This window comes from Eublepharis macularius, chromosome 12 (genome assembly GCF_028583425.1).
Source record: "Eublepharis macularius isolate TG4126 chromosome 12, MPM_Emac_v1.0, whole genome shotgun sequence".
Classification (NCBI taxonomy): domain Eukaryota; kingdom Metazoa; phylum Chordata; class Lepidosauria; order Squamata; family Eublepharidae; genus Eublepharis; species Eublepharis macularius.
The window spans coordinates 45,815,373-45,942,315 of NC_072801.1; the positions used below are offsets into that span (position 1 = coordinate 45,815,373).

The 126,943-nt window shown below is 44.1% G+C and overlaps 1 protein-coding gene across 1 annotated transcript; it reads right to left on the reverse strand.

Annotated features, from left to right (window-relative positions):
• Nucleotides 1-41,521: 41,521 nt before the first annotated feature.
• On the reverse strand, nucleotides 41,522-108,621 carry MPP2 (MAGUK p55 scaffold protein 2). The gene is made up of 13 exons (XM_054992218.1): nucleotides 108,547-108,621; nucleotides 101,677-101,773; nucleotides 77,960-78,078; nucleotides 72,596-72,748; nucleotides 66,189-66,338; nucleotides 64,779-65,006; nucleotides 56,238-56,369; nucleotides 52,715-52,820; nucleotides 51,722-51,790; nucleotides 49,505-49,666; nucleotides 45,961-46,163; nucleotides 44,223-44,351; nucleotides 41,522-42,489 (listed from the first exon to the last, which is right to left on the reverse strand). Exons 2-13 carry the CDS (start codon nucleotides 101,705-101,707, stop codon nucleotides 42,313-42,315), a joined length of 1,659 nt encoding a protein of 552 aa, XP_054848193.1. The 5' UTR covers nucleotides 101,708-101,773; nucleotides 108,547-108,621; the 3' UTR covers nucleotides 41,522-42,312.
• Nucleotides 108,622-126,943: the final 18,322 nt, after the last annotated feature.

Here is a 126,943-nt window from a genome sequence, read left to right on the forward strand (position 1 = left end):
GCCTCCCGGCAGGAGGGGAAGATCCAGCACTCACCTTTCTTGTCTGGTCACATGCACATCACATCTGGGAGTGACATCAGGGCCTGGGATGCTCCGGCACTTCACACCGGGCTGATTTGCTTCCCAAACGAGGCCAATTCAGCACTTTTGGGTCCCAAATCGGCCCAATGTGAAGCGCAGGAGTGTACCCAGCCCCTGTGTGATGACTTCACTCCTTGGAGCACACCCAGGAGTGTGGCTGGAAAACCTGTTCCCCCACCTCTTCTTCCTACCAGCCAGGTGGGTGGGGGTGGGGGTGGGAGCGGGGGATCTCCCACCCCCACTGGGGGACCTGGCAGCCCTGCTCATAGGGTTGTTGTAATGATAAAACAGAGGAGGGGAAAACCATATAGGCCAGCCTGAGCTCTTTGGGGGATTGGAGGGATAAAAATGTTAAGAAAGGATAGACTGGTGGAAGGAAACAGGCTCATGCCAAGTGGGACTTGGTTGTGAAGCAAATTGTCCTTGCCTGATTTGGGATGTGAGGAAGGAGAGGGTGACTGGACACATTTGGCCTGTGTTCCTCCCTCTGCTTTGGAGCACTTGAAGGACAAGTATACAGAAGTCAGGAGGAGAAATGGAGGAGAATCCATGGCCCCATCATGTCTGTCAGAAAGATTTCAGGTCCCTACCCAGTCGCAGACCCTAAAGATTCATAATCTCTTTAGTGCCTGCAAGGCACTGGAGTTGGCAACAAGGAACTCGAGCCAGGACTTTATTTGAGCCAGAGATCCCCAGGGATACACGTCCCCCAGTTCCCGTATCGTCAGTTTGGAGGGGAGGTTTCTGGGGCAGAAGGTGTGGCTTCCAAACCAGCTTGAGCCCCAGCCTTTCTGTTTTCAAAAGGGCTTGCTGCTGTCCACCAAGGGAAGGTGGGGAGTTGGGAGCACACGCACACACACCCCCCCCGCCAAGCTCTCCTTTCCAAGGCCTTCCCCTGGAAAGCAAGTTTGCCAGCGCCCACACTGGGTGGAAAAACTATTCCAGCAGCCGCAAGGGATTTGCCTGGGAAACCCATCAGCCGCCTCTTCCAGCCCCTGGTTTACGTGGCAGCTGCGACTCCTTCGTTAAAAGTGGGATGGAGGGGATCCTGCTGTCTGCTGGGTTCCACGTTACATTCCAGGAAGGAGAAAGGGGCAAGTCAGGCCAGACCTAGCTTTGCACCATGAAAAAAAATTCTAAGAATGGGGAGGGAAAGAGGAAAAAAAAACGTGTTGCTATAAAAGGAAATATGCAAACGAGAGATTTGTCTCTGGTTGGAAACGCCACGCATCTGCCTTTTCTTTTTGTGCTTTCCTCCTTTGCTATTTGTTCGAAGGATCTGAGCAACTTCCCTAGAACAGAAGGCTCAGCTTTGGAGACTTTTTAGAGAAGGCCAAAAAATAGCTGACAGTGCAATCCTAAACAGCATTATGCCCTTCTAAGTCCATTGACTTCAGTGGCTATAGAAGGGAATAACTCTCCTTAGGATTGACTGTGCACAGCTGCTTGTCTGCTTATTTATTTTTATTTATTTAAAAACATTTATATGCCACCTTCCCCCCTAAATAAGGTCCCCAAGGTGGTGAACATCAGATTTTACAACATTTAAATCAGTTAAAATGTAAATATATATATAATAAGAACATGCAGACATACAAACACACACACAAACACACACACAACTAGGGAGCAGGGCCAATAAGAGTATACTGTTTACATATTATACAGTACGCACATTGAGTCTGGGGTCCCCACTACGGAGACCAAGACCACCAACCTTGTTGCCTGCTGCCACTCAATGAACAGAATGAAGTCATGTTGTTGATGACATCACTTCCAGTGAATATCCATAGAGTTACTCTAGAATTTTGTCTGAATACTAGAGTGTTGGTCGGTGTCACATCAATGATGTGACATCACTTCTGGGGTACTCTCTAGAAGTGATTTTGCATAGTTGACTTGATGCCATCCCCTACCGCCTCCCTCTTCTGCTGTTTGCTAGCCAATTGCTGGCAACCCTAGCCCCCAACTTCCCTGTATTCTGTGTAAGAGTCATCTGTGAATATGTGGGTCCTCATCAGTTCCCACATACCTAATGTCCAATTAGGTTCATGAATGCGGTGCATGTGGAGAAGGGAAGGATAGTTACTTTTATTAACCCATGGTGTTGCACGATGCCTGAACTGATCTATAGAGAAAGGTCATAAGACTGAGGGTAAGGACATTTCTGAAGCAAACTACAGATTGTTGCTGGGAACTGGCCTATAAGGGGAAATAAAAGGCACTGAGATCAATTAAGAGTCAGCTGGAATAGATAGAAGAAGGGCAGGATAGGGCAACCTTTGTGGGACTGGGATATGGTGCAGGAGGTCTAGAGCCGCTACAGATGCCATTTGCACAAGGGCAGTGGGCTACCTCCTGCTGCTAAGCTTCAGTCCCCACTTGGGTTGTTTGCTCCAGTGGGAGCAAAAATGAGAGGTGGGAAGCAACATGGTACCATCTCATGGCATCACTTCCAGTTGCACTCAGAAGTGCCATCACAGTGCTCTAGGAATCCCCCAAATTTCTATGGTTTTATGACAGAGACCAAGGAATTCCTAGAGCATCACCATGCCACTTCCTTGTATTCATCTGGAAGTGACGTCGTGACATTATTTCCCCACCCCCCAAAATACTCCCAATGGTTGCCAATGTTCGGTTGCAAGTCTACAATGTGCAATTTTATGCAAAATTGCTCCAATGAAAGCCCACTGATTTCATTCCAGAGGCTACAGACATTTTGCACTGGAAATGACTGAAACGGTGACATTTTAGAGTCTCAGCTCATCAGTTTCACATAGCATAAGCCAAAGGCTGCTGCTAAACCAGACTGACACATTGCAAAGCCACCCAAATGCCATTTGTATCGGTTGCTGGCAACTTTATAATATTCTTGAGGCTATTTGGCAGCTTACATCTATTGTCATTGCCCTCTGTATAAAAAAGTGGGAATTATCGGATTCGTCTCTTTGGTAAACTATGACTCAGTAGGTTGTCATGGTTAGTTTCTTTCTCTTTGTCTTTTTTCTTCTCAGTTATACTCTTGGGCGTCTTGTGCATTGTATTGATGGATTGTTTCGAAACAATGGTAACGTGGGGGAGAAAGACCCAAAGGCTAGTTGGTTTCCCAGTTGCTGTGCCTCAAGGTTATGCTTCAGAAGCCACGGCATTTTCCAAACATTGCTAAGTCAGCAATCTTGTCTACTGGAGAAAACACGCCACATCCCCCAGTCCTTGTTTTATGGAGTGCACCTGGTGGACACTGTTTGCAATGCATGCCACCACTTCCTCTGAACATGTTGCAAACTTTTAGTAAAGATTTTGGAGGTGATGCACACACACTCCACCCCCACTAGACAATATCAGACAGAAGATAATTTCAGCATAGAAGGGGGTTAACCAACCATTTTGAAAAGCAACAGTGCAACAGTGGGTGGCCTCCAGCAAGCTTCTTTACTCTTGCCTAGTTGTCTTCCTTATTAAAACCACAGTCCTACATGGCTATTGCCTGTACAGGTTTCCTTGCATAGCCTTTTTTGGGTAGTCAAAACGGATCCCTCCTTTTTTCACTGGTGTTCCCACCCATTGTCATACAAGTTTGTGGAATTTTTGCTTTGTGTTTTCTGAAATAATCTTTTAAAGGCTGTGCACCCCACCTTTCTCGTGCCAGACTGGACATCTAGATATTTTAACAGGATGGGGTGCGCATGTCTGTTCAAAGAACAACATGTTGGAGATCTGGGCCATTCCCACACAGCTTACCAGAACCCGGAATGCTGTGCAGCATGCCGAAAAAAACACGGAAGATCGCGTTTTCTCTCACGAGTTTTGCGTGATGTTGCACAACATCGCGCAAAACTCGCGAGGAAAACGCAATCTTCCGCGTTTTTTTTTCGGCATGCTGCGCAGCGTTCCGGGTTCAGGTAAGCCGTGTGGGAACGGCCCTGGTACAGTGTAGTCAGGACGATTTATCAGTACTGATAAACCTGGAGGTCTTGAATTCTAATCTATCCAGGTGGCCAGAGGGAAGTCACTATTTCTCAGCCTTGGGCCACCATCAGCATCTGTAACTGGAGATAAAGTGTACTGGACAGCAGTACAAGGGTTTTGTCAAGGCTGCTAGACCTCTGTGCTGGAAGTGCTTAGAACACTCAAGATTGTTATTTCCCATCCTCCCCCCAGTGCAATCTGATGCACAGTTTATGCCCTTGAAAGCCTGTTGACTTCAGTGGACTTACAAGGGTGTAATTCTGCTTGACAGTGAAACCCTAATCTATGCTCCCTTTCTCCCTCTCTCACAAATCTCAGATTCTCTCTCTGATGTTTCTACTTGGGTGCTTCATTATCTTCTCCAACTCAAGAAGTCCAAGATGGACCTTCTCCTTTTGTTCCTCCTGATTGTCTCTTTTCATATCCATACATGCTCGATATCTATTGGCAACATACCCTACAGAAAAGGCATAGCAGCTTTCACTTTAAATTCTGCTTCTTCCTGCTTACATACATATGTGCCGCCAAGTTGCAACCAAATTGCAACCAGCAAGGAGCTTTCAAGGCAAATGAGAAGCAGAGGGGGTTTGCCATTGCCTTTCTCAGCAGAGTCTTCCTTGGTAGTCTCCCATCCAAGTACCAACTCTGCTTAGCTTCCAATGATCTGACAAAATCAGGCTGTACCATGCCGCCTTCCCTCCTTCTTCCATCTTGGCTCTCTGTATTTCATATTGTACCAGGCCATGTTGCTTCTCTGCTTGCACTGCTGCAATTTTTTTTTAAAAGGCCACCCTCTCTGCTTCCTCGGTGAACACCTTGCTCATCGTTTTCTTGGTTACTGTAGCCTCCTGATCTCTGGTCTCCTGCTGTTGGCCACCAATACCGTTCACCTCTTGTTACTCCAACCATATCATACCCAAGAGTGATATTAAAACAGCTCTGGCTAGAGCAAGACTGAGAGGCCTCTGCAGCCTGGCAGTGCTGCAAGGTCCCCTCTGCTTGGGCCCAGCACATGGAGGTAATGGCAAGAGGTGCAAGCTAGCCCACCAAGCATACACCTGATGGTATCATTACTGAGGGGGTCCTGTGGCGCTGCCAACATCATGGGAGCTACTTGGTTCAGCTTGCTCCTGGCTACTGGTGGCACTCCAAGGAAGCAGCCTGCTGGAAACTTTCCCAAAACATACAAGGCCAGTCTGATTCTGATCATACCACTCCATAAAACCCTCCCCTGTTGCCTGTCCACTTCCAGAACCACCACAAAATCAGACCTCAAAGCTCTCCCTGGTTATCCCCACCCAGCTGTATCTCACACATGAATACACGAAGCTGCCTTATACTGAGTCTTATACTTGGCCTATCAAGGTCAGTATTGTCTACTCTGTCACATCACCTACTGCCTGAGCCTTTTAACTGGAGATGCTGGGGATTGAACCTGGGGCCTTCCACATGCAAAGCTCATGCCCTACCACTAAGCCATGGCCCTTCCCATGTTATATTTACATGAACATATGAAGCCACCTTCTAGTGAGTTAGACCATTGGCTCATCAAGGTCCATCTTGTCTGTTCTGGCTGTGCAGAGTCCCAGGTAGAAGTCTTTCACATCACTGTCTACCTGATAACTTTTAAAACTGGAGATGCCTGGATTTGAACCTAGGACTTTCTGCATGCCAAGCAATACTGGCCTGCCAGTGATCTCCATTCCTCTGCTCTCAGCTGCCAAAAGGTCTCCCGATCCCTTACATGACTGCCACTTCTTCCTCAATGCCCTGATGCCATAATTGCCACTTAGAATATCTGCTTTGATGACACCTCATTAACTTCCTTCAAATCCCACCTTTCCCCATAAAGCATTTGACACAACATCTTCCTGACTGAGCACACAGGATTAGAAACACACACGCATTCTGTCCCATTGATCATTGCCTCCATATTTCTTCCCTCTGTTTTGTGATCTCTCTTACGTTGGATTATTTAGACTGTAAACTCTTTGGGGCAAGGACCTTGTCGAATGTGGTGCACATTGATAAAGACATGCATCTGGTATACGAAGTCAGACCACGGGTGTATTGAGGTGAGTCTTGTCTACTCCAACTGGCAGCAGCATTCTAGGGTTTCTGCTGGAGGACTTCTACATCACCTCCCACCTGATCCTTTAAACCAGAGATGTTGGGGCTTGAACTGAAGACACATTGCATACAAAGCAGCTGCCTTCCCACTGAGCCCCAGCCCCAGTTCTAAACAAATGTGCTTAAGAAAAGGTCTTATATTGAATCAGATCCTTGGTCTATCAAGGTCATTATAGTCTACTCTAACTGGCAGTGGTTTCCCAGGGTCTCAAACAGCGATCTTTCACATTGCCAGCTTCCAAAGCCTTTTAACTGGAGATGCCAGGGTTTGAACTTGGGACCTTCGTCATGCCAAGCATATACCTCTGAACCATGGTCCCAACCTTAAAGCAATGACCTTATGAATCTTCCTTATCCTGAGTCAGACTATTAATCTATCAATCTCAGTATAGTCTGGAATGACTTGTGGCAGTAGCTCTCCAGGTTTCAGTGATCTTTCATGTCATCTGCTACCTGATCCTCTTAAACTGGAGAGGAGATTGAACTTTCTGCATGCAACACACATGTTCTACTCTACCACTGAGCCACAGCCCCACCATAAACTCTATAAATACATGAATGAACGTTGCACATCTAGAAGGTGTTTTACTCTGGCCTTTGAAAAGCGGTTGGAGAGAGCTATGCACAAAGGCTGAAATGCAGGTGAGTCAAAGCTCTTTGACTTTATGGTTCGGAAAGGGCCTTAAAAATTCATACAGCTTTTTGGTAGCAAAGCTTACACTGACATCTTGTGGCTGAAACCAGAAACAGCACTTGTCAATGTTGAGGTTCCTTACGGACTCCTTGGCTTATACTATTTAGAGGAGTATATCCAATCATTTGGTTTGCATAAGGTGCCAATTACAGTGATTAACTAGAAGAAACAGAACCTTGAGGGTTCAGCTGTTGCACTGATGTCCTGGTCAATGATGTGGAAGCCCTTTTCAGAATCTGCATTGCATCAAGACGATGATACTCACTGAGAAAGGAAAAGCACTCTGCACATGTTCTGAGGCACTCCTAGAAAACAGATTGTGGGCCTGAGCCACTATCACTAAAAAGGCACACTGAAAGCTAAACTACAGGAGCAGAATTACACAAGGACACTCAGGGGAAGGGAGACACAATGTTAGCTGGGAAGCGTAGTTTGAATTTCACCTCTCTCTACAGAGCCAGATAGATTGCTCCTCCGAGGGTTTGTTAATTTCACCTCTCTACAGAGCCAGCAAAGAGGTGAAAATATCAAACCCTCGGTGGAGTGATCTAGCCGGCTCTGTAGAGAGAGGTGAAATTCAAACTATACTTCCCAGCTAACATTGCGTCTCCCTTTACTGGAGCGTCCTCGTGTAATTCATCTCCTGGGGTTTAGCTCTGAATTCTTTTAAATTATCACCATTCACAGTTTCATCTTGTGGTTTGTGTCTGGTTCATTCAGCAACAGGTCTTGGGAGGGAGGGCTCCTCAAGCCAGATCCTTGACGTGTCTGACAGTCTCTTTTCTCTGTCTTCTCCGAGTGCTGTGATCCCCATTTTTATTATTGATGATATTATGTACTACAGTGTGTGGTGTGTGTCTGGTGCTGCACAGGATCAGTAAAAGCAGCACTGAGCTGCCCAGAAGCACCAGCAAGGAATCTTCCCATCCCACCTGTGGTTTCTTCTTTCCCACCTATCCCTTCAGTTCTGTCACTGGTGCCCTCCAGGGAACCTTCACTCTATAGCAAGGTAAGAACGGATTATGTGTTTACAGCCATCCAAAAGAGGTTGTGGGTCCTTTCCTTAACAGAGGTCCATAACATTTAGGCTGTTTTCACACTGCTTACTGGCCACAGAACATTGCGCCAAGCTCACAGAACGACAGTGTCTTCCTGGCCGGATTTTGCGCAAGAACTGCAGTTCTTGTGTGAAATTGCGCCAGGAAGATGCTGTCATTCCGGGAGCTTGGTGCGATGTTCCGTGGCTGGTAAGCAGTGTGAAAACAGCCTTAGTAAAAGAAGGCATGAAAAATCAGGATATAAACTGACATCTCAGCTCTTGTTGAAACCATATTTATTCTGGTAGACTAGTCCCTCAGCTCACAAATCCATATTTCTTAAAAGGTGATGTATCGTGCAACTGTGTTCCACTCATAGTGGACCTTTTCCTGATCAAGCAGAAAGGTTCTTCTGTCAGATGAAGGCTCCACTATCAGCAGAACAGTGCCATAGGATGTACTGCATTAAATGTGGTGCCGTGTAAACAATGCATTGTGTTATCTGCCTTGAGTCTCAGAGAAAAGGCAGACTATAAATGAAATAAAATAAATAAATAAATATGAATATGAATGACCATCCTGAAAAATTATTTTTTATTTATATTTTACTTCATTGCCCTGCCTCTCTCCCCGGTGGGGACCCAAAGTGGTTTACATTGTTCTCCTCCGTTTTTCCCTCACAACAAACTCTGTGAGGTCAGTTAGGCTGAGGGTTTGTGACTGGCCCAAGATCTCTCAGAAAACTTCCATGGAAGAGCATATTTATTATAATCAGGGCTTTTTTTCTGGGAAAAGAGGTGGTGGAACTCAGTGGATTGCCCTTGGAAAAAATGGTCACATGGCTGGTGGCCCTGCCTCCTGATCTCCAGACAGAGGGGAGTTTAGATTGCCCTCCACACCACATGGCACGGAGGGCAATCTCAGCTCCCCTCTGTCTGGTGATCAGGGGGTGGGGCCACCAGTCATGTGACCATTTTCAAGAGGTTCTGGAACTCTGTTCCCCTGTGTTCCTGCTGAAAAAAAGCCCTGATTATAATAATTATTTATTGACTTTTAATAACCGAATGAAGTTGTTTAGGCTTAGGTAGAATGATTGGCTCAAAGTCACCTAATGAGCTTCCTGGCAGAGAGAGGCTTGAACTTAGATCTTTCCAGTCCTTTCCACTACACCATGCCAGGCAGTTCCTGCTTAGCTTGCAAAGGAACCAGAACCTTACTCAAAGATATGATGACAAGAACCTTGTTTTTAGCTAGTAAGCAAATCACCTTTGCTGGAAATTCCTAGAAGTTAGAAAGGGCAAAATAAAAAGTATTTCCTGATGAAAATGGGAGGGATGAATCCTTTCGTTTCTTTTTTCTTTGCCTTGCATGGAAGCCGTATGTTTACCAATTCCTACAGGCTAGTCGCCTGCTTATGACAACATCACTGCAGAAGGACATTCCAACCCTAGCTTCTCGCAACCTCCAGATCATGCCCAAGGAGAATTTCTGAGAGAGGCATCAGTACCTGCAGCTAGTACACCTTGGAACATTATTCTCTTTCCAAATGGTCCAGCAAGATGGTCTTAGGATGTTCACAAATAAAGCATGCAGATAATGTTTGTTTTAATGGCTTGTTTTCAATGGCGCAGAGTGGTAGGCTGCAGTACTGCAGCCCAAGCTCTGCTCACGACCAGAGTTCGATACTGAAGGAAGCTGGGTTAAAATAGCCGGCTCAAGGTTGACTCAGCCTTCCATCCTTCCAAGGTCGGTAAAATGAGGACCCAGTTTCCTGGGGGTAAAGTGTAGATGACTGGGGAAGGCAATGGCAAACTACCCCGTAAAAATTCTGCCAAGAAAACGTTGTGATGCAATGACCCTCATGGGTCAGTAATGACTCGGTGCTTTAACTTTTTTTAATGGCTTATTTGTTTTGTGGTTTTTAATTGTAAGCCGCCTTGAACAGGACTCTGAAGAATCATAGAATCATTGGGTTGGAAGAGATCTCTACGGTCATCTAGTCCCCTGCACAATGCAGGAAATTCACAAATACGCCCCCCCCCCACACACACACCCTGTGACCCTTACTCCTGGGACCTGTTCTGGCAAGATAGAAGAGGGGGCATAGAAATATGTGAAATAAATATTTTTTTTTGGTGTTTAAAAGTATACTGCCTCTTTACATGAAGGTTCAAATTAGCTATTATAGGTAATAGCCATTGATAGACCTATCATTCATAGTTTTTCTAATCTTTTTGAAAAGTCAGCTAAGCTTGCAGTCAGGACTTTGGAGAAGTAACTTGGGGCCTGGGGGGGAAATAGCCATGTGTTCCTCCTCCTGCACCCTCCTTGTAGCATATTAAAGTACATATCAACATAATAAATATATCATTTATTGTGATATAATTCATAACTAGAGATGGGCATGAACAGCAATACAAACAAAAAAAAGCCACAAACTGCCCAATCTGCTCTTCGAGAACAAGCTGTTCGTGAGGCCCCATTCTAAACGAACAGGTGGTTGTTGCAAGTCTCGTTCGTTGCTGTTCGTCAAACCAGACAGTCTGGCACCTGCAATCAATTCCCTTGGCAACGTAGGCAGGGATTGTCTGAACTCTGCCTGAACTCCTGCTGTTGCCCTGGAAACACCAATCTAAGCCCAATTTAGCTTGATAGGCAGGTCTTCCTTTCAAGTGTGGAGCTCCAAATTTGTTACAAGAGAGCAAAGACCATGGGGGAGGGGGGGCTCCCAGCTCTGGCTAGTCTTTGCAGACAGTGGCAAGGGAGAGACAGCTGCTGTTGGCATTTTGATAGACAGGGAGAGTGCATTGGAGCTTGGATTTTCTTTGTGTGTGGTGGGATATGGATCTACCCCTTCAGGTTCCAGGGCTGCTATCAGGCTCTGGGGCCAAGCTATTATTTACTATTGGTACCTTTCCTGCTGCCTGCTCAGGTAGGGTTTCTGAGAGTGGTGCGGTAGGGAACTACCCCTTCAAGTTCCAGGGCTGCTGCCAGGCTCTGGGGCCAAGCTATTATTTATTATTGGTATCTTTCCTCCTGCCTGCTCAGGTAGGGTTTCTGGGAGTGGTGCAGTAGGGATCTACTCACCCTCAGGTTCCAGGGCTGCTGCCAGGTTCTGGGGCCAAGCTATTATTTATTATTGATACCTTTCCTGGTGCCTGCTCAGGTCAGGTTTCTGGGACTGGTGCAGTAGGGATCTTGACCAAACTTGGATGATGGCTGGAGGAGAGCCTGCTGGCCCCTACAAACAGCCAACCATGAACATGTTTGTGAACAGGGTCATGCTCGTGGTTGTTCGTGAGTCCCTGTTCGTGCATGGCAATGAAAAATTAACATCATGGCCGTTTCCTCACGGCTTGCCTTATTCTGCAAAATAGTGAAATCTTGCGAGAAGGTGCTGTTATCACGCGAGAAGATGCTGTTATCGCATGAGAAGACGCGATAACAGCATCTTCTCGTGAGATTTTGCGCGAGATTTCGCTATTTTGCGGCATAAGGTAAGCCATGTGGAAATGGCCATTGTTCAGTTTTTTTCTGTTCATGCCCATCTCTAGCCATAACCATGCACGATGATTGGTTAGATAGGCAAGTAGGCTATTTTGACTCTGTAACCCATTGCCTCGAAGGTCAAAGGTGAAAGGTTAGATGAGGGCAGCCTTCCTTATCCCCTAACCTTAGGCAATTTGAGCCAATATATTGGGGGCCCTCAGCCTCGTGATGTCCCAAGGCAGATTGCTACCATTGCCCTCCCATCTACACCTTTCCATGTTGGTCATCACTACATTTAGTGGCATGATATGTGTCAGTTAATTATATAGTGTTAGATCCAACCAGCTTTGAAACTCAATCTCGTCTAACCTCTCTCCTTGTTACAATAGCTTTTGTCCATGCAGATCCTATGCTCCCCAGCATAGCCTTTTTTGGTGGTGGAAGGGGGAGAGCCCTTCCTTCCTTTTTTCCCTGCAGAAAAGCCGGTTAGATCCAGCCTGTATTTTCTAAAGAAATCGTTTCCCTCCCCCTTTTCTGAATTCATTGGTAATGAAGACTGAGTATCATTAAGGGACCTCAATTTTTGCTCTTTCCAAATTGACCTGTATCCATTCACATCATTTTTCACTTTCCATTTTATAACCCTTTAACCCACCCACCTGTAATAACATTTTTTTTATAAAAGCCCCCCAACTAAGGATGCTCGAGCACCTGCTGGTTGGATCAGTCCTGAATTGGAAGTTAATTTTTATGTTGGACAGTTTGGCTGTTTGTGGGAAGTCAAAGCCTGTTTGGTGGGTTACTTTCTGTGGATTAAAATAGGACAGTAGAGCATTTCCCACATGCGCATTCTTACACAGCCCAGCAAGAGTCATAGTTCCCCTTCTCCCACCCAATTCTTGCTTCATGCTTCTTCACACTAGTTGTTTAAAGCCCTTTAGTTAATTAGGATCAAGTGATGTCAATTAGTGTGATTTTGTTTTAGATTACTATAAGTATATGGGCAATGTTCTGTTTTAGAAGAAACATTGCTCAGCACCTAGTTCTTAGGTATTTGATAAATAATAATTGTCTACAATAATTTTTGTTGTTATTATTATTGTTAAAATGTTGTAGCTTCCATGTCGCTGCCTTGGTTTCTGAAAGTCACCCTCTCCACAAATCATTGGCTGAGCTTCTATGATCTCATGGAATGTTCACAAATACTCTAACTGGTGGGTGAGAAATGCCAGGATTGATGGATAAAATCAGTTAATGGCCACAAATAGAATGCAAACACTCCATATCTTTTGACTGTTGTAAGTGGCAAAGGCATTCAAATGTTATCCCCCACACATGAATCACTCATATCAGGAGTGGCTCTAATCATGTGGAAAGATATAAATCAATCCTCCGTAATAGATGTTGAGGTTAGAGCAGCTGTTCCAAGCCTTTTGGATATGGAGGATACAATTAAAGATTAATCATTACTAGGGGAGGGGCTGTGCCTCAGTGGCAGAGCATTAGCTTTACCTGCAGAAGATCCCAGGTTCATTCTACAACACCTTCTATTAAAAAGATCAGGTAGCAGGTGATATGAAAGACCTCCCCATGGAGACCCCGGGTAGCCACTGCCAATCAGAGTAGACAATACTGAGCTCAATGGACCAATGGTCTGATTCAGAATAAAGCAGCTTTACATCTCATAGGCAATAAATGTAAACTTTTCTGGTCTGGTTTAAAGGTAAAATGGGTAGTTTTTAAAGCAAATCCAGCAGAATGGAACTGGATATTTTAGATCAGAATGGATTCTCCCTCGCCACCAAGTGCTCAGCAGGTTAGAAACCAAAGTGTTAGCATTTCCTACAAATTCCATGCTGTCTGCACCAGCACTTTGACACACCTCCCTACATCTCGTGAGATAGCTTCCTTTTCCTGGTGGTGACGTCTCTGGAAGAACAACGGGACTGTGCAAATTTCCCACCCCTCACCTCTCATTGGGCAAAGTCCAGAGGGTGGTGAACGAGATAAAGCCTCTCTCCAAGGGCTCTATGTCAAATGTAGCAAAGGCTCCCGAACTCCAAGAGGAGAAGCATGGCAACATCACAGTTAATCCAGAAAGAAGTGCTTTTGATTTACATCTTTGCTCTGTTCCAGGAGGTGAGAGTCCTCAGACAAATGGCAGAGGGCTGGGCTGCGCTGGGCTGGGCAAGGCAAGAGTTAAGGATGGGAGGATCCTATATGTATGTTAAGATGGAAGAATTATTTTTCCTTACCCTCCCCTGCAGGTACAGAAAAAAAGGCATGAGCTTAAACCACAGGGAGACCATTTAGGAAATGTTCTTCCAAAATCATTGTAAGAAATTTTGTGATGGCAGTTCATCTATGGAACAAAAGCAGAGGACGAGGCCTCTCTCATTTCACAACCAGTTCAAAGGAGGCTAAACTGATTGAGATTAAAACTGCAATTGATACAAATATTCGCAATATGTTGTGACATTTTGGGGCTGAGAAACTCTGCATTCATAATTGACTTGGATTTGGATTTTGGACGGGGTGTTTGTGCTTTGGAATTTTTAGACGAATTAACTCCTGGTGACAGTTTTGACTTTGGCAGGTGTCAAATATTGTGTGTCTGTTGAGGTTGTGAGGAGGGATAGAACTTTTCTCCCTGATATGGTAGCTCTTTATTTCCTGGAATTTTTTATTTCATGGCATCTGCTGGGACTGCAACTCCGTTCTATCACTACAGGGTTCTACCACCTCCTTCTACCATATGTGTAGTCCAGGCCTTAGCAAGTGTCTTCATTCTGTGTAACTCATAGGAGAACATCTCTTGATCTTCCTCCTGAAATCCAGCTCTTCCACAGGTAGTTTAGAAATGTCCAGTCAATAACATAGCATCCCACCACTCAACCACTCCAATGTCATTTACCATCTATCACCATCAAGAGCAGGAATGTATGCAGCGAACTTTTGCCTCTCCTGACTCCTTTTTTCCATGCATTGAGACTGACTCTCTCTCTCTCTCTCTCTCTCTCTCTCTCTCTCTCTCTCTCTCTCTCTAGGTTTTGCCATTCGTTGATGATTGTGGATATTACTCGTAAGTTTATGTGCCTGGTTTTTTCCTTGCGTGGTATCCAGAAGTGATAGGAAGACTCCCTCAGAACCACAGATACTGTATCATGTGTAATGGTTCAGGTTCCAGAGAGAAGCAGTTGAGAAAAGAGGCAGGAAGAGTTAACTGTGAAGCCTCAGGAAAGGGTCATTGCAGTATACCAAGAGTGGGCATGTGACAGCATTGTCAGAATTTACAAATAAAGGAACAAAGCCTTACCTGTGACCTAATCTCCACCGGTGCTTTATGAGAATGAAACCAGACGTGATGGTTGATCCACATGTGTGATCAGGGAGCCGCCCATTCATATGTAAATGGGACGGGGGCATCTACTTTTAATGGAGCATGCAAGCAAGTGGAGGGAGAGCTTTTTCTCTCTCTTCCAAAATACAAGAACTTGGGGGCAAATTGATGGGCAGTAAATTTGGAACAAACAAAAGGAAGTCCGTCTTTACTCAACGAGTGATTAAATTGTGGAATTCACTGCCAGTGGAGGTAATGATGGCGATAAGGTTTTTAAAAGGGGTTTAGATCTGTGGAGAACAGGTCCATCAATGGTGACTAGCCACAGTGAGTAAAGAGAACCTCCGTACAGAGAGGCAGAAAATCTCTGAGTATCCCAGGAGGCAATGTCAGATAAAGTCCGTAGCCTGCATGCCCTGTCTGTTGGCCCTGTGAGGCCACTTTGGCAACTGTGAGAAACAGGGCGCTGAACAAGATGGATTTGTTTTTCATGGGACTCAAATCCTGCTGATCTACTGCAGACCAACATGGCTACCCACCTAAATTATCCTCATTGTTGGGGTAGGAGAGCAAGGGAGAATAAAGGGATGAACAGCAGGACCAGGGGAAATGGACAGCATCCTGGCTCCCACTTCTAGAATCCTGAATGGCTAAGTTACAATAGGCCCCAGGACCTGCTTCTTTCATTCTACCCTTCCCAGTTTCTAAGATCCCTGGACTGGCATTTACCATCTATGTGAGAAATCAGGAACACTTTTAGGAAGGCACGAGGCATGCTCAGTCCTCCCTCCTTCCCCAAGATACACCAAACCCAGAGCCTGAGCATCTTCCAGTAGGATTTCAAAGTCCCTTCCCAACTCTGTGCTCATCATTAGTCAATGGCAGCACTTATCTGACAACTTGCTTGTGTGAAACATCCTCCGCAGACCTGGTCCATACATAGGGCTTTCATATCGGTTGTTCACGCTTTCCTTTTCTAGTGGAGGAGCTTCACAAGGTCTTTTGCTCTCTGAGGTTGACTTTTGGCAACCAGAAATTAAAAGACAATTTGGGATTGATGAACCTAGCTGCTTTGGGTCTGTGCTTGAAACTCACAAAGCTTTCAGTTGTCACATCCTCCACAGTTGATCCTCCTTTAAGACTCCACCTACACCCTGAAGATGCTGGGGTGGAATGAATCTCAATGGATGGATGCAGAAATGAAGTAGTAATGGCAATTGATCCAAAAAGTCTTCACGGGGAGTAGGATGGATGGGGTCAGGGGCGGTGGGCCTATTGAGGCCAGGTAGGCGGTGGCCGCAGGCGCGGGGTGCCGGAGGGAGCGCCGGAGGAGGCTCGGCGGCCGGGAGCGCACGCCACAAAGCACCAGCCTCCTATCCCTCCCACCCCGCGCCGCTGCCGCCGCCAACACAAGCCCCTGGCCAGGCGCAGCCACCGCGGGCAGGCATCTGCGGCGGCGCAGGCAACCAAGCGGGAGAGCTCGGAGGCCGCCCGCCGCAGCAACTGGGCCGGCGGTGGTGCGTGCGCTCCCGTGATAACGTCACGCGTGATGTCATCACGCAGGCCGGTGCGCGCGGGCGCTCATGTGCGTGTGGGGGCGCCTGGCCAGCCGGCCGCGAACGAGGTAAACCCTTGCTCCGCCCCTGTATGGGGTAGGAGAGGAGGGGAGAAGAAGGGGTTCAATAATAGATCCCCAACCAGCTTCTGTTAGTGCTCTTTCTGCAGACACCATGAAAACCATGTGATATATTGTTTGTGTCTCATTTCAAACATTTGTATCTCTCTCTTTCCAAGGTGTTTCGATAGTTTCTGCTGTTTTAACACTTGCTGTTTTAAAACTGAAACACCAGAGGATACAAAGCCACACTGGTTTGTGTAAGTACTGAGCATGGGGGGGGGGGGCATCATGTCTAATGGCTTCCACAGACATCCTTGCCATGGTAGAGCTGGTGTTGATGATCATGTAGAACATGTCAACACTGGATCGGAGAACAGTCCAGCTCAGACCACAGGACTAACTGAAACCAGGCAGCAATAAAGTTGCCGGCTTTTCTGTACCACCTCGCTGAAAGGTTGTTGTTAAATGTTGTACATTGCACAGAATTTCAGAAGGTGAAGTGTCTCACAATATGAAGCTGCAGTTATGGGGGACGTTTCACTTGTTGAAATTGTAGGTTGGATGCCATTATTGTCCCCTTGCATTCGGCTCTGTGCATCATGCATGACACATGAAGCTGCCCTCTAATGAGTAGAGATGGGCTTGAACCTAAATACGACCTTAAAAAACCCACAAACCAGGTCGGCTCGGGGTTCATGAACCAGGGTTCGTGGAAGCTCCTTTTCACAGAACTTCCACGAACTGTATACTGGTTCATTGGGTCGTATTTACAGGGGCAGTTTAAATGGCCATTTCCCCAGGAAAATGGCCATTTAAATTGCCCCTTTAACGGACTTGCAAGGGCAGGTCCCTTTAAACTGCCCAAACCCCAGCCCCCCTACCTTCCCACCCCCCATCCCCACACACCTTCCTCTGCGGTGCAGTGTCCTTCCTCTCCTCCCAGGAGGGGCGGGAAGGCCATTATTGGCCTCCCCCACCACGCTGCGGGCCCCCAGGGCAGCGGAAGAGGCCAAAAATGGCCTTCCTGCCCCTCAAATGGCTGCCGCAGCAGCCATTTCAGGGGCAAGAAGGCCATTTTCGGCCTCCCTGCCCCTCAAATGGCCTCTACGGCTGCCATTTGAGGGGCAGGGAGGCCGTTTTTGGCCTCTTCCGCTGCCCTGCGGGCTCCCAGGGTAGCAGAAGAGGCCGAAAACAGCTTTCCCGCCCCTTCCGGGAGGAGAGGAAAGACACCGCGCTGCAGTGGAAGGTAAGTGTGGGGCTGGGGCTGGGAGGTGGGGGGGTAGGGGGTAGGGGGTAGGTTGGGCTGGGGTTTGGGCAGTTTAAAGGGACCTGCCACCGGCAGGTCCCTTTAAACTATCAGCTGGCAGGCAGTGAGGGGGGATTCCCCCCACCACCTGCCAGCTGATAGTTTAAAGAGACCTGCCACTTGCAAGGCAGGAAAGGGCCCTTTAAATTGTTAAATGCCCCTTTCCCTGCCGCTGTTAAGGCTGGAAAGGGGCATTTAAACCCCACGAACCGCAAACTGATTTGTAACTGGCCCAGTTCTGTGATTCGTGAAACCCACGAACCACGAACCTCCTGGTTCGTTTTTTTTTTGTTCTGTGCCCATCTCTACGAGTAAGTCACACCATGGCCGATTCCAGACGGCCCTCTGCAATCCGAAACGTTGCGCGTTGTTGCGCGTCATCGCACGGAAAACGCGAAATATCGCGTTTTCTCACGCGAGTTTTGCGCGACCTCACGCAAAACTCGCGCGGGAAAACGCGATATTTCGCGTTTTCCGCGCGACAACGCGCGACAACGCGCAACGTTTCGGATTGCAGAGGGCCGTCTGGAATCGGCCCATGAGTCACACCATTGGTCTAATCAAGGCCAGGCTTGCCAGTCCTGGGAGACTGGTGCGAGCAGGGTTTACCCCAATGGTATCCCACTAACTTTCTGTTTCAGAAAGTAAACATGCTCTTATTATTATTAATAATTATTATAACTATTATATCCTACTGTTATGCTATTTTATGCTGGTATATTATTGCATCATTGTTATGCAATCATCACAACAGACGGCATTATTAAAATGCCCACATTATTCCCAGGGCTGTCCACATTTTGCTGAATGAATTAGTATCAAATGCAGAATTCAACACCTGGAAAATGTCTACTTTCACTTTTTAAGAGAGAGCCACTTTTTAGTACAGGACAAGCACTGACTGGATTGGCTGATTTGAAGGTCACAAGCCTCAATCACAGGAGCTGAAAACTGCTTGAACATATCTGTCATAGAGATGTTGCCTCTGTGCATGTGCAGAAATGCATTTTTTGCTCCCCTCAACATCAGCATCACATTAAAAGGACCCTCGCACACCAAACACACACACACATACACACCCTTGCATGCTTCCTAGTCTGGCATCCATCACCTTGCATCATGAGTCCTGACAGCTTATAAATTAATGGCTGCTAAGCTATCTGGATCCAGAGTAGCTCGCACATGTGTATTTTCACACAGCCCCATGGGATTTGTAGTTTATTTCCCCTCATTTGCATAGATAAAAAGGATGGGTTTTATTTTTACAGTTTTTCATCTTCAAAAAGAAAGGGTGCCCTGTGCACTGACAGTTGAGTAATCTAACACACCCATGCCCCCCAAAGGAGGGATACTTATTTGAATTTCTCTACTGTGCATGTACAGAAGGGGTGAAATGAAATTAATCTAACCAAACTGCATAGCTTGCATTCATGTTGGGTAGCAAACAGTAAGAACAACACACACCAACTGAAGACTCCGCTTGCATGTAGGGCATAATGTTTGAACACAATATGTTCACCAGGCAATCATATTTACTGGAAAGTTCTCAGCACACCTCAGTCTTGATGTTGCAGGGATGAATTTCATAGTGGGGGCAAATGATGGTGGTGGGTGGGTGGAGAAAGCAGAGAAAAGGTTTCTGTGGCAGCAGTACCCTGCCGCTTCTTTGCTTCTTCCTGAGGCCAGTGAAATCAAAATAAATTGTGCATAATAAGCCGGTATAGATCGTTTATATAATACAGGCTACAGAATGGTCGCTTTATGGCGCAGAATGTTTATGATTATGTATTAGCAGCAGGCTCAATAGAAGAGAGCAGCTGTTAATTTAAATTAACTTCTTATATGCATAACAGACCAACACGGGAATTCCAAGAAAAACGGATGGAGAGATTTCTTTGAACACGTAGTGGGAAGTTAAGAAATATTAAAAATAGTTAACATGGATATAGATCAATTATAAAACTAAGATTTTAAAAATGTTGAATATAAAATGTGATGTATATGATTGAATATAGAATATTGAGTATAAAGCTGGGTAGAAGTAATTGAGGAGAGGGTGTGTGTGTTATGTGCAGTCAAGTCGCCTCCGACCTATGGCGACCCTATGAAGGAAAGACCTCCGAAATTTCCTACCATTAACAGGCTTGCTCAGATCCTGCAAACTGGAGGGCGTGGCTTCTTTTATTGAGTCAAGCCATCTTGTCTTAGCTCTTCCTCTTTTCTTACTGCCTTCCATTTCCCTAGCATTGTTGAGGAAAGGAAGAGGAGTAATACTATGAAATTTAGCTGCGTCGTTATATATCTTGCTTATATTTTTTGTTGTAGCTTAAATCTATTATTCTGAATTCTGTTTAAGATCCTTTATGCACTTTCAAATGTCTCTTTTATATCTTTTAAATAAAGTTTATGCAATTTTTTTTTTAAAAAAAGGAGCAGATGAGGGAATGCTTGATAGGGCTTTAGAGATCCAGCTTCATGCATGAGTGTCCTTCCTTTGTCTCCTTCCAGACCCGCATTCGCCGTTTTTGGGACATTAGTCTGCATCAGCTGCGTTTTTATGATTTGTATCAGATGCTGCAAAATGTGTTTGAGATCAGAACAGCCCAGGCTGCAAGAACCAGCAGGGAACGGTCCCATTCCTTCACTAGCTACTGCCCCAACCTTGCCTCCAGTACCATCAGTTATGCAGGCCACTGCTCCTCCACCCTATCACGAGGTAACCACAGACTGTAGATTTGGGTTCCTTCTACACACTACACACTTCTTGCTCTGGCTTGTCTCTCAGACTGCAGTAGTTTTTCTTTTGGGCTTTTGCACAACCTTGTGGGAATCGTGGGACCTCCAAGGACAAAAGCTGTGAGAGACAGGGGGCTATAGTAAGGAAGGGAATTAGGTAAGGCTGAGTGAAAAAGCTAGCTGCATATGGAATAGGTGTTTTGGGGGGCATGGGGGGTGGGATTCATAATTTCTCAGCAAACTTTGTTGATCCAACAAAAATGCCCTCCTGACACTTTGAATGGAAGATGTTGATAGGAAAACCATTAAAATGTGAAGTAACAAGGAAAACAGCCAACCTGAAATAATAATGCTGTACATTTTCATTTGGCCTTTCCTGTGTGTGTGTTATGTGCCATGAAGTCACTTCCAACCTATGGTGATCCTATGAATGAAAGACCTCATCAATGTCATTAACAGACTTTCTCAGATCCTGCAAACTGGAAGACTGGATGGCTTCTATTACTGAGGGCCAAGCTACACATGACGAATGACACTTGAACAGCAAGTGTATTTCTTCCTGTTCACTTGCCCTCCACTCAATCCACTTGCTGTTCAAGTGTCATTCATCATGTGTAGCTTGGCCCTGTGTCAAGCCATCTCGTTTTAGGTCTTCCTCTTTTCCTACTACCTTCCAATTTCCTGGCATTATTGACTTTTCCAGAGAATCTTCTCTTCTCATGATGTGACCAAAGTACAATAGCCTTATATCTTGTAATTTTAGCTTCTAGGGAGAATTCAGGCTTGATTTCATCTAGTACTCACTTATTTTTGGCCTTTCCTACAAAGCACTATATTTTACCATTGCAACAATGCTTTCAGGCAATTTCACTGACAGAGATTGTCTGGCCCTAAACCACTTATTAAGTTTTGTGAATGAGTAGGGATTTCAGCCTAGGTCTCCCCAATCATTCTTGCCACTACTCAGCCCTAAGGGTCTCCTGCATAGTTTGCTTGCAGGAGTGTAAAGGCTTGTCAAGAGGTCCACATGCAAAGGTCAATAATAAAGTTCCTTTGCTGGAAACTCTGAGTGGCTGGGCAGGGGAAATATCGCATTTCAAATATGTGTCCCATATAAAGAAAATGGAATGTTGAACAATATGGTATCCTTTTCTTTAGGTTGTATGGAAGCCGTACATTTATCCAGCTCCGACGGAACAGCCACCCTCCTATGACAACATTGCAATGGAAGATCTTTCCTCCCTGGATATCTCTCAGCCTCCAGGATCAATGCCAATGAATCACTCCTGAAAGACCTTCAGTTTCTGCTGATATTACCCTGGAACATTAAGAAACACACCAGAACAGCCTTGTTGGATCAAACCAAGGCTGATCTCAACCAACGTTCTCTTTCCCGAGAACAGCCTGCGGGAAGTTCATCAGCAAGTCATGAAGCTGATGGCCTTCTTCTGTTTGTTCCGAGTACGAGGTATTCTACCCCTACACATGGAAGTTTCAGACCAATCTCCCACGAACTAATTGTTTTTTAAAGCCATGTAAGCTGGTGACAATCGCTACCTCTTCTGGTGGTAATTGCTATAAAGTTCATTAAGTTCTGTGTGAAAGAACATCTATCCTGAAACTACTAGCAATCATGTGTGAACACATCAAAAACGTGGAGAGTTATCAGGGAAGGAGGAAAACTTTGTCAGTACCTCCATTCTCCAAATCTGTTATTATTCACTTCTATGATATCCTCTTGATCATTATTTTCTTTAAATGAACAACCCCAAACACTTTAGCCCTTTATGCTGGGGGACTTGGCCCTTTCCCCCACTGTCATATCTCTTCTTTGATACTTTTCAAGATAATTATTATTTCCCCCCCCCCCCCAGATTAGGTACAATGATCAGGAGCTCTTTGCAGTCTAGTTTAGTTGATAATTATGATTATTAAGAAACGATTAAGTGATCATACAACCTCATTCTATGCAAAACTGGGTGCTCTTAAGCCCATTGAGATTTATGTACTTCAATGCAGGTCATTCTTCAGAGGAGGAATGGTGACCAAGAAACAGATAGGTTAAGATCCAGCCAGTTTTTCCATTGGTAACAAAAGTAGGAAGAGGTCTCCTTTGATCATGGGACGTGTATGGACAAAAGCCACGTGGACAATACTCTCCCCAATGTTACTCAACATCTACATGCGTCCCCTCACCCGGCTGGTGTGGAGTTTCAGGTTGAGTTGTCATCAACTTTATCTGCTGATGGATGGATGGCCCAATTCCACCCTGGATGATCTGGCCAGGGCACTGGAGGCCGTGACTGGATGGCTGAATTAGAGCTGACTGAAACTGAATCCTAAAAAGATGGAGGTCCTGCACCTGAGCTGTGGACTGTCTGATCTTGGGATCCAGCTCCCAGCCTTGGATGGGTTGCCGCTTGCACCTGTGCTAGTGGTGAGGAGTTTGGGCATGGTCCTGGATGCTTCCTTATCAATGGAGCCCAGGTCACAGTACTTGCCAGGTTTGTGTTTTTTCATCTCTGCCCGATCAGGCAACTTGCTTCCTTCCTTTTGACCCACAACCTAGCTGCAGTGATCCCTGAAACAGTCACCTCCAGGTTGGACTACTGCAACTCGCTCTACACTGGACTGCCCTTGGGCCTACTCCAGAAGCTGTAACTGGTCCAGAATGCAGCAGCATGTGTTTTGACCAGGACTTTGTTCTAGTCACATATAACACCAGTCTTGCGCCAGCTGCACTGGCTTCCAGTGGAATTCCAGGTCAGGTTCAAGGTTTTGGTTTTAACCTTTAAAGCTTTTAGCGGACTGGGGCCAACATATCTGTGGGATTGCCTCTCACTATATGTCCCTCAGAGGATGCTCCACTCAGCAGACAAACATCTACTGGCGGTCCCTCCCTGGCCCCAAAAAGGTCTGTCTTGCCTTAACCAGGGCCAGGGCCTCTTCTCAGTTCTGGCTCCAACCTGGTGGAACTCTCTACTTGTGGAGACCCAGGCCTGGCAGGATTTGCTGTCTTTCCACCAGTCCGGAGGACAGAGATGTTCCACCAGGCATATGATGGTTGAGGCAGACGGGCCACCTAACAGACCTCCTGCCATTGCTGTCCATCTGCAGCTGGCCACCCAACCCCATGGGTTTTGTTTCAGTGGGTTGTGTTTTTAAATAATCTACATTATAGGTATTTTTATCTTGTTTTATGCCACCATAATTTATTCTATTATTATGATATATGTTGTGCTCTGCTCTGAGCCTGCTGAGGGGAGAGTGGTTTATAAATACAATTAAATAAATAAAAAATAAATAAACAGGGGCTGTAATAAGAAGACCCACCCCAGCTATGGAATACCCTTCCCCTTGCCAACTTTGAATGTATTTCAATGTTTGATTTAGATCTTATTTCAACTGCTTTTTAGTTTCCTGATATATGCATGTTTCTCCAACTCCCCCATTTCTCTTCTTTTGGTAATATGAGTTTAACTGGTTGGCAGATGGTTTTACTTTCTGCTGTTTTAAGGCTGCTGGTGTTTTGAATTTTTTTTTAGCAGGACTGGTTTGTGTTTGCATTTGTGTTTGTTTGTTTCCAACTGTATTACTATCTGTGTTGTTTTGAAGTGAATTGTGAACCGCCTAGGGCACTTGTGTTGGAGAAGCAGTCTTTGAATACATAACTCTGGTAAGGAGAAAAACTTGCAAGTCAAAGTATGTGATCTATGTCTGATTCAGTCCTGGAATTTCTCACTTTGGCAATTAAATGCTTGGGAAATTATTAGAAATGTTCTCCCGTAAGAGAATAACCATTGTCAGACAATATGTCAGCACGTATTGGAAGACCGGCAATTGCACACAGATCCTCCCAATATATGAGGTGATGTCACCATTTTGTCTGAATGGGGCAATGTGCATATTTTGCAAGCATGAACACTACTGGTACCTGCAAGCCTGTCATTGGATTGTCTAGGCTTGCAGTTCATGCATATCTGTATGCAAAATTCCTGTAGTTCCTGTTCAGGCAGCATGGTGACCATGTGTACTGGGAGCATTGTGGGTAGCACATGATTAGGGCTGCCAGTCCCCCGCCCGGGGCAGGAGATCCCCTGTTACCACCTCTTCCCCCCCCCCTGACCCCACTTACCTGGTCAGTGGGGGGCACGCCCCCCAGGGCACCTCGCCCAGTGGTGCAGCATGCCCCCCCCCGCGTGGTGCAGCACACTCCTGCACCCTGCAACAGGCCCATTTCAGGCCGAATTGGGCCTGAGGAGGCGATTCAGCCCATTGGTGAGCGCGGGAGCGCACTCTGGGTTGCCCTTTGACCCACGTGATGACATCACTTCCCGGAAGTGACATCATCACACATGCCAGGAGCCACAAGCACTATGTGTGTGCAACAAGAGACACCAAAGAGCATGGAGGGTGAGTGCCAGGTTCCCAGTCCCCCACCAGGGGACTCAAGGGACCTGGCAACCCTCATATGATTGTGATATGAATAGATATATTATTTGAAAAGGGCCACTACATAGAAGGCAAAGTCTCCTCAACCACTTTTCCAAGGGCACCTAGTTACAGGTTCACTTTGTTCAGCTGTATGCAACTGACAGAAAAAGCCTCAGTCTCTCTTTAGCAGCAGCACAGAAAAGGCAGCCATTGGAGGGCAATGAACACATTGCCTGCCACCTGTTCCCATATGTGACTTGACTATGCATTGAATTTATCAAGCTTGCTGTGTAAGCAGATCTGAGAACTGAGAGTGATGTGCGATCACCAAGAACTACAATCTGACCCATGCAATTCTTGCATATCCCTCATGATCAGGAATGGAGTTAAATGCACAACCCCGCCCCCCTCGGTCTTCCTAATGGGTTACTGCTGACCTGCTCTTCTGTTGGCAAACACGGATGGATTGGTCCTCTTTGACCACTCAAATAGTTATGCTAGGGATCATGGGACCTGCATGATAAAAGACATGTGGGACAGCAGCTGCCATAAGGAGGAGAGCAGGGTGAGAATGCATGAAAAGGTTAGTTAGATCCAACCCTTTCTCTTCAGGCTCAGAGTTACAGCCAGACAGTCTTAAACACCTTTAACGATACATTTTTAAAGCATCTATTCTGAATGTGCACAAAAGCTATGATCATCATCCTGATCTCTTGAATTCTTCCAAGTTGCAACCCCAGGCACCTAAAACACTGACACAATGTAATTAGCAATATGTGACAAGGTCCAGACTGAATCTACAGCCGCATCACTGCCCATGGGCCTGACTGTTGTCTCCTGCAACCTACTGCAACGCTCCCACTTTCCCAGACACCCACTTCTCATCTGTGTCTTGAGCTGCTGTGGATTCTCAGTCCTGCCGTCTGGAGCTGCCACACCTTGCTTGCACTCCAAGGTATTTCTGCCCCTGCTTTTAAAGTCTTCATTCCCTGGTCTTTGGACTGCAGCTCTGGCATCAACCCAGCTATTAATTTCATCAGGGCTGGTCCCAAGAGACTTCTATGGCTCCCACCTGAAGCTGCTGAGCTGGCAAACTGATTTTGTTCTGGGCAGGAGGGAGTGCCAGTTTTTAACAGCTGATTGCAGGATGTATGTGGCTGCTCTGCTTACTTAGAGAGGAGATATAGTCAAATCCCTCTGCACTTTTCCTTGCAGAGGGTATCACACGCTAGGCACTATACTGATCTTTATGTTTTCTCTCCAGGGAAGGAGAGTCCTGGGCCGTCGTCACACGGGCATCTCTTCTGTTAAATTTACAGCATATAGCGTCCTACCTGTTATCGGCACAGTAATGTTTCTTTGGGTCACCTAACGGCTCTTCGCGCCACCAGCTGTCCACACTGAAGCACTCTGTTCTGTTCTCTCTAACCGTGCAGAAGCAGCTCCTCCCCCCTTTTTTATTATTCTGGCGTTTAATTCCGAAATAACAGCATATAAACATTCCGTTAGAGCAAAACATTACGACCCTTTTGTCTTTCCAACTTTGAAATTATATAAATAGCCCTTTGCCCGCAGAAAACTCCCTGTCTGACGTGATCCCCATCGCTGAAGACTCTGCCATGGCGATTGAGTCATTTTTACTTCAGCAGAAAGTTTGCATTGTGTTATGTCGTTATGGCGTTATAAGGACATAATAAAATAAAAAAAGGGGAGTCGCAGGAAGAAATGGATTCTGGGATTGAAGGGAGGGCATAGGACATTGCGAGGCGAAATACATCGATGTGAGGCATTCACACTGAGGCACAAAATAGCGCGACTATCAAGCACAAAGCAGAAGAGAGAAAATCGCTACAGTGTTGGAATAAGGTGGGTGTTTGCCGGGAAATAGCGCCATTTTAGCGCTAAATAAAAGCCCGTGTGATGACGGCCTAGGTAACTCTGGGTGTGTCGTGGTTGCTCGGGAATTGAGTCTCCACAACCACTTCAGCTGGTTTTACTGGACAGAAAAGCAACCCAGACTTTTCAGAAGATGGACCTAAAAAATTTGCACAGTCCTTTGCCCACCTTGCCATCCTAATAGCTACTGAGGTGGAGGTCTCTGGTTATTTTCACAACTGGCAAGGGACCTGCTGCAATATGGCCAGTCCTTGTCCAGTGCTATCCCAACCCAGAGTCCACTCCTGGCCACATCCAGGGTTGCCAGATGGCATAGAAAAAAATATGGACTTACCAGTTTAGAACTGTGCATGTGCTCCTGGGCCTGGAGTGATGATGTCACTTCCGGAAGTGACACCATCCACCACCCTTACCACCTGGGCAGCTTCACAAGGCTGAGAGGTGGAGTGGCAGAGCAAGGTCAGCCCAGGCCATGGAGATGCCTGGGCTGACTTTGCTCTGCTGCTGTCTGGGTGAATACCGGACATCTGGCACCCTAGCCCCATCTAGCTGAGGTGAAATTTGGGTCATCCCTCATCTTGATAGGAATACTCAGAGGCAGTTTGGTTTTCCTACTCAAAATTCAAATCCCTTATCATCTACCTTAACTCTTACCAATACCAAATTCAAAGCCTTTCTTTTGAAAACAGCATCCTCTGACTTTGCTGTGTTGTTCCAATACCAGAATCCACTTTCCTGCCTTGGCCAAGACCGCAGCCACAGACAGACTCCCAATACCATTTCCAATAACTATAGCATCTAAGTTGGAGGGCACTTTATCTGCAGTGAAACCTGCGAGGGAAAAGAGAATCAAGATTATACTATTGCATTCCTGGGAGGAAAGAAATCCAGCTTCAACATGAAATGCCTCATCAGGCAAAACTCCAGAAAGAATGGAGTTCCAGGAACATTTCCCCTGCTTTCTCCACTCTAGGTAGGCGTACCAGTTGCCCACCACTGGCGGGCAATCTCCTGGTGATCAGCGGGAGGTGGCAAATGCCCTAGTGATTGCCTGCCACAGGCAGGCAAACTCAGGAAAGTGTGCACCGGGCAAACTCCTGGTGGGGTGCAATGATGTCACTTCCTGAAGTGATGTCATAGCACCAGCAATGGGCATGCTCCTGCATTTCGTTGGGACAAATTTTGGCCTCAAACGGGCCAGAATTAGCCCCATGTGAGCATGCTTCTGGCTGGTGTGATGTCACTTCCCAGAAGTGATGTCATCATGCCTCTCTGGGAGTGTGTGCATGCAAGAAGACTTTGAAGAGTAAGTCCCAGGTCCCCCACCTCCTGCTGGGAGGGTATAGGGACTTATGAACCCTAAGTACAAGCAACATAGGGTTGCCAGGAAATTTTGATGGCAGTGCCTTGAGAGAGTGGAGTTGGGGAGGATGTGACACCATTTCTGGGTGATGTGGTAGGAATTTCTCCTAATCTCTGTAGTAAAGACCATGGAGACATGGGCAAATTCCTAGAGCGCTGCTATGGAGGTCATTTTCTGGCACTTTCTTCCTCTTCTCCTCAATTTCAAAACTAAATCTTCCCTAAAATATAGCACAAACTTTTCAAAAAGGCTTGCAAGATGCAAGGAATATTGCCCATTAAAATCCGAAATCAGCCTGAAACTGGAAATAGTCAGTTACACTTACCACCATTAAAATTCCTAATGAAAAATGCTGGTTTTAAAACTGGTTTAATTTCTGGAAAACCACTAAGCTTACAAGTTCGTACAGATAAGGGCCATCAGGACTGTTAGGAGAGCGATCCTTTTCAACTGTTAAACTATGTTTTAATTTAAAGATTTGTTCAGTGTTTGGGATGGTTGTATATAACTTTGTTGCATCCTACTGTATCCCACTGTATCATCCTGGAGACTGGAAAATAGTTTTGTAACCCTGTTTGAAGCCTGTTGTTTCTATGTCCATAGACCAATAGACAGGGAATAAAAAAGGTGTTGTGCAATTCCTTTGTGGCTTTATTTCGCTTCTGGAGTTTGCAGACAGTTTTTCAAATAGTTAAAGCGCAGATGTGTTGCACTGTGCTATTCTAGCCACACAATATAAGATGCTTGCTCAAGAGAATGCTAATTAATCAAAGGGATTTGTTAACTATTGCTTCCTGCAATACCATATATAATTATTTTGAGAGGTAATCTGAACTATGCCCTGTGCTCCAAACCAAGAAGATACAAGCAGTTGTATAAACTTGGAAAATTACTCATTCCTTCCACCACAGTTACCTATTCTGATTAAAGCTGACCAAGAGATGAAGGTATCTTTTCCCCATCCCACATGTATATTTATTTAGAAAATTTATATCCTGACTTTCCAGAGATCTGCTTGGGGTGGTTTACAACTAAAACAAAACCAAGAAGCCATTAAAGAAATAAGCCATGACATCACATCAAACAGCCCAAAATGGGCGTTGATGCAACAGTTCACAGAACTAATTCTTTTTTTAAAAAAAAAACTAGGTTAAAAAAGAACAATTTTTTCCTAGCACCGAAAGGAAAGTAAAATACGTGTCAGGTGTACTTCAAGCAGGAGGACATCCCAAAGGCAAGGAGCCACCACCGAAAAAGCCCTGTCTCTGGTCATCACCTGCCTCATATCTGCAGGCAGGAGCAAAGAAAGTGGGGCTTAAGAAAAGGACGCGAAGGGCGTTACTCTAGGGAGGACTGCAGGCCTTCATCTCTTAGGCTGTGGTCTTTGTCCTGAGAACTGGAATATTACAAGAGAGTTCTGATTTCCTTCTATGCCAGGGTCTGACTTGTCTTTATTCTGCTGATGTGTCTCCCTGGATTGCTATTGTCAGAAGAAACCTAATCAACATTGTGAAAAGCTTTGGAGGACAACGATTCATTCTCTGGGGTATGATGTTCCTAAATGGAAACCTTTTGAATTCAAGAAATAGCGTGCTGGAGGGAAACCAACTCAGATATCAAAGCCTGATTTGTGTTACTTATTTACAGAGATGGACTCTGATGCTTTTGTCAAGCTGGGCAAAGTGTGAATGGAGCCACCCTTAATGGCCTCTCCCCAGCCCTCCTGCCTATTTCTGTTCCTTTGTGAATAAGTGTGGGCTCGTATTTCTTGAAGATACAAATTATAGCGCCTGAATCACATGAATAACATTAATGCATTTTAAGTTTTCCTTTCATCTTCTGGCTTAATCAGCGCACACATGCTGAGTTAGTCATAACGACTGCCTAACAAAATGACTTTCTCTCAAGAACAGAATGGAATGCAAACTTGTGAAGACCCTCTCAGCAGTGTCCTGATGAGCTGCGGCCCAGTCCAGCTTATGGCCAGTCCACAGAGGTTCGCTTACCTTTTTTGAGGACCTTTTTGTGAGCCTCCTGGTCTGTGATGAGTGGTTTTGGTGATTACATGGACATCTGGCTAAAGGAATTCCTTGTGCCATGGAAGTAACTCAGGCTGAAGACCAGAAGTGCGAGAATAGCAGCAGCAGCAGCCACATGGCTCTGTGTTTGTGTGCGAGTTCTGTGCCCAGCCCACCTCCGAGTTCTGAGCAAACACATCCAATTATGGTCCACGTGACTATCAGGGCATCAGCCCAACTAGTGAAATCAACACCTGTGTAACTCTTTACTTCCCAGTCTGCGCTCTTTGACCAAACATTTGAAGCCAGTGAGTAATTTCTTGATAGCAAGAGAGATGCTTCGTGAAGGGAAAACAGAGAGAAGAGGGCCCAAATGAGGATAAATACATCCCTTACAGAAAGGAGCCCCTTTTTACTTGGCATTCATTGATGCCCAGTCAAAAACATGTGGCTTAAGATGGCCAGGTGCCTTTTATTTATTGCACTTGTATCCCACTTTCCCTGTAAGGCAGGCTCAGAGCAGCTTACATCAAAAATGTAAAACAGGGCAGCATACTAATTAAAAATCCCTCAGTATCCAAAACCCCTGATGTTCAGCAGACTGGGGGAGACTATGACTCCCTCAGGTGGGAGGCCAATTGGGGGCGGCTGCTCACCTCAACTACCGTATGCCTGGCAGAACATCTCCGTCTTGCAGGCTCGGTGGAAAGATAGTAAATCCTGCTGGGCTCAGGTGTCTAAAGACAGAGAGTTCCACCAGGTCGGTGCCAGGGCCAAGAAGGCCCTGGCCCTGGTCAAGGTGAGGCAAACCTCCCTGGGGCCAGCAGATGTTGGTCTGCCAAGTGAAGGGCTCTCCGGGGATCATACAGGGAGAAGCGGTCTTGCAAGTATGCCGATCTCAGTCTGCTAAGGGCTTTAAAGGTTAATACCAAAACCTTGAACCGAATGTGGAATTCCTCTGGGAGCCAATGCAGTCGGTGTTATATGTGACCAGAACAGAGTCCTGGTCAGAATGCGCACTGCTGTGTTCTGGACCAGTTGCAGCTTCTGGAGTAGAGTCAAGGGCAGCCCAGTGTAGAGCGAGTTGCAGTAGTCCAATCTGGAGGTGACCACTGCATTGATCACTGCAGCAAAACTGGGGGCTGAAAAGCAAGGAACACGTGGACTTGGCACTTACCTTTCCCAGTGATCGGTGGAAGAGGAAGATCTGGGAGTCTGCCCGCCACTGGTGGGCACCTGAGAACCCTACTGATGCCCCCAGTGCCCCTTCCCCTGTGGTCAGGTCCTTCTCTGCTACTATCTGTTTCATGCTTATTGCAGGCAAGAGGTGATAGGGATTGTCTCATCCAGGCCTGAAGGGCTGCAGGGAAGCCTCTATGTGCCTTTGTGTGCTGTGTACATCAGGCATATGAAGGGGAGGAGAGACCAAGCCTGCATACATAAATAATCCATACAATCCACTTAAATCAGACATGTGATTTTATGGGTCTAAATACAGCCCACCTGTCACAGCTTGTGGGAGTTACTCAGACATGGGAATCCTGAAGGGTTTTGAAGCAGAGGCTGAGCTCACAATCGCTGGGCAGCTCAGAGCTAAGCTAGATGGGGCTGAGTTCCCTGCAGCTACACAACAGCTTTGGGGAATAGCTGTTAAAAATAAAAGGAGAGCCTAAATGGCCTCAGAATGCCTCTGTGGGGGAAAGAGGGGCTCCCCACTCCCCCCTCCAGCCATTTTTCCATGCTAAAATAGCAGGGGAGAGAGTCCCCCCCTATTTTTTCTGCTCCACATGAAGTATTCTATGCACGTGGAGCAGTAAAAACAGGAGGGAAAACTCCCTGCAAGCTACTGTGACATGAGAAAATAGTTTGAGGGAGGAGTCCCTTCCTCCCCCGCGGAGGCATTCTGAGGCCGTTTGGGCTCTCCTTTATTTTTTTAACAGCCATTTACTTTTTTAACTGCTGTATGGCTGTGGAAGCCTGAGTTGGGTCTGGGGAACCCAGACATCTCTTTAAAAAGAGGCCCAATGTGCAGCCTCTTCTCTGCCTCTGGCAAATAGCACAAGAAATCCAGCTGTGGAAGTTCATTTAGATGCACAGGCACTTGAGTGGGACAATTTTGGATGGGACAGACTCTCATGGGTTCTGATCTGCAAATAAACATAGGAAATTCAGAATCCCAAATTTTCCAAAATCCTAAATGAGAAGACACAGAAGACAGTGCTTGGAATTCTTTAAAATTTAATAAAAGTCAACAGAAATGTAACAAAACGGGGCTGGTTTTTGTAGTAGCAACAGGGGCATAACAGGTACCACAGAGTCAAAGAAGTGTACAGTATCTGGTTCTCAAAGAAGCTACTTCTCTATGCACAGAATTACCAAGAGTATAAAAATGGTTTACACTAAAATACACACCCACAAATAAGTGTAAACATAAGGAAATGTGGAGACACAGGCATTCACTGTGCCAGACAGACACTTGGAGAGGTAGAAACCGACTGAGACAAAGAGAGGCCATGGGAAGCTCGTCTGTTTTGCTTTCATATTTTTCTGTTGGTACTTCAGTCCTCCCAAAGTGTAAAAGTTTGGCAGCATTCAGAGACGATCACTAGCTTGTTGTGACAGCCACTACTGGAGTCCAGCATCCTCAACAGTGTACTCAAAGGTTACCATTAAGTTATTGTTAGTAAGTTCAACACTAATTTCAAATCTCTCAGGAACCTAGGTATTCATGGGAGGAAATTTTGTAGTTTGGTGGTTTCAGGCATGGAGACGGCAGAGGTCAGGGCCAGTCAGACCTGATCCTCTTGATACTACCCTTCTCTCGACACTTCTGCCCACCAATGCTGTTCGCTGGCATTCCTTTAAATAATTATTTTGTTTCAGCCAACATAATGAAACCTGTTTTCCCACAAAGCCACCGTCTAGTACTGCCCTTCCCACCCTGTTCTTCATCTGCAACCATGGTTCTTAACCACAAGTACTTCACACAACCTGCATTACTGCCATCTGCTGTAGCCATTGCAATTTTGATTTTTATGCTCCTTCAAGTCAATACGGTCACAATTGGAACAAAATACGTTGGCGTATCTAGATAAAAATTAAAAGGCTGGCAAGCCAGTTGTGATGGCCATAGGGCAGGTTGCAGAAGAAGGCACCCTGGCAACAAGCAAGAGGAACGCGACTGGCAGGCTGTGCCCTCTCTGAAGCTCACCTCCCTGAAAGACCAGAAGCAAACCTAAATATCTTCCGAGCTGCAAATATCCACTAGGACGTCAGGCTTATGCTAAACCCACACAATTGCCCTCTGGAGTTTTCAATAGGTAAATTCAAATACACCTGGTTTGAATGTGCCATTCTTATCACCTAAATAACAATAATATAAAATGTTCAAAGTAGGAGATTTTGAGCAATATTTCCCCATAAAATTCATTTTGGCTAGCCAGGGCAAGAGAACTCACCAAAACAGTAGAAAAGAATCTACCAAGCCTTTAAGAAACATTTCTAAAAATGACTCTAGTTAAAGAAACACAAAACATTCAAGAGAATGTACATATTCATAAACATAGACACTAAAATCTTTCTTTGTAATAAAGACACAGCCTTAAAAAAATACCCAGATGATTCAAGGAGGAAGACATGGAATAGCTTCAGAAACTGGGGCAAAATAAAAGGAAGGGGCAATTCCAGTCTGGGACTCCATTTAAAATTATGAACAGTTTAAAAATGCTAATATTATTAATCTGGAATCAGTACAGGTACGCAGAAGACAAAATGCTATCAAGTCCATTGAGTCGGAATGTTCTTCAGAATCGACAGTTCTTGCAATTTCATCCCTGTATCATTTTCTTTATACCTAAAATGGCAAAACTTTTGCTCAAGAAGAAAGTCTGTTTCTAGCCCTTGTTGTCATTGAGACAATACTGGAAGCAAGAATTACATGTGTATCCCCCCTTCCCCAAAACAGAGAGGAACAGAGTTAGGAAAATTAAAATAATTAAAAACAGAAAAGACGGATGGAGAAATTAAAAGTACAGGAAGAGTGAGAGGAGCTCACTGAGGTGTAAGTGGGGAGCAGGCCAGGAACCAGTATTCGTTTGTGTGCCGGGCTGAGGGTGGGTGGGTGGAATCATGGCCAGGAAAAAACCAAAGTGAACAGACAAGAAGAAAGCAGATGGCAAAGACAGGGCACAGCAAGATTTGAGCGCCAGCGTGGGGTACCTCCTCCTGCTTCCATTTGCCAGGGACTGCCTGGGGTTGGGATTGAGATACCAAGGGAGAGATAGGGGCCTTAGTTGTGTTTGTTTTTCAGAGCAGCAAGGCAGGGCGGAGGAACAAATCCCAGTAAGGCGTAAGTGGACAGACAAGATAGAGAAACAGGCATAGCTTGAGATACATAAAGAATGAATTGAAGCAGAAGATGAATTTACAGAGAGAGACTACAATTAATAGATGAACTATGAGCCATTATGGGATAATGGTCAGCGTACTGGAGCCTCATGTTCAAATCCTCCTTTGAGCATGAAGATCACTGTCAACGCAACCATAAAGAGTGGTATATCTTTCTAAAGTCCACCAAAGTCAATAGGCTTAGAAGGGTGTAACTCTGCTTAAGGTGCCCCCCCCTGCCCCAGTGCCTTAGAAATAAGGTGGGATAAAAATGTAATAAATGGAAAGCATGGGAACATAAGGAGGAAGAGTGGATGGCTTTAGAGAAGGAAACATGATGGGAAGGGCATTGAAACAACTAAGTGATATCTGCCACAGTGTCATGGGAGAAGTTGGGGGGGGGGCTAGTTAACCAAAGTGAATTGAACGAGCAACAGTTTTTCTCCTGCTCCAAAACTAAAGACAGACTTTCCCTAGAAGACAGAGATTTGCTGTGGAAACTTTGCTTTTGGATCTTTCAGGGGAGGGAGATACCCCTGAGAGGAGGCTGGTTTGCAGTGGAGAAGTGGCAGGCACGGAGAGTTAAGCCTCTGTTCTCCCCCAAGTGGCTTTGGAAAAAAAAAAAAAACCAGAGCCTTAGTTCTACATAATGTGTAGTTAGCTCCACAGAAATATTCAGGAAAAATATATAGATGCATGTACAACAGAGGAACTTAAATTGCTTCTTGTATGAAGGGATCCAGTAGAGGCACAGGACAGTAATTCTATTCACTCCGTGTTTTTTTTAGGAGGATGCCCTGTGGGGAACTCCCTGGGAATGAAGACCTTCTGCACCCCTCTATGGTCAGTTCCCACACAACCTTTTTGACATGTGAGAGCTCAAGCCGGAAGGCAATCCTATGAGTATGAAATGTGGTCCAGAAATGAAAAAAATGCATAGATGGCTGCAGAACTGGATGTGTTTACGGCAGACAACAGGCAATCAGAATCACAAGCAGGGATTACTGGACAAAATGGCAAACAATAACAGTCCTACATCACAGATAAGGAAAGTTAAGTCACAATGAGTAAACAGACAGACGAGAAAGAACTTTAAGTTGTAGACAGGCAGTCTTCACAGTTCATTTAACTGTCTGCATACAGAAATCAGGCATACCCAAACTTAAAATTCCCCTAGCAGGTAGCAACCAGCTGTGTCATCTGGATCCGAGTTGATACAAGCTACCATTTTCAGTGATTTTCCATATGTGGAAGCAGATAACAGCACAACTTCATCCAGTTCCTTTTATTTATTTTCAGATTCACCTGAAGAGATATTCCTAGCATGGTGGTGGTAGAGAGGGCTGTCAAGTCATAGCTCACCTATGGTGACCCCTTTGGGATTTCAAGACAAGAGAAAAATCAAAAAGAGTCCAGTAGCACCTTTAAGACTAACCAATTTTATTTTATTGTAGCATAAGCTTTCGAGAATCAAGTTCTCTTCATCAGATGCCTGATCCGAACTGGTCAAATACAGAAGAGGAGGGGAGGGGAAAGAAGGGGACATATATCACAAGAGGACAGGGTGCAATTAGTGTGAAGGCAATCAAAACATTCCTTTGCTTGTAAATGTAAACATCTCCTTTTGGTGTGGAGTCAGTTTGCCGTGTTAGTTAACCGCAGTGAAGGTATCCAATTCCTATGCAGTATAAGCCCTCGATAACCACAGCTCTCCCTGCCAGCTGCATCTGACAAAGAGAACTGTGGTCCCCGAAAGCCCACACGTACTCAGGCTGAGATAATTGACAAACAAAGCCCACACCAGGCGTGGTCTGGGGGAGCCCAGAGACGCCTGGTGTGGGCTTTGTTTGTCAATTATCTCAGCCTGAGTACGTGTGGGCTTTCGGGGACCACAGTTCTCTTTGTCAGATGCAGCTGGCAGGGAGAGCTGTGGTTATCGAGGGCTTATACTGCATAGGAATTGGATACCTTCACTGCGGTTAACTAACACGGCAAACTGACTCCACACCAAAAGGAGATGTTTACATTTACAAGCAAAGGAATGTTTTGATTGCCTTCACACTAATTGCACCCTGTCCTCTTGTGATATATGTCCCCTTCTTTCCCCTCCCCTCCTCTTCTGTATTTGACCAGTTCGGATCAGGCATCTGATGAAGAGAACTTGATTCTCGAAAGCTTATGCTACAATAAAATAAAATTGGTTAGTCTTAAAGGTGCTACTGGACTCTTTTTGATTTTGCTACTACAGACTAACACGGCTAACTCCTCTGGATCCAAGACAAGAGACTAACAGAGGTGGTTTGCCATTGCCTGCCTTTGCAACCCTGGTCTCCGCTGGAGTTCTTAGCTTCCAAGATCTGACAAGATGGGACTTGCCTGGGCTATCCAGGTCAGGGCATTCCTAGCATACCAAATCTGAATTCATGCTGGAGGGAAAAAGTGAGAAGAATAAGGAACTTGGAAAGAAACACCCTTTTCTTCTCCTGTCCCCAATACAATCTCTAAATCCAAGCTACCATAAACTCAGATGGCAAGCCACTTTGAGTTCCCATTGTGGAGAAAAGAGGGATATAAAACATCTAAATAATCTAATAGTTTATGAAACCAGCTTTGACTTGCAGATGTTCTCTCAAATCCTGGTTTACCTTGAAAACTGCTGGTTCTATCGTCTCTCCTTCACAGCCAGGGAGGGCAGCGCTTAGGCACAAACCAGGATGTTTGTTGACTCGGATCCTACACCAGGCAAACCATGGTTTCAGATCCTGGTTTGTCAGATAACTATTGTTTTTGGAGGAGCCTGTGCTCACACCAGCTACGGACTAGTGATACATGACTGGAAGTACAAATAGACTTAGTCTACTTCTACTTGTGAAAGATTCTCTGGACTACCTATCACTTTTGTTCCTGTATCTTACAGTGCCCGGAAACTGCTCACATAATGTCTTGCACAAGTGGGAAAACATCTCAGGATACATGGGGTTGTATCCTATGACTTTCTTCCTCCAAATCTTGCTGCAATAGAGAGGGACTTCCTTCAAGACAGACTTTGCTCTACCAGAGGATGTCTTTCTCCATCAAAAAAAAGTTTTTCTCCATTGAAGATGGAAGACTTAACAGGTCATAGGATTCAACCCAAAATATTTAACTTGGCACAGCATGAGGTTTCCCCCACACTTCCACTTGCAGAAGGACCCTAGCACATGCAGAAATCTTCCAAGCCATGGTTAATGAATTAAAATACCATTTTGCATGATACGTGAACTAAGCTCAAGACTTTCACAGGCCATGTGACAGCAAACAGAACAAGCATCAAGCTTTCATCTATGCCTATTCTATTCACTTCCATCTACTAATTTAGTCAACGTGGGTCAACATCAACCCAGAATGAACCACGGTACAAACTGCCCAAAAGTCAGAATGATAAAGAGTTTGATCCAGCCAGCTTTTTACACTAAGCCTCACTCAGTTTTCCTCTTTACTATAGTCCCTATCCCACATGGCTTTTGCCCATGTAAGTCCCGTGACCCCCTATATAGCCTTTTTCATGGTCAAAGAGGATAACACCTCCTTTCATTTTCACTTGCAGAAAAGTTGGCTGGGTCCAACTCAAAATGCACACCAGTGTTCAGAAGCCCAAATTAAAATATGCAGAAACTTGTAATAAAATCATACGCTCACACTTGCACACATATATATGCTGGCCTAATGCAGTCAATGTTGTGGTTGGTGGCCACCTACGAAGCAATCCACATATGTGGAAGCTGTTCTTGTGGCAAGCCCTTTGGAGTTCTTCACTTGCAGTGCAGATCTACCAACTGGATTTGCACTGTGCTACAGGGCCCCAAATAATTGGCAGGTCCATGCCAGGTGTTGACCATCCTCCATACAACTTGGACTTCAAATGACTATCATAGAATCACAGGGTTGGAAGGGACCTCTAGGATCATCTAATCCAACCCCTTCTGCAATGCAGGAAATTCACAACTATCTCCTCCCCTTCCCACACCTCCAGTGACCCCTGCTCCATGTCCAGAAGATGGCAAAACATCATCAGGAAACTGGCCCAAGGAAAATTGCTACCTGACCTCAAGGGGGCTATCACGTAGCTGCTTGCACCAATTGGACCTCAGATGAATGGTAAATAGGAGATTTTCTAAAACAAGGAGGCATCTGGATCCACCAGAGTGTTTCCATGCATCATGTAATTATTAGAGTGTCAGACTTGAATCTGGGACAACCGGGTTTGAATCTCCACTCTGTCACAGGAACTCGCCAAACTTGGTCCAGTCAAACAGCCTAACCTTGGGCCAGTTGTTTAACTCCTCACAGAGGATAAAATGAAGGAGAGGAGAATTATGTAAGCCAACTTGTGTCCTCATCCTCACTAGGGAGAAAGGTAGAGGCATAACTAAAATAAATAAATAAAAATAAATAAATAAAATTGAAGGCTTCCCAGCGTGACTTTTGTTTCCCACCTCTCCCGAGCATTCTCCCTTTTAGGAGAAGAAGGGAGGGGAGGAAATCACACTCTGCAGATAGAAATTCTTTCATCCACAGAAATGTTCTGGTGGAGTCAAACCACTATTTTAACATACTGCCCCCCACCCTTTCAGTTTCAGCTTTGAACATGAGTTTTGTGACAACATCTGTCTTTGTCCTTCTGGATACTTCCAGAGGGGTGCTACAGTTCATAACACTTTTCTTATACCTAAAATCAATAACCATCTATATAGACTTTTTTCTTCTTTAAATATACAGCAAATTCCTTTTTAAAAAGAAAGGTACATAAATCTCTCTAGTTTAGCTATCTGTACATGCACACATAATTTTGCTGGATATAGAGCGTACTTGAAAAGGATCTAGAAGCCACTGATCACAAGAGAGCAAAGGAATTGGAAGAGGAGTGGTTATTGAAAAGTGTGAGAGAGAGAGGAGGGAAGAGAGTCCAAGAGCAAATAATTTCCTTCATATTCAGAGAGAAAGATTTTGCCACACCGACACATACCAACAAAAATTTCAGCTCGTCAGAATTGTATTCCTTCCAAGTTGTACTATTTCCCCTTAAGTTCCTTACATGCTGCCATGAGACGCACTTGAAAAGGGATCCCTGTACCATTAAGAGCTGTGCACAAGAGGGAATTGTGGCAAATACAATATTTTGACATGAATGATATGGGGAAGGGGGAAAATTCACTTGTCCAAATCCCCTCTTCTATGCAACACTGGAAGATACTGGAAGCCTTTAAACATTCACCCATGGGGTATTTGCTTACGTGCTGACAGAAATAATCCCTTGCACTAAATCCTGTTTTGTGGTAGAGAAACCAAGGAGGATAAGATCAGAGCCAGCAAACAAGGGCAAGGGAAATGAAGCTAAGGATCCATCCTTGGATTCGTTGTGTGATAGGGTTCTGCATTGATTGAGAATATTGCATCTCAGAAAGAAACAGAGTGGGGTCATTATTTGCTACTCAAATACATACTGCAGTTGGGTAGTAGTAGTAGTAGTAGCAGTAGTAGCAGCATCTTTCAAAAGGGCTGAAATATGGGCATATCCACGGTATTGATAACACACAAGAATCAAGGATCCCCCCAAAAGAATTAAAGGAAGCAAATCAACTTTGTAAAGGTCAGGGGAAGGGAACAATGCACTCCCTACAGAACCCCTCCCTCCTCCTGCAAACAGCAACATTAAAAGATGATGATTATCTTAAGACCTCACTGAATAATATGTAAAAATTGATCCACATTTCAGAAAACAAAGAGCAGATTTCCTCCCCTGCCAGTTTAGGACTGCCAACTTGTTTGAGAAATTCCTGAAGATAGGAGGACATAGCCTGGGGTGCATTTAGGGAGGAGAAGGACCTCAGTGGGGTATAATGCCAACGAGTCCACTCTCCAAAGCAGCCGTTTTCTCAAGGGGAACTGATCTCTGATTCAAGGAGATCTTCAGGCCCTGTTTGAAGGTTGGCAATCCCAGCAGAAGAAACCTAGGTCAGTAATAATTTTGAAGAGGCTTTAGTGCACAAATTGCCATAGTTGTATGTTCCTTCCAATTGGTGGAAGGAAGTGCCCTCCATCGAGGAAAACACATGCACCTTTCCCAGCTGCAATCACTCACAGTTCATTGACCCATTGCAACCCCCCAGGTTTTGTACAAAGTGCATTTTAGACGTTACTGGAACAGCACTGAAGAGTGCCACATGCTTGTTTGCTTGATGACCAGCAGGTGGCATTATTGCTATTCACACCTTTGCAGCAATGAATACTCTGTTTACAAGAAAGGGGGGGGGGCTAAAATTGGGGAGGGGCATGAGTGGACGGCCTTTTTACATTTTCCAGGAAACACTCCAAACCTAATCTTCTCTCCCAAAGCCAGCATCATTCTGATGAACATCTAAAAACAAGTAAAGTAACGGGGAATTAATTGGTTGGAGAGACTCCCTAAGAGGTCTCCTTTCTTTATCCTGCAATGACAGCCAGAGTACAGGGGTCTGCCCATGCCCTGCAGCGGCTCAAACCGCCATTAAGAGCTGCCATAGTATGTGAGGTAGTGATCCTTGGTCCTCGCAGGAGAAAGCTTGAACTCTGGAATCTGGAGCCACTGCAGAGAAGTGTGTGGGCGAAGCCAAAGTTTAAAGAGACCAAAGGCCTAGATCCCACCCCCACCCCCACCCCCATTAACCCAATGGAATTCTTCTGGAGGCAGTGTGATCCAGCAGGAAAATTCCAAATAGGTACGCGAGGGATGGAGGTCTGGAGATCACATTAATGAAGGTGAGAAGTTTCCAGTACTATGCAGGGTATATTAGTAAGGGTTGCTGTGGGAGAATTAAAATAATCTTTAGTTCTTTCCTTGCCAGTCTCCTCACCTGGCAACCCAGCAGCACATTTCCAAAGCCACAGACCTGCCCATGTGTGACTTCCAATCCTAGACAACAAACAGCTTCCTCTACAACAAATTTTTCAAGGGATTCATCTGTGCAAATATATGGTGTAAATGTATTAAAAGTTAGACCCATATTAGTGACAGCAATACTGAAGCTAAGGTTGCTATTTGCAGTCATAGTGTTCAGGTGACCTGGTTGGCTTTAGAGTCCAGACCAATGCTCCTATCATAAGGTCATCTCGTTCCATTTTCATTCACAAGGGCTCACAAACTATGTAAGGATGTGCTGCCAGTTTCCCTTTAATATCCCACTAAAAAAAGTCTTGTGGTGGTATTGCACAGACAGACCAAACCTATGCGGAAGCAACGCTTCTTTTCAGTTTTTTTAGTGGGAAAGAAACACAGGCCAGCAGTTCTTTTGGCAATATCAAGAGAGGATCTATCTATAAAGCAGAGTTTTTGGCAGTGAGTTAGCTGTGGTCAGAGAGATGCCATTTTCCCAATTCAGGCCAGTCAGTTACCAAAAATCATCCCAATGAGATGTTGCAAGGCATTGTGGGTACTTGTTAGCCCCGCTCACTCAATTCTTCACTACAGGACATCCCATTGTTTCTGATGCGGGGGGAGGACAAAGAACATCCACCTATCTGTGGCAGTAAAAAATAGTTCTTGGTTAGCTGGAGGGGTTCTTTTTGGAATGAATAGAGGAAGCACCTTCCTGGAAAAAGAAAATCTAACAAAGCCAACTTTGCTCCGGTGTAATTGGCTGGACCTCTGTGAGCCTGTGTTGACAAGAGACAGGTTGCAAAGTAGGAGACTTGCTGGGGAGCAGGTGAAAAGTCTGGGTTCCTTGGCCAAGTGGGGAGATGGGGAAAGCCAAGGTCTCCTGTGGCTTGGGGCAGAAGGGGAGAAGCAGGCAGGCCCTTCTAGTATACCCAGCTGACAGGAACCCACTGTGGTTCACTGTGCAGCTTCTCCAAGGCCTGTTGCAGCTGTTGGAATGTCCGTTCCATGTTGTCATTGACTAAGCAGAGGTCGAAGTAATGCCCATAGCCCCGCTGGATCCGGCAGCTCTCATCCACCGTCCGCTTCAGGTCGGCGTCCTGGAAGGATTGCCAAAAAGATCAAGTAAGTTCATTTCAGCCATAGTTCAACCCAGGATTTCTCACAGCATAGAGTCCTGAATAACAGGACTTGTCAGAGCTCTTCATCCTCTTCACAACTACCATTGTTGTCTCCTTGACACTAAGGAAGTAATCCGCAACATGGCACCTGCTGGGGGGCTTCCTACTGCCCATTTTCTTCTTCCCCACAGAAACAAGTCACTCCTGAATTTCCTCCACCTTACTGGAGCAAGAGATACTTCAGAAGAACCCAAGGGACCACTTCTTTGTCTCCAGAGAGCACCCGTTTGGAAGTGGCTGCCTTCAACACAGGAAGATGCTTGTCTTGCAACATCCCCATCTTTTGTGATTTGCCCTTGTACACTATGGCAGCCATTTTGTGATTGGCCGTGGCAGCCATTTTGTGCTGCTATCCACTTCTAAGAACTCCAAAAGGGCCCAGAAATCCAATATGATTGGGAATCCCCACTTTAAAGCCTGAGAGTCCTCATCCAGAAAACTTCAATCTGTTTCTGATCACCATTAGCTGTGTAATGGACCATGTGTGCTTGACTTAGACATGATGGGAGCAAAGCATTCAGGCATTTCTCTGCCACACCAGAGTTTCATATGAGGCAGAATCTTGCCTCTTCAGCATTGTCAAAACAATCTCCTTTTCCATATTTCCCCCCTTGTCTTTTGAGGTTTAATGGCCAAAGACTTATCTGTGACTCATTTTAATGTATTTTAGTTCATGTAAATCAAACACATTCCATTTTAACTGCATCAAATGTGGATACATTTTTAATACACACTTTCTCAGCCTGTGATAACAATAGAAGTCTACCTTAAAGGGTTATCATGATGACTACAATAAGGTTAAGCTGAATCAGAGCTCCTTCTACAGCAGAGCCTATCACCATTCTCAAGATTCAGCCGTAGAATACATGTCATACAATGACAGGGCTACCAAAACATATACAGAGTGTCCCCCACACCTTAAACAACATCCCTTCCACAGGCTAGAGACACATGATCCTTTGCTACTGTCTAGAGGGCACTTTGGGTGGTATAGTAGTCCAAACTGGACATTTTCAACTCCTGGAATTACACCTGTTGAAAGTCCTCACGGGGGACCATAAAGACTTTGTAAGGTGTGAATTGGCCCGCAGTCTAAGCTACCCTCCGGGATTGTTGTGAGGGTAAAACGGGGCAGGGAAAACCATGCGTGCTCCCTCCAAGCTCCTAGGAGGAAGAATGGAGGATAAAAATATGGTAGACATATGGTAGGGCTGTAACTTCTAATTTTAGAGCCAACTCCCTCAAGCATACTTTGTGTCTTTCAAAACCAGTTGGGGGAGCAAACATGGTTTATCCTCCATTTTGAAGATATGAAAACATTCATGGATTAACACAGACAATTTTAACGCCGTCAAAATCCTTCTTTGTGGGCATTTGGGTTGATTTTGGCGGCTTGGCCAATTTCCTGACTGAGTACAGCATTATAATTTCACTATCACTTGATAATGCCGACAAACTATAGCCATAGCAAGGATGGTCCAAAATCAGACTCAGAATTATGTGGGCAGCTCTGTGCTGTCCCTTGGGATGACCCAAACCAACAGTGGCCATCTCAAGTGGCCAGTTTGCATCAAACCCAGCTCAAAGCCGATGCTGAAAAGGGTCAGTGCAGATTTCCACTCAGCATCATGCTGGCAAGTGAAAGCTCTCACCGTCAGTTGCTTGGTAGCCACGCCACTCTCCAGAGCTGCTTTGTTTATGGCACGTAGTGTCTCAAAATCTGGTGCTTCGATGAATACCACATAGGGTACAAACTCAGCAGTCCTCAAAACCTTCACAGCCTGTCCAAGCATTCAAGAAAGGAAGAAGGAAGAATGAGAAACTCATCGGCATGTGCTAAGCGATGTATGCAGCGTGAGGTTGCAATTCATCTGTGGCTTACTGGTGAATGGGTTTCCGCTATTTTACAGTTCGCCCTTCACTGACCTAGAATTATTGGTGAAAGACCCAATGGTAGTTTACTGCCTTACACCTAGACTGCAAAACGGATGGAAGCAAGGAGGGGTGCTGTTATTGCTGGTCTAGTATGGAAAAAGGAAAATTTTGGTAACTTAAAAACAACCCTTTAATGTAACCATTTCTCGTTCAGTGATATTACTTAAGTAGCCATTCTGGATCAGACCAATGGTCCATGTAGTCCAGAATCTCATTTCCAATAGTGACAAAAAAGAAGCCCACTAGCAGGACCCATTAGCAGCAGCGCTCACCTACTGACCTCTCCCCAGCATCTGTCAATCAGAGGCTTTCTGCTTCTGAGCCTTTCAACTATCAGGGCTAAGAGCCAGTGATAGACCCATTTGCCCTAAATATCTCCAATTCCCCTTTTATATCCATCTAAGCCAGTGGGCCATTGCCTTATCTCTAGGAAAAGATAGCAATCTCACGGTATCTATGAGCAGAACCACAAGTGACAAAAGGCACAGATTGGGCACTTGTCAGCTTCCCTCAAGTTTTGATGGGAAATGTAGGCATCCTGGTCTCGCAGCTTCGCTCTCTGACTGCTGTCCAATGGACTTTTCAACTGTCACTTGTCCAACATTTCGCCAAGCTGCCTACATTTCCCATCAAAACTTGAGGGAAGCTGACAAGTGTCCAATCTGTGCCTTTTGTCACTTGTGGTTCTGCTCTTAGTCTATTACATGGTAGGGTGATTCATTTCTGAGGGCCAAGCTACACACGACGAAAGACACTTGCCTGGCAAGTGGATTGAGTGGAGGGCAAGTGAACAGGGAGAAATACACTTGCTGTTCAAGTGTCATTTGTCATGTGTAGCTTGGCCCTGAGTCTCTGTGCATTTATTCAATTTATATTCGATCTACTATCCATGGAACTCAATGCAATCAAAGGATTCCCAAGTGGACGCCCATCCAAGCAATCACCAAACACACATCAGCAACATTTTGGCATCATATGCCTTCAGATTTTGTTATGGCAGCTCAATCCAACCCACTCTGTGTGCATGTGTGTGCATGCAAAGATTTCCACTTTGTGTTACTGAGTACTCTCCCTTCCTGCAGGCCCTCAGTCAGCCACGTATTGTACCAACACATCTTTTATTACAATGTACTTGGCAACTACACCGGCCAACCTTCGAATCCCGTGGAGGAATCCAATGTGCTCCTCACCTTCCTAAAAGCCATGGCAGGTAGGCTACTCTTAGAAAGAAATTGAGATACAGTCCTCTTGAGTACCGATGTGACTAGCCAAGTAGTTGATAATTCTAGCCATTGAAATAATGGTGATGATGGAGTCCAAATAAATCGTGCACATGGGTGACTTAGCTGCACAGCAAGGACATGTCCTCCGGGTGTACAAGATCACAGGAAACTTTCTTCTTGATCTTCCCCTCCACCCCAAACCTTCAAATGGAGGGGTGGGTATGTGACTTACTTGTGGGTTGACATCCAGAATGCACATCTTGCCAGACTCTACAATTTCATGGATAGAGTCAATCTTGGTCCCATACAGGTTCCCCTCATACTCGCCATGCTCCAGGTAGCGACCTCCTTTGATGTCTGCTTCCATCTCATTCCTAGTCACAAAGCAATACACCTGCCCTGTTTGCTCGTGCTCCTTGGGCCTTCGGGAAGTGTCTGCAACAAGGCCAACATATTAAGCAAGTGGCATGAATCTGGAAATGATCTATCACCCTCTAATGGCAATGTTAGGTCAGATATTAGCTCTCCGCTAATATCAAAGACCCTTTCCCTTGCACTAATAGGAGGCAGCCAAGCAGTATTGGCATCTAGAAAACAATGCTGGAAATGCTAATGGTGTGACGCTAAACTCCAAATGTGCACAGGGCTCTGTTCTATCAGCCATCATGTGGCAGCTTCAGCTGGTGGTGACACTAGTGTCTACCATGCTAAAACAGGCACCATCAGTATACCCACAATCCCACAAAACTGACCAACCAGTTGTTTAAAAATGATGCAAGCTCAGGCACGGAACCCTTCAAAAGGCAAAACAAGAGAACGTTTTTGTGTTAGAGTGGTTGCGTGGCTTTTGTGTTTAGATTTTGCTTTGGACCAACGTGTCTACCTGCAACCTCTTCTTTTGCTGTAAATGACTAACATGACCACTCCTCTGGAATGCAGAATGTATGTTCACTACTCCAATGCAATGGAGTTGAAATGTGTCATGGATTGTTCCTCAGGGTCTGTTGCAGCTTTTCTTCTGGAGAATGAGGCTGGAGCTACATGTTACCTGAAACCGCCAGGTCCATCAATATGCATTGGGAGATAATCAGCTTTGCCTAACCCATTGCTGCTGGCAGCAGCCAATGAGGTGGAGCAGAGACAGGAAAATGTACAATGCCGTGCTGCTACATTACAGCTCAAAACAAGTTGCATTAGAACTCTACAGTGAAGTATGAAACACACAGCTGCTGCTTCTGGCAGCAGCTGTGTTTCAGTTAATGAGTCGTTTCAGCCTGAAAGCTGGTTCGTACATGTTTAGACCGCAGCAGAGCCTTGCCATGGCATCAGAAACACTGCAGATAGTTCCTTCACCAACATCATCTTAAACATGTTTCCCAAAGAAGTCCATTCATATGTTCCAGTTCTGGTGACAAGTTTCTCATCCAACAGCGCCACCCTGTGCAGAGTTACAACCTTCTAAGCTCCGTGCAGGCTGGGCTATTTAGAGGAGTGTAACTTTCCTTTGATTTGCACCGTGCGCCTAACTGCATGCCTGCTCATGTTATGCTACTGTCTCCTGAGTCCCCCGCAGTGAAGTTAGCCACTGCCATGTCTTAGGAGTTTGTGGTTGTTTCTCCAGCTTTATGGAATAGCATATCTAACTCTCCTGGTGTTCAGGAAACTCTGTAAAGTTGAATTTTTTTCAGTGAGGTTTTCAGGTGCACTAAGCATCGTCCGCTGTTCTAACAGGGCTGGCTGATCAGCTGAAGGAAGCCTCAGCTACTTTAGAGTGCCTGTTTAATGCTGAGGTTTTTCCATTACTCTGGGATATCTGGTTGTGTCAGAAGATTGTGGATTAATATTTGATGCATTTTTAATATATAATCATTTAGCTTTGTAAGCCACCTTGAGTTCCCAATGGTGAGAAAGGCAGAACAAAAGATTGTTCCAAAAATGTTAAAATAATAATAATAAAGCTTTGCTACAAAATAATTACACAGGGCTGGATTCAGTCACCTTTAAACTTATTCTCACCCAATACCCATTCTTACTACAGCCTCTGTCCCACAAATAATTTGTACGTGCAGCTCTCACGATTCCCAGCATAGAATTATTGGGTGATGAAATGGCCTCCCTCCTTCCTTTTTTCACCAACAGAGAGTTGGCTGGATTCAAGCCATAATATCATGAATGCAATTCACCGAAGAAGGCAACAAGAAGCCTGAAGCAGACCCATGTAAAGTGTCCCCCAGTAAAGTGAACTCTACACAGGTTGCTTCAGAGCCTTAATTCTTTCTCGAGTTCTGTATTTATGAATCAGAACCAAGCAAGACAGACCAGTCTCCCGAAAGGGAAAAGCTTAAACACCAGCAAACAGCACAGAGGTTATAATTCATCCTCTTCATATGACCCACTCCTTAATAAGTAGAAAGACAACATTTTTAAAAAGAATATAACATGTCAACAATTCAAAAGTCACCTTTCTCAAACATATCTTCAACCATCAGTGGTGTAGAACCCCATCCTACCCACTCCACTGAGCAAAGTTTCTTTCTTTTTTTATTAAAATATTTATACCTCGCCTTTCTTTTTGGCTCAAGTTTGAAGCCTTTTTCCAGCCTAAGGAGTTTTCACCCAAATCCTCACTGGAGGAAGAGCCACTTTGATCTACAACCCATCCTGGAAAATGATGCCTCTCTCTCAGAAGCCCTGGGTGGAAGACCTCTCCTTGCCTATGGACAGCCCCCCAACCTGAAATGACTTTTCACTTACAATCATGAATCTGCTAGCAGAGTCACCAGCACAGGTACCAGGCCCTGCAACAGACCCAGATGCCAGCTCTGCCCTTATATCTACCCAGGAAATACAATTACAGGACCCAATGGTGTCAACTACACTGTCTCTGGCTCTTACAGCTGCTCATCCTCCAATGTGATATATGCCCTCATGTGCCAACAATGTCCTTCTGCTCTGTACATTGGACAAACCAGCCAACCTCTGCGCAAAAGAATAAATGGACACAAATCTGACATTAAAAATGGCAACATCCAGAAACCAGTGGGAGAACACTTCAATCTACCAGGACATTCCATCAAAGACTTAAAGGTCACTGTAGTTCAACAGAAACCTTTCAAAAACAAAATCCAACAGGAAGCTGCTGAATTTATATATGAATTGGAATTCATATATAAATTTGACTCAGTCAAGCTGGGATTGAATAGAGACTATGAATGGTTATCTCATTATCAGAAGTAACTGACTTCCTTAACAGAAGCAAACTGATCTCCATATCAGAAGCTACTGTTTGCATCTACTCTGCCCTCCCCTCTCCACCTATCTATCTGACCAGTTTCTTCTTGCCCTCCATGCATCTGACGAAGAGAAAGGTGATTCTCAAAAGCTTATGCTACAATAAAGTTGGTTAGTCTTAAAGGTGCTACTGGACTCTTTTTGATTTTTTCGTTGGAGGAAGGCTCTGTAGGCTGACAGAGGGCTATGTGGAGGGTAGCTGGATCCACATTGGATCCAATATGACATTAATATTAATCTCTGTGCTATTTATTTGAGAATAAGTACATTTCCCACTCAAAATGGACATGTGAAGTGTCATGTGTCCCACCCACAAAGAAAATGGATTTTGCAAAGCCTGATTTGAACCATTTCTGCCCCACAAAGAAAAGCAGAATTAATATTTGAAAGGTAAACTATCTGGCAGTAGACCATAAACCAATTGGCAATAAATATCAGAGCCAAGAACATCCTCCCCACACAAGCGCTGAGGACCCAAGACTTACATGGGATGGTGGTTCCATACTGAGACTGGTCAGACATGATCAGCTTGTTCTTAAGACTGCGCCGGCCAACCCCCTGCGCACCAATCAGCACCAACGTTTTCCTACGGAATGGAGGCATGCGTGCCACCTCCTCATAGATCAAGAGTTCGTGGCGGTCAAACTCTGCAGGAGAAGGGACAGAAATCACTGTTCACTCTAAGGCAGAGGATCCACAGCCGCTGAGTCCTCAAGACAGAAGCAGCCTTGCAACCCATCTGCGCTGCAGCATTCCTGTTTGTTGGTTATCCAGCCTCCGCTTGAAGGCGTCTAGTGAAGGAGAGCCCACTGACACCCAATGTAGTTGGTTTCATTGCTGAATTGCCATCAAGAAATATCTCCTAATGTTCAGCCGAAATCTACCCTCCTGTAATATAAGGCCATTGGATTTAGTCTGTGCTCTGTGGAACAACAGAGAACAAGTCCTTGCCCTCTTCCATGGAACAGTCCTTCAGGTACATGAAGAGCACCATCATATGTGCTCCCCCCCACCAGTCTTCCCTTATCCAGGCTAAACATACTCATTTCCTTCAACCTAAGATCCAGCCAAAGAACTGGATCCAACCAGCATTTCTGCTGGTGAAAAGACACCCCAAAGGCGATGCTGGAGGATCATGAGACCAGCATGGACAAAAGCCATGTGTGAGAGAGGTCGTTGTAAGGTGTGCTGGATCCAACCTAAAAAATGCCTTCATGAACCCAACCTTGGAAGAACTTTCTGTTTCATTAAAGTTTTTTAATTTCTTTGACATTCTCAAAATTTGAAATAAAATCATTTAATAGTTTTAAAATTAAATTTTAATAGGCAATTTTAAAAGGTCCCCCCCCCCCAAATCCTACTGATGATTTTTTAAGGAAACCAAGTATTAACTTGCCAAACTAAGCATTTTTCACAGCTTACTTTCTTCCCCTGCCCCCAACTCCTAAATCCAAAACCTACTATGATTGGTAATATGGACAAAAAACAAAGAGCAAGATATGAATTTCTGCAAGCAAACGGATATTAGAAGAAATGAGATTCATTTCAGCTTTATGACTATGGAGCATTATTCTTTTGAATGAGTCTCCACAGGGCCATGCATGTCATCCCAAAGAATGATTTTTATTAAAATTGAGTCATCCTGAAACCATGGTTAAATATAAATCTGACCACGTGGGGGTGCATGAAAGTTTCCTAGAGGGGAAAACAGAAAGGTAAAGAGCAGCAGATTTTTGCTTTTGAACATAAAAAACATCAGTTCTGTTTGAACTGATTGCTTATGAGTAGAGATGGGCACAAAACGGGAAAAAACTAAACAAGAGTTTCGCATTTCTATGTGTTCTATGAATCATGAAACATAAACTTCCATGAAATTGTCCCATTTCGCAATACGTTTCCTTAGTTTCGTGATGCGTCAGAACCCGGGGCACTTCAACGGCTCCTTTCATACCCAGAGATGTCAAACTCGCAGGGAGACTTCAGCAGGCTATCAAGGTTATGTGGGCTAAGATTGGGATTTCCAATGGCAACAAAATGGCAGACATTCCGGGCTTATGTTGCCTAGGGAATCAATGGATTGGTGCCAGCCTGTCTGGCTTCACAAATTGTTCACGAATCAAACAAATTGGGCCAAAAAGTCGAATTTTGTGAAAACTGCGCCCCCACAAAACACATTTAACAAAACATGAATCAGCCTGATTTGTCATGAAATTTGATTCATATTTTGATTCGTGCCTGTGTCTACTTATCAGAGGGTGAATTTTGGTTCCCTTTACTTCTGTTCACAACACACTAAAAAGCATTCAGTGCTGATCACCCACTAGATCAAAGTTCCCACCCAGAGAGAATCCTGGGAATTGTAGTTTGGTGCAGGTGCTAAGAATTCTGTGTTAAGGTCTCTACTCCCACTACCATCCCAAAGTTCCTCAGAGGGAAGCAGTGAGTTCCTTCTGTTCACGTGATACAAGTGATGCATGTATATCCTGCATATACATTTCTGGCACTGAAAACAAGATTTGGGACTGAGACTTAGCTTTGTGCCACTAGAGAACATTGAACATCTTAACTGCCAAAGCAGCAGGAAGGAGAAGAAATATCCTTGCCTTGCAGACAGGGAATGAGACAGTTTTGCTTAGATACACAGCCTAGGCATACGGCATCCCCCAATAGAGAAAACAGGAAGAATTGTCAAAAACCCTTGCCTGCATTCTTTGTGGTCAGATACATCATCCTCTTTTTCTTCTTCCCACTGAGGCTTCCACACAAGGCACCTGCCAGGAAGAGAAGAAACACTAAGCAAGCCGGTTGTGAAGAACTGTCCATAATGGTCATAGATCCAGAGGAGTTAGCCAGGTTAGTCTGTAGTCGCAAAATAGCAGAGAGTCCAGTAGCACCTTTAAGACTAACCAACTTTATTGTAGCATAAGCTTTCAAGAACCACAGCATACATCTGATGAATAGAACTGTGGCTCTCAAAAGCTTATGCTAAAATGTGCTTAAAGGTGCTACTGGACTCTTTCTATTTTGTCCATAATGGGAAACTGTCCTATGCACAGGCAGTCAAGAGGAGAATGTGAGCACGGATGAAGGAGATAATGTCAGAACCCACTAGCCAATGCTCTGACATCTTCCTATGGACCAATTGAGTTTGGGAGAGAAGTCCAGGAACCTGGTCTGTAGCAGAGATCTTGTGAAGCAAAGTTAAAAGAGTAAGTTCTGCCTGTAGTTATGGTTTCAAATTTCACACCCCTAGAAGCCAGCAAGATTTCTTCATGGAGGAAAGGTCTAACAACAACGACCAGCAAAAAAGCCGTTGCTGAAAGCTGGATAAGATGGATTTTTGCTGTGACCCAGCTGGGTTTTTCTGTTCTTTAAGCCAAGAGGATTTGTACCAAGGAGAGATAGGTAATCCTTCATGACTCATTGGCAAGAATCAGCATGCCCAGCCCTGAGGTTTGCCCAGCTCAAGAATTAGGTAAGAATCCCAGCCAATCAGGGCCTGGGAAATTCTTAAGGGTGGAAGACAAAGGAAAGGTTTCTCACTTAGCAAACCTTCTATGCAGGCTGAGCATCTCTAGCTTGTGACAAAGAGTTTGATGTGTGGCTTTAAGTTTCCATGGCTGCTTCTTAATAAGATGTACCCAGCCTGTCTCCCTCCTTTCAATGCTGTTTCTTGCCAGAGTTACACCATTTACCTGATGATGGTGTGACTTCAAGATCACGCTTCACAAAAGCCTTGCGCTTCTCCTCCAGCAGCTGGCTGGGTATGAGCCCCGCACTTCCGCCCTCCACGTGGCAGGCCTGTGAGCATAAGCAATAATGTGAGCATCTGGGGCAGAGGAGGGCAGAGACCTGGGCCGTAAATGAGGGGCTTTCCCCATACAAATCTACCACATTTTTTAAAAAAAGATTTCCTGTATATTCAAATTCTTGAGAAAGCTGTAATTCCAAAGAAAACCAACAGAACTTGCATTTAATGAAGAATAGGCCACCCACGCCGCTTCCTCTGTCAGACTACATTTTTTTTTGTATGTCGGCAGGGAGAGTCTCAGCAGCTGAGGACAGTACACATGTGCTAACTATAGAACACTCTAAGAGATGGGGAGGTGGTTGCTCCCGACAACTGCAATGGACAGCAGGGTGCCCACTACCACTTGATGGGGTGTCAGGGGGAAAATATCCAGGAAAAAATTGGTGTCACACTAATGGAGCAATGTTACTTCCAGTGAATACCTGGAAGTGACATTACTGTGCAGGCGCAATGCTCTATGATTTGACCCAAACTCTATGGTTCCACCATAGTTTGGTAAGACCAAATCTATGGTTTTACCATAGAATTTTGAGTGAATCCTAGAGTGTCACATCCGCATGGTGACATTTCCGGGTTTTCATAAGTAGTGATGTCACATCACCTGTGATTACATTCTCTATACCTTCCCTCTCCTACTGGTTGTCAGCTGAGGGCTGGCAACTCTATTGTCAACTCAGAGTCTGGGATTCTTGGGTGAGCCACAAAGCGCTACCGGCTGGGTTGTAAACTGCATTAGGGTAGTTTTTCTTTTGCTGCTTTTTGAAAAGACCTGCTGCTACAGTGTGCATGCACAGAGAGCAAGGGCATCTTTCTTCTTTTTCCATGCATACTGGGTTGGATCCAGCCAGCTTTTCCACTGCTGTAAAAGGATGGGTCCCCTCTGACTTCTCAAAAAGACTATGATAGGGATCATGGAATCTTCATGGATAAAAGACATGTGGGTAGGGGCTGTAGTAAGGAGGGGAACTGGGCAAGATTGAGAGGAAATGTTGGCTGGATCCAGTCTGTTGAGAGGAGCAGCAGGTGGACGAGACATCACTCAACATTTGAGAGATTTGTCTATGTGCCTTACCCATGGCTTGTTCTACATTATGGCACACTTCCTGATTTGTGTTTCCTGTCCCTGGTGGCCTTGATCTTCTGACCACAGTGTGGCCTTCACACTGGTGAGGCCACAGTTCTGGTTTCCTCTTTCTTGTCATGCAATTCTGATGATACATGCAACCAAGTCCGTCCCAGGTTTGGAATGGTCGAAGACCACCAATGTATTTTGGTCATCTCGCATTAAAAAAGCTTATGCTAAAGAAAATTCTGTTTCTCTCCAAGGTACCACTGGACTCCTGTTTCCTTTCCTTCCCTACAGCTTTCTCACTTGTCTGCATATTCCACTTGCTCACAAAATGAATATATAGCGATCTCAGTTTAGGGTGTTATTTGAAGGATCAGACTTGAGAAGAGTAGAGTTTATCAAAATACTAGGTTTTCATTGAAACTTCGCCCCACGTCACCCCTGCATCGATGGCTCCTGCTGTGATCTCATTTTAAATGCTGGTGAGATGTCAATGTTGATTTCCTTGAAATTTCTTTCAGTGAGCCCTGGATAGTTTAAAATTGCAGTAGCACTAAAGACCAGAGTGCAATTGAGCAAAAAATCCGACGCTTATTTGTCAAGAACACATTACTTAGCCCTGCAAAGGCCAGAAAAGGCTTCTAATCACTGCTGACAAGCGACATAATTAAAACAGAACCTGCCTTTCTTTCCTCTTTCCCAGAGTCCTCTCTTTCCTCTGCAGCTTAATTCTTAAAGGGGCAGCATCCTATAAACAGGCACAAAGCAACATCTATTGATTGTAAACAAAACCTCTCCGTTGGAGTCACGGTGCCTCATTGTATCATTGCCAATGCTACTTCCTCTGCCTCAAACAAACAAAGGATGAAGCTGGCACGTACTGGTGGCACACAGCAGTAATGTGGTCCTGGGTCCAGCAATACTGTCCCTTGATGCTGGTTAACAGCATGGGCATTTGTTTGCCAAGGGGCAAACTCCTCCTCATACTCTGGACTTTAACTTGTGCCCCACCTTCAACAGACATAGGGTTGCTGTTCTCCCATTGGGGGAGGGAATACCCCACTCCCACCCTACACCATAGGGTTGCCAGTCCCCAGCTGGAGATAGGGGATACCCCATTCCCGCCCTCCATCCCCTGCCCCCGCTTACCTGGCTGGTGGGGGAAAGACAAGGTGTGGACCCAGGCGGTGCAGCATGCTCCCATGTGCCGCAATAGGCCAATTTTGGCCCCAAATGGGCCTGATTCTCCCCACTACGGAGCGCAGGAGCACTCCAGGGGCCATTGCACCACCCCAGTAGCACTCCCAGGGGCAGCATGTGGCCTGTGCAATGAAGTCATTTCTCAAGGGCAGCACTACAGCAAGTGCCAGATCTCCCGGAGGGTAAGGGGATCAGACAACCCTACCCCACCACCACTCACCTGGCTAGTGATGGTGGGGAGGCTCAAGAACAGGCCTGAGCATGCTCCCAGGGTGGTGCAATGATGTCAATCCCAGAAATGATGTCATTGTGCAGCCCAGGAGTGCTCCTGTGCTTCGCATGGGGCTCAAATCAGCCTGGTGCAAATTGCACAGGTCCAGGAACATGCTTGTGTGAAGAAATCAAAAGAGATGAATGCTGAGTCCCTCCCACTCCCGCTGGAAGGGTAAGTGGACCTGGCACCCCTGCTTCCAGAGTCTTTGGGCCTTAACAAAGCAGCATCTAACCCCATCTTTCTGCCTTCCCCCAAGTAGGGTTGCCAGGTCCCTGACTCTCCTGGCAGGAGATTGGGAGCCTAGCACTTACCTCCCCGCATTCCTGGGTTTGTTTTTGTGCATGTGTGCTCCCAGCTTGTGTGGTGACGCCACTTCCGGGAAGTGATGTCATCACGCAGATTAGAGAGTGGCCTGAGAGCCATGCTTACCAAGGAGCTGAATCAGCCTGCTGTGGGTGCGGTTCAGCCCAAAACGGGTCTGCTCTGGGCGCGGGAATGTGGTGTGCCACCCGGGGGCGCCCTGGGAAGAGCGCTCCCTGCCAGCCAAGTAACTGGGGGTGGGGGGGAGCAGGGGATCACCTGCCCCAGGCGGGGGAATGGCACCCCTAACCCCAAGCCTTGCTTGCCCTCCAGATCCCCTCTCTGATAGACTTACCTTTTTCCTTTTCTTAGTCTGTTTCAGTGTTCCTTGACTCAACTTGCAGCTTCAGTCTCATGGCTTTGCTTCCAGGTCCCTATTGCCCTGTCTTACCATGTGAACAGACTCCTGGGCTATTAAGGGTTTTCCGTGAATTTTTCCCATAGCTGAGGCCTGAGCCTTCCTATGGCTCAGTTCTCTGACACAAAGTCCACTCAGGGCCATACCTGCCACCAGTTGGGGTCATCCTGGTTGACAATCTGAAGAAGGTCCCCAGCAATAAATTTCAATCCAGCCTCTTTGCAAGGAATGAGGTTGTCGGTAGCCGGGTCATAGTCAAAGTGGGCTTTCACAAAGACCTAAAGGAAGAGAAGCAGCATGGGGAAAGTTGGGAGGAATTGAAGGGAGGGGAAGGAGGAGGAGCATGAAAAGACCAACCCCAATTACGTGCTAGCCAGCCAAGGTTCAAACTTGTAAGGATTCTTCCGTGATATGAGAATGCGGAGTCACCCTATGAAACTGATTGGTGGTAGCCTGAAGACTGATGAGTAAGTACTGCTTCACATAACAAACACTTGAGGAAGTCGCTTCCTCAAGATGCAAAGATGGCCACTGATTTAGATGGATTTAAAAGGGATTTGAACAGATTTCTGGAGGATAGCTCTGCTGGTGCTGTTAGAATGGGGCCTCTGGCAAAATACCTCTGACTGATAGAATGCTCACCACTTGTGGGCTTCTCTGAGGCATCTGCTGGCCATAATTGAAAGAGGATGCTGGATTAGATGGACCACTGGTCTGATCCAGCATGGCTACTCCTATGGAATGCTCCAATACACTGTAGCCCTGACACCACATCCCATAGACTTGAGAATATGATGGTTTAAAAGGGCTGAGATTTACAATAGAGAGCTGCTGTAGCACAGTGGTTAAGTTGTTTGGCTGTGAATCAGCACTGTACTGGTTCAAATCCCACTACTGCCATGACCGCAGTAGGTGGCCTTGGGTAAGCTACCCCTCCCAGCCCCAGCTCCCCAGCTGTATTGTGGGGATAATAATAACATTAACTTGTTCACAGCTCTGGGTAAGGCACTAACCTGTCTAGAAGAGTGGTATATAAGCACAGTTGTTGTTATTATTATTATTAATAATAATAATATGCTAATAATAATAACATTCAATTTATATACCACCCTTCAGGATGACTTAACACTCAAAGTATGTTACAAAGTATGTCATTATTATCCCCACAACAAAACACCTTGTGAGGTGGGTGGGGCTGAGAGAGCTCCAGAGAGCTGTGACTAGCCCAAGGTCACCCAGCTGGCTTCAAGTGGAGGAGTGGGGAATCAAACCCGGCTCTCCAGATTAGAGTCCCGCGCTCTTAACCACTACACCAAACTGGCTCAACCTATTTAAAGTTCTATGTTTTCCCTCAACATTTGCTGTTGGCTTTAAAACAGGGAAAGCACTTTTCTGGCAAAGCATTCGGGAATCAGGATTAGGGCTGTCATTCAATTAAAAAGATATTACGGTTGATCAGGCAACTACCTTTTAACCAATTAGTTAATTAAATGCAAGTAAATTGGCACGTCAAACATCACAAAGGGAATGTATCTAGGCAGCACCACAACAATTTTTTTTTCAAAAAAACAAACATTTGCAAATACTAGTCTTATTCAGTGGGAAACAGCACATTGTCTTAACACCCTGTACAAGAGAAAACAGACCTCTGGAAAGGAAGCCCCGCTTCCTGATGGTTCCTGCTTGACTTATGATCCTTCCCTCCAAAAAGGCAGTACTGAAAGAGGTAAAGCTTTTCCCCCACCTTAGCAGCGTGAAACAATGAAAGCTCTGAAGAAACTCCTGCCATGGCGGAATCCAGGAAGCATGGTGAAACTGAAAGTCTGTTCATTTCATACTGATGAGCTGGGACAATAATTTGCCAGTTTTGCCACTCCAGCAATAGTAAGCTTGATTAAAAGTATTGGGAAAATGGCTTATTTTGCTTGAATAATGGTGATGGAAGAGGACAGGACTGGAGAAAAGGAATTAGAGTTAGACCCTCACCATTCACGGGGTATCTGTTCTCGAGATCACCACAAATGGCAAAATCTGTGAACACTGGGAGGCAGGAGACGTGCTGCCTCCAAGTATTAAAACTATTATATTTTCAGTAAAATTAAACAATGTTATTATGACAGCAGTGCATTGCGAGTAACCACAGGCTGGAGGGGACTGCCTCACGTAACTGGACCACGAATAAGTGAAACTGCGAGTCACGAATCTGCAAATGGCAAGGGTCTATTCACTGTACATACAATCATCATTACTGGCTACTCCTCTGCCTCAACTGAGATTTGGAAGGATTGTGCTGCAATTACTGTGGGAAGATTTTTTTTTTATTGTGAAAAGATAGGAAAAAATGCAAAAGGTTTGGATGAAGGTAATCTTGATAATCAGGAGAAAAATGATGGTGGTAATATCTGAGAATACAGCTAGCGTGGAAACATCTGAGGCTGAACAAACTTGCAAACTACGAAGTGGAAATTTCTCTTCTCTTTGCTAGGCAGTGCTGGGTCCGTCCATTAGGTGCACCTAGGTGACTGCCTAGGATCCCAGAAGTGGAGAAGCAGCCAAACCTCTGCTTGTGGTCACAGCTTACTCAAGAGTATGAGCTCAGCTATGGAACCTGTTTCCAATGCTCCTGGCAACATGCGATGCAATAAACATGTGCAGTGTCTTTGCCTTACTGCTAACTGGCAACCACAGTCTGAAGATGGGGGCTTTGTTAGTGTTGCCAACTGACCATAAAACATGTCCTGTTCTGTTCCTATATGAGCCCCTTGGTTTGCAGCCAACAATGCCTATTTTGCACCCACAAAAAAATAGCTGGCTTCGACATATGTTATTAGAAACAGCATCTTTATTGGCGTTTTATGTCTCTAGATCAAGCTGCTATTCAAAACATAAGAGCAGGACTCAGTAAAAAAAAAAAATAGCAACCCTCAGCTTCCAGGCAGGATTGAACTCTTCTCTAAAGAAAGCCGTAAACAGCTGGCTTCTATGAAAACCTTTTTAAAAATCCCCTGCAGAGTCACAAAACAAACCCAGTGATTGCAGCATAATCCTAAATGAAGTTACACCCTTCTAAATATATCAAAGTCAATGGGCTTAGAGGGGTGTAACTCTATTTAGGACTGCACCTTTAAAAGGCAACAGAGAAGGCCCGGGGCAGTGTTCACCATGGTTCTCGCTTCCTGATTTTATCCTCACAATGACAACCCTATGAGGTAGATTTGGCTGAGACAGTGCTGAGGTGCAAGGTCATCCAGCAAGCTCCATAACAAGGGGGAGATTTGAAGCTGGGGGGGGGGGAGGGTCTCCTGGATCCCAGTCCAGCATCCTAGGCACTGCATCACCTGGCTCTCAGTAGAGGTGAGCTCTGAATGGAAGACTGCTGGATCACAGCTCAGTCCCTCAGCCATCGTGCTAAGCCAGTGAAGCGAAAGTGTGGCTGTGAGGGCTGGTATCCCTTTCCCAGACGTCTCTTCTCCAAACAATGAATCTGGGTAGCGGAAGGCAGCCCGCAGACAATACTCTCTCTCTTTCTATCCCATCATAGACCTCTTTTTGTTTGCATCTAGAGGAACTGCTGGCATCTCCTGGGAAACAGGCCATGTCTAAGCCAGTTTGGTGTAGTGGTTAAGAGTGCAAGACTCTAATCTGGAGAACTGAGTTTTGATTCCCCACTCCTCTACTTGAAGCCAGCCGGGTGACCTTGGGTCAGTCACAGCTCTTCCAGGGCTCTCTCAGCCCCTCCCACCTCACAGGGTGTTTGTTGTTGTTGTGGGGATAATAATGACATACTTTGCAAAACGCTCTTAGTTGTTAAGTCATCCTGAAGGGCAGTATATAAATCAAAAGTTATTATTATTATCAAGACCATTCCACTCCCACCCCCTTCCCCCTTATCAACACACTAGCAGAGAAGAAATGGAGAAGGATGTTTGCAAAAAAAAAAAATTTGCACAGGCTCACTGCCTGTTTAGAAAGAAAGTGAGAAGAGAGCCTTGTTTCACATCCTTTCAAAATCCCCAATCCTGCAACCAATGTTTAATTTCAGCACAGAGAGGTGCCACCAGGGCTCAGACCTTCTTGCTTCAAACTTCCCAGTTGGGATTCAGGAAGGTTTACACATACTGCAGGGCTGACCCCTAACTAAGGTTGCCAGTCCACTGATGGGGGCAAGGGATTCCCTGCTCTGCCTCTTGTTTCCTGGACAAAAATAATGATATCACTTCTGGGGGGAGACCCAGAAGTGATGTCAGTCCCCTCTAGGAATTACCAAAAGTGCCATGGTTTTACCATAGAGTTTCCATTGACTCCTAAAGAGGCATGATGCCACTTCCAGTCCCCCCCCCGCACACTATTACCAATGGTGCCCCCCAGTTTTCTGCTGGTTGCCAGGTCACGCCTGGCAACCCTACACCTAGCACTTTGACCTGAGAGATCAAGTTTCAAATCCTCACTTTGTTAAGGAAGCTTGTTGGGAGACCTTTCATCATTCTCTTTCTCTAGCCTAACCTTCTTTACAGGGTGGTTGTTGTGAGGCTAGGAAACGAGAATGGCATTGGAAGCCACTTAAGAGTCTCCTAATGGAGAGAAAAGCAGGGTATCAATGTCCAACTAACTAACAAACAAACGAAACAAACAAACAAACAAACAAATGCCTCTAACAAAGCATGAATTTCACACAAGCCTAAGCTTGGAGGTTAACTTGAACCCATACAAGCCCCAGCCTCCCTTGCAAGCAGCTAGCCCTCTCCCTGGGTTTGTCTATGTGTTTATATGTGGATAAGTACACATTTTGGACCCAAGGAAAGAGACGCAGGAAGTGTTTGGAAGGAGGGAAAGGGTTAAACATCTCTTCTCCCCTGTTGCTTTTCTGCAGGGATCACTTCCTCCTAAAGCAGCTTTTTTTTTTTAAAGGACCGAATGTTAAGCTTCAGAGATACGCAACTGCACATAACGTGAAGCCTGACCCTTAGGGGAAAATGACTTTCCAGTTTAGCCCAGAATCTACAGCATTAAAAAGCTCCTCCCAAGCCGCCTTCCAATACAAACATAAACATTCCCCTCCCTGTGGCTTTTCCTAGCCTATCTTCAGCCACCATCCCTTTTTAATGCTTAGTGGTGTGAAATAATCCTCTTTGCTTGTACAAAAGGAGCAGGATTATATCCCAATGCAAACGAGCACCCCTCCTCCCCAGCCCCACTAACGTCATCCTCTCCACTTCCCTCCCCCTCTCCAAAGGAACTCTGTGGCAGGGAGGGAGCTGTTGCTACTTCATTACACAATCCTGTATGCTTCCTTGCTCTCTCTTCCCTCTGGCTGGCACGCTTCTAGCAGTGCTAGGCACAATGCCAGGGATTCTGTCCCACTCCTGGACACTCCTGAAAATGCATGCATGCTGAACTTGTCTGTCGTATCATCCCATAGTTCCCGTTGGTTTATGCATCATCTGGGACACTGATCTCATGGGGATCATATTTTATATTATTTGTTTAATTTTAAAAAGCTATTTAATAAAGCAAATATTTTGTTTAAAGCATTTGCATCCCACCTTTCCACCCAGTTAGGGTCCTTAAGGTGGCAAACAATTAAAAAGACATTAAAATCTACTTACGCATATATGTAAAACAACAATTAAAACCAGGAGGAAAGAGGATCAGTAAGGGAATGGCAAATGCAACAAAAAAGTTTCCCTCTGGCAGGGGGCAGATGAATCTCCCCAGGGAGGGAATTCCACTTGGAGGGTACGAACAAGAAATTTTCTGCCACACATCTAGCCTCAGATGATGGGGGCATCTGAAGCAAAACCACCAAAAATGACCATAATGGTTATACGGGAGTGAAAAGACCTTAATGTCTTTAATTTACACAAACCCTTCCCAACAAATTGGGACACCTTGGCAGGGCCAGCCTGTCCACTAGGTAAACCGAGGTGCTCGCTTAGGGTGGCAGAGCTGGAGGTGGGCACAAAAGGGTTAAAAGGTCACAGGGAGCCCAAGGGGTGCAGGGTAGAAAGGAAGCCGAATCAGCAGTCCTCCTATGCAGGTCTATCATGCTTACTCGGAAGCATGTCCCACTATGTTCAATGGGATTTACTCCCAGGTAAGCATGCTTAGGATTGCAGTGATTGGAATGAGCTGGTTGATACTTCATTACTTTTGTGCATGTCCACTGAAGGGGGGGGGCGCACCAAAGTCATAGTTCGCCTAGGGCAACAAAACCCTTGGTCTGGCCTGAGCCCTGGATTTCCCTCATCGAGCGGCATCATCCCAGGGTGAGCCATGATTTACCAACCCCTGTTTTGAACCAGCCAGGATGCTCCTAGCCACTCGGGATCTGTGCACCTTCTGGTGCTGCAATATCAGCCCCTGTGCCCCCCCCCCCGCTACTCTCCGGTAGGGGTGCCAGATTCCCTTTCCCATTCCTTTAGTTTATTAAACTGTTTATACCACAATGTTCCCATAGTTCAAGGCAGCTTACAATGGGGTGGGACTATGGTTCAGAGTGGCAGCGCATCTGCTTGGCTTGCAAAAGATCCCAGGTTCAATCCCCGGCATCTCCAGTTAAAAAGATCAGGTAGTAGGCAATGGGAAATAATAATATATAATAATAATTTCAATTTATATACTGCCCTTCAGGATGTCTTAACACCCACGCAGAGTGGTTTACAAAGTATGTTATTATTATCCCCACAACAAATCACCCTGTGAGGTGGGTGGGGCTGAGAGAGCTCCTAGAAGCTGTGACTGACCCAAGGTCACTCAGCTGGCTTCAAGTGGAGGAGTGGGGAATCAAACCCGGCTCTCCAGATTAGAGTCCCGCGCTCTTAACCACTACACCAAACTGGGAGTATACACTCATCCCTACTCAGGCTCATCAGGAACCTGAAGTAGACATTCTTCTCACAGCAGTAGGCCCTTAGCAACATAGGTGGGTTGGCTATCCCAGAATGATCTCAGAGCAAACCTTCACCATTTAAAAAGGAATAGTTTGATGAAGTGGTAGAATCGTTCACATTGGAAACTCTGAAGAAAACTGTAATCTTTGGCTGTGACATTCAGCAGACAGATTGATTCAATATGCATCTCCTTCTACTAATCAGACAACACTTTATTTGACAAACATTTTTAATGCAAGCTCTCACAAATGTTTCAGACAACATTTCACAAATGTTTAGAAGAGGCATTCCTCCTCCTCTCATAAACAGGGAGGAATGCCTCTTCCTGCTATAATACATACATACATCATTGGGGAGGGGAGGAATGTTATCTTGATCAAGTAGGGTTTCCAGCAGGCCTGGAGAGAAATGTCCCATCCCTTTAATAGAGGCATAATGTGTAGAAATGGGTAGTTGAAACTTTTCAGGGCGTGGAGGCTATGATAGATGGGAGGTGGTCCTGCCCCTGAGAGGAAAAACACCAATCCCCTTTAGTTCTCTTTGGTGCATGAGCAGAACAGCCAGCAACCAATTTGGATCCCTGGAAGGCCGAACGAGCCAGATGGGCGGGAGAAGTGGGAGAGAAAAAGCTGGTGCACTGTCAGCTCCAATCAGGTTGGGTCTGAACCTTTAGAGAAAGAGAGACTGATGACAGGGTGTTATTTGTCGTGTTGGGGAGCTGAACCTGCTCTGGAGATAAACAATACCTCCATTACTGGCTCACCCTCCCCCCATGGCATGGTCCTGGCCAAAGTCAGTTCCTGCAGTACTGCTAAATCGAGTTCCATGGGGACGCTAACTGTAAGCCCCTGTGGCAACCACACATCAAATATTACATGAAGTTTGGCCCTTAGACACAGACACACACCCTCCTTGACAAATATTGGACAGCCCTCGATTGCTCCAGGACCACACAGGAGCAACACTTCAGGATACCAGCACTTAACCCACTGCTGTCATCATGGGCTGCACAGTGAGCTGTCCGAGGTGCTGACTGAGGACTTTCACTTCATTCCACTCTGTTCTATTGCTGCTGGCCTGCTTTCCTGGAGGCCATCCCCTCTGTTTAGCTATTGTATTGAGTTCTGCAATCCATCCCGGATTGGACTACAGGTCCTCCTTTCCAGGTTGATACCTTCATTCCTAGGCAGTTGACTCTCTTTGGGTGTTAAATACCATCAGGAAGCCATTGGTACATTGAACTCAAATGGCAGAAGCATCCAGAACTGGGTTCTCACGAGGTGGTCCGAGTTCAAGGAGCTCTCAATGTACTTACAAAACTGATCAAAAATTTGGTGGCTTCAGCTGAGCAAGTAGGGTGGTTATTTTTTTCAGGATTACAAGCTTTAATGAATTCAAACCGACAAATGAAATAACAAAAGCTTACATTGATTTAAATCTGGAAAAGCTTGCAATACTGAAACATTGATAATATGCAAATCAATTAACATGAAGATAAAATCAAATTAAGAGTTTTTTTTTAATTGCATGACAATCATAGTCTTAGAAAATAACAAAAACCACTTGGGGAAAATATCCTTCCTGAAAAGGTAATTGTGAAGAAACAAAAGAAACTAGAAAGGATGGAAGAGGAGAAGGATGAAATGCAGCAAATCAAAAGGAGAAAAAAACAAATCCTTCTTGACAACCACAAATGGCCATGTTCTACCTTTGCTCCTATCAGGGTAAAGAAGAGAGATACTAATTAGCAATACTATGTTTCTGGAATGGGAACAGAAGCTAAATTACGTCTCCTACCTGGCGTGGTGGGTGCGGCTCCTGATAGCTCGGCAGAATCTTGAGTACGACACTTCCACTGGCGTTCTTTAGCACCTCCTGAAGTGCCCGTGGGTCACTGCCCACCTCCTGCCCATTCACCTCCTTGATGATGTCACCCACATGTAGCAGCCCCTGCTGGTCAATCATGCCACCGTGCAGGATACGGGCAATGACCAACTCGCCTCGTTCCACCCGGAATGTCACACCCTGAGGCAAGAGGAACAAAGGAAAGCACAGGGAAAGCAGGTAGGAAATTGTACATGCTAAGGAATATGCTACACTCGCATACAGGATTGGCTTGCCTCTTTTTAATCTGTCAGCCTGCCAAGAACATCCCTCTTGCATATCTCATACAACAGGGTGTGAAACATGTCAAATTAGAGAGGGCTTGGGAGAGGCCAGCAGAGAGAAACTGGGGCCCCATCAGATTTCCCCAACTTGGCCTCTTTCTTCCAAGATGCTCCACAGAAGCCTCTGGAGAGAAACTGGTTCTCTTCAGAATTATTCCAAAGTTCTCAAAGGTTTTGAGAAGAATGCAGTTATCTGGCAGAATATCAGAATCTGGAATCAGGTTTGCTTTGAGTGAACCTCTTTTGAAGATTCTTTAGTTGTTGAGGCGAGGGGAAAGGTTTTGAGTGAAATCATGTTGCAGGTTTTTTTCTCCCCACAGAAGTTGTTTTTACATTCGAAGAAAAGGAAGAAATAAATAAATGGCATGTGACTGGTTGTTGCTGTCACTCTGTTCTCCTTGTACATTAGTTGTGACACATCATGACATTTTAGCACACATTTGCTAAGAAAGGAGGAGAAAATATTTCAAAATCAATCAAGCCTTGTAACTTGGTTCCCTATGCTGAACCAAGTGCCACAAACATGTGTACAGTGGTAAGAGTCTGTCAACCCGGTGGCAAAGAAAGCCAACTTTTACTACCTAGATACATTATATGAATACTGAGAAAATAACAACTAGCTTATTTTGCTCCTGCTACCTTTGGGGAAAGACAATGACTCGTGTAGGGCTCTGATACTACCACATCCTTTGACCATTGCTGTGTCTGCCCACCACCACCAGATATAAACCTGACATTAACTCTCAAATTTAAGATTAGAATGTGGTGCTTCTACAGCTCTAGGTGGGGGTGCACTACACCTTAAGGAAACAGATATGTAGCTTGGGGCTATGCTCAGAAGTTCAGGTAGCATCTGCTACCTTTCATCCCTTTTTGCTGACCCAATTGTGGCTATTTCTAAGAAGAAACAAACCAACTTATGCCATGGATTTGGGGTTGATTATTGTAATGTATTGTACAGAAGGCTGCTTTCAAGATAGTTCAGAAATTCAAGATGAAACCTTGACCAACTATACGGTAACAGAGGAGGTTGACTCACCAGGTGTTCCCCAGCAGTCTTCCGAATTCCCACCATGCGCACAGCATCCGGTGGTACTGGCTGGTTGTTGAACAGGGGGTCCAGCACAGGACTGGGCGGTGGAGTCTCATAGCTCTTTGAAGCAACAGAATCGTGGGTCTCCAGGAGGGACTGAGAAGAGAGTCAGCAAGGAGGGAGAAGAGAAAAGGAGACCATGGAGAAGAAAATAATATGGAGATATATCAAATGACATCAGAGATGGAGTAAACAAAATGCTGAAGTATACCCTTCCTAAGCACAGCATGGTATGCCAGAACTGGACCTTTTGGCCTCTGTTAGAAATCCCCCTCTCACAACCACATGGGAAAGAATATATCCCAGCTAGCGACTGAAAGACATTTTGCAACATGTCAGAATTATTTCAAATCTTGTAAAGCTGCCTCAGGAAGAATCCCCAGAGAGGCAGCATAAAAATATTCTAAATAAATAAATAAAGTATCACACTAAGGACAATTCCATCATTTTCAAGGCCAGGGAAGCCACCTCTGTTTTTAGGTGGTCCACTGTGCTGAGTAGCCACAGGCTCTGACTGATGCCATAGCATCAACCCCCTCCCCCTTTCCTTTTCAATTGGCAGTGTGCTGCAGCAAGTTTGTAGCAAGTGCAGCATATTCCAACATTTCATCAAAGGAAAGAGGCACACATTTGTAACATCCCTTTTTTTTTTTTTTTTTAAATAAACTTTTTATTAACTTTAAAAAAACAACATACAATGTGTAAACAGGAAAACAAATTACACAATATTAAAGTCAACTATAATACAAGAAAAAACAGATAGCTTATAATATACTACCAGTTTTCAAATATAATATTAACAAAGGAAAAAGAAAATTTGCTTAGAGAATTGCAATATACCTAAGCAGAGAGGGAGGTTCTTTACAGTTTGTATGAAACCAAACAAATTGCTCAGAAACACCATGAGACAAACAATAAGTGCTTTGGAGGGTGTATATCATTGGTTAATAAGTAGTCAAAGAAAGGGAGCCATTTTGTCATAAAATCAGTTTCTTTTGGAAAATGCTGAGATATATAAATAGAATCATAAACTTTCTCCTGGATATAATAATCCCAGACTCTGGAAAACCAACTGTCGATAGATGGGATCTTGGGGGACTTCCAGTTAGCTGCCAAAAGGGATTTTCCGACCATTAGGAGGTCATTAATTAATTCTTTCCTAATGCTTGGGATATCTATGTTGTCCCATTGATTTAGAAAAATTAGCTTAATATCAAAGGGTATTTCATAACCTGTTATTTCTTTTATATTCTTTAAAATCTCTATCCAATAGTTTTTAACTAGGGGACAATTCCACCAGCAATGATCGAAAGAACCTATCAAATTACATCTTTTCCAACAATAAGGTGACTGAGTTTGTGAAAATAATGAGAGTCTCTTTGGTGTTAAATAACATCTATGGATAATTTTATAAGCTTGAATTCTGTTGTTTATTATGCGAGAATCTCTTATATTAGAAGACCAAATTTTTTCCCATTGGTCTGGGGGAATTACAGATCCACAATCGGTTTGCCAGTCTAGCTGATATTTCTGAGGTTTTAATTCAAAGGTATTAAGAAGCAAATTATAAAGTTTGGATATCAAACCTTTTTGTGTCCAATCTGTTTGATTTAAGAGCTGTTCAAATTCTGTCATAGGGTTACTAAGGATTTGTTTAATTCCAATTTGATACATCATGTGAGAAAGTTGAAGATAAGTAAACCATTGCATTTTTTGTTGTAATTTATGTTCTAAGTCTTGTTTACCTAAAAAACCTGTACTTGTGGATATATCAATTAAACGAGTTAAATTCTGTTGTTGCCAGACAGACATAAAAGAATTAGATTGGCCTGGGGGAAACCATGTTTGTCCTAAAAAGGATGAAAACCGGGATAATTTTGGCAAAATCTTTTTTTTGTATTGAGACCATATGCTCAGTATATCCACTAAAAAAGGATTATTTATCAATTTGCATAAATGATCATTTTTAACATTCCATATTAAATTCTGTATTACAAGAGGTGCATAATTAGGATGTATCGTTGTAACCCAATTCAAAGAAGTTGGGGTTCGTAAAATCTGGACTACATTCAATAACCTGGTAGCTACTTGGTATGTGTTAAGGTCTGGGTAATTAAAACCCCCTTTCCCATATTTCAGTCGGAGTGTAGTAAAAGCAATTCTCTGTTTTTTATAGTTCCATAAAAATTTATTTAACAAACTTTGCCAATTTTTCATCGTTTTCTGCGGGATCTTGAGTGGAATTGCTCTCATAAGAAATAAAAGTTTTGGCAGAATAAATGTTTTAATTATATGATACCTTTCAAACCAAGAGAGATTGGATTTGTTCCATTTGCCTAAGTTCAATTTTATTTGTTCTATAACTGCATTATGATTTAGTTTAAACAGTTGCTTCAAATCTGTAGAGATATTAATGCCCAAATATTTTATGTATTTAGAGACCCAACGATAATTACAGATTTTTTTTAGATGGGTAATTGAATCTTTTTGAATATAGACTGGGAGCAATTGAGATTTCATTTGGTTAATTGTTAACCCTGAAATATTACTGAATTTTGTTAGTGTCTCCTGTAGGGGAATAATCGATTTAATTGGATTTACCAAATAGAGCAATAGGTCATCAGCAAAAAGGCTTAATTTAAAGTTGTAAATTTTGGTGGTAATCCCTTGTATTTGGGTGTCATTCCTAACAGTCTCTGCTAAGGGTTCCATAGCCAAAATAAATAAAATGGGGGAAAGTGGGCAACCTTGTCTCGTACCTCTCTGAATGGCAATTTTATTTGAAAAAAAACCATTGATTTTAATTTGAGCTGTATTTTGTGAGTAAATCGTGTCTATCATTCTTAGAAATTTATCACCAAAACACATATGTTTTAACACTGATTTAAGATATTGGATCTCAATGGAATCAAAAGCTTTTTCAATGTCGAGAGAAATAAAAGCAGACTCTATATTATTTGTTTGGCAGTATGAGATTAAGTTTAGAGTTTTGTAAATATTGTTAGTCAGGTCTCTAGATGGAATAAAACCAGATTGGTCCTGGTGAATATAGTGGGAAATGAATGAATTTATCCTTTTAGTTAGAACCATAGTGAAGATTTTATAATCTTGGTTTAAAAGGGATATGGGTCTATAAGACCCCGGGTTGGTAACATCTCTGCCCTGTTTTGGTATTACAGTAATTGAAGCATTTGTCCAAGAAGGAGGCATCTTACCACATTCTAAAACTTCATTACAGACTTCAGTTAAAGGTTTGCTTATAAGCATGATAAATTTTTTGTAATATTCTGATGGAAATCCATCAGGACCTGGTGATTTATTATTTGGCAATGATTTTATTGCTTCTGATATTTCCTGTTGAGTAATTGGGCTATCTAAAAGAGATTGATGCTTAGTGTCCAGTTTTTTTAAATTTGCTAGTGACTGTAAAAATTGCAAAATAGACTTCTGATTTGGTTTTTTGGATGTATATAACTGAGTATAGTAATCCTCAAAAACATTCAAAATCTCTTTTGTTGTGGTGTGAGCTACTCCCTTAGTGTCGATTATTTTCTTAATGCACCTTTGTGTCTCTTTGTCTTTGATCTTGTGGGACAAAAGTCTAGAAAATTTGGGTGAATTGAACCAGTAATTTATTTTAACGTATTGTAGCTTTTTTTGGATTTTATTGATATCTAATGATTCAAGTAATTTACGTTGAGATAGTAATTTTTTATAAATTTTTTTACTGCATGTTCTTTTATGGGTAGCTTCTAACATTTTTATATTCTCTTGGAGTTCCTGTTTAAGGATATTTCTTTGTTTATTAATATGTGCTGAAAGAGATATTAAATGTCCCCTTGTAACAACTTTCACTGTATCCCAAAGTATGCTTGGTGAAATGTTTTCTGTTTTATTATCAATGATAGCTAATTCTATAATCTTGTTAATTTCTGTGACTGTTGTTTGATTGGTAATTAAGGACTTATTGAATGACCAAAATTTTGGTTTGAAAAAATTTGGATTGATTTGTAATGAACATTTGACCCATGCATGATCTGACAAGGTAATACTACCTAATTCAGAGCTGACTATATTGTCTGTAATTGAATCAGAAACTAATAAATAATCAATTCTAGTGTAAATGTTGTATTTTGAAGAAAAATAGGTAAAATCTTTTTCATTTTTGTGTTGATACCTCCAAATATCAACCAGGTTATTGTTCTCTAAAAGGCGTGCTAGACCGGAGTAGTCATTCTTATATTTAGATGTCTTCTGTTTGGGTCTAGATCTATCTAGTTTATAAAACATCCCTTTTTCTTGTACCAACTACTGCTGCCTGATTGGGCACCCCACTCCAATTATTTCACACTGCTGTGATCTGCAATAGCATTTGCTGCATTGATTTAAAAGCCAAAGACAACAGCATTTGTCATATGACACACACATATATACATACACACAATTGCACCACATTGTGTAAACCGTTGAAAATATGCACCGGTCACCACAGCTCATTTTCTTGGATCAATGGCAAAATCTCAATATCCCTATGATAAGATGCAACTTTATAGCCAGTTTGTTAGTAGCAGCAAAAACAGTGATAGTCTCACATTGGAATAAAAAAACACCTCCATCAATAGACCAATGGTTCTTGAAAGTATGGGACCATTTTATCAGGAAAAAATATTAGACAGTCTACAACAATCTAACATATATCCTAAAATAGCAATAATCTATAACAAATGGTTACCTTTTAAAAAAATATGTCGCCAAAAATGAAGTACAAACTCCAAACCAGCTATACCAACTAATTCTCAACTCATAAAACTAAACAAATGTGAAGGTATCACAATGTCAAAATCAGTATTTAGGAAAATAAAAGAAACAAAAGTAAATCATCATCAATGTTAGAAAATTGGGTGCTATGTATATAGTTAATATAGTAAAGTTTGTTATGATGTATGTTCTTTTTCATATGTATCTTTATAACTATTGTATGTGAATCGTCTTATCAATAAAAATGTTTTTAAAAAAGAAGAAAAGAAAATATGCATCGGCAGCTGCAGCTCACGAAACGGCAGGATGCATATTGCACGATGTCTTAATGACCGTATTCATGCATGTGCATTCACCACAGGATTCACGCATCCCCAGACAGCCAAAGCACACACATGAAACAGGCACACTTGCAAAAGATGCACTCACAAATCAATACCATGCAATATCCTGGTTCAGAGGGTAAAGTGTTTTGTTCACTGAAAAGTACTGTAGATAGTGATTTGTAGCCTGGAGTCTCATGGCTAGGAACAGAACAGTACATACTCAAAAGCCTATTAGTTATAACAAATTAGACCATGCCTTAGAAGCATTAGCCCTGACCTGGTTAACCCAGGCTAGCCCAATCTTGTCAGATCTCAAAAGGTAAGCAGGATTATCCCTGGTTAGCACTTGGATGGGAGACCACCAAGGAAGTCCAGGGTCGCTATGCAGAGCCAGGCAATGGCAAACCACCTCTGCCCATCTCTTGCCTTGAAAACCCCATGAAGGGTCGCCATAAGTCAGCTATGAATTGACAGCACTTGCCATCCTGTACAAGCATCAGTGTCCCTATCTTGTGCCACTCAAAGCTTGGCTAACAAAAAAAAGCTAGCTAACCAAGTCCTTTCTGCACATACTCAACAACATAAATTTTACTAACAGGGTTTTAAACAAATGGCATGGGCATTGTTATAAAGGCAACATGAAACTTTGACACTATTCCCTCACATAAAAAGGTACACCATAGATCCCAAATTCTATTCTTAGTGACAACTATTGTAGGAGATCCTTCAGTACTCCAAAGTTAAACACCAAAGCCATTGCCAAATTTAAAGTGTTTCCACAGCCCCACTATCAAATAGGACACAACCCTAGATGTTCCTTGTTAACAAAGTCTCCCAAAGAGATTCATCAGAATCCAATGAGGAAAGGAATCTCTCTCTCTCTCTGTCTCCCTCATGCACACAAACACAACACCCAAGTGTCATTGAACTGGGATTCTCCCACTAACACCTCCAATGAGACCTACATCCAAACCAATTCCCTTTCCTGCCAAGCCAATCCCATTTAAACCATCAGTCACTCACTCTCTTAGCTTAACCTAGCTCATAGGGTTGATGTTAAGAGAAAAAATGGAGGAAGGGAAAACAATGCTGTAAGCCTCTTTGGGATCCATTGGGGAGAAAAGCACAAATATCTAAATAAATAATATGTAAATGAGCGAGGCCAAGACCTGTCAGTCAAAGCGGAGTCTGGTCTCCCCACAAGTATGGAAAGAAACCTCTTTCCCTATTCGCCATCCTCTTCTACTCGTGGAAGGAGCTGTTTCCTACCTGGAAGTGAGGCTCCTGCAGGATGCGAGACAATTCAGCTGCTGTGCTGTCTTGCTGAGCAATCCGCGAGATGTCTTTGAGTATCTCCTGGACCAACTCCAAATTATTGTCTCTCACGGCTTCCAGCTTTGTTTCCTCCAGACGCTCATGAGCCTGCAAATTGGAAAGGTGGAGAAGGAAGGGTTAGAGAGGGACAGAAAGAAAGAGAGAGATCAACAAACAAAGCCATACTTTTGTCCTTCCAAAACTGGCTCATAGAAGATGCCGGAGGCCTATGGATAAGGAAGGGATTTGGGATGTTTCACTGGATGGATTCCCCTAAGAACCTGCGAGCACATCCTGGAAAAAGGCAAGTGTGTATGGCTTTACATGCATTTCCAAAATGAAACAGCATCACGTACAGGTGCCTGCCTAGCCTGGAGAAATTCATCAGCTCTTTTCATAGCCATACAGAAAAGATGAAGGAAAATGGGAACAGGTACACTGAGGATACCATAAAGGAAAAGACGACATGGACACTAAAGCCCACTTGCTCAGACAGCCAACAAGCAGCATTCTCAGACAGCCCTCCCTGGCCCTCGAAAGAGCATTGCCAGGAATCAAATAGGATTCTTTTTCTGTCAGACGGATGAATAGCTGGTTCTGAGTGAGTCTCAAAGAAGCTGTCCAAACAGAAAACACAAAAGTGAAGGAGCTAAAAATAAGAGACACTCAGAACAGAGGCTTAGCATTACCTGCTGGAGTCAGTATGGGAAACGGGAGCTTAATTGTATTAGCAATTAGCAGAGCTCTGAAACCAGTTTTCATAGCCAATAGAAAATTCTGAACTGGGACATTGCCTCATTTGCTTTGATATTTCCAAGGAAAGGAGAACAAATTCCTGGCCCTTTGCTAGCACCTTTCCCAGAAATATCTTGTCTGCAGGGGTATGCTGGATCCCAAGTTGGCCGTGCAATTCTAAGTACATTGAAATGTAAGTCCATTGAAGTCAGTGGACTTAGAAGGGTGTAACTCTGCTTAGGACTGTGCTGTAGGTTGACCTCTTGTACCTTTTGGTTCCTAAATCCAGGAAACTTGATACATCCACCACTAGGCTTGCCTGGAATTCAACAGTTCACTTTTGCTACAGCTGAAAAATGCAGAATCTATACCCAACAGGGAAATGATAACTGGTCTGCGGCATATAACACTGTGATTGATACTAATCTCTTTTCTTCAGATTACCTGAATGCATGGAGAAAGTGCATGAACTGGCCTTAAACCATGGTTTAATAGGCTGTGGCTCAGTGGTGGAGCATTTTCTTGCACGCTGAAAGTCCTAGGATCAATCCCAGACATCTCCAGTTAAAAGGATCAAATAGCAGGGGATGTGAAATACCTCTGCATGAGCCTGAGATTGTGAAGAGCTGCTGCCACTCTGCACAGACAATGCTGACTGGGAAGGACCAGCGGCCTGACTCAGTAGAAGGCAGCTTCATCTGTTCAAGCCGCTGATGCCAGAAAAGAAGCATCAGACACTTGTAAAAATGGAGATGATGTATAATTGGCAGCGGGGGATGGGGGATGACTAAAACCAGCATTTAATATTGAAAGTGAGCTGGCGCACCAGCCTGCTTGGAAAATACAACTGACTATTCAGTCTCCAGATGTTTATGGGGAATGGCTCTTGGATATTGAGCTGAAAAGAGTGGTCTCCCAAAAATTCTGCTTTGCAAATTTTGCTGTCAAATATTCTCCGGCTATTCTCCAAATGTTTGACAATGGTTTCCTAGTTGCATTTGGCAAGCAGTTATATTTGATTTCATGGGTTAATCTCTGACAGTATTTGCCATGCGATGATATTTTGCATTTGACAGTGCAGAAACAGGCGTGGTTTTCAAAAATTTCTATTTTCCCACACAAAAATTTGCCAAGGAAGTTCTGAATACCTGCCATAGAACCTCTGCCTATTACACAGGATTCTGGAGCACATTCTATGGTGCGTGTTGAGGTCAGGTAGGGAACCACCAGGGCTCACCATTGACCACAGTGAACAGAAAGTAGGCCAATGGCCTTTCAAGCATTGTCCACAATTTGTATCTCTCTTATCAAAAAGCCCTTACAAGCTCCCACTGAACCCAGAGTCCCACAATTTGAGTCCCACAATTTGAAATACATCAGGATTGCATATTTGAATGGCTGATGGTGAATAGCTCTTAATATCAGATAGCTTTTGAGAGCTGACATGTAACTTTAAAAAAACAGTCTGACAGCATTTAATTAGTATTTGACAGTTGGATAACTGTTTAAGATCTCATATTTGATGCCTGCCAAATCAAATCTATTAAGAGAGCCTGTCAAAGTGTAAAGCAAGGTCCCCAACATCATGGTGGATGCTGATACCTTTCCTGGCGCCAGAGGGCGCAGGCATGTGGGGCTTTTGCCCAGTAGATGGAAGATTTGTTTGGATGCACAGATTTTTAATAAGTTGCTGTATCAGCAGCTGCCACCACAGCACAAAGATCTTCACTGTGCAATTGAAGGCGTATGTAAGAAAATATATTTAAAGTACATGTTAATTTTAAAGGCATCCTGTTAAACTGAGCTTCTGCCTGAAATGACAAAGAGTCATTATTAGGGTTATGCATAACCTCTCTCCCTGATATTTTGTGGTTGGCTCCGCCTCCTGTGGCAGCCATTCTGAGATTGTGTCCACCGCCCTGCCTCAGAATTTCAAAGGTGCCCACTGGTTCAAAAAGGCTGGGGATCCCTGGTCTAAAGCCGTCAAAATTGTGTGATAGTTGCCTCAAATGTAAAGGCTATTGTGAACTCTAAATTTCTTGATCAAAATTTGTGAATTTTGAAGCAGGAAAAAGCCATTCTGCCTAGGGGCTGGATATACCAGAAGAACTTGTGGAAGGAGTTGGGATAGTAAATCTCCCCACCCACACACACTTTTTCTTCATTGAGCAGTCTGTCTCTCTGAGGATCAGGAGAGCCACTCAAGCAAGATATGCCATAATACCAGGGTGGGGTGGTGGTGGCCTAAAGCAACAATAAGGCATGAAGCAAGAAAAATGGCCTCTTCGCCTCTCTTCTTTCTACACAAGCTACAAACAGAAGAGGGGGAAAGAGGCATCTTTACTTGATTCTCTCTCATATCTGCACCCCCCAACTCATTTTGGTTGTGAGTAGACATGGGCACGGACCAAAAAAATTTAATGAACCAGCGGTTTGCGGTTCGGTGCTGATGACGATCCCAAAGTTGCGAACCACAATGAACATTTTCCGTTGCTGAACCGGTTCGTGGTTCATGGGGCGCGGAACGGCCCCCGCGGCACTTAGAGAGCCCATATTCCCAAGGAGTGTTTTGCAGGCTTTCCTACAGCCATCATCCAAGTTTGGACAAGATTGCAAAAGGGATCCTGGAGTTATACCCTCTCCAATCCAAGGCCCCCAGGAAATTCCCACAAAAATCCAAGCTCAATTATACTCTCAGTCTCTCTCCCCAAAGGCTAGCAAGTGGCAAGTAAGAGCTCTGTCCCACTCCACTGCTTGCTGAAAGTGAAACCCAGCCTGGGAGCCCACGGCTATTTATAAGCACAGGTCCCATTGAGCAACGCAGGAGGTCTGTGTTTGGCCATCAGAGCTGCCTATCAGGGTTTGCAGGGATGAGATTGGAGTGCCCATAGCTACAGGACACCCCCTTCCCTCTCCCCCCCCGGGGGGGCCTTCTCCCAACTTGTAACCGCTTTGCAGCTCCATGGTTGGAAGGAAGACCTGCTGATCAAGGTAAGCTGGGCTTCCATTCGGGTTTCCAGGGCGACAGAAGGAGCGCAGAGTTCAGGCATTTCCCTGGCTCCGTTGCCAGGGGAATTGATTGCTGGCGCCTGAGTGTCTGGCTTCCCGAACCATGGCCGAATGCACTGAACCAGGCCTCTCTTGAACACTGGTTTGTTGGCCGTGGACAATCACGAACCGCCGGATTGCAATCGCACTATCGCCAATTTCATGGGTTTTTGAAGTTCGTAATGCGGTTTGTACCCATCTCTAGTTGTGAGGCTGTGTTGATCCTCAGAGAGAAGTTTAGGGACAATTTACACTCTGTTCAGAGACAAGGAGGTGGGGAAAATTCCCCTCCTTCCTTGAACTCTCCCAGTCGGTCTGGCCTTGTGTTTAGAACCACACTGAATGTCTCAAGGCTGTGCTTGATAATCAAAGAGGAGCCAGAACTTTTACCAACTCAGGCCAAAACCAAGCCTTTCATAGAAGAAAGCATATTCCAAACAGAAAAGGTGCATGTCATCCAAAAACACTGACGTGCATTGGACTGGTTAAAAAAAACTCCAAGGAATCCACAAGTGAAGCAACAGTTCATGGAGGGACATGGGTGTCTCTTAAAAATAAAAGATGCTGAGGAATGAAAAGCACAATTAGACATTATGATTACAGGGAGAATATAAAAGGGGGGGGGAAGACAACTACAATACAGCCTGTCAATGATCTTAAATACAATGATCAATGATTAAATACAATGATCTTAAATACAATGGTCTCTAGTGAAGTATTAAGGTCTTCCTAAAGATGATGGAGTCAACTGGCAAAGAAGTATGTGGAATCTCCATCCCTGGACACCTTCCAGGTATAAGATATCTCACTGTGGCCAGGATTTTGGAGCAGACAAGCCATTAGAACTCTTCCAGCTCTTTGGTGCTGTGAAAGGTCCTTGACACATGTCCAGAGGTTTCTTCTGCTTTGTTGCTATTTCACATTACTCCAGGCTGCGTGGGACCTGCACTGAGAACACCTTGCTCAAATCAAGACCTTGAAGATGTGCCAAATAAATAATTTCTAATGCTTTGTAGGACAACTGCCTTCAAAGTATGGGGAAATGTATATGTGTATATAGAAATATATAGAAACTCCTTTGGGCTGAAAAGGGAAAAGAGAAAGGCAGTACATTCCCACCTAAAGTATGTGACCCCAAAATGCACTCAGGGCAAGTTTAAGAAGGATGTGGTAGGAGCAGGGATGGATCTCATACCAAGCCACCTAGTGGCTGTCTATGGCAGCACAAGGAGGACGGCACTGATGCACTGCAGCCATGCCCAGCTTGCTCCCAGAGATCACTGGCACAGCAAGTGACGGGTATCACCTCCTGGGCCCATGCCTCTGCTGGCCAGGTCCAAGCCAAGCCACTGCAACCACAGCATAGGGGCTCAGCCTAGACCCTGCTGGTGGTGACTCAGGTCCAGGAGGCAACTGGTGCGCCCTTTTTGGGGAAACAAAGGATTGTGAACCAACCCTGGGCAAGAGTCGGTAGAATTGAAGCTGTAGGCTCAGTTCAGCTAGTGTCCCTGGCCCAGCTCCCCCAATTAACTGTACCTTAGCCAATGATCTTACTATTGGACTCTCCATGAGGCCACGGAGAAAGATGAGGTCCAGATCACCTGCTCCCATGGAGTTCGGGAGGTCGCTCAGGTTGTCCAAGACTTGTTGCATGGCTGTGTAGAGAAACAAGGGCAGTGTTGTTATTTATTAGAGACAGTAACAATATCCTGTTGCCCTAGAGCAGGGGTAGGGAGGGAACCTTTTTCTGCCAAGGGCCAGTTGGGATATTTATAACATCATTTGTGGGCCATACAAAATTATCAACTTAAAAATTACCCTGCTATATTTGGTCAAACATTTAATTAACTCACCCCTAATGTGATGGCTGGAACTGCTTCTCTTTAGTCATTTTCTCTTCACAGTGGCAAAAACTGGAGTGTCTGTTGGAAGCTGATTTGAGGGGCTACAAACTGACCTTCCCAATGTCCAATACCCACCAAATTTGCAGGGGACATAGTCCTCACTGTCCTCCGAAGACCCCCCCCCCCTCAAGTTTCAGAGAGATTGAACCCCAGGAAAGGCATGATCCATGGGTCCTTCCCTTTCCTGTCATTTTCTCTTCACAGTGGCAAAAATGGGAATGTCTGCTGGGAGCTACTTTGAGGGGCTACAAACTGACCTTCCCAATGTCCGATACCCACCAAGTGCACGAAGCAATAGGCACAACCCAATTGCTTCTGCACTGTGCGTCCCACGGCTCTGCCACCGGGTTGGGCTGGGGATGCAAGCGCACGAAGCAACAGGCACAGCCTGGTTGCTTCTGCGGTACACAGCCTGCGGCACTAGTGCCAGGTCAGGCTGGGGGGTCATCGTGGGCCAGCATGGGCCACAGCACCTTCTTCAGAGAGCTGTGCTCAAGGCGGCTGCTGGCTCCACCTTAATGGACGCGCCAGCCCTATGGGCCCGACCAAATGATTTCCCCACCCCTGCCCTAGAGGGAATGAATGTGGGAGGAACTTGGCTCAGCTCTCCAAAAGGGCCATCATGGAGGCTAGGTTGCCAACTTCCAGGTGGAGCTTGGAGTTCTCCTAGAATTACAAATTATCTCCAAACTACTGAGATCAGTTCCCCAGGAGAAAATAGTTTCAGGTGTGTAGCCATGTTGGTCTGTAGTAGAAGAGCAAGATCTGAGTCCAGGAGCACCTTAAAGACCAATCAGATTTCCAGGATATAAGCACTTGGAAGTCAAGTGCTGTTCATCAAATATCTGAATGGAGATTGACCATCAAAAGCTTATCCTCGGGAAAGCTTGTAGGTCTTTAAGTTGCTACTGGGCTCTAACCTGAAGAATATGGCTGCTTCCAAAGGTGGACTGAAGGGCATCACATCCCTGCTGAGTTCCCTCCACAAACTCTGTCCTCCCCAGGCCCCACCCCCAAATCTCCAGGAATTTCTCAACCTAGAGTAAGCAACCTTAATTGAGGCATTTCAATTGGACAGCCCAAGCTATCCAACTCCCACCTCAATCTCCTTCGGTTTCTTTGCTCACCCAAGAGTCTTCAGAGGAAATGGTATTTCTCAAACTTAAAAAAAACAAACTTCCACTTACAGTTATGGTAGAAAAGAAATTCAGATAATTGGCCAACAGCACAACTATCAGTTATTTCAGGCCTTGAAGACCACATGCTCACAGAAGGCAGAACTGTCAGGGTAAAGCATGGCAGCTCCCAATAGGAAAATACCTGGAGATTTTGGGCCTGGGGCCTGGGGAGGGCAGGGAGCAAGGAGGAAAGAAACCTCAGCAAGGTAGAATGCCACACAGACCCCCCCTTCCAAAGCAGCTGTTTTCTGCAGGGAAACTGATCTCTGCAGATCAGTTTTAATTCCAGGAGATCTCCAGCCACCACCTGGAGGTTGGCAACTCTAGATATTCTGGCCAGTGAAATCCAAGCCCCATGGGGGAAAGTAGGAGCATGATTTCCTGCTGGTCATTGCATGCTGCCCCAACAAGGGACGAGATGAGGGTAAAGGAATAGGACCATGAACCTTGGGGTGATCGGACTGAGCGCCTGCCTGGCATGTAACCAAGGGAGTTTGAGATGTTTTTGGTGAGCCTGTGAACCATGAAGTTCTCAGCATGCCTAATTAAATAAAGCAGGAATTGCTGCTAGAATTCTGCTTCTGGCAGAACGTGGAAGGACAACCAAGCGTCCGTAATAGTGGGGATTCGGGCGGGAAAGACCTTCAGAGCAAACAAGAGCGTGACTTTTTGCTTCTAGTACTTTCATGACGTTAGTCTAGTTGAAGTGGCTTGAGGCTTGAGCTGTTTTTATTCTAACTTGCCTCACAACTTCTTGCCTTTAGTGAAACCTCAAGGCAAAGTCTGCAAAAACCCAAACTGGGCACCAAGGAAAGATGCTTTTTGTGCAAAGGAAACATAATGTTTGAAGATAAATGAAGAGAAGGAATCATAGTATGTCTCAATGCAGTGTAAATAAGTTCCCTAAACCCTTTGGGCCTGGCAGTAATTAAAGGATTTTTAAAAATTGTCCAGTTGTCTGACTTAAATATTACAAGAAGCTTAATGCAAAATATCTTTCTGAGAATGTTAAAGGAAACTTTGTGTCTCATGTGTGTGTGAAAGGGGGGGGGGGAGAGAAAAGAAAGAAATAATGAGGTTTGCCAACCTCCAGGTGGGGCCTGGAGACCTCCTAGAATTAAAACTGGGCTGATTCCGGACGACTAACCTGAAGGCGCTGCATGCAGCCATGTTCCGGATCACGATGGGGAAAACGCGAAATATCGCATTTTCTCGCGTGAGTTTGGCGTGACGTCGCGCCAAACTCGCGCGAGAAAACGCGATATTTCGCGTTTTCCCCGTCGCGATCCGGAACATGGCGGCATGCAGCGCCTTCAGGTTAGTCATCTGGAATCGGCCCTGATCTTCAGGTGACTGAGATCCATTTCCCTGTTGAAAATCACTGCTTAAGATGGTGGACTCTTTGACATTATACCCCGCAGAAGTCCTTCCTCTCCCCAAATCCCATCCTCTCCGGGCTCCACCCCTCAGATCTCCAGAAATTTCCCAACCTGAAGTTGGCAACCCTAGAAATTGCTTACCGTTTAGCTAATGAAATCCAACTTTCAATTTTAGGAGAATTTAAAAAAAAAATCATTAATTGGGAAATCTAAAATATTTTCAACTCCAGTAACATATCAGAACCCCTCCACAATCATCATTAGATCCTGTCCCAGATTCAGATTTTAAAAGCCACACACTACCATCATTCAACTAAGGGTCATCATGTAATTTTATCTAAAGTGGTAATTTTACCATTTAAATGGCAGACTAGGAAATGGGGAATCTAGCAGAATCTGCACTCTGCTACGAAGCTCGCTGGGTGATGTGAGGCCAGTCACAGAGCCAAGCTACAAGTGACACCTGACACAGGTTGAACACTTGTCAGCTTCCCTCAAGATTTGATGGGAAATGTAGGCATCCCGGTCTTGCAGCTGTAATGGAGAGCCAAGCTGTAAAACCAGGACGCCTACGTTTCCCATCAAAACTTGAGGGAAGCTGACAAGAGTCCAACCTGTGTAAGGCATCACTTGTAGCTCGGCTCACAGCCTCTCAGCCTCACAGGGTTTATTTATTTAGATGAGGACCCTCAATGGGGACCCAAAGCAGCTTAGAGTATCATTCTCCCCCCTTCCATTTTATCCTAAGACCACCACTCTGTGAGGCAGGTAAGTCTGAGAGGAAGCGTGAGGCTGGCCTGAGGCCACCCAAACAGTTTCCATGGCACCGCGGGAGTCGGAACCTGAGCATTCCAGATCTTAGTCCAACTTGCTAACCACAGCACCACACTATTGGAAGGATAAAACAAGAGTCAACGTGGTGTACTGGCTAGAGTGTTGGAATATGATTTGGGAGACCCAGGTTCAAATCTCCACTGGGCCACGGAAGCTCACTGGGTGATCTTGGGCCAGTCACACACTGTCAGGCTAACCTCCCTCACAGGGTTGATGTGAGGATAAAATAGAGGAAAGAAGAACAATATAAGCCCCTTTGAGTCCCCACTGAGGAGGGATGTAAATGAAGTAAAATAAATAAAATGGGGAAGGAAGAACCGCACACACTGCCTGCGGAAAGGCAGGATAAAAATGCAATAGATTCATCTCTCTTTCCTTCATGTCTATTATCATTATAGAAGATGAAAAGTCCCCATCAAATAATGATACAAAGGGGAAAATGAGAATGTCAGCAGCAAATGAAATAAAGGGAAGCCATCTCTAACAGTGCCAACATGAAACAATGCAACTTACCAGCTACACACTGGGGCCTGCCTGCCAGGTGCACAACACACACACACACACACAAAAGCAGGCAGCGAAACCAGGAAAGTTAGATCCCCCGGGTAAGGTTCTATTCATGGCCAGCAAGACTGACGGATCACAGCGTAGTTCAGGTTGCAAGCTTTCCCTCAGATTTGAATACCAGTGAAAAGAAAAGCCCAGTTAAAGCTCTCCTCCCTCCAGAAGGGGGGAGCATGAAGAGGCTCATCTGTGCATGGGGCCTCTGTCCATTTCAGACTTACTGATTAATTGGGGGATGATTTTCATGAGTGATTCAAGCCTTTGCTGATTATAATTTCCCAGCTAAAAATCAATGGAAGATTACAGCCCTACTTCTTTGGCATAAACTGGCTCAAACTGCCATTTCCCTCCCTTAATCCCCACACTTCCTGAGAGAGGAGAAAGGAGCACAAGAGGGTGGGCACCGTGCCCGGCAGTGCATTCACGCAGAGCTCTGGCAAAACAAGTAGCATCTGTAGTCCTGGCTTGGCTGTGGCAAAGAGCCACGGACAGCTGCCTCATCCCTGCACTGACACTTTCATTAATATAGGGTGGAACGGAGGTTTTGCTCACAGCCAGGCAACAGGACAAGCAACGAGTCTTCAGAGGATGCTATGGATGATCATTCTGGAATGAGAGCACCTGGCTAGATATTCATCATGTCCAAAGTAGCTACATGCGTGCCAGGTTCCAACTGCTAAGAGTTCTGAAGATTATGCATTTCCATTTATTTATTTCTTGCTCCCCCCCACCCCCCAAATAGAGACTTAAAACAGCTCAGAACATTGATCTCCCTTCCTCCGTTTTCTCACAACAAAAACCCTGTAAGGTAGGTTAGGCTAAGAGTGTGTGACTGGCGCAAGGTTACCCAGTATGTTTCCAGGGCTAAGGGGAGATTCAAACCTGATTCTCCCAGAAACCTAGTCCAACACTCTAACCACTATACAAGACTGGCTTTTGATGCCCCAGATGGACAGAGGGAATTGCAAAAGAAAACATATAAGGAAGCAACAGCCCTTGGCCACATGAGGAGGAGCTGTGGCTCAGTAGTAGAGTGCTTCCTTGGCATGCAGAAGGCCCCAGGTTCAATCCCAGGCATCACCAGGTAAAAGGCTTGGGTGATGTGAAAGATCTCTGTGTGAAACCCAGAAGATCAGCTGCTAGTCAGAGTAGACAACACTGACTCTGTGGGACCAAAGGTCTGATTCAATGTAAGGAAGCTTCATGTGTTCAGTTTGGCTAGTCCAGTGCTTATCTTGCCTACCTTTTCTCTCTTTTGGTAGCTTATTTCCATGCTCCTTCCCTTCTCTGACAGTTGGGATAAGTAGTTGTCAAAGGAGAGATAAATGACAGACAGATGGCAAAAAGTGGCCAGGAGGAGCTCCTGTATGTCCCAGTTTGGTGTAGTAGTTAAAAGTGCGGGACTCTAACCTGGAGAGCTGGGTTTGATTCCCCACTCCTCCACTTGAAGCCAGCTGGGTGACCTTGGGCTAGTCACAGCTCTCTAGAGCTCTCTCAGCCCCACCCACCTCACAGGGTGTTTTGTTGTGGGGATAATAATGACATACTTTGTAAACTGCTCTGAGTGGGCATTAAGTTGTCCTGAATGGTGGTATATAAATCGAATGTTGTTGTTGTTGTTGTTATTCAGCATCCTCTGCCTATCTCTGTGGGAGCGTCATGATTTTCATTAGGTATAGCTTGGCTTATTATGTATGAGATGAATGTAACCTGTAGCTAGGCTTTTAGAGCACACCTGCATGATAATCCATACTTCAACAGGCTCAGCTCTCACAACTCTCCCCTAAGGAAACTGAGGAAATATAGATCTATGGAAAACGGGGAAAGGATGAAGAAGCCATCAACAGAACAAATTTTGTGTAACAACTATATCCATTCCTGTTTCTTACACAGGTACTCACATCTCTCCCCAATACCTCTACGACTCCTCCTCTACCCCCAACTTTCTGTGATTTTGGAGATTAAAAGTCTGCAAAAAGAATTTCGTCGCCGTATACATCTGATGTAGTGAGCTCTGCTTCACAAAATTGTATGCTGCTGGAGCAAACTTTATTAGTCTTTAAGGTGCCACTGGATTTCTGTTTTATTTTGCTGCAATGGACTAACATGGCTGCCCCTCTGGAACAGTTCCTAAGCATGGAATGCTTGGGGAACGAGGGTACATTTTCCCTTGATTTGGGCTACAAACCAATTGCCACAATATGGTCATGTCTGCTGACAGCCACCTTGCTCTTCAGCACTGGGACAAAGGTTCCTTTTAAGCTCTCCAAGGTCAACTAAAACATGATGTAAAATAAATCACATTTTGCCCAGAGCTTCTGATCCCAGGGGTGATGAGGGCCCCAATATTTTGCCCCTATATGGTCCTCTTATTTCATTTCTGAAATCAACAAGATCTTCTTTTCATTCATTCTTTATGACATTGCATGGAATTGGAAGAGGTGGGTGGCAGTGGGGAGCCTGCCATTTCTAGGCTGTACCTAGGGTTCCCAGCTCTAAGTTGGGAAATTCCTGGAGATCTCAAGGGTGAAACCTGGAGAAAGTGGGGTTTGGGGAGGGAAAGGACCTTGGCATGGCATAATTCCATAGAGTCCACCCCCCAAAGTAGCCATTTTCTCCAGGTGAACTGATCTCTGTGGCCTGGAGACACGGGGAAGAAAAATTACTGATTCAGGGCTGAATTGTATGCACAGAAAGTGGGGTGGGGATGGCAGAGGTGAATCTGGTTTCACATTTGTAACAAAGATAGGAGTTAGACACACCCTAAGCAAGTGGCTATACCCATTACCCATTCTGGCAAAAACATCTGAGACAAAAAAATAGCAGAATTCTGCAAAAAGAGCAGAATTTCATACTTGTCAAAACCAACAACAACTGGCATAATAATATACTGAAAGTCTGCAGGCACATAGGTACAAATCTTTCAGGTTATCCAGAATTCTTCATGGCATAGATTTTTGATGAAGATGCCTGTGTAACTGTCAACTTGCCTACTTCTGAAGGAAGAGTGCTGTGTTGCACCTCAGGCTTGCCACAGATCAGAATCTGAAACCATGGTTTTGGATCTGTGATGCAGACACCCTGACTGTACCATAGCTTGTTCTCCTGTACCACCCTTGAGCTGCAGATACACCTGGTCAGAACAAAGGTTGACAAAACCAGTAATGGCAAATCCTGGTTTTAATTAAAATAAATCATGGCTTCCCATTATGTCTGAACTGAGCCATAACATAATAATGGTCTCTTGCAGAATAAGCAGTTCCCTACATCAGGGGTTGGGAAAAGTAGAAAATGAACACAACTGAAGGACACAACACTATTCTACTCGCTGCCTTTGTTTCCCCTTAGGATTGCCAACATCCAGGTGGTGACTGGAGATCTCCAGGAATTACAACTGATCTCCCAGCCACAGACATCAGTTTCCCTGGAGAAAATGGCTGCCTTGAAAGGTGGACTCTGGCATTATACTCTGCTGAGATCCGTCCACTTCCCAAACCCTACCCTCTTCAGGCTCTGCACCCCCAAATCTCCAGGAATTTGCCAGCCTGGTGTTGGCGACTCTATTCCGTTTCTCACTTGCAAGGCTGGCTGTTTTTCCCCACCCTGGCTAGCAACATCTCACTGCTTTCACAGAATCAGCACCGATAAATATTTCACACACAGAGCGCTAAACTGGGACAGTAGAGTAGCTGGAAGAAGGCATCTTTCCATGTGATTTAGGGTGGATTTTTCCTACCTTTTCTATGAAGCTCCAGTTCTTGGGAAGAAGCTAGGAACATCTCTTCCAAGAGCAGGTCATCCACTGGCCTGTCATTCATAGCTGTCTTCTGAAAAAAAATTCTGAAGGAGCCCTCTTCCTGACTGCTGCTGTGGCAACCGCCTCTGGGTACCTCTGTCCTGTGTGACACTGTTTAGTCTTGCAAGGGAACCAAGGGTGAGGAAGGCAGTGTTCTGCACGCACTATTTCCCTCCCACTTCTTCTCTCTGTCTCTCTAAATGATCGCAAAGGAGGCCACGCAACTTCTCAAAATGCCAGCCAATCAGGAACAAAGATACAAAAAGGTGTATGCCAGGCAGACAGAAAGGTGAGAACAGGAGACTGAAATTTGCTAAGGGAGGTAAAGCATTTTGTGTACAACGGCGTTGCTTAACCAATGTGTATGGAACTGGGAGCGGGGACCAAAGATACTTGAAAATTAATCAATGTCTGGGCTAGCGACAGCTTGCTGGATTCTCTATTCACATGTGTTTTGCAAGCATGAAAACAAATTATGAAACCCAAACTTTAACCCCCATAAATGCATGGTCAAAAAAGTGACAAAATCTGAGACTGTGACAAGTAACATTCAAGCCCCCCCCCCCCCGCCTGCTGTTTCCCAGGCACTTAGCAATTGGATTCTAGAATCTGGAGTGTTTATTTACTCCAGCCTTCCTGATGAGAATGCAGCTGATACCTATAAATTTCAAATCATCTCCCATTAAGGAGTAATTTTATTAACCACAGTGTTTAGGAGAGAAGGGATCAGGGTCACACCTTCTTCCCTCACCCCCTCCTCAAACATGTTTATTAGAACATGCACATCGCCTAAATGCCCAGATGCTGGAAAAAAAGAGGGTACAGATTGTGTGTTTTTGTCAAGTTCGGATACTGCTATTCATTTTATTGCCTGAATGCTACGCTGTTTTACTTGGGGTTTGATGCTGCTGTTTGTCATTTTAGAATTTTTTTAATCAGTGGTTTTATTGCTGTTTTTTGTTCTTCAATAGCTGCCTTGGATACTCTTTTATTTACTAGAGAGGTGGGGAACAATGGCTCCCAATAAGTACAAATCAAATAAATAATTCCCAAATTGGTGAACTGCTTTTCTGCAGAGCTCTGCTGCTTCAGCATTCCATCTTGGGGCCCATTTACAGGAAGGGAAGACTGACCCCCCCCCTTCACATCTCCACCCCACCCATTCTCCCAAGTCCTAAGGAGGACAGAGATTCTACATTCCCTTCTCCCTGTCCTGCACCCTGTACCCCATTTATTCCCAGGGGTGCGGCTCTCTTACAGCCATCAGCAGCTTGGGACGCAATCAACATGGTTTCTAATGCCTATTGCCTCCCTGGATCTGCACTCCCTGAAACACTGGTAGTAGGTTCCACTTCAAAAAAATCTGAGAATCAATGAAGTTGGGGAAAGAGTCTGAAATTCAGTAGCTCTTTTAATTCTATGCAAGGATTATGGGTGTAATGGCACTCCCTCTCCATTTATTCACAAGCTACTTTAACAGACTGCCTTGATTTCCTTTCTAAATTGACCTGCAAAAACCAATCAAAGATAATGTGTCAGGGTTTTAAACATGACATTCTAGGGACAAGGACTATACTACTGGGTACTGTCTACTGATGTAGACATGCTCCTATTGAGGAGTCTCCACATTTCTAAACATTGCATGTAAAATAGTCACACTTTGTTTCAGAAAGATTTCATCTCTGTGCTCGGCTTTATGCTTCTTTTCAAAATTTCTGCTACCAAATCCTATTGTATTTGCTCACTGAATGTCCTGTTGATCTTTATTGTATTTTTCTTAGTGAATATCCTAGCTGATTATATTGATTTTAATTGACTGTCCTAGTTGATCATGTTGTATTTCACTTGCATTGTGTAATCCACCTTAGGTTTCAGTGAGAAAGGCGGACTATAAATAAATAATAATAATAATATACCACACTGGCTCACAGTCAAATGGACTACACTACAAAGGTCCTCCTGAAGCTCAGATATGAAGGCTCAGAGGGTGGAGATGTGCAAGGATAGGGCTATGCCTAGCAGCTTACGGCAAGAGGTACCTTAGAAATAGCTCAAGGGTGAAGCTTAGTAGACAAGGGGTGGAACTATTAGCAAAACATTCAAGCCAAGTCTCTCCTTACTTCTGGCCAGTCAGAGATCTAATTCATTTTATGCAAACCCTGATGTTCTGGCATTGCAGGGGCCAATTAACATTATGTACTTTTCAGTCTGCTCTAGACCCTGTCCAACCAGACATGTTCTAGGAGTTCTGCATTTTCTCATATGCATGGGGGGCCCAATTTGCACCAGGTCCATGACATGCAAGGCAGAAGGGGGCTTGGGCCTCACTCAGACCGCTGTACTGTTTCTGTGACGTTTCTCTGACCCAAGATGTCCCCAGGGGAGATGCTGCTTGCCCAGTCAAGGAAATGTATATGAAACTGACGGACTATGTGTACATTTCTCCAATGGGACAGACAGTGGCTCCCCAGGGCCATTTCAGGTCAGGAAGATGGTACTGGGGGAGGCGTAAACCCCCTCTCCCTGTATTACAGTCATAATCCAAATCAAGACCCCCCAGGCATCTGAGAATTAAGTTTCAAAAATTACTGGGAGCTCTGGACACAAAAACATCCAGTGCGTCTCTGTTTTGATAGGACCTGGAGTGGATCCCAAAATAGCACATGTGTTGTAAATAGCACAAACCCAAGCAGCCAGCAACTTTAATGTCTAGTTTTAGGTCATCAACAATAATCCCAAAATGTGGAATAATTTGTGTCATGGTACTGGCTGGGGTCTTGGAACAGAATAGTATCTTTGACTGCCTGTTCAGGGAAGATACACAGGGATCTTTTTACCACCACCACCCCATCCTTGTTTCCCCCGCCCCCCAAACTCCACTCACTGCAGAATTTTCACCCAGGAAGCCATCAGTGTTCTAATCTCTTTAAGATGCCTGACTGATTTTTTCCCCACTCCTCCCCTTCTGCCCCGCTTATTCTATTACATCCTCGTTTCTGTGGCAACAGGGGAAGAGATTTGCATCCAAGGTTACACTAAACCAGGATGGATTGAATGCAGATTTTAAAGAGACAGCAACACTGTCCACAACCTTCTTCCCCAAAGGCGGGAGCTGCTAGACTGTATTTCATGTGTCACATACAGGAGTGGATTGGGATTCTTCCATAAAGAGAGAAAGGCATTCTAGAGATTAACGACAAATACCCTTGTTTTCCCTAGTTGAGGTCAGAGTCAGGGCAGGAAGAGGCGGTGTAGAAAAGGAGAGATTACAACACAACCTGGTGAGTGAGGGTAGGGCCAGATAAGTGCCTGGTGGCATTATATGGACAGAGCTTGGCAGAACCTTACTTTTCATTCCCGTTTTTTCCTATGTTCTAGGGCAGCAAGTGCTTTTCAGTTTGAGTGCAATTGCATAGGAAAGGAAAAACAGATTCAAGCCAATTGGCCGAGGTGGTAAGGGACCTCTTCCCATGCTACCCAGCTGGTTTTAAGGACCTGAGCTGGGTGTTGTGTATTGCTGGAGCTTGAGTCTGAACGAAGGCTCCTGATGCCTACATGGCTATTGGGTATTTTTGCACTGGTAACGGCCAATTATAACTGTTGCCTTATAATCCAGTCACTGTGCTGTAAATAGTTACTTTCCCAAATTCAGATTTATTACGGTCAAATGACCAGCAAGAGAAAGATCACATATAAAATAGTTACTTTTTATATAGTTCATGCAAATGAAGGATTCTAGCTACTTGCTTTGTATTGGTTGCTGCTAAAAAGGGGGGGTCCGGTTTTCATATAAATTGGCTCCTGTTGAGCCTGGTTTCATTTTTTTTTTTTTGAAAAATTTTTATTGGGTTAGAATCCATTATTTTTACATTTACATTCAATTTTCCCCAATTTTTTCATCTCTAACCCCCTCCCTTTCCCCCCCTTTTTGTTGACTTCCAACAGCTTTCCAACCCTTTGTCTCCTTTCCCTTACTTCTATTAGATTCCTCTATCTAAAACAAATATATATTCTCCATTATTCTAAGCAGTACATCCTTAACTATTTTTAACATTATATGCCCAAACTGTAAGTCTTTGTTTCCATCTTAGATAAACAATTTATCCCATTTTTCAATTTCAAATATTTCTATATATCATAAACCATGTAAATCATACATTCATTTAGATCAAACAATTTGACTTATTCTCTATATGTTACTCATTCTATCTTTTTGTAATAATTCTATATATCTCTCATCACGTAGTCAATCAATTTGACTCATCTGTATCTTCAGACATTCAGTTTGGTACATTTTACAAAGCTTACCAAAAAAAAAGAAAATATTGTTAGTTAATCAATCCTTATATTTAATCCTTATAATTAATTATTTTCTATCTATATTCTGTTTGTTAACCTATATATATCTATATATATGTCAATCTATTAATCTGACTGCTTATTAATTCACATTTATCTCTTCTCCCCCCGGTAAAGTCTCCCCCCTCTACTTCAGTACTTCAGTAGTTCTCAAACTGCCACAGTTTTCCTCCCACCTCCCATTTCTTCTCCAGGTATTGTTTCAGCTTCTCCCAGTCTGTGTTGAACTGCCCTGAGTCCAGATCTCTCAGTTTTCTTGTCATCTTGTCCATTTCAGCCATATACAGCAATTTGTAAGTCCAATCTTCAATAGTTGGCACTTCTTGTACTTTCCATTTTTGCGCATACAAAAGTCTAGCTGCTGCTGTCATATAAAATATCAACGTCCTGTGTTGGGCTGGAATTCCCTCCATTCCCAAGTTCAGTAGCAGGAGTTCTGGGTTCTTATTAATTTGAAATTGTAAAATTTCACTCATTTCTCTTATTATTTCCCCCCAGTACTGCCTGGCTACCTCACACGACCACCACATATGATAGAGGGAGCCCTCATGCTTCTTACATTTCCAGCATTTATTAGAAGTATTCAAATTCCCTAGCGCAATCTTCTTTGGTGTCATGTACCAACGATAGATCATTTTGTAAATGTTCTCTTTGATATTAGTACATGTCGTTGTCTTCATTGTAGTTTTCCACAAGTATTCCCATGCCTCCATTGTTATTTCTTTATTAAAATTTATAGCCCATTTCACCATTTGTGTTTTAACTGTCTCATCCTCGGTATACCATTTCAACAGTACTTGGTATACCTTGGATATTCTTTTCTTGTCCTCTTTAAAAAGGGTCTGCTCTAGTTCCGAGTTCTCTGTTCGTATACCTCCCTTTACAGAGTCCGAGTTATACAAATCTCTGATCTGTCTATACTGGAACCAATCGTAGTTCGGTGATAGTTCCTCTTGCGTCTTTATTCTAAGTTTAGATGCTTCTATTTTAGTTATTTCTTTGTATGTCAAACATTGTCGTTCGTTGTCAACAGCTCTCGGGTCTATCACCTCATATGGAACCACCCACCAAGGAGTTCCTTCTTGTAGGTAAATTCTGTACTTCTTCCAGATTGTATATAGACTTCTCCGTACAAAATGGTGCAGGAACATCGAGTTGACCTTTACTTTGTCATGCCATAGGTATGCATGCCATCCAAATATTTTTTTATATCCCTCTAGGGCTAATAGTTTCTTGTTCTTTAATGTCATCCATTCTTTCAACCAAACTAGGCAGATTGCATCATGATAAAGTCTCAGATTGGGCAGTTGCATTCCGCCTCTTTCCTTTGCATCTTGTAAAACTTTCACTTTCACTCGAGGCTTCTTGCCTGCCCAAACAAAATCTGATATTTTCCTCTGCCATTTTTCAAATTGTTTAGAGTCTCTGATGATTGGTATTGTCTGTAGCAAAAACATTACTCTTGGTAACACATTCATCTTAACTGCTGCAATCCTGCCCAACCATGACAAATTCAGTCTATTCCATTTAATCAAGTCTCTCTCTATCTGAGTCCATAGTTTTTCATAATTGTTTTTGAATAGATCTATGTTCTTTGCAGTTAATTCGACTCCCAAATATTTCACTTTGCTTGTTACTTCACAGTCCGTTGTTTCCGTTAATAATTGTTGTTTCTGCTTAGTCATATTTTTACATAATATCTTTGACTTCTTTTTGTTGATATAAAAACCTGCCAAGTCTCCAAACTCCTTGATCTTCTGTTGAGCCTGGTTTCAGTCTGTCTGCTTCCAGTCTTCAATAAAGTTGTTGTTATGAGCTTCTAATCACAATACTTAATACTGAGCACCAAGACTGAAAGAGACACCTCCTCCCATCGGGCACAGGGGATGCTTAGACAATTGCCTCAGACCCAAACCAGGTGGCAGATTTATAACCCTACGGCAGAAGTGTGTGAGGGGGGTGGGAACTGCATATCTCATCCAATGGCAGTTCCCTGCCCCTGTGCCTCTGCTATCCAGCCCAGGTCCAAGGCAGCAGCTTCTGTAATCCATCTTGCAATTCTGTAAGAGAACAATATGTCCCATCCCTGCCCAATACACAGGCCTATTTCATGGTTACTAATATGAGCATCTCAGTGTGTTGAATTGGGAACCACCAGGCCAGAGATATACATGCTACTGTGCAATAACCACACAAGATTGGAAACATATACGGGAATTTACTATTGGCTCAACCCTCGACAGCCCTGCCTTGTTTTATTTGTTATTTATTTATTACTGATTTATTTCTATTGGTGAGTCATTAATTTGCAGGGGGCATTATGAGCTTTAATAGGTCGATAGTCTTCTCTTTACTAAAAGGGAATAGTATAATGGAATAGTATAAACCCCCTTTCCTCATGTACCTTAAGCAAAAAAACACTGCCTGGCCAGGCAGAACAGATTCAAACCCCGGCTGGAGTTGGGAAACTACCAGAAGGTGTGTCAGATTGACTAACTGCCCCTCCATGCCCCAGAGAGTGAAACAAAGAGGTCTTCCAGGAGTACCTGCTTTATCTCATCAATACCCTTCTGTACCTTCCCTCGTCCACCTTCCCAATCAGGACTATTCAGGGACTTGATGAGCCCTTCCCATCTGGTAATCATAGGACTTCAAGCACCCTTTTCATCTATAGTTTCTCCGAGACATGTGCAATCAAGCCTTTCCCACTTTACCTCTGGATAAGCCATCAAGTTATTGTTTCAGAGGCAAAAGATGTAATTCTGCCCCAGGATATGTTTTGCACTATAACTGGACTGCCCCCAGCCATGTGCCATGTGCGTGTCCTTGGATCCATATGCACACCCTCAGACACATGTCTGAGCCTTCTTCCTCTTCTTGCTGTGAAGCGCTGGTTGCTCTACAGACTTCCTCCCTCTCCTAGACTGGTAAATATCAGCCTACCCTGAATGCTTTCTGTAATGATTTTAAGTAAATGTGTGCATGTGTCTTTAAATGCTTGGTGTGATATAAGTGAAGAGTGGGGTGAAAGAGAGTGATGAGTGAGTGATATGATTGGTCGATGACTGAGAGTGTGGGCGGAGTGAACAGTTTTAGACTGAGAGTGGAGCAAGAACATTCAGTCAGGGAAAGAGAGGCTAGCTCCTAGCTGTGTGCTGCCTGAGCAGGTTTAAGCATTTCTGTGAAAAATATTCAGTCAGGACTCAGGAAAAAGCAGGCAAGCTGTGTGCAGCCTGAGTAAATTTAAGTTGTCCTGAGAGAAATATTGAGTCAGGGAAAGAGAGGCTAGCTGTGTGCTGCCTTAGCATGTTTAAGTATTTCTGAGAGAAATATAACCTGTATAGAAACCTGATCTGAGTATGTTTGTGAAAGAACATTCAGTCACGGAAAAGCAGGCAAACGTGTGTGAAGCTTTAGAAGAGATCTGTGTGAATGAGTTTAAGTGAAGTAACTTTAAGAATTGAGAACTACTCTTATGAAACCGATACGCTTCTTGAAAAAATAAAAGTTTACTTTGTTTTTGTTATATCCCACCCAGAGTATCTGTCATTGCTATATCCCATTCCTATCCTCAGGGCCACATAGAACCATGAAGGAGCCCGATGCTTAAGCACGTTACTTAAGGGAAAATTTAAATAAAATATCTTGGAATATAATATTCCTGGTGGCAGCAATCTACCCAGATGGTGTAAGGGAAAGTTTAAAGGCAAAATCTACCCAAGAGAAAGAAGGGATCATAACACTCTCCCTCTTCCTCCCTCTAGTTAGCTCTGTGTGTATGCTGTGTGTGATTTTCTGTGCATTTGCCTTTTATTCTCTATTAATAAAGAAACATTTCCTTTAGAATATCTGCCTGTTCATTTAAGAATTTCTCTAAGGGAACAATCCTGGCATACACTGGTGGAGATCTCAGCTACCCTCCTCTCACTGGGTATCCTTTAATGCTAAGTCCCCCAATTCCCAAGAAGACTCCTCCTCCCAGTTTGGATAACATTCCAATTTTACAAAAGGGAGGCCTGAGCCTTGTCAGTATCCCGCATCAGGCACCAGACCCAGGACTCCTTCAAAATAACAGATTGGGCTGTGCAAGAGAGGGAGCACATACTTTGCACTGACATCTGGGTTCTCAACGCTGCCTAGGAAAAGGCTGGGAGATTTGGGGAGCAGTGCCAGGGGAGAGAAGAGTTTAAGGAGGATGTGACAGGGCTTCAGGGCGACTCTCTAGGAGTTTCCCTTACTCTCTGTGTTAAAAACAAATGAGACTAAGGGAAAATCATGGAGCATTACTATGAAGGCTATTTCCCTCTCAATTTTTGAGGACAAGAGATTGGGGCTGTGGGGGGGGGGGAGTGGAATTCCCCTCCAGGACCAAACGTTTGGGAAGCCTGAGTGACATGAACAGCCATTTTATATCAGGTTAGACCAAAAAGCTATTTAACCCAGTAAGGCTTACTGCGTGTAACAGATAGTGCCTCTCTGCAATCTCAGAATTTTTAAAGGCAGGATTATGGGGCACAGGCTGGCATGCGTCAGCTAATATTCCAGCAAGGAGGGCTGTTGCAAAGGAATTGTTGTGGGCAAGTGACAAGACATCTGTAGTTTCCAGGGAAAATAGCAAAGCTCAGACTCAAGAAGTAGCATCATGACAATTTGTTTATGAGCAACTAACCTGTCTTTGTTGCTTCCATCTCAGACACCAAGACTGGCACTTTCACCTTCATATGCAATTAACTGGCTTAGGCAGAACCATTTGGATTACAAGATGTGTCTCCTTCATAATCGCTAGATCCAGAGATACTTAATTGCACAAACAATCACAGGCTTACAGAGCAGGAGAGATAATAAGCAACTGCTGTGGGTGACTGGAAATTTGCAGGGCCATGAAGTAGATCAGCCAGGGGAGAATCGCAGCTCTACTTGAACAGGGAGGGCACTGTGGTCTTGGCTATCTGATCTTAGTCAACTTGTGCCCCCACTTGCCAGCTGTGAGTGCATGGGTGACCACGAGCATCCTCAGATCTAAACAAGATGGCCAAAAACATATCTATACTGCAAAATTTACATTTTTTAAAACACAGATATTATAGCATTGTTCTCATCTATTCCCAAAGGGATCACAGCAGCTAAGAGTAAGAAATCAAATAAGACATTTTAACTATCCAAACCCAAAACCATTTTGATTTTATTTAAAATATTCATAACCCCACATTTCTCCCCAAGAAATCAGGGTCCAAGATGAGCAATGAATCTGCAAAACGTAACTTTAAAAACAGCAGAATCAAAACAACTAGCAGAAACACTTCAAAAAGTAAGTCCAACAGACAATCTCTCTACATGTTACTAATTACCTAGGGATGCTCAAGTGAACCTCATTTCATTCCAACTTTCTATGCACTCGCTCAGACAGTCACACGCCAATTTGTTCCATGGGAATACATTCATACATTCAATATTAGTTTCTCCTAGGGTTCCCAGGTGCCCGCTTGTGGCGAGCAAACTCCTGGGGGTTTGCCACCTTGCTCGCTGCCCCACCAGTGGTCAGCAGGAGGTGGCAAGCTCCCAGAGGTTGCCCGCCACTGACAGGCACCTCAGGAATGCATGCCATGTGCGCTCTCCCAACTAGCACAGTGACATCACTTCCGGAAGTGACATTGTTGCACCAGCCATGGGAGCATTCCCATGCTTCATTTTGGGCTGATTTGGGCCCTATATGGGCCGAATTGGTCCCATGTGGAGCACAGGAGTGCTCATGCGGCCAGCACGGTGACGTCACTTCCAGAAGTGATGTCATCATGCCGGTTTCGGGGTGCTGCCAGCATGAGGTAAGTGCTAGGTCTCCAACCCTCCCAGCAGGAGGGTATAGGGACCTGTCAACCCCAGTTCCACCTCAACTGATAAAAGTATCCCAGTTTCCCCTACATTTATTCATTGAAATGCAGATCTTGACACTTTCTCACACCTTAATAAAATGCAAATTGGCAAGTCAAAGGAGCCTACAGTACTTGTTCTTGCAGCGAAAACAGAGCTGAATTGGCTCTCTGCCCTCTGGAATCACTTGCAGATGCAGTAACATAAAGGGGGCTCCTGTGAAAGCAGCATTCATGTGCGATGAGCAAGAACAGCCTGCACATAAATTAAGGACTACACCTACAGTCCTGCACGTGAGCATCCCTATGTACTTAGTAATGTGTAGAGAGACCCAGAGACTTTTCTTTCCAAACCCCCTCCAAAAAGAATCCAGATGAACCAAGCAGGCTTTTTGAAAGAGATTTATAGTGCAATCCTAAACAAAGTTACTCCAGTCTAAGCCCACTGAAATCAACTACTCACAGCACAATAATAAAAATCCAGACCACAAACCTCAAAGACCCACAAGAAAGCATTTTTTCTTTCAGAACCCACACTCCTAACTAACACCAGTAAACAGCCCTCGATATCAACAGAAAGACTTTTGAAAATGAAATGTTCCTGATCCTTAGAAGGAATTAGGGTTACCAACCTCCAGATGGGGCCTGAATTACCCCCCTCCCTCGAATTATGGTTTCTCCGGAGGGTGGACTGCATGGTATAATACCCTGCTGAGGTCCTTCCCTTCCCCAGGCCCTGCCCCCAAATTTCCAGGAATTTCCCAACCTGGAGTTGGCAGCTGTAGAAAGAACAGTACACTTCCTGAGCTGGGACTGGCCTAAGGTAGGCATGGGAGAAGCTCTATGGTCCAATATAAAAGAAGCTGGTGCTGCTCAATCTTGTAGTTAAGCTATTTATACTCCACTTTATATACCTGTAAAGCCATGTGATGACAGGTCCACAGCAAGGGGAAGTGAGGCTTATTACAGGCTTGCTCCAGCATATTGAAAGCACCAAAATAGAAGATATTATGTGCAGTAAATCTTAAAGCTCTGGTGGACATGAGCAGAAAATCTATTTAGCAATACCATAGATTGACCTTTTTGGATTGATGCCACTAGCTCAAGACAAGCAGCACGATGTCAGAGCACTTTTAGAGACTCCCGTTTTGCAACACCTTACAATGCTATAGGGATAACATAGAATTAGAGCTTTTTATTTTTTTAAAAAAATTAAAAATCTTGGAGCAATATTGCAATCCATTATGGAACCCTGCGCTGAGTCGTAAATCCAACACATATTCTGAGCCCTTCTTTGCAATGAGCAAGGGATTTTCACTGTAATACGTTCACGTGGGAAAAAAGGAGCTGTCTTCCACAGAGTTAAAGCATAGGTCTGTCAAATTCAACTCTCCCGCCCCCCCCCCCCGCCTCTCTTATTGAAAGCATTTCTTTGGGGTCTCAGCTGGAGATTTTTTACATGACCCACTTCCTGATCTTTAACCAGAGATGCCAAGGTTTGAACCTGGAACCTTCAGCATGCAATACAGGTGCTCCAACACCAAGCTGTAGTAGCCCCAGACCTAAGATAATGAATGCATGAAGCTGTCTTCTGCCAAGTCAGACCTGGTGTCAATCAAGGTCAATATAGTCTACTCTGACTGGCTGTGCCTCTCCAGGGTCTCAGGCAGAGGTCTTTCACATCTCCTGTTACTAGGTCCTTTCAACTGGAGACACTGGGGATTGAACTCAAGACCTTCTATAGGGAAAGCAGATGCTCTGCCACTGAACAATACCCCTTGCGTATTCCAAACCTGAAAGCAACCATGAATAGACTCTGATTTTATTCCCCCACCAGCCAGCATGCAAAACTTGTCTCTTAACCACCCATCAACCTTAGAACTGCTTTCTTTTTGCTTCTTCCCATTTTGCTTGGGTCATGCTATAAGCAACGTTCATATGGGAGGGAACCAGTCCATTGGCCAGATGTTTGATATGCAAATCACAGGAGCAGCATGTCAGGAACCCACACGGAATATCTAAATCAAGCAATTATAAATCAGATCTATGAATCAGATTATGTACTACCAAACCTGCTCACAGACTAAGGCATCTGCAGAATTCATTGCTACAGGGTGTGGCTGAGCCCAGGAATTCAAGAAGATTTTGAGGAATGACTGGGGGAAAAATGCCAGCAAAACAACTACACTGCCAAGATGTGTAGATAGACTATAATTTTTTTAAAAGAATTCAAAAAGAGTAACTTTAAAGCTACAGGGAATAGGATAGACTTCTGGCTTCTTGGAGAATTAACCATCCTACAGGATGCTAAATTAAGAGTGGCTTAGTTGGTTTCTCAAATATTGCAAGGAAATTTGAAAGATGCTGGACTAAAGCTCCGGGATGTCAGGTCCCAGACTGTAGCCATTGTGTGTCAGCGTTCACCATGGATGCAGCACCTTCCCTTGGCATCAGACAGAGGGAAGGGGATTGAATGCCACTCTGTTCACCTCTTTTCCCTTGGTTCTACTCCCTGCTGAGCTGAAAGCCAGAGCTGGTGAATCCACCTCAGCCTCTTTCCTCAGGTCTTTGAAAAGGTTTTAGCCATGCTTAGGACATCCCTAGTGATCTCGCTCTACACATGTTATGCTTTATAGTAGCATAAGCTTTCGAGGACCACAGTTGTCTTCGTCAGATGCAACATCAGATGCCACAGAATCAGATGTCAAAGAACCACAGTTCTCTTCATCAGATGCAACATCAGATGCATCTGATTAAGAGAACTGTGGTTCTCAAAAGCTTATGCTACTATAAAGTTTGTTAGTCTTAAAGGTGCTTCTGAACTCTTAACTATTTTGCGACTACAGACTACATGGCTAACTCCTCTGGATCTAATTAAATTAACTGTAGTTAGTGTGATCATCCGGCCACTTTGCTAATTATGGTTAGAGTCTGTCAAACTCCAATCTGAAACCACGGTTTTAAGATGGTTTGTTAACCACAGTTAAGTCTTTACTATGGCTTTGTGTGATATATGAATTCTGACTTATTCTCCAGCAGTGTCCTTCCTGAAAAGCAGGCTGGGATACCAGCTGGTCCGCAGGGGGAGATAGGGCGAAGAAGTGAATATTTGATGAGGCAAATCAAGATTTAAAGGATGTTTACTAGGTGGACTTTCATTTCACAAACTAAGCATAGTTAAAATAAACCATGTTTCATGTTCTGTCGGAAGCAAGCCATGGCTTCAGATCCTGCTTTAACCATAACTAAAGCAGTGGCCTGCATTTAGACAATAACATTTAAGTTTATACTTATAACCCACTTTTGTCCCCAATGGGGACCCAAAGTAACTTCCAGCATTGTTGTCCACTCCTCTATTGTATCCTATCAATCACCACCTAGTGAGGTAGGCTAGGGTGAGAGAAAGCAACTGCGAAAGTCACCCAGCAAGCTTCCATGACAGGGCCGGGATTCAAATCTGGGTCTCCCAGATCCTAGTTTGACACTAACTACTATACCAGGCTAGCTACACATAGCTAGCTTAATTAAATCATAGTTTCATGCTATGTCTGAATCAAGCCAACATGAATTGAAAGCATGTTCTGCAATACAGCTAAGCAGTGGAAGGGAAACAGAACAACGGCAAGCAAACCTCAAGATATCGGTAATAGCTGACGAAGTCTTCTCACTGAAGAGCCCCCGAAAGTTTACTAGCAAATCCTCAGGTCTCCCATAATCAGTTTGAAAATCAATGTTCTGCAGCTTGGAGCAGTAAAGAGACCCTGCTGTTTCTCTCACCAGTGATATTTTAGAATTTAATGAAGAAAAGGCACTTAAGCGAGACTTATTAATAAAGCTAGTCAAACTGTATGCATTGAAGGGGGGGGGGGTGGAGATCCAAAAATGTTAGTACATTTTCTTTTCATAATAAAAGCTGCAGAATGAAACTCCATGGGGCGTCTAGGAAGCAAATATCCACACAGGTGTTCACATACAATCCCTTTTCAGACATTCTTCCATCACGATCACCCCAAGTTACTATTGGTCCAGAGAAAGAAACATATAGACCTCACATGCTACCAATGAGTTTTGCCTGCTTGGCAAATTACAGCTGGAAGGGGGTAGAGGAGTGAAGTCAGGAAAATAGATTTTGCGAAGGGCAGGGGGCTATTACTCAGTTGGGCTCTTGCAAGAGACTGGGTGTGTGTGTGTGATATTTTAACCTAAACCTAGAATACTAAGACGAAGCTTGAATAAGGAACTAGGAACTGCGAATAAGAAACTGGGAACCAACTCCAGCTTCGTTAAAGGAAGAGGTTCCAGTTTCACTTTGCTACTGTTGGGGATCTCAAGGGGCTTTTATCTTCAAGTTGTCTGTGGTCTGCTTTCCTTCCAAGCAGGGTAGCAGGAGTTAATTTCCATCTGCTGGGAGCAGGAAGAAGTTTCCCAGCACCATGTTTAGAAGGTAGAATCAAGCATGTTGGAATCCAGAACCATTTTATTATTATCTAAAGACCCGAAAAGCACTGTTTACACAAATTAGCAGCTTACAGGAACAGAGAGAAAATGCAAGTGTTTTGTGGAATATGGGTTAATTTTCTGGAAATGTATGTGCAGCTATTCTCTTTTGGCAATGATTCTATCAAAAAAAGTCACAAACAGTGAAAAGCTGAGAACATAAGAACATCCCTGCCAGATCAGACCCAATAGTCCATTGTCCAATAACCTGTTTTACACAGTAGCCGGACACATGCTCTGGAAGGCCTCCCCACCAGCCTGTAACCAGAGATACAATTCCTCTGAACATGAAATTCCATTTCATCACTGTGACTTAATAGACGTTGATAAACTTATCCTCAATGAAACTGTCTAACTTGCTTTTAAAGTCACATATGATCATGACCATCACGTTATCCCTGTAGCAGGGAGTTCCATGATTAATTTATGCACTGTGTGACTTTTATCTGCCTAGAATATCCTGCTAGAGTTGCCAACTCCAAGTTGAGAAATTCCTGGAGATTTGAGGGTGGAGCCTGGGGAAGGTAGGGGTTGGGGAGGGACCCCAGCAAGATATGTCACAGAGTCCACCCTCCAAAAGGAGCCATTTTCTCCAGAGCAACTAGTCTCTGTTGTCTGGAGATCAGTTGTAATTTGGGAGATCTCCAGGCCTCACCTGAAAGCTGGCAACTCTTATCTCCTGCCCACCCACCTCATTGGCTGCCCCAGAGTGTTATGAAACCCTTATAGCATTTTAGAAGAAATTCCAGGAAAACCACATCTTGAATATTTAAGGAGTAGAGCAAGGCGGGTCTTTCTTTTTTTACTATTATGTATAAAATCTGTAATTTAAAAAAATCCTAAAATGAAGCATTGCGATAGGAGCACGCTGTTACCTGTCTCGGAGTTGGTAGAAGCAACAGGCATTTCAGCGGCTGGGGAATGTTTGGCTCTGGAATGATCAGGCTTACGTTTTTCCAGTTCTTGAAGATGCTGTGGAGAGAGGAGAAATTGAACAACCTGCGCTGGAAAGATGGTCTAAAGAAGTTTTCCCTGCACCAGAAAGCCTTTGTGATACTTGCATAGTTTTGTCTTGCATAGAGTTTGAGTCACTGTTTATTTAAAAAGAAAAGGAAAAAGCAAAGCCTGGGTATTTGTAGCTCCTTAAAGACCAACTAATATTAGGTTAGCAGTAACAGCTGTCATAGACTCTAGTCTCCTTTATCACACACGGAATCAAATGAAACAACTGCAAGCATATAAAGGCACAGTGTGAATGTTAAAAAGAAAATGGGGGAGGGAGAGCTCTGCATCCAAAGTGACACCATAATTTCTTCCCTTCGCTTTTGTAGTGAGAGAGGAACCCATCACCCCTGTTCAGGCAACAGCTTTGCTCGTATGTAAAAAACAAACTTTGCTTTGCTGCAAGAACCAGTCCTCGAGTTTGTGCACAACTGGGATACTGAATTTTTCTGCATGCCCGAACAACTGCAGTTTGTTGCGACATCTGCCGTCACAATGGATTAAAACTCTGGTTTGCGCTCTTGCCTACAAGACTGGGTTTTTCAGCCTGATTTGGAATCCTGGCTTGTAAGCACAAAAGCAAGCAGAGTCTGTAGTTTCATCTAATTAGGACATCGCAACAAACTGCAATTGCTCAGAGCCTGGGAAGAAAGATACAATATCTAAGCCACGCAGAAGAAGAGGGACAGTATAAGCCCAAAGACTTGGGAAGCTCATTCTAATAAAGAGCAAGCTATGAATTGTTCACTATATTTGAAGCCTCCCCATGACATATCCCATAACATCTTTTGATCAGCTCTTGTTTTCTGCTGTGGGTTAAGTTGTATGTGCATACACTGTCAAGATGCAGCTGACTTATGGTAACTCTTGTTAGGGTTTTCAAGGCAAGAGATGTCCAGAGGTGGTTTTGCCAATGCCTGCCTCTGCATAGCGATTCTGGTTTTCCTTGGCGGTCTCCCATCCAAATTCTGACCAAGGCCAACCTTGAGAAGTAACAGATCTGATGAGACTGGGCTAGCCTGGGCCATCCAGGTCAGGAAGGGCTAAGCTTTGCCTCTCCCAGACCTTGCTCTTCATTAATATACGTGTGTGGTGCTAATGCCACTGTGGATTTTTGGCTTTCCCTCATTGTTTCAGGTAGGCATTGGGACATTTTTAAATGTTTTGGGGCTGCTAGCTGAGTTTAGGGGTGCATATCGCAGGGTTTCTTTCTACTCAACTATCCACATCATCTGAAACAAAACAATAAAATTCAAAGACTGAAGTGAACATTCCAAGGCTGCCACCTACTTTAACACTAATCAATACTGGTCCTCTTGACATTGGTGCCCAGTTCAATTTGATGATGCTTGTACATTTCAATTATTCTTAAAATTAAAAACGGTATAGAAAACCTATTTCTTACGCACGTCACAAATAAATACAAATTTATCAATCCTCGTGTGAAAAATTACCACTTTATATGGGGGAGATAAATTGTGCACAAATCAGGGGTCAGTATCATGAAGTAGACTAGAAATGCAATTTTTAAAAAAGAATTGAGCAAGCAGAGGGAAGGATGTCAAAGACAAGCCATGCCAGGGGCACCTTTCCCATTTCTGCCAGGGTAAACAAATACAGTGGAAATCAAACAATATTCTCATGTGAGAATCAGCCTTTAATCACAACCAGGTTTGGTGGATTGTGCCCCTAAAACCTGGTCTTGGCACTGCCAGGACAGAAGCCACGGTTCATGTCTCGGGTTCAATTTCTCTCTCTCTCTCTCTCTCCCCCTCTCCCCTGTGGCCTTTTCTTCCCTTTTCTTATTATTGGGGTCATTCCTCTTTGTCTTTGTTTGCATTGGAACTATTCCTCACATTCTTTCCATACAGGGCTGGCTTTTTGTTACAGCTTCCCCCTTTTCTTTCTTTCTGAAACCCAAACTGAAGACATCACATTCAAGCACAAAAATAGCTTAAGGGGAGGGAAGGATGATTGTTTTTCAAGTGCCAGGCAGCTGCGTGTGCTTGCCAATACAGAGCGAGGTTGGTGAAATGCTGAAAGTCAAATTTTTATTTTTTAAAAATTATCAGTCCTGGCAACCATTGGGGAGGAAGTAATTTTACACACAGTTCCATGGAAGAGAGTATAGACTCACATTACAGTCTATTGTAAACTACCTGCAGCACAGAATATACCAGAGTCACAGACCTGAATGAATGAAACCCAGGTTCAAACCCTGTTTTTTCATCAAGCTCACCTTACAGTGCCAGCAGAGTTAGAGATAACCTGAAATCTTTTGCTACTGGCACAAGACAACTATTGACTAATTGCTATTGCCAGCGACGTACAATTAGAAGTCTTTCTTCCTAAATATTACGTACAAGGCAAATGCCATGATCGGTCACCCTCCACTATTAATTCGGCCTTCACCAACAGTTCATGAGAGAAATCTCAACTAGGTCTGCTGACATGGGAAGGAAATAATCAATCACAGAGCCAACCGACATGCCCCCAGCAACTGCTCCATCAATAAAAGAGCAGTCAACAACACGCTGGAGATCGAGAAGGCTCCTAGCGGGACATTTCAGCACATCCTTTTTCACTGAAAGAAGAGAAAGAGAAGGATATGTCACTGGGGACCATATCAAGTGAATTCATACTACGGTATTCCCCATTAATATATATGAGTTTGTAAATGAAGAAAGAAGTCGAGAATAGATTAACTTGAAATGTGATATTGGAGGAGAGTTTTATGGATACCATGGATGGCCAAAAAGACAAATAAGTGGGTTCAAGATCAAATCAAGCCTGAATTCGCCTTAGAAGCTAAAATGACTAATGGAGCCTATTGTACTTTGGTCACATCATGAGGAGACAAGACTCTCTGGAAAAGACAATAATGCTAAGAAAGGCGAAAGGCAGTAGGAACAAAGGAAGACCCAAAATGAGATGGCTTGACTCAATAAACGCCACAGCCACCAGTTTGAAAGAGCAAGAGCCTGAGCAAGGCTGTTAATGAAAGAACATCCCCGTGGTCTTTCATTCATAGGTTCATCATGAGCTGGAAGCAACTTGACAGCACATAAAGTACACACTTAATTGATAAAGACTGTGTAAAGGGTTGTGTGGTGCAGTAGGGTCAAGAGCAAAGATGAGTTCTTGAAGGGGGTGGTTCAGAACGTTTTCCCCAATGAGAAATCTTCATTCATTCTGGAATGGACATTGATGTTAAGAAGAAATTGCCAGCATGCAGCAGAAAGAATAGTTAGCAATGGCCCCAAAGCTTCATCCTTGTAGATCTCAGTGTTTCCAATGCCAAGAAGGCAGAGAGCTGCAGAAATCTGCTGTGTCCTCACTTCCCCCAAGTTCATACTGTAAGCAGGTTTGGGGTAACTCCATGGCTCCGCTGTGGAAAGCCAGAATGTTGGCAGAAGTGTGATGATGTCTCACACAGAAGCCAAAATACAAACCACTGTGAATTGAAGGGGACCACAGAGCAAGAAGTTTGGGGAGGAGCAACCAAAGTAAAAGTTCAATGGCTACTCTTACTTTTTTCTTGCTCCACTTCATCTGCCACTTTTGCTACCCCACCCACTCACTTCGGAGCAATCCTGTTGGAACTTCTTCACGGCACATTCCACATTTCACCATCCTGACTACAGCGGTACCATTGGCAGAACTGACTGCCTCACTGCTCACTCCTGCCTCCAGATCATTGATGAGCATGTCCAGAAACACCAAATGCAATACAAATTCAGCCAGGAAGGCCCACCATTGCACTTTCCCCACCTTTGTGAAAACGTTTCAGGTATTCCTGCCCTCTTTTATATGTTCCTTAACAAGTTGCAAATATACACTTTAGGATGGGCCCTCTTGGAAGCTTTGGATTTTGCCAAAAGTTTTCTTGACACCAACGTGTGCCAATCACATGGTTTACCAGAGAAGTTAACACAAGCTGTCAGTGGACAGAAGGTATTGTTAAGAGAGATAACTAGGCCAGTTGTTTGTGCCATGCACATCTGGGCAGAACAATTGAATGAGGCTATTAACTGCCTGTAGGGGAGAATAAGACTGCAAAGATAACCAGAGTGGGTACATTAGCCTGTGTGCATGCACAGATTATTGTCTTAGGAAAGCATCAACTGCATCCTAAAACAGCTCTCTTGCTTCTCAAGCTCAAGCCAGCAGATAAGATCCTGTCTCCTCTCCTCTACCCTTTAACCAGCAGCACCACAGGCTCAACCCTTCCTAACACATCCATTCAAACTTGCCACTCTGATTTCTGGATTTGTTCCATTACAGATAGACTATGCCACTGAAACTGGTCTGTGCTGCCAGCCAGCCTAAGAGCTTGCCAGTGCCACTACATTTCTCATTATGTAATACTCGACTATAGTCAGTCATCCCAAAGCTCAATATCTCTGGCTTTCTACTTCACAAAAAAACAAACAGATGTCCAGGGTTCTCAATTCCCCACTTTTTTTAGAACTGCAGAAATGTACCATTCTGAGGATAAGCCCCAATATAACTGAAATGAAATCTGATGCAAATTCAAAATTCTGGATTTGACATTTTGAAAGGAATGGTTTTTTTTTAAAAAAAAGCATAAATATTCCTCAGGAAGTATAATCTAACTAAATACACATACACCCCAATCCCTTAATTCAACTGACACCCATATTTGGGGACAAATGAAATTTGGAATATAATTTTCAATCTGCAATCATTTCCTCCCTCTCTACATTTATTTCAAAAGCAGAATACAGCAACACATGGCTAGACACACTGCATTTTATATATATATAACACAAAGCTATACAAACTGTTCTTAATAAGCACAAATGAAAAAAGAGAGGCTCTAGGTTCACATCTTCTGGGATTTTTGCCAATATTGCTCAGAAGCAAGAAAAAGGCATTCTGGACATACTCCAAAAAAAAAAAGTACTAATATAAAACAGCTTCAGGGGTAAGTCAGATGCTATAAAGGTCAATCTTTTCTGACAGGCAGCAGCTTTCAGGGTCTCAGGCAACAGTCTTTCACATCACCCACTATCCAACCCTTTTCACTGGAGATACTGGAGGATTGAACCTGGGACCTTCGGCATGCACAAAGCAGAGATTTTACCACTGAGCCACAGCCCCCTCCTTCTCATCAGAGTGGAACACAGAAATAATACCAGCAATAAGAAATATTTTGGAACTATTTCCTGGTGAGCTTTGATGTTGCTGTAATCAATTTCCTCAAATTACAGCATGTGCGTAATCTATGTTGATCAAACAAATAGAAGCCAAGGCTCCGGTGCCTTTTCAAGAAGGGATTTCAGCAATAAGAATTAATTCAAAGTACATGTACCCTTATCCTTCTTAAAATATCCACTCCCCTTAAGGTTGGGGTTGTATGAGGATCATGCAGAACAGACTTCACCAGAAATGCAAAGGGGACAAATCTATTTGCTTTGCTGCAGTGGAGATCCTCTTGCCATTGCCTCACACTTTGGTCCAAGGCAGCCACGGTTTAAAAAAAAAACAAGCCTTGGTTCAGATTAAATTAAACTGGAACAGAGGGGGCTGCCCTTTATATTAAAAGCATCACAGACTCATTAAAAAAAACATACCCCTGATTTCAGACATGGTAACTGAAAAAAATGTTTGCAAATGTTATCTCTTAGCCCATGCAGAGATAGAGGCTGACTGTTAAGATGGCATTTAATATCTCTAGTTTAAAACTGCATGGGTTTTTTCTTCTTCAAACAAATGCCCCCAAAGCATGGAAAATCGCTACACCACTCACCCCCCCCCCCCGCCCCTTTCACTGCCATGCTCCCAAAATTGGACAATAAAATTGTGTCATTCAAAGCAGGAGGTGTGGGTTGTCTGTTAAGAGGCTGTGAAATAAAATGGAGAGCTGTGGGACTTTGGTCACCCAAGGCAAGAACCAACCATTTTGTCCTGGATTAAGGAAGGATAGGATAGCTTGCAACAGGAAGCATCGCTGAAAATATACGAGACTTCTGAACCTCATACGGTGCCCGTATTTCCCCCCACCAAACTCCAGGAAAGTGCCCTTTTTTTCAAATAGGGTTGGGGGGTAAGTAGGAAGCAAAAACTGTAACACATTTTGATGCTCTGGATGACATTTTCTGCTCTATCTTTCCCAGCCCTATTACGTGCTTCAGTTTTTGATTCCGACTTATCCTATGTGGGGAATGGGGCAAGAAATTCCCTGAACAGCTACCCACATCATCCTTAGCAGGTTACAGCAACAGGGGAGGAGGAGTGACAGCGGCTACACGTGTACCCCCAAACTATTCTCTCCAGTAACAGGGATATAAGCAACAATGAAGAGGAAACACGGGAGTCCATTTCCACCCAGAACAGAAAAAGGGGAGAGAAGAGAAATAAAGGAACCCAATCCAATATATTGTCGAAGGAACCCAATCCAGTTCATAGAGGAGAGCAAAACATTTACGCTTTTCCTTAAAGAAAGCTCTTCAGCTCAGGGAATCGCCAGCTTACCATAGCTGGCGATGAAATTAACCATATCCGGGGGAGGTCAGGGGTGAAATTGACAAGACTTTGAAAAGGGCAGGCTAAGCAAAGGAGGGGAGGGAGGAGGCGCGGACATCAGAGCAGCGAGTCTTACAGCCATGGAAATTGGCAGGTCCATTCTCAAAATAAGGAGAAAGGGGGTGGGGCTGCGTTGCCCACCCAAAAAGCATGAATCAAAGTGGAGGGAGAGAGCAATGCAACAAGCCACTCACCTGCTTCAGCGCAGGAGGGATGGAGAGCAGCGTGGCGCTGGGGAAGGCAGAGGTCCCGAGCGCTGGCCGCCGAGATTCTCAGGGTATAGAGCGAGGCGAGGCTTGGCAGCGATTCGGCTCCCTTCTCGGTTCAGCCTCTGGGGGCCTTAAAAGGGCAACGCTTCCCGAAATGTGGGGCCCACCAGCGCACCTGCTTGCTTGTTCAACAAGCTTTGCTCTGCTTAAGCCAGCCCCAAAAGATATCTGATTGGAGTTTGGCGTGGGCTAACAAGCCGAGACTCGGGCTTAGCCCCGGAGCTAGACCCAAAGCTTGGAGTATGAAAATAATGGTGTTGCCTTAACCAGATTAAGATACACGTTAGCCCAGCAGTTGTAGGTCACGAGTTCAGGAAGGAAGAAATGGGATGGAGTGAGATGGAAGAAGAGGCTCTGGGAAGGGTGATGGCACATTTGGGTTTCCCTCTGAGTAATGTGTATCGTGTCTATAAAACATAGCTCAATGAATACTGAAAATTAAAAATTAGTTTGTTAAGTGTCAACTGAATCTGACATGCTTGGTTTTTATAACGGCGAGGGAGGAAACAGTCAGGTGTTTCCTTGCAAGTGGGACTAAAATAGTTTAGAGGTGGGTCCTACTTCGAAAAGTTTGAGAATTTAGCTGAGGAATTTAATGGACTGTATTGACATATAACTTGAACAGCTCTGAAGGGAAGAAAAATACACCTTTGATTTTATATTGTGCATGCAATCTTAAAAGAGCTATTCTTTGTTTTGTGAGGAGAGGAATGTCTCTTCTAAGATATTACTTCTCATCTTGTGATCTGCAACTTTAAAAAATCCAGTTTTTAAACAATCTGATGCCCTTCAGTCCATTTAGTTTTTACAGTAAATATTTTATCTGGTTTTTCTCCCTATGGTGGCTCAAACATACAATTTAAACAAACAACGCAATACACCAACAACCTGGCTCACAGCTGCAGGTTAACCACATCCAAACTTAAGTACCTACTAGAAAAAAGGGACCGAAGGTCAGCTCTAATCTGCAGCTGACTGAAGTACTCCCAACCAACTTCCCTTCCCCTGCTAACTCTACTAATCAGTTAAACGATGCAGCTGTACAGGACTGTGTGCCTTTCCCTCACAATTACATAACAGCAGCCTGCCCACTGCCAGGGGGCAGGGAATCTGGGGTAAAGGGATTAACAGGAACATGGCTTTCTGGTATGGCTGCCATCTTTTTGTAAAGGCAGGATTACTATTTTTTAAGCAGATGTATGATAGGCAGAAATTCAACAGGGTAGGGCTCATGTCACCTGTTGAATATTTGCCTGCCAACTGTTAAAGGCCAAATCCACACTTACCAGCATAGCGCTGAACAGTCGGAATGATAATGTCTTCCTGGTGCATTTTATGATGTCATTGTGCCACGATGCTGACGCCAGAAAAAGCACCAGGAAGACGCTATCATTCTAACTGTTTAGTGCTATGCTGGTAAGTGTGGATTCAGCCAAAGACTCAGCAGGAGCCCTGCTGGTGAACGACAATTAGAAACTCTTTTAAGTGCATTATAGTAATCTATCAAATGGCTGGCATATCAGCTAGAGCTGATAAAAGGACCCACTTTTAATGGAGGAAGCCTGAGCAACTGTAGGCCAAGATCCAGCAGCATATTCAAGCGAAGAACCTTCGCCTTCAGAGGTAGCAAAACCCCTTCCAGGCCAGACTGACTCTTCAGTTCTAGAGCTAGTTTTCCAACAACCAGCAGCAAGTAAGCCTCTCTATCCCAAAATGTCATTTCTCATTTCAAAGGAGATCTCCCTTTGAAACAGGAAATACTATTGTTCTGTTTTATAGTTTCAGCAAGACTAGTATTTACAAAATATTGGAAATATTCGGAATTACCTAAATTATATGTCTGTTATGGGACTATTCAGCTCTAATGAGTAAACTTACATCATGTATTCAGGTTACTGAAGGAGAGTAAGAACAGCAAGTACAGAATTTGTTCCAGCATGGCCTGGCACTGGCAGGTGACTGGCTACAGAGGGCACCAGAGGGTGTGGTTCACCCTCCCTTGCTTTCCATAGCCCTGATTGGTCACCAGGGTGGCATGCTCTGATTGGATGTTATAAACTGTCATTTAAAATCAAACAGCTTCCGTCTATAAGAAATGGTTGTTTTATAGACTAGTCTTTAATTTGGTTTTCTAACCACTCCACTGTTTTTGTTTCCTACCGAATAAGGACAAAACTTGCACGCTAGTGATCTTCCCTCTCCAAATTCAGGCTGAAGTGTAAAATTATCTCTCTTTGGAAACAAAGAAGAGTCTTGCTTACAAACTGGCTTCTTATGACATATGAGGCTGAATGAGAATACACTGCAGGTGGAAGAGTACTTTTTTTAAAAAAAAGTTCCTACAGATTACAAATTTCCTACAACTTTATCCTGCACTCCTCCTTCCACCATCAGTCTACATTTCTACATTATTTTTCCGCTTGCAGTATGTCAGATCTAACACTTCCAAAGAAAAATTCTGCAGACAATGTTATGGCAGGACAAGGGTTCCCCAAGACACCAGTGGAACAATGAAAGAAGCAAAGAGACATCACTTTTCTATCTGGTGTTTATGGCCATGTAGTGTTGTCCTGGTCTCAGCCACTGAGAGCGGGACCACAAGTAACGCCCAACACAGGTTGGACACTAGTCAGCTTCCCTCAAGTTTTGATAGGAAATGTAGGCATCCTGGTCTTGCAGCTTGACTCTCTGACTGCTGTCCAATGGACTTTTCAACTGTCACTTGTCCAACATTCTGCCAAGCTGCCTACATTTCCCATCAAAACTTGAGGGAAGCTGGCAAGTGTCCAACCTGTGTCAGGCGTCACTTGTGGTCCCGCTCTGAGTAAAGACATAGCCAGCCAATGGAGAGGTCTGTTAGATGCTATTAACAGGAGAGTGTTCCATCTTCCCTCCTGCTCTCTTTCAAGTCCTCTCTACCAATCAAAGGATCATTCCAATCCTTGTATAAAGGGTGGGGCCATCAACCCCCAGGTTCGGTTTTAATGCCAAGATACAGCCACCCCAAATGTGAACTCAAATTGAAGGGATGAATTCCTCTCTGCACATGGAGGATGCCATACCCCCTCAATTGGGCAAGCACAGGCAACTTCAGCGGATTATATGATTTTCATAAATGCTTGTTTCTTGACCCATTTCATTTTGCAAATTAAGCAGGAGACTGCAAATCCAGGTTTGCTGCATTAATCTTGTGCCAATAATCCCATTTATCTGCCTGATTCAACAAGCAGAGCAGGAGAAATACCAGGATGTCCTCAGTATGTCTGGATGGCCAAATTCTCACCCAGATCTCTGAGAAGGAGAGAGGGAGAGATTAAAGACAACCTCTTGCCCTTCAACCTATATTCACCAAACCAGTATATTCCATCAAGGCACACAAAACAGCCATTCAGACCTTGCAGAGAACTTGCCATGCCAGCAAAGGAACTTGGTTCTCCAGTGGTGAATTTCCAGTTGGAGAGATGTCCGAGGCCAAGCTACATAGGAGAATCTTTGTGATGGCAGACCCACTCCTTACAATCCCACAAAAGTGTGTACTGATCCTGCCTGGCCAAGCAATAAGGAACAGCAATCTGCGCATGTGCAGAGACTGATTTCCAATTGTAATTTCATAACTTTCAGTCCTGTCTTGACTCAAATTTATGCCAATTCATAACTTATTTTTCTGCCCAGGTTCAAAAGACTTGAAATGAAATCTGATTTTCAAGAGAAATTAAAGACTAGCCATTTCTTATAGACTGAAGCTGTTTGATTTTAAATGACAGTTTATAACATCCAATCAGAGCATGCCACCCTGGTGACCAATCAGGGCTATGGAAAGCCAGGGAGGGTGAACCACACCCTCTGGTGCCCTAGTCAGTCACCTGCCAGGCCGTGCTGGAACAAATTCTGTACTTGCTGTTCCTACCAAACCCCGAATTTTGGGGGAAATAACCCAGGGGTAAATTCTCTTGCATCATCCCCATTTAAACTTATGCTGAGTTGCTGGTGATTGGTCCAGTTTCATCAAGTAAGCTTTATGTTATGAATGGGAGTATAAACCATAAAGGTCCTCTCTTCCCTAGTCCAACACACTATACCACACTGGTCCTTAGACACCTTTTCAGTGTTTTTTATTTGTTTACACACTTTAAAAAGTAAAATCAAGGGAAGCAGACACATATACCAGGATATTTATCATTCCAAATTCTGTGGTCCTCCATTAGTAGCCTTCCTAGACATAAGATAAGCACTTCTGATAGCCACTTGTGTGCAGTTTGGTTGCCTTTACCTTTAATCCAAAGGCACCGAGGAACACTTGTTATTCCAACTTGCCCAGGAAGAGGCTGAAACTATAGTGTATATAATTCTGGGTATATCTTCAGATATAGTTTAAAGGAGCTTACAAATATCTGATGTCTGCCAATCAGTTAGGAGACAGCTCTGGATTCCCCCTTCCCAACAGCCAGCCTGCCAGTCAGTAGGAAAGTGGAGCTACAATTTTGTCAGCGGGGGTATGTGATGATCAAAGGCTGACAGCTGATGGGGTAGAGCAGAAGTACTGGTGCTGAATGCTGTTGGTTGGTAAATGCCCTTGAGACCACCCCAACAGTGGAGGAAACAGGTGTGACCTTCTAAGGTGCTGAGACAGTTGCCAGAGCAACAGAGACGAAGCTAGGCAAGATAGTCTTGTGAGGGTACTGAGCAGAGGAAAGGGCTATGGTGAGATCAGGTTAAGCAGATCTCCTGCTTTGCGGGAGACATCCCGCCCTGGCTCTCGCTGCTCCTCACTGGAGCAGTAGGACTCAAATGGGGGGGGGGGGGAATCAGCAAAGTGCTGAGGCCATCACGCCACTATGTTAGAAGAATGCTCTAGGATTCATCTGAAACTCTATACCAAAGAGGTGATGTCACTTCTGGGTTTGCACTGGAAGTGACATCAAAGAGTTGGCCTGATGCCATCGATTGTGACTCCATCTCAACCCCTGTGCATCTTGGGTTGCCACTTGCCAGCACTGTGCTAACAACTCTAGGTGAGATATATAAACCCTCACACCTCAGGGCCAAGGGTGGCTTCCAGGTCAGCTCCAACTGCACCCAGAGATGGGTATGTCAAGCAACTGAGTCACAACAACTTAAGTTCCAAACCAAGTTTATTTTATAACTTGCACAGGCAAAACAATTGCTGCATCATCAGTAACATAGGCCAGGACCAGGCCCAGTTTCCCTCTGACTACCTGTTTCATGGCCGTCAGTCATACTACATCTCCCAGCAAACAATGCTTCCATCTCAGTAGTTTAATATACCTCACACCAAGACAGGGCTTTTGCAGTGGTTGGGACTTGCCTTTGGAATGCCCTCCCACCAGGCCATAATATTCCATTTACCTAGGTTTTTAATTGAAGGTTTCAATCTTTTAAAGCTGTTTTTAACGGTCTGTTTCCAGCCTCGGGGCTGTTTTATGGATATCCTTTTCTGCAATTGAATCCTGTTTTAGGCTGCTTTTTATGCCCCTGGTTTGTTTCACAGCTTGTTCTGTGGCTTGGTTTAAGATTGATGAGTTTTATTTATTTTTGAAATTATTTTTGTGTTGTTTTTGCTTTGAGTGCAGCCTCAAGCAGGTCTCGGGAGAGGCGGAATATGAATCTTCTAAGCAAATAAATGCATAATGCAGGATAACTCCTTTTACCTTTTGCTTTGTTTTCTGCCATGATGAAGTCATACATTTTCTTAATAAACTCAGACATTTCCTCTGGGGAAGCATCCTTGCAGTTGAGGGCAAAGAGAGAAGTCCATTGCAGACCGATCATCTTTTGCGGGGGGATGAACTGTGAGAGGAAAATATGAATGTGGCCATTTTCCATTTTTGCACAAGATTTTACACTTCACCCACTGGCCCATATCCACTTGTATACCATACATTTATGATACGGTATTTACGTGCCATCTGTACAATGCTGATAGGAAAATAATGTTAAAATTTACATAAATGTCAGGGGAGTGTTGGACTCCAGCAGTGGGGAAGGGAGAAAGTGCTTCTGTGTAACAATCAGATGTGAGTTGCAGGTTCTGTTTAATTACCAGAGATGTGGTGACCAGGACAAGGACCATGGTGCACAAGGAGAAGAAGCTTGGTGTCTGGAGTCCCCCCCCCCCCGCGACCCAGCATCCACACAACACCATCCCCTAATAGTCCACTTCCCAGGTTTCTTTTTGCTTTGCTCAAGTCTTTCCCAAACCTAATTTGATACAATCTCTGGAGAAAGAATGCAGTTAAAGCATACTGTGCGGTAAGAAGGTGTGAAGTTTTACAGGTCCCTCCAACATCAGCACCATTTTCCTCATCTCCCTGTGGCTGCCATTTCCCTTCTTTCCATGCTGCTGGAGGGCTTTTGGGTAGACTTTAAAATCATAACTGCTTTACCGCTATAGCATTATAATGTTGTAATGACAGAGTAATTACCAGTAAAGCAACTATAGCTATAACACTTTAACAATATAGCAATTATTTACTTTTTTAAAAAAAGCCCCCCAAAAGCTCTCTGATGTGGTTGGAGAATGGCAGCTACAGGGGCCTGAGTCAAGGAGCGCAGGGGAAACGGCCATGGGGATACTCCATGCTCCACTAATGCTGCAAATGCTTCTGCATTCACACCAGCAAGCAGAGCTATACAGAGGAACGTTGCAATGTAGAAGCAACCTTTCAAGAAAATACATTACTCAGCAAATGATATGTGTGCTTAGAGAGAGACGCTGATGAGGAGAGATCAGTTTTGCCTTCAGGCAGCAATGCAGCCAGCTGGGAGAGGGAATGACCTCTCACCCCCTCCCCTGAGGTCTTAAAAAGGTAAGTGGCCTGTGAGAAAGGATGCTGGAACAGTGGGAGGGAGACCAAGTCTGAAATGTGACACTTTCTAAAGTGGTCCCCAGCAGCAGGGATGTCTTTTGGTTAACTCATCACAATTTGAACCGAGCATGCCATATTAGACAGATTCAGAATGTTAGCTAACCTCAGTGACCTTTCTTCTGATGTTAAGATCAAACAGATTAAGCCAGGTCTGGTTGTTTTTTCAGTGGCAAAGTGATGCACTGGTGTACCTTATTTCCAAGCAAGCCCACCAGTCCCTCACTGGAAAGTTCATGGTAACAACAACAACAACAATAACAACATTCAATTTATATACTGCCCTTCAGGACACACACAGAGCAGTTTACAAAGTGTGTTATTTTTATCCTCACAACAATCACCCTGTGAGGTGGGTGGGGCTGAGAAAGCTCCGAGAAGCTGTGACTGACCAAGGTCACCCAGCTGGCTCCAAGTGGAGGAGAGGGGAATCAAACCCAGTTCTCCAGATTAGAGTCCTGCTACTCGTAACCACTACACTCTCTGATAAATTAAACACAGGCAGTAAGAAAAGCCCTGAAATTATTAAGACTAGAACAGGACTGTTTGCTTATTTAATAAAAATTATACCTGCCTATCTAGAAAATCAAGGCAGCTTAAAAATTAACTGCTAAAAAAATCACCAATATCAAACATCCCAAACCACACTATGTGTGGTGTTTAGCACCTCTTGTTATTTCTGTTTAAGGATCCTAATAGAAAAGAGCACATCATTTTTAAAAAGTCTCATCTGTATGTTTACAGATGCTTGTTCAGTGTGGGAGGATTTTAGTGGGCTGTAAAACATGGACATGTTCAGCTACATCTGAAATTTGGTTGGCAGGTTCCTTTGGGCTAGAGCTCTTCTCTCTGAGCACTTCATCCTGAATGAAAGATGCTGTGCCTTTTATTACCTCTAGCCTGGGGTTGCTTTCTCCTAACTCTATGGAATTTGGAAGCGAGATTCTTTTGGGTGAGAGGCACAAGTGTCTAAGAAGTTCATCCCATCTGGCAGTGCAAGTTACAAGAGGGGATTAAAACAAGTTTTCTATTTATTTATTTATCTATTTATCTGTTTTATATATTGTTGAAGGCTTTCACGGCCGGAGAATGATGGCTGTTGTGGATTTTCCGGGCTGTATAGCCGTGGTCTTGGCATTGTAGTTTCTGACGTTTCGCCAGCAGCTATGACTGGCATCTTCAGAGATGTAGCACCAAAAGACAGAGATCTCTCAGTGTCACAGTGTGGGGAGGATGTTGGCAGGTGATTTATATCTACTCAGGAAGGTGGGTTTGGGCTGAGTCATCCTGTAAGAGTTTCCCAGGGTGTGGAATGCTAATGGAGGGAGGTTTCACTGTATCCTGAGGAGGTTCTTTTGCTTATGGATTGGTGCTTGAGATGCTAATCTTCTCTGCAGGGCTATTGTAGAATGTAGAGTATTTTGTTAGCCTGGTGTTTTTCAGGACTGGGAAATGAATAGAGCATGGTTCCCAGAGAGATCTCTTGTCTTTTGGTGCTACACCTCTGAAGATGCCAGTCACAGCTGCTGGTGAAACGTCAGGAACTACAATGCCAAGACCACGGCTATACAGCCCGGAAAATCCACAACCACCATTATTTATCTATTTGTTTGTTTGTTCATTTGTTTGTTTGTTTATAGTCCGCCTTTCTCACTGAGACTCAAGGCGGATTACACAGGATGAGATTAGTACAATCCATATCAAATACATTTCCATACAGTATCAAGGACATTTCCATAAATAATGCTGTAGGGTAAATAGATACAAGTTTTAAAAGACATAGCATTAGCAAGAATTCAATACAAAGTAGAAGAAAATACTGAAACAGAACATAATCTCTTTTATGGTTTGACATTAGACAACTTAAAGCACAAGTAGTCCATAGGAGTACATATTTAAAGCAACAGATAATATGTAAGGCAACATAGTGATGAAATCTATGGTCCCTAACTCATTAGCAAAGCATCTGAGACCCCATCCCTACAATTCAGCCCTCCCATTTGAGTAAAAAGCCTTTTTGAATAATTGAGTTTTGCATTGTTTGTGGAAAGCCAGGAGAGTGGGGGCTCTCTTGACCTTCTCAGGCAGGTCATTCCACAGGGTAGGGGCCACCACAGAGAAAGCCTACTGTTGGTTTCACCCATGTGCAGCCTGGCACCTGCAGAAGACCCTGTTCAGATGACTGAAGTTGCCATAGAGGAACATAGGGAGGGAAGAGGTCCCGCAGGTATGCCAGACCAAGGCCATGAAGAGCTTTTTATGTAATAACTAATACCTTGAACTGAGCATGGTAACTGATAGGTAGCCAATGGAGTGACTGTAAGATGGGAGTGATGCTCCTGCTCACTCCTGATAACAGTCGAGCTGCAGCATTTTGCACTAATTGGAGCCTCCTAGTTAGCTTAGATGGGAGACCAATGTATAACACATTACAATAGTCAAGCCTTGATGTTACCATAGCATGGATCCAGGTAGCCAGGTCAGCCGTGTTGAGATAAGAAGCCATCTTCCAGGCAAGAGTGAGGTTGTAAAAAACATTTTTTTGCCACTGCCTTAACTTGTTTTTCTAGTAGTAGCGCTGGATCCAGTATAACTCCTAGGCTCTTAACTGAGACAGTGAGGGTCTGTTTGACTCCATCGAAAGTGAGGAGTACAATATCCTTCAAGATCTCTGCCTTCCCAAAAAGCATCACTTTAGTCTTGTCTGAGTTCAATTTCAATTTGTCGTTTTTCAACCGTTTCACCACAGCTGTCAGGAAGCGATCTAAGATTTCTCCTGCATCCTGTGGGGACCTAAATAGCGAGATATAGAGCTGGGTGTCATCTGCATATTGGTGACATCCAACTCCATAGCTGCGAATGAGTTCTCCTAAAGGCTTTATGTAGAGGTTGAATAACATGGAAGATAAGATTGCACCCTGCAGAACCTATAAGATAGTTCCCATTCTGGAGATAGCCGATCTCCAACAGCGACCCTTTGAGTCCATTCCATGAGAAACAATTTAAAACAGATCAGGGCACATCCTCTGATGCCCAATGTCTCAATAGGATGGCATGGTCTACTGTGTCAAAGGCTGCAGATAGATCCAGGAGAAGCAATAAGGAGGCATGGTCTTAGTCTATATTCAGACGGAGATCATCCACTAATGCTACTAGTGCTGTTTCTGTCCCATGCCCTGGTCTGAATCCTGACTGGAAAGGGTCCAGAGTGAAAATAACTATCAGATTAATGACCCTGAGCATGTAATATAATGATAGAAAAGAATCTGAATTTTTACAGAACAATATAACCCATATTCAGGTCACTGAAGAGACGTCCTATATATTTCCCAAAATAAATAAACCTAAACAATGGTGTCTGGGCATAAAAAGGAGACCCTTTACCAGATTTTTTATGGAAAGTAGACTTTAGAAACAATTAAAAGTTCTGGCAGTCGTGAAAGAGGGAGGAGCATGAACAGAACAGGCAGCCAGGAGACAGTTGTGACAACTGAAAGTTATAGTTGGTTTGACAAAAATGAAGCTAACTGTTCAGAATTCTGGCTGGCTTTATGAGGGAAAGAGAGGTTACCAACTGAAGCATAGGCCAATGTGAGGAGAAAACATAACAACGAAGAATGAAAATCATATTAAATGAAAAAAATGACAGAAAGAAAAGAAAATTGAAAAAACAGAGATGAAAACAATGTGCATGGAATGGAAGTTGAAATGCATGAAAATAAGACACTAGCAGACAGAAAATCATAAATAACTTTCATTTGCAGTAAATATTTGACATTAGAAGAGAAACAACATAGTCCTAAGCAGAGTTACACTTTTCTAAGTTCTTTGAAGTTAACTGACTTTGAAGGGTATAACTTAGCTTAGGATGGCAATGAAATTGTAGGAACATTGGAAAGGGAAAATGGAAGAGCTGAATGTGACAACTAAAGGAGAAATTCTGTGAGGGAACAAATTGTTGACAGCCATGCCTTCATTGAAGAAAAGGGACACCTAGCAATTACAGAATAGATTCAATGAAAAGAATTGTATGGCTCAAAAACATTCTCACTTACCACCCCCACAATGGCAACTTCAGAAAGCAAGCTTTCTGACAAGAAAAGAAAATCAGGATCCACTTCAAGTTCAGTCACCAGTCACTGATTGCAATTTAATAAATACTGACATTGAAATGTGGTAATATAAATGGGGGTCCTATTCTAAAATATATTAAAGTGATGCAAAACTATAATTCAAAAAGAGAAAAACAAGTGTGGGACCCATCAAGAATTAGTGGGGGAGTGAAATTCTCATCCCTCACTCCCCCCGTCCCCCTCTTTTCTTTCTCTTCTCTACTGCCGCCTCCACCTCTTCTTTTTCTGTCTCCAGCCGTCTCACTGCCATCACATCCCCCACCACTGCTCCTTTCTCCCCATCACCACTTCTTTTTTGTCACTCCTGCCTTCTTCCCTCCTATTGCCTCTTTCTCACTATTGCTATTATGGCTACTTTGCTCTATGTCTAACCACCACATACTACAGCAAGGGGCAACCCTCAAAATGGCAGCTGATCTCACAATGTAATGTAACATCACAAGACTTTTCCCCCTTTGACTTCATGTCTTCTGTAGTTTGAGGATTTTTTCAAAGAACAAACTCTTTGTTTTCCCTTTCCAGAATTTTCTGCAAACCTTGACTTGCAGAAAAATCCCCCATTTATTCATACATGGCCCCTTGCGCAGATTTTTTGATCCACACTATGAGGCCATGTTCTGAACTTGATATATAGATAATGATAACAATATAGAAATGTGTACGGTATAATGAAGGGAAGCAGAAGAAATCACTATTAAAATATACCATTACAAAGAGGCAGCAAGACAGAAGCAAAGTTGTTCTTATATAACCAATATAAAAACAGAAAAGAAAGGCAGTCATGAGGTAAACAAATGTCACATTGACTTCAAGTTAAGACAAGAGGTCTTCCGAACCTCAGAGAATTCCCCTATCTCCTCTCAAGACTCCAAGGACTGTGGAGAAATTCTCTGTCACAGGGAAGCTCAGAAGATGCTTGGTGGAGAGAGAGAGAAGGAAAATAGTGACTTTTCCCCCTTACCGTCCAGAACTCTCTTTGGGGCAGGCAGAGGCAACCAAAACTAAACCTTCCTAGAACCCTTCCTAAAACAACATAGCTTATATCAGAGTGAGAATTTAAAGAAGTTTGGGTCAGGTGCTGCCAAGCCAAACACTTTGTCACTATAAAGGATAGACTAGAGAAGGTTTCCACACTGTGGCAAATTCTAAAAAAGATGTTATTAATTTTTTTCACCCCTCCTGGAACCTTTCCTTGTTGGGGAAGGGAGCATAGTGTAATGCTGTGATGCTCCTGTCCAGGCTGAATGGAGCCCCCCAAGCAGGTGCACTTTTATTAGAAGGGTGTAGTGTGCACAACTTTGTGTGGGCCTGAAGTTATTACTACATCTGGGGACCTGCATGCCTGTTCACAAAGATCAGCATACATGTACATATGGCATGCTTAGATGCAGGCTGATAACATTCCTGAAAGATTTAGATCACTTTTGGCCCCACAAACCTACTACCATCAAAGACTTTTTTCCCAGAGAGATAAAAATCTTGTAGAATTGCATACCTCAGGACAGCCAGTCTCTCAATGTATATCAGAATGGGTGATGAGAGAGGTGGGATCTCTCAATCTCAAGGAAGAGGTGTCCTGCTCTATCACAGTTGAAGTCTTTTTAAGGGCTCCTTTCCTCAAACTTACTTTTCATATTTAGCCTAAGATGGTAGGGTTGAAAGCTGAAAAAGGAAACTGCCAGTACAGGTCATCCTCTGTTTTATAATAGCAGACCATCTGAGGGCATCTTATACCATCTCTTTTCCCCTCCCTTGCATGCTAAGAGCACCACCCACAAATGCCACTACTCTTCTTTCATAGCACCTTTGCTGGTTAGTCTTTCCCCCAACCAAACACAGGTACAAATACAGCTCAAAATTTGATCTTTGATTTTCATTGATACAATCATAAATCTGAAAAAAAACCTGGCAATAGAATTACATCAATTATAGATACCATTTCTATTACCTTTGAGCTTACCTACAGCAGTACGGAGATTTGATTTCTGTGAACAAGCTCCATGAGCACTATACAGCCTCTGTGGCAGAGCTCACTTCCTCTGGCATTAGCACTTCTATTTGTGCAAGAGCTCATCAAAAATCATTGATCTTGCGCTAACAGAATCACTAGAGCAAGAGGCTCCATGGCAAAGACTGTCTAGTATGCACACAATTTAATCATAGGATCCAAGTCAATGTCTTTAATGGTGCAGTCCTAAGCAGAGTTACACCCTTGTAAGCCCATTATCTTCAGTGAATTTAGAAAGGTATCATTCTGTTTAGGATTGCACTGTGACTGTATAATTGAGATTATTGTTTTCAAAGGCAAACCCATTGAACCAAAACTCCACAATGGGTAAAAAGTGGTTAGCCTCTAACATACATCGTGTATATCCTCTTTTTGTGAGATTCTGTTCAATAAAGAGTTGGCTTTTGAAATTCTCCTTATCCAAATATCTCCCAACACCTACACCACTCCCAAGACTCATACCAGGTCCAGGGCAGGCTCAAGTCCTCCTGGATTCTGCTAGGATGTCATGGGAAGAGGTTCTTGGGAGGCAGATTGATTTAAGCTGGCCCTGCCCAAGTGGTAGGCTTCCAAGAAGCACGTGGCTAGTTAGTGCTGGGATCAGAAAGCTGGACCAGGTGGATCATTGGTCTGATCCAATGGGGTCTCCTTAATTATTTTGTGAATATTCAACCAGTTGAATGAGTACTTGGGGAGGGGCCAGTGGCTCAGGGGTGGAGCATCTGCTTGGCATGCAGAAGGCCCCAGGTTCAATCCCTGGCATCTTCAGCTGAAAGGACCAGGCAGTAGGTGATGTGAAAGGCCTCTGCCTGAGACTTAGGAAAGCCGTTGCCAGTCTGAGTAGGCAATACTGACCTTGATGGACTGATGGTTAGATGCAGTATAAGGCAGTTTGGGGGGTTTATGTGTACCTTCATGCTCCAGTATTCAGAGGTTTGCTGCCTCTGTATATGGAGGCTCCCTTCACTTGCCGTGGCTAGAGGACATTGATGATGTTAGATCAAGCTGAAACCTCCTAGTTAGCTAGATTAGTTAGTCACTTTTTCTCTCCACTATACTTAATGTACTTCTATAAATAAATAGACTATTATTGGTCCTTCAACTCAAGGCAGAGGCTCTCTGTGTGCAATTTGTAAGATAGTGTGTTAAATATTAGTTTAGGTTATGCTGCTAAGCTGAAGCTCAGGAGGAGCACTCTGTTAATAAGGAAAGGAAGGGCTGTCTGACTGGTCCAGCCATCCTTAACTAAACCCAACAGATGAGCCTCTCCTCCATGTATCCATCTAAACCCCTTTTAAATCCATCTATGCTCATGGCCATCGCAATGTCCACTGGCAGTGATTTCCACTAGTAATATGGAAGAAAGAGAAAAAGCTCATCATATTCACTGTCTACTTTGTGCATAATTTTATAAACATCTTATCATTTCCTCAATTTGCCATCTGTTTTCTAGACTTAAAAGTCCCAAGCTCTTCAGCCTTTCCTCATAGGAATGGTGTTCCAAAGGTATTCTTTCCAGCTCTGCAATAGCTTTTTTTTGAGATAGAGAAACCAGAACTGCACACAATGTTCCAAATAAGGACACAGCGTAGCTTTATACAAGGGTATTGCATATTAACCATTTTATTTCCAGTCCCTTTCCTAAGGATTCCTGTTCGGGGGTTTACCTTTTTCACTGCTGGTGCTCTCTGAGTTGACATATCATCAACCTTTCCACTACAACCCAAAGAGCTCTTTCAGTCTCACCCAGTTCAGACCCAATCAGAATGTATTTACAGTTAGTATTAGTATTTTTTTTGTTTCAGTGTCCATCACCTTACACTTACCCATGCTGAACTTCATTTGTCACATTGTTGCTCACTCACCCAATGTAGATACTCCTCCTGGAACACAATCTGCCTGGGTTTTCACCATCCTGCAAAATTTAGTACCATCTTCAGACTTGGCTACTATACTGTTCACTCCCACTTCCAAATCATTTATGAAAAAATTAAATAGCACTGTTCTCAATAGAGATGCTCGTGGGACACCATTTCTCACTTTCAGCCATTGTGAGAACTGTCCATTTATTCCTACTCTCTGCTTCCTGCCATTTAACCAGTTTTTAATCCAGAAGACCTGTTCTCTTATCCCATGACTTCCAAGCTTAATCAGCTGTCTTGGGTGAGGTACCTTGTCAAGAGCCTTTTGGAAGTCCAAGTATATGATGTCTATTGGACTGTCCATATCCACATGCTTGTTCACCTGCTCAATGAACTCTAAAAGGCTGGTGAAACAGGACTTCCCTTTGCAGAAGCCATGCTGATTTCCCTTGATGTCCTTAATTCTCTCCTTAATAACATACACTACTAATTTACTTGGAGCAGATACTAGGCTAACTAATTTCCTTGAACCTCTCTGGACTCTTTTTTTTAAAAAATCAGGCTGACTTTTGCTACTTTCCAGTAATCTGGCATGGAGGGTAGTTTTAGTGACAAGTTACATATACTTGTTAATAGATCAACACTTTCACATTTGAGTTCTTTAAAAACCCTCAGGCGTATGCCATTAGATTTAGGACCCGCATAATTAGTTTTCAATTTGCCTAGTAGTCCTAGAACTTTATCTCTTGTCTTCTCAATTTGACTTAATTCTTCAGACACCTTCTCAATAACTGCGGCTCTGCTATTCCCATAGGGAAGTGCTCTGCATTTTCCAGATGTTGCACTTTTTGCAAAACACTGGATAGCCCCCCATCCCCCTGCTGGCATTCTAACTTGCATAGCTAGTTTGGTTGTTTAAAGGTATTAAGGGTAAGAAATGGTCCTTATATGAACCTATGCAGCATACCTTCCATTCAAGCTCTCCATACACTATTTTTAAAGATCTCCACTCTTTACCATTACAAGAATCACCTGCCCAGCTGACTTTCCAGTTCCTATCCTAGTTATCAATACAACTTTCCCCTTATAACTCTAGAACAAAAATGGCTAGAAACGTGTGTGTGCTGCCCTCAAGTCATACCTGACTTATGGCGACCCCTGGCAAGAGAGTAACAGAGGTGGTTTGCCATTGCCTCCCTCTGGAAGCCTGTTCTTCATTAGAGGTCTCACATCCAATTACTAACCAAGGCCAACCCTGCTTAGCTTCTGAGATCTAATGAGATCAAGCTCATCTGGACTATCCAGGTCAGGGTGGCTAGAAATTTACTTTTGAAAAAAATGAAATCTGGGAGTTCAGAGGAACTAGTACACTGTTGCAATAGATAGTTATAATGCAATAATTTTATAGTGATCTATTATGACCTTTTTAAAAAAGCTATCCAGTGGCATGGGGGAGAAATGGTGGTCACAGGAGAACATCAAGAGAAGTACTGCCATGTGGACGCTCCCTTGTCACTACAAAGACCTTTGCATTTGCAGGAGCAACAAGAGCTACATGGAAAATCTGTGTGTAGAAACAACCTAAATTCAAAAATAAGATGAACAAGCACATCCCACCAATAGTTCTAAGACGCTGCTAGATCTCTGTCCTCCTTTGGTCTTTGAAAATGATGATTCAATTTCCACACCAAATGCTTTTTTAAAATCATGACAACTCGCTCGCAATGACTGTTTCATTGAGTCAAGCACCCATAGGATCACACGGGTAAGTTTTTCATAATTTAAAGCAAGCTGCATGTCAAGTGATTTCACATTTGTTTAGTAGGCGGTGTTCAGTGGCAGCTGGCTTTTGGTGCATAATCGTAATTTGCTGATTTGCTCAGCTTACCTATTCCCCAGGATCATCATCAGGCGGGCTGTGCATCATTTGAAGTCAATTACAATTCAGCGGCCTGTGCTGTTTTTGTGCCCATGCAGTTCGCTGCATTCATCAGTTGCTGCACACTCCGTATTTACTGGATTGAACTGCAATTCTTGGGCAACAGTACAAGAACATGCAGTTTAGCTAACAGGAACAGGATCGACTTCCCGCCAGCCATTTATATTAGAATTGCCACAATCTAATCACTCACTTTTAACGCAAAATCAAATGCCACCACTCACCTTCCTTCCAGCTCTCTTCCCCCTTGTGCTGTGGGGGAAGCCACCTCTGCTGTCCTCTTCACCCTACACTTCAGGGAAGGCACCCCCTCTCATGCCACCCTCACCCCCTCTGGCTTCCTGCAGCAGGGGTGGAATGGGAGGCAAAAACAGCCCTGGAAAAATGTCCTGTTCCCATCCTTGCTCCCCTAACAGGGGGTGGACTGAAGAGGGTCCACAGTGTGGATGGGAGGTCATATGCCAGTATGTGATAAATGTTGGCAAGTCATAGCCGACGTATGGAGACCCCCTGCTGGGGTTTTCAAGGCAAGAGATGCTCAGAGGTGGTTTTCCATTGCCCGCCTCGATGTAGCAACCCTAAACTTCCCTAGTGATCTCCCATCTAAGGACTAACCAAGATTCGACCATGCTTAACTTTCAAGATCTGATGAAACTGAGCTAGCTTGGGACATCCAGGTAATTCGTCTAGGGCACCAAAAATCCTTAGCTAACTCCGGTTCTAGCCTTAGTTTTCACTTTCAAGACCTTCACCTGCCAGTCAGAATGATGCCCATAGGAGAAGTCATCAGTACCGAGAAGAGAGTGACTGTATTCTTCTAGATCATAACTCTAACCTGCATTCTCTCACACGCATACCACTGCAACCCTTCTACTAGCAAGACACTGAATGTAGGCTACCTGCTCTGACCCTGTCTGTATCTGTGATGCCCCCTTCAATATTATGCCCTGGAGCAAATGGTAATTTTCCTGTTGTGTGACTAGCCTCATAAAATGGTTGTGCATTGAGACAGAAATCCATGTTGCAGTGGGGCATTTCACCTGGTGGGGAACTTTCTGTATCTCTACCCCCTTATGGACATTAGGTACTTCAGCTCTACTTCTGTAACTTCCTCTTCTATTTGCTTACTTCATTTTGTCCTGCACTAGGTTCTATAGTAGACACGGGCACGAATCGAAATACAAAGCAAATTTCTTCACAAAACAGGCTGTTTCATGTGTTGCGAAACAGCATTTTGTGGGATCGCATGAAATTATCACTAAATTCACAACTTTTTGGCCTGTTTTGTTAGTTTCGTGAATGATTTGTAATTGCAGACAGGCTGGTGCCGATCCATTGATACTCTAGGCAACAATAGGTTCAGATCTTTTGTTGCCATTGGAAGCCCACTTGCCCTTGATTGGCAGCTCTCCTAGCCATCTGGAGAGCTTCCATTATGCCATATACAGGCAGGAGTTGGGGGTCAATCCCCTTGGCAACCAAGGAGGTGGGCCTTC

Excerpts from the sequence above, each read along its gene's own strand:
- MPP2 (XM_054992218.1), bottom strand. The coding sequence starts at position 101,707 with ATGCCTGTTGCTTCTACCAACTCCGAGACAG. Across the intron at positions 56,370-64,778 it reads AGCCGCACCCACCACGCCAG|GTCTTTGTGAAAGCCCACTT; the intron begins GTAGGAGACGTA and ends CTCTTCCTTTAG. Across the intron at positions 44,352-45,960 it reads TTCTGGATGTCAACCCACAA|GCTGTGAAGGTTTTGAGGAC; the intron begins GTAAGTCACATA and ends ATGCTTGGACAG.